Source organism: Tamandua tetradactyla, chromosome 1 (assembly GCF_023851605.1).
Source record: "Tamandua tetradactyla isolate mTamTet1 chromosome 1, mTamTet1.pri, whole genome shotgun sequence".
NCBI lineage: Eukaryota > Metazoa > Chordata > Mammalia > Pilosa > Myrmecophagidae > Tamandua > Tamandua tetradactyla.
The window spans coordinates 233974185-234118363 of record NC_135327.1 but is presented as its reverse complement, the minus strand read 5'-3'; the positions used below and the strand labels follow the sequence as shown (position 1 = coordinate 234118363).

The window sequence follows — 144179 nt, the reverse complement described above, 5'->3', positions numbered from 1 at the left end:
GATAAGGGGAAGATTCTGGAAGAGTCATGAGGGGCTTGATGGAGAAGGCCTAGAATGCTTTGAAGAGACTTTTTTTTAGAAACGTGGACTCTGAAGATACCTCCAACAAGGCTTTAGACAGAAATGATGAATGTGCCTTTGCAAACTGGAAGGAAGGCAATCTTTGTGGATGGAAGGCAGAATCTGAGAGTGGTGAACTTGGGTATTTGCAGAAGAAATTTCCAAACTAAATGTGGAAAATGCAGTCTGGCTGTTCCTTGAAGCTTATAGTAAAATGTGAGAGAAAAGAGATAAGTTAAGAACTGAACTCTCGGGTACAAAGAAAACATAAGTTTCTTTCTCTAAAAAGTGAGACCCCAGTGAACAGTGCCCCACACGTGGATTTAACTCAACATGGAAGCAGTCAGCCATTACAGGACAAGTGGGGATCTGAGATGGAGTTATCCAGGAAGGATTTGTGGAAAGTCCTTTTGTCTGATTCGCATGATCCCAGCGTACTGCATAGAAAACCAACAAGAGTGTAGTGGGATCTTTAAACAGAACCACGGCCATTCTGGACTAAAAGGAACAGATATGGGACAAAGTGAAGGAAAAATGTCTTGAGAGGCAGATCCATGGAAGCTGAGGTCTGGAGCCAGGAAACCTTTGGCCAGGAGAGTAGAGCCACCCACACATGTGGGGAGGGTGAATTTGCCCTGAAGGCAGAGGGTGGGCCTTGTTCAGAAGGGGTTGTGCCACCTCAGGCCTTGGAGAGGGTGGGGTGCATAAGCCTGGGATTGGGGGGAGCCTGGCTGCCACTCCATTGTTCTAGAGGGGCTGAGCATGTGTCCTGAAGATGGCAGAGCCTGAGTGCTGCCCCAGTACTTGGAGAAGGTGGAGCCCAGAAAAAAGGTGGTTCCCCCAGTAAGCCCTAGTGTTGCAACTCACCCCAGCATTTGGAGACAGGCAGGCCACTGCATAGTCCCTTGGAAAGGGTGGACTACCATTTTCTAAAGCCCTGAGGATAGGTGACTCTTAGACTTTGAAATTCAATGGAATTTGCCTTGCAGGTTTTTGGAACTGTTGGGTCTAGTGACCCCTGTTTACCTTTCAGTTTCTTCTGTGGCTGTGGAAGCATATATCCTATGACTGTCCCTCCTTTGTATGTTGGCAGCAGATAACTTGTTCTGAGTTTCACAGGCCCAGAGCCAGAGGAGAATTTTGTCTTAGGACAGACCATGCCTGCAGTTGACTTTGATGAGATTTTTTACCGTTTCTGACTTTGTATTATATTTGTATTGTTACTGAAATAGTTTAAGGCTTTCTTTATATTGTGGTGGAATGAATGTATTTCGTGTGTGGAAAAAAACATGTCTTTTGGGGGATCCAGAGGGTGGAATTATGCCAGTTTGAAAATATCATGTACCCCAGAAAAGCCATGTTTTAATTCTCATCCAATCTTGTAGGGGCAGCTGTCTCTTTTAATCTTGATTCAACACTATTGGCTGGAAACCTTTGATCAGATTAGCTACACAGAGATGTGACCTTTGATTACATAGAGATGTAACTCCACCCATTCCAGGTGAGCCTTGATTGGTTTACTGGGATGCTTTAAAAGAGGAAACATTTTGGAGAGAGTCAGTAAAAGCAGAGCTGACAGAAACTTCAAAGGAGAGCTGACACAGATGCTGACATTTGGAGAATGGAAGACACAGACGTTTGGAGATGGTTGGAGCCCAGCAGGTGTTGCCATGAGATGTTAAGCAAGCCAAAACCTGGAGAGAGCAAAAGGAAGCCAAGAGATGGAAGCCAGTCCTGGAGAAGTGAAGTGAGGTGCCCCCACAGGAACTGAGGCTGAAAGCAATGGAATCCAGGAGAAAGGGACTGGCAGATGCCAGCCATGTGGCTTCCCAGCTGACAGAGGTATTCCTGACCCATTGGCCTTCTGTGAATTAAGGTATCTTCCCCAAGATGCCTTAGTTTGGACATTTCCATAGGTTCAGAACTGTAAACTTGTAACTTATTAAATTCCCTCTATAAAAGCTGTTCCATTTCTGGTACATTGCATTCGGGCAGCTTGTATACAATAGTACATTTTTCTAATTTTACTATTAATTAAAGTCTATGGTTTAATTTAGCATTCAAAGCTTGTGAACCCTACACTGTTTGTGTAGTTTAGTTCCATGGATTTTTAAACAAATGTTTATTCTGTTACCACATATACAATCTAATGTTTTCCCTTTTAATCATGTTCAGGTATGTATTTCAGTGCTGCTAATTGCGTTCACAATGTGGTGCTACCATCCATTACCGAAACGTTTCCTTCATTCTAAGTAGGAACCTGTACATTTGAAGTCTTGACTTCCCGTTCCCAGCCCCTGATAAGCTATTTCTAGATTCTGACTCTATAAGTTTACTTATCCTAATTAAAATAACTGAGATCATACAATATGCGCCCTTTTGTTTCTGGCCTATTTTATTCAAATGATCTCTTCAAGGCTCATCCATGTTGTTGTGTGTATCAGGACTTCATTCCTTTTTATGGTTGAATATATTCCATCATATGAATATAGCACATTTTATTTATCCATTCATTGGTTGATTGGGCACTTGGGTTACTTCCATCTTTTTGCAGCTGTGAATAATGCTGCTGTGAACAGTGGTTACCAAATATCTGTTTGAGTTCTGCTTTCAATTATTTGGGGCCTCGCGGGGCCGTGGCCTAGGCCCGGGGCTCTCCCCCTTGTCCAGGGTGGTGGGCTGGTCTCCTGCAGTTACTGCAGAACAGTTTCTCCTTTCATGCCTGCCTGTGTTTGCTTTCTGTATTTTGGGGCTCTGCTGTGACGTGCATGTCTGTTTGTAACTTACATTTTCCTGTGGTGTTGTCCCCTTTATGCAGTGACCACCTTTGTCCCATGTAATTGTTTTTGACTTGGAGTCTATTTTATCTGATATTAGTATAGCCACCCAGCGCTCTTTCAGTCACTACTTATATGGTATATTTTCTTCCATCCTTTCACCATCAACTTATCTGTATCTTTGACTTGCAGACAATTTACACTTGGGTTATACTTTTTCATTCAATCTCTGTGTTTGACTGGAGAGTTTAATCCATTCCCATTAAAGTCACTACTGAGGATACAAGTCTTCTGCCATTTTACTATCTAGCCTTTGCAAGTCTTACAACTTTTTTGTCCCTCACTTCTATTAATGCCTACTTTTATATTCATTTGCCTTCTTGTATTGCATCATGTTGAGTGACTTCTTATTTCTATATGGATATATTTTTCATCTGTTCTCCTTATGGGTACGATAGGGTTAAAATTTAATATCCTAAATAAATAACAATTATCTTTGGCTTGTGTTCTAGTTTGCTAGCTTCCAGGATGCAATACACCAGAAACAGAATGACTTTTAAAAAGGGGAATTTAATAAGTTGCTAGTTTACAGTTCTAAGGCCGAGAAAATGTCCCGATTAAACAAGTCTATAGAAATGTCCAATCAGAGGCATCCAGGGAAAGGTACCTTGGTTCAAGAAGTGAAGTTCAGGGTTTCTCTCTCAAGTGGAAGGGCACATGGCGAACACAGTCAGGGCTCCCCTCTCATCTGGAAGGGCACACGGTGAGCACAGCGTCATCTGCTAGTTTTCTCTCCTGGCTTCCTGTTTCATGAAGCTCCCCAGGAGGCATTTTCCTTCTTCATCTCCAAAGGTCACTGGCTCGTGGACCCTGCTTCTCAAGGCTATGTCATTCTGCTCTGCTCTCTCAGAAATCTCTCTCATTCTCCAAAATATTTCCTCTTTTATAGGACTCCAGAAACTAATCAAGACCCATCCAAATGGGTGGAGACACACCTCCAGCTAATCCAGCTTAACAACCACTCTTGAATAAATCACATCTCCAGGGAGATGATCTGATTACAGTTTCAAACATACAGTACTAAATAGGGATTAGAAGAAACGGCTGCCTTTACAAAATGAGATTAGGATTAAAACATGTCTGGTGTACATACATCCTTTCAAACCAGCGCAGCTTGATACCAGCTTAACTTCAGTAGCATATACATATACTTTCCCCATACCCCTCTGTCCCCCACCACTTTTTCATATTGGTTATGACATATCTTTGTTAATTGCATGTCCAAAAACCTAGATTTCTGAATGCTTTCTATGTATTTGTATTTTAGCGCCTGTAGGAAGTAATAAGTAGAGTTATATACCAAACAATAATATAATAAAGCTGGCATTTACAGTCACCCAAATGGTAATTGTAAATTACTGCATCTTTATTTATTTATGCTGCTTTGAACTGCTGTCTAGTGTCCTTCCATTTCAATCTGAAGAATTGCCTTTAGCACTGCTTATAGGGCAGATCTGGCAGTGATGTACTCTTAGTTTATATTTGAGGATATCTTAATCTAGCTCTCATTTTTGAGAGTTTCACCAAATATAGAATTCTTGGCTAGAATTTGTTTTCCTTTAGCTCTTTAGGTATTTCAAACCACTGCCTTCTTACCTTCATGGTTTCTGATGAGAAACTGAAAATCAATCTTATTGGGATTCCTCGTATGTAACATATTGCTGTTCTTTTGCAGCTTTTGGAAATTTCTCTTTGTCTTTTGCATTTGATAATTTGCAAGTGCAAAAGACATTTGCAAATGCAAATTATCAAATGTAATCAAATAATTACATTTGATAGTGTAATTAATAAATACTGGAGAATATTTTTCTTCTTGTTTATCCTGTTTGGTGTTCTCTGGATGTGCATAATCACATCTTTTGCTAAATTTGGGATGTTCTGTATCATTATTTCTTTGACTATTCCTTCTGCCCTTTTCTCTCTTCCTTTTCCTTCTGGGACTCCTGTAATGTTTACAATGATGTATTTCATGGTGTCCCATAGCTGTTTAGACTATTTTTACTTTTAATATTTCATTTTCCTTTCTTTTCCTTAGCGCGATTCATTTTAAGTGTCTTGTCTTCAGGTTCACTGTTTCTTCTGCTGGCTCCATTCTGCTCGAGACCCTCCTGGGCATTTTTCATTTCAGTTATTATGGTTTTCAACTCCTCTCGTTCTGCTTGGCTCCTTTTCAAATTGCTATCTCTTTACTTAGACTCTCCTATTGCTCACTCATTGTTTTCCGATATTCTTAAGTTCTTTCCCTTTCACCTTCCTTCACCTCCTTGAGCATTTTTAAGATCACTTTTTAAAAGGTTTATGTGGTGTGCCTACATTCTCATCTTTTTCTTTGGTGTTTTCTGTATGTTTGTCCTCTTCCTCTGGACGGGCCATCATTTCCTCTTTCTCTGTTTGCCTTGCACTCTTTTCGGCACCCTGTGCATTTTAATACTTAAAAGTGTTAGCTCTGAGATGTGCTCCCTGGTAGCGTCTGTTTCCTAGTTTTGTAACCAGCTGGTGGTAAGGCGGAGATCTCCTTGAGCTTCAGCCCTCCTCGCAGGAGGCTGTGCCCAGGGCTGTGCCCTGCAAGGCTTCCCCTGTCTTCTGAGCCTCCGTCTCGTCCTGGGGCTCTGCCTGTGGTCGTGGAGGGCCCTGTCTGCAGGCGTTCGGAAGCCCCTCTCCTTCCCCTCCTGGGCACTGGAATCAGGCTGTGCCCAAGGCTGTCATTTCTGGAGCTTCTTGTGCTCCTTTCATTGTCCCCAGCTGCCTCACCTGGAGGGCAGATTCCCGGAGGAGGGCCCACCAGGGCTGGCTTCCCCAGTCAGCCCTCTCCAGTGCCACCAGGCCCAGGGACCCAGGGAGGGGGCGCAGGCTCAGGAGGGGCTCCAGGAGCCTCTTCCAGGGCTCCCCAAAGCTGAGCTTTCCCGGCCTGCCTGGCAGGTGCAGCCCTGATGCGGCGCTGTGTCTTTAAGGCTCCTCGGCTTCTGCCTGTCCTGGGAGGGCTGGACCGATGCTGCCCTCAGAGCCGGGCCCCTAATCAGAAGCCGTGGTCAGCGGTCGTCGTGCACACCCCTGCTCCTGGGGAAGGGGGATTGTATGCCCCTTTCTGTCACCAGCAGCCAGCCAGGGACCCTGTGGTGCCCTCCCCTGTGGGTGGGGCATGGGCGCCAGTAGCCCCTACGCAGAGAGAGCAGTTTACAGGCTTTACGGTAACTGACCGTCCCCTCTCGCCCCAGCCTGTGCCCTGTTCTTCTCGCCTCTGGTGTTTCAGGCGGGCCCTGCCCCTGTGGCAGCTGTTGGGTCGGGGAGGTGACTGGTCCCGAGCCCCTACCCCGCCCTCGTCCCCAGAAGTTCTCCTGTGAGTCCACACTCTTTGTTGTTTACATCACGTTCAGCTGGGGTTTCTTTGCACGCAAAATCATGCTATTTGATAAAAAGAATTCGTTATACTTAAGAGATATAAAACCCTAAAATATTTATCTAAGTTTTTAAAAATCAAAGTTTACAAAACTAAAACAAAAAAATCTAAATTCTCCAGAGGGCATCAGACATTCAGAGAACATTTACAATTGAATCTAGATCTTTGACTTACATAAAAAATAAGAAAATAAAATACTCATAGTCTGGGTGATTCATTTGTTTCACATTTGCAGATGGTCAAGATTTTCAGTTACTAATTTGGGACCAGATGTAACGGATGCTCACGGGTTTCAGATTGTAGCAGACAATTGCTTTGGATTTTGGTTGCTAACAACACTCATGATTTTCCCAAACAGCACTGTTTTGGAGGTTTGCCACCACAGACACAGAGCTTACCGTGAGAAAGCTTTGTGCTATTGGTGTGGCCTTAGAACAAGACAGAGGGAATTCATGAGCCATGCGTGTCCGATGGCCACACTCCAGGCTGAGTGGGAAGCACAGCCTCGTTCTCAGCCGGTGGCCACCACGAGTGGAGGTGGTGATGTGGCGTGGCCAGGCTCTGAAACGCGTGGACGGCTGCATTCTGGCCAGAGTGGGCATACACCCAGTGACCCATCATGTCTGTCCGACGTCCCATGAGATCGAGCCTGTGGATGAAAAGCACAGATGACGGGGAACTGGTGAAGACGGCGCATCTGAGGCTGCACTGCCACCAAGATGGGAGACAAAGTCTGGAGACAAGTTATCGCTCGTCTGAAATATCCCCATTAGGTTTTCACTTTCCCTATCAGTTTCATTGTTCCAAGATGGCTTTGTAAGACACTGTAAAAACGGTGGCATTCCACTGATTTCTTAGCACAAACTGTTACAAAAATAGAGACCTGTCTGGCAGTGGTAAAGGAAAGTGGTTAGAAGCCGTGCCTTCCATTTTTTTGTCTTTTGACATGATGTAGTGTATCTGACAGCCAGATGTGGATGGGCCAGCCATATACTTACTCCTTCGGGAGCAAACTGCATCCATGTCTCTGCTCTTCTCTGCTAGAAGGTATGAGGGTGAGCGTGTCCAGAGCAAGTAAAACGCGTTCTGCGCACAGTGTCTGGGTGCTGAACGGACGGGCTCCAGGAGCCCGTTTTTGTGAGCTATGTGGAAGTTGGAACCCATTTCCCAGCAGTGACAAATGTGATTGTCAGGAGATCTCCCTGCTTGGCTTGCTCATAATGGCTTCAATTATGGGGCAGAACACCTGAAAATACAATAGCAGCATCTAAGGGTGCTTGTGGGGGGCTGGACTGGACTTTCTCTTGGGCTTCTGGGGACTCAGGGCTTCCTTGCCAGTTGGTGGGGACACAAGCAGAGGGGTGAGGCAAAGTCAGTGCACTGGCCCATCCTCTGAGGAAGGCAGCTTTGGATCTTATCGACTCAGTCCGTCAACAGAGGCCTCCGGTTCTGAACAGGGACACAGCAGGGTACAGTCCAAGCCCCTGCCCTGAGCTATGGTGCAGTGGGAGCTGGCACCCTGCCACGGCCCCTTCTCCCCTTCCCATGGGGTCCAGATGCCCCATAGGAGCTGGTCCAGGACGCTCGGGAGTCTCCTGCCATGGAAGCCCCTGGGAGCGGCAGAGCAACCTGTTTACCGCCGCCACTACTGTCCTGGCTGCAAGGTCCTTCTCCCTGGGACACAGCTGTAGCCTGAGCTTCACTGAGCTGGCTCACAATAACACTTTTTCCCAAATTCTTCTCAAGAAAATTTGCAGTGCTCTTGTGAAACCCTGGAAAGTGGACAGGATACACGATATTGCTAAGATTTTTTCTAGAGATATTTTAAAATTAGATTTCTGGGAAACGATGGTGAAGCTTGGGACACTGCCCTCAAAGCATTTAGTAGCACAGGCCCCATGGCAGGGCAGGTGCTCGGTTGCCTGAGGCTCCACGTCTGCTGCCCCCAGAGCACACCCTCCCTTCAGTGCACGTGGAGCGAGGTGCCCACCTGCTCGCTCTGTGCGGGACCCCAGGGCCACACCCTGGGAACTAGAACTTCTCCACCTGGTACGGTTGGTTCTTCTGGTGCCCCCAACCCCATTCTGGCCAGATGGGTCTTGGTGCTGGTTCATCCACACCTCATCCTTCCAGCTGCTCCTCCACTGCCTGGACAGAAGAGGGCATCTTGGCTACTGACTTCCTTTCCCCTCCCCGTGGATGCTTGAAGAGCAGGTGGATTTCCAGGGCTACCCCCGCCCTGCACTGAGTCTGGGCCTTCTAAGGGTGAGATGTTTACTCTGCTGACAGAGTGATACTCATGGAACGAAGAGGGGGCTGTGGGAGTTGGGGGTTGCCTGGGAGGACATGGGCAGGGGGCAGTGGCTCTAGGTCCCAACTGAGGGAATCTGAACCCAGGGACCATGTCCAAGCCAGGGTCAGGGCCTGCAATTGTCAGGGTCCTGCAAAGAAACAGAACCAACAGGAGGTACATGTACTAGATGTAGACACTAAGGGATTTGTTACAGGAATTGGAGTATGTAGCTGTGGAGATTGGTAAGTTTGACTTCTGTTTGGCAGGTTGCAAGTGAGAGACTCAATGAAGGTAACACTGAATTCCCCAGGAGAAGTGGACTGTTTGAAAAGGAGATAGAAATTCTTCTTCTAACTGCTACAATCCTCAGTTGCTTTAAGACATCTAGCTAATTAAATGAGGAGACACATTGCCTAGGACAATCTCCTTTGTTGATTGTAGATACAATCAGCCGTAGCTGCAATCAATCAACTAGTCATTTAAATCCATTCACGAAATACCTTCAAAGTACAAGCGCATGCTTGACAAAACAACTAGACACTGTAACTCAGCCAAGTTGACCCACGGAAAGAACTATCCCAGGACCCATCTAGACCTTTAAATGAGGATCAAAGAGATTTTTGTGGACTTGTCTTTGTCATAGACCTTTGGTGTGCTACCAGGTGTGGGCATATCATTGATTTATTGACTTACCTATAAGAATTTTGGATCTCATCCTCCAAATGTGGTGGCAACAACGGATATCTACCATTTCTTCTTCCACCTGAGTTTCCAAGGATGATAATTCCATGGGTATTTTGTTTGTAGGTGTATTTTGTTTGTAGGATGTTTGTTGGTGAGAAAGAATGTGGTGTTAGTAACCCCTTGCTCCTGGCTTGGCTACTGCTTGGATGCCACCTCTCTGTTGTTTTCCCTTGGGGGTGGGGGTGGGGGTCAGCCCCGGGAAGTTGGTCTCCTAAGTGGCATGTTCCCTGATGGTCCCATGTCTCAGAGAGCCCCCTTTCACCCAGGGTCCACACCCCACCTTCCTGTCAGAGCATAGTCCTTCCTGACCCATAACGAGTGTTTACAAGCCACTGGCTTATCTACATAAGCCCAGTCAGAAGAGGAGTGACTTAAATCCTATCAGTACAACTCCTTCATTTAAGTTAGGTTAGTAAATGAAACGCTTAGGAATCAAGAGATACATCTGGCTACTCGTGCTGACCTGAACAAGGTTCTCTCTCATTCACTGAAACAGCATCAGTATCTAACCTTAAACATGTCCAGTGTAACTTTCACTTCTCTTCCAAAGAGACATAATCCAAATAGTATTCTCTAAAACACGCTCAAGCCACAGACGAAAAATGTTCTCCTTTTCCTTTGTACCTCCTCAACTGAAATAATCCCGAACTAAACTTGAAGTAATTGCCTATAAATCCCATGGTGAGGGTAAATCCTTCCACCAATCCCTGCATTGGCAACTGCTGACCTGTTTGTCAAAAGGACATCTGCCTCCAAAATTACCTGACCCCATACATCTTCACAGACTACCCACCTCCATAAACATCCAAAGATAGACTCTATAATGTTGGAATTCAGCCCTCATTTCGCATCCCAGTTTTGGAGAGCAAAGCTCTAGCACAGTGTTTCGCCACCTTGGCTGGGCCCTAGAATCACTTGTGGAATTTTTTAAATGTACGTGTGAGAAAGTCCCTCCCCTGATCATTCTAATCCAGTAGAGCGAGGAAGGAGCCCGGTGAGCTGTGGTCTTACCCTGCAGATGATTCTGTTGTCAGACCCAACAACAGACTGTTCTAGACTGCCCAAGGCTGGGTCTGTGTGTCCACTGCCCACTGACTCTTGGCCATCTGGGTCATTTCAGTTGATGCTAAAAGAGACAGATGCTGTATGTGCATTTGCGGTGACTCACTGAGGCTCCCGAGCCATCCCACGCCTTTCCTGTCGGTCAGTTTCCTGCCCCTGCTAGCCCTCCTGGGTGCCACTTCAGCGGAGCAGCTGGCAGACTCACGGGAACTGCCTGTGTACACACACAAGCCCAGGGGCCAGGGACAGCCGGGGCTGTGAGTCTGGTGTCGCCCACAGTGTCCGGGAGGTGGCGACCGACAGCGGCCCGGAGAAGGGCAGGCACAGTCTCCAGGGTGCCCAGCTCGAGAAGATGTTTTTCTGTGAAATGCTGAGAAATGTGCCTGGTACACGTGAAAGGCCAGTGTATTGTGGGCATTATTAGAGCAGCTGACATACCATATTAGAATTGTTTTCTTTAATTTTTACAAACACTTTCACTTTCCACCTACCCCAGGATGTTCCGTGTTTGTCCATAGGTGCCTTCACTGCTCATGGAGCACCGTGTTTTCAAGGTTGCCCCGTGTGTGGCAGGTCTCGGAGCCTCACTCTCTCTTATGGCCAAATAATATTCCCTTGTGTGTGTGAACCGCATGTTTATCCGTTCATCTAAAAAAAAACACACATAGTTCTACTTCCTCCTTTCCAATGTGAATAACTTTTATTTCTTTTCCTGGTCTAGTTTCCTGGTAAGAATGTCTAGTATGATGTCAAACAGCAGTGGCAAAGGCAGGCATCCTCGTCTTGTTCCTGATTCTAGGGCAAAGCCTTATGGATTTCCCCATCAAGTGTGGTATTAGCTGTAGGTTTTGATAAATGGCCTTTATTATGTTGAGAAAGGGACAAAGCTAGAAAACAGTAACAGAATGAAAACTGAAAATTTTATAAATAGGTAGAAATTAAACAGCATGCTCTTAACTAAAAGGTTAAAGAAGAAATTACATGGAAATTAGAAAATATTTAAGGACAAATGAAAACAAAGACATAACGTACCAAAACTTATGGGGTACAGCAAAGTCACTACTTCGAAGGAAATTTATAGTTATGACTATCTAGTATAAAAAGAAGGATCTCAAATTAATAACCCAACTTTATGTCTTAAGGAACTAGAAAAAGAACAAATTAATCCAGTTAGCAGAAGGAAGGAACCAATTAAGATTATAGTGGAGATAAATAAAAAAGAAATAGGAAAACATTTGAAAAAATAAACAAAACAAAAAGTTGGTTCTTGGGTAAAAACATCAGTAAAATTGACAAATGTTTAGCTAGACTGACAAAGGAAAAAAAAGAGAAAAAGCACAAATAACTGAAATCAGAGAGGAAAATGATGATATCACGACTGGTCTTACAGAAATAAAAAGGATTATAAGAAAATTTAATTATTATATGCTATCAAACTAGATAATCTAGAAGAAATGGAACAATTCCTAGAAATACATCAATTACTCAGATTGACCCAGGAAGAAATAGAAAACCTCAACAAATCTATGACAAGTACTGAGATTGAAACAATCATTAGAAAGTGCCACCAAAATTTTACTGAATAGTTAAAGAAGATTTAATACTAACCCTACCCAAACTTTTCCAAAGAATTCAAGAGGAGGGAATACCTCCTAATTCATTCTATGAAGTCACCATTCCTGTGATGCCAAAGCCTCGTAAAGATGTCACAAGATGACCAACTTCCCTGATGAATTCAGGTGGAGAAATCTTCAACAAGTACAAGAGATGGAATCCAGGGGCGCAATGAAAAGCTTATTCACCACGACCAAGAGGGAATTTCCCACGATGCAAGTCTGGCTCAACCTATGAAAGTCAACCAAAGTAATACACTGCATGAACAGAAGGAAGGAAAAATCATGTGATTATCTCAATAAGTAGAGAAAAGGCACTTGACAAAGTCCAGGGCCCTGTCTTGAAAAAAACTCAGAGAGAGGCAGGAACAAGGGACTTCCCAGGCGCGTTCTGTGAGTCTCCCCCAGGTGGGCCTGAGGCATTCCTCACCTGAGCCTCCCAGGAGTGCGTGGAGGGCATCCAGCGGGGGTCAGAGGAGCGGGAGGGGCCTGGGGAACCCCGACTGGGTGTCCTGCAGGGTTCTGACCCCAGGTGGGAGGCTGCTTCGTGGATTGCAGGGTCAGGGGGCTTTCCCCCTTGCCAGTTCCTGGGGTGGGGCAAGTTCGGTAGTCTGCGTTCTCCATACCACGGACGCAAGCGGGACGGGCACTGGGGTTGCTGTGGCTTTAATCTAAATGTCCTGGTCGGGCCTCGGGGGTGATGGACAGAGTGCGGACCTTGGTGGGGAGGCGGGAGTGGCCCGCTGGCCTGGGGGTCCGTGGGGTGCAGCGGCGTCAGGCTGGGGCTCGAGAGCCCCGTGCAGGGCAACGCTCTCCCCAGGGCTCCACGGGGCACCTGCGTGACGGCGTCGCCCTCGGTTGTCACTCAAACCCACGGTCCTGGCGAGCCCGTGATTCCGCCTGCGACCTCCGCAGCCTTGTGGCCGCCTGGTTCCTGCAGTGCTGGGCGGTCCTCGGGGTCTCCGGCTCCTCATCCACCCCTCAAGCATCCGCACGCGTCCCTCCCGGCGCCACCTCCTTCCAGTCCTGCACCGCTGTCCCCCTCCTCTCTCTGCCGCCTGCCTCCTCCCTGGGCAGGGCGCCCGGGGTGAGTCCGCCTGGGCCCAGGGTGTTGGGGCTGGGGGCTGGCGCAGGCCGGAGGTTTCCACCGCACCCGCCGCCCGCACTTCCCTGGCCCGAGCGCGGCACCCCTCCGCCGGCCCAGAGCAGGGTTTCCAGGTGTGCGCAGAGGCGGTGGAGCCCGGGGTCTCGGGCCGTAGGGTGTGGAGAGAGCCCCGGGGAGCCTCGGGGACGCGGGGTCAGGGCGACGGGGGCCGAGGAGGTGGGCGGGGAGAGGCCCCGTGCTGGGGGCGCGGTGGGACGGGGTGTCCCTCCCTCTGCCCCAGCGCGTTAAAATAGGGGCGCGTCTCTCCAGGGGGCACCCCCTGTGCACCCCAGGGGGTCTGGAGCGCAGCCGGGCGCGGTGCCGTGAGGGAGGAGCGAGGGTGTGGCCCCGGTGGGGGTTTCGTCCCCACGCGACCCTTCTTGGGCGCCTTCGGGCCAGGCAGAGGGCGGCCCGGACGGTCTGGGCTGAAACGGCGGCCTTGGCCCCGGGTGGTGGACGACACAGCCTTGACCTTGCGACTGTGAAAGACGGGCACTCGCTCCATCTGTGCCCCTTCCCCAGTGTTGGCTTGCGGTCCCTCAGCCGCCCCTGGCGTCACTCAACGCAGGGCCTCGGGTCAGCAGGACCGCGCTGCCCGGCCCCCGCGCACCTGGGGACTGGAGACCACCCACGGCGGCCCGAGGCGCCGCGGAGACTTCAACCTAAAGGGCCGCAGCCCCCACCGCGGGGCCCCGCGTGTCCGTCCGCGCAAAGGGCCGTCCCTGGAGGAGCCAGTCCCCAGAGGCCCTGAGGACTGGCGCAGGGCGGCAGCTGCCTCCATCCTCACCAAAGTCCCCAAATTGCCCCTCCCAGACCCTCCTGAGAGCGCCCCTCTCGCCTCGGAGCAGGTAAAAAATGAAGGACATTCAATGGCGGACAACAAGAGTGGCCCTAACCGACCGCGGGGCCTCACCCAACATGGGGCCTTACTGATCTCCGGGCTTTACTGACCACAGGGCTTTACTAGGGGGCCTTACTGGTCACTGGGCCTTACCGACCCCAGGGCATTACCGACCGCCGACTGAGTTCTAACAGGCCATCGCGCTGGAGGTCTGTGGAGGGCCCACCTCGGCTTTCCCTGGCAGCAACGCGTTGCTGTGACGCTGGTGATTCCTCCACTCCTGCTGGTCCCTCACTAACTAGGCCCAGAGGTGGGCGTGCAGGAAACACACCCGGGGGTGTTTGCGCGGTGCCGGGTGAGGGTTTCCTCTAGCTATGGGACCTGCTAATACTGCACTTGGTCTATATTTTGGAAATTTTCCCACAGAAATTTATTAGTTATGGAGGCTGTACTCTAGTGCTTAAAATGTCAAATTGGAGTGTATTTTTTCACGAAGCCACATATGTAGAGAAAATAGAATACATGAATAAGCATGAAAAGGAGAGTCCAAGGCTCCACCGCCTTTCCCCTGAAGGATGAGCTCCGGGGGCAGCTGGCCCTTCTCTGCATAGGGCAAGGTCAGCTGCGCCTGGCAGCTTCCTGGGCCCCGGCCTTCCCGTGCTAACATCCGCTCCTGGGAAATGGCCAGTTGTTTGCAGGGACGCACAGCACAGGGTGGCGGCTGTGCGCTCCCCGCATTGTCACCGCCACGGTTTCTCTGGAGAATGCCGGGCTGGCGGGGACTCCCCTCGCGGAGGCTGCTCCGCGATGGCCCGTGCCTGTGCTCCTCCCCAGCGCCACTTCTTTCCTATCTCTACGCATGGTTTCTGTATATAGGATCTTTTTACATTTTTATGCTAGTGCTGTCATTTCTCCTCTTATGTGATGTTCAGAAAATCTTTTCCCAAGTGAAGGAAACAGCCCCTTAAAGCTTTCACCTGTGCTCGTAGGCGTCACAGCCACTGGGGACATGCTTCAGTGCGAGGCGTGCGGGGCAGTCTTCCCTCTGCTGAGTGGGCGCAGTGTGGCACACGCATCCTGTCCCCGAGCTGTGGAACCGCGTGTTAGGGCGGGCAGGTGAGCGCAAATGGGCTCACGGGGCTGCTCCTGGCCCCCGCGGCATGGTGGAAGCGCCAGACAGGACGGGCATGCCAAATGACCCTGCTCAGGACGTAGGAAATGGGAGGGACAGATGGATGTCCAGCCACGAGGGGTCCTCCCTGGCCGGAACTGGAAGAGGTGGTGAGGCAGGTCCATGGAGGTGGGTCCCTGGAGGTGGGTCCCTGGAGGCAGTCTGTGGGATGTGACAGAACCTCCCAGCTCTGCGTGCCCTGCCGATCACAGGACCAGGTGGATGTCATGCCCTGCCTGTGGTGCGCCAAGCCCCTGCCCTTCCCCAAGTGTCTCCACTTTCTGGTTAAACAAGGAGGTCTGAAGAAATGGGCACAGCAGTAGCAGAGCTGCCAAAAAGAAACAGTCTCAAACATGAGTAGGTCACAAAAGCTGGAATTTTGTCCCTGTCACGGTGTGGCTTGAGGCAGTGTTCCAAGCTGTCCTTTATCTTTGATATTAACAGAAATTAAAAGTAAAAATGGAGGTATCAGTGGAACTGCTCTATTGCAGTGGTAAATGTTTTTTATTGTTTAACTGGAAGTGGCTAAAAAAATCCTTAAATTGTTTATATCTGTGCAGTAAATGTAATTTGAAGCTATTTCAGAAGCAGCACCATAAAACTCCTGGAAGAAAATGTAGGGAAACATCTTAAAGACTTAGCGGTATGAGGTAGCTTCTTTAGACCTCACACCCAAATCACAAACAATGACAGAAAAGATAGATAAATGGGAACTCCTCAAGATTTGCTTCAAAGGACTTTGTCAAAAAGGTGAAAAGGCAGCCAACTCAAAGGGAGAAAATATTTGGTAACTGTATGTGCCAGTTTGAAACTTGTATACCCCAGAATGTCATGTTCTTTAATCCTGATTCAATATTGCTGGGTAGGATCTTTTTGATCAATTTGCTTCCATGGAGATGTTTCCCCACCCATTCAAGGTGGGGCCCTTCCTGGGGTCCTTTAAAAGGGAACCATCTTTGGAAAAAGCTGCCGAGCCCACACAGAGAGCAATGCTTGGAGATGCAGAAAGAAAATGGCCTCAGGGTAGCTATTTGAAATGAGAACCCAGGAGAGAAAGCTGGCAGACGTTGCCATGTCCCAGTTGACAGAGAAACTCCAAATTTCATTGGCCCTTTCTTGAGTCAAGGTATCTTTATTTGGATGCCTTAATTTGGACATTTTATGGCCTTAAAATGGTGAACATGTAAGTTAATAAATTCTGTTATTAAAAGCCAACCCATTTCTGGTATATTGCATTTCCAGCAGCTTTAACAAACTAAAACACCATATATCTAATAAGGATTTGATATACACTATATATAAAGAAATCCTACAATTCAACAATAAAGGGACAAAAACCCAATTATAAAATGGGCTTACATTATGAATAGACATTTCTTCAAAGAGGATATACAAATGGCTAAAAAGCACATGAAAAGATGTTCATCTTCATTAGCTATTAGGGAAATGCAAATTAAAACCACAATATCTCACATCTATAAGAATGCTGCTATTAAACTAACAAGAAACTGTAAGTGTTGGAGAGGATGTGGAGAAATTGAAATACGTATTTACTGCTGGTGGGAATGTAAAATGGTACAGCTACTGTGGAGGACAGTTTGGTAGCTTCTCAGAAAACTTAATATTGATTTGCCCTATGATCTAGTGTATTAATTTGCTAAAGCTGCCAGAATGCAATATACCAGAAATGGAATGGCTTTTTAAAAAGGGAATTATTAAGCTACAAGTGTACAGTTCTAAGGCCTTAAAAATGACCAAACTAAGACATCCAGGGAGATACCTTGACTCAAGAAAGGCTGATGGCATCCAAACCACTGCTGTCAACTGGGAAGGCATGGGGCTGGCACCTGGTGGTACTTTGGTTTCTGGTTTCAAACAGCTTCCCCAGGGGCTTTTTTTTTCTGCATCTCCAAGTGAGTCTGTCTGTCGGCTCTGAAGCAACCATTCTCCATGTATCTGCACCTGAGGTTTCTCTAAAATGTTTCCTCTTTTAAAGGACTCTAATTAACTAATCAAGACCCACCTATAATGGGTGGAGTCATATTTCTAATCTAATCAAAAAGTCACACCCATAATTGTGTCACATCTCCACAGAAGTAACCCAATCAAAAGTAATCCAATCCTACAATATTGAATCAGGATTGAAAGAAACATGGCTGCCCCCATAAGATTGAAATAGGAAAAAGACATGGTTTTCCTGAGGTACATAACAGCTTCAGACCATGTGCTGGTCTGAATCTGTGGTGGACCCCAGAAAAGCCATGCCCTTTGATCCTCATTCAATATTGCTGGATGGGAGCATTTTGATTGTTTCTATGAAGATGTGGCCCATCCAATTGTGGGTGGTAACTTTTGATTAGATGATTTCCATGGAGGTGTGTCTCCACCCACTGAAGGTGGAGTTGCTTGCTGGAAAATCCTATAAAAGAGGAAACGTTTTGGAGAAAGTGCCTTTTCTTTTGGTAGACCCACGTGAAAGCCAGCAGACGCTGCCATGTTCGCCATGTGCCCTTCCAACTGAGAGAGAAATGTTGAACGTCATCGGCTGTCTTGAACCAAGGTATCTTTCCCCGGATGCCTTAAATTGGACATTTATATAGACTTCTTTTGATTGGGACATTATCTCAGCCTTAGAACTGTAAACTAGCAACTTATTAAATTCCCCTTTTTAAAAGCCATTCAGTTTCTGGTATATTGCATTCCGGCAGCCAGTAAACTAGAAAAGACCTTCAATCTGGCAATCCTGCAACTTGGGATACACCCAGAAGATCTGAAAGCAGGAACACAAAGAAGACATTTGCACATCGATGTTCACAGTGGCATTGTTCACAATTGCCAAAAGATCGGAACAATCTAAATGCACATCAACAGATGAGTGGATAAACGAAAGGTGGTATATACATAGGATGGAATGTTACAGCAATAGGAAGGAATGACGTCCTGAAGCATGTGTCAACATGGATGAATTTTGAGGACATAATGCTGAGTGAAATAAGTCAGACACAAAAGGACGGATATTGTATGATTTCACTAATGTGGACTAAATAGAATATGTAAACTCAGAGTCTTAGAATGTAGAATATAGGAGGCGGGCTACGGTGGCTCAGTGGCAGAGTTGTTGCCTGCCATGCCAGAGACCCAGGTTTGATTCCCGGTGCCTGCTCACGCAAACAAACAAAACAATATAGAATATAGGGTACCTAGAGATAGACAGAAGCTAGAGAAGGGGAGCAGTCACCTAATACACTCAGAATGTTGAACTTACTTTGTACCAGGGTCACATGTTTGTACTGGTTCATGCAAGAACTTATTTTCATTTGTAATGTTAATCAGTGACATATACATGTGTTCTAGTTAGCACGCTGCTGGAATGCAATATACCAGAAATGGAATGGCTTTTAAAAAGGGGAGTTTAATAGGTTGCTAGTTTATAGTTCCAAGGCTGAGAAAATGTCCCAGTTAAAACAAGTTTATAGAAATGTCCAATCTAAGGCATCCAGGGAAAGATACCTTGATTCAAGAAGGCCGATGATGTTCAGGGTTTCTCTCTCAAGTGGAAAGGCACATGGTGAACATGGCATCATCTGCTAGCTTCTTCTTCATCTCCAAAAGTCACTGGCTGGTGGACTCTCTGTTTAGTGGTTCTGTGATGTTCTCTGCTCTCTCAGGATCTTTCTCTCTTGTTCTCTAGCTTTTTCCAAATGCTTCTTTTTTTAAAAGATTACAGTAGAACCAATCAAGACCCACCTGGAATGGGTGGAGACACTCCTCTATCTAATCAAGTTTAATACCCACACTGATTGAGTCACATCTCCATGGAGATAAGCTAATTAAAGTTTCCAACATACAGTACTGAATAGGGATTAGAAGAAACGGCTGCCTTTACAAAATGGGATTAGTATTAAAAGATGGCTTTTCTAGGGTATATACATCCTTTCAAACTGGCACCTGTTTCAGCCAGATTCACCTACAATATAGCAATATGGTCAACCAGAAGGACCAATGAGAGGATTCTTTTAGGTCCCTTGTTTAGGCAGCGAGCCCACTGCAGAAGGTCATGGAATAGTGCACGCGGCCCAGCTGCTGAAGGCCATGGACTCAGCCTGGCGGCCTCAGCTGCCCCCAGGGAAGCGGCTGCCTCTCAAGGCTGCATCTGACCTTGGGCCATGGCTGCCCCTCTGGGCTCATGCCGTCCCGTATTAAGGGACATGCCCTGGGTCTCCCAGACACCCAGCCCCTGCCTGCTGTTTGCAAGTCCCCTGACCCCATGCTCTTCACAAGGGTCTGGCCCTGGGTCCTAAAGGCCTCTGTCCCGCCCATTCTCGTTGGGATACCTTCCCTTGCAAAGCGCTGGAGCTGGGTGGTTGCCTTGGGCCTCCTCACCTACTTCCACAGGCTCCCCTGAGACACCTGGGCTGACCTCAGCCCCTCAGGGAAAACCCTCCATACCCAGAATGCACGAACGCTGCTGGTGGACTTCAAAGCAGGCACGTCACAAAATGAGGTGAAAAACCTCTGCAGATGAGAGTGCTGGAGGGGAGACGACTCCATCAAGCCATCTTCCCTAGCCAAGCCTCCAGGTATGTGAAGCTTGAAGTGCACCAGTCACGGCTCACCTGGAACCCCAGCGTTCTTGCGTTCTGGGTGTGGAGGCTCACTTATCCTCATAGTCACCTCTTGGCCAGGCACTGCCCTATGTTACATTTACTGAGGAGGAGTTTTCTGGCAAACTCTTATAAACCCAGCAGTTTAAGAGAATATCAGTTCATGAAACTTCCTTACTCAAGTAGCTGAAGAGTGAAGGAATTTCAAACAGGTATTATATTAAATAACAATTCAACACACCATTACTGAGTTACACTTTTGTTCTGTGAACTGAGTTACCAGAACTACAGCTGCAGAACTCAGAGCTTATTAACTTATAAATAATGTGAGATCACAGGCCCATTTTTGGGAATTTGCTGAAAACTGTTGCCTGGTTTTCTAAAAAGCTGGATTGTTTAGAAGCTTGAATATCTTCAGTATAGTTGTTTTTCTCTGCCAAGTGCCCAATGTACTGATTTGGGTGGAGTCATACCAAAAAGTCACACCCACAATTGTGTCACTTCTCCACGGAAGTAACCCAATCAAAAGTAATCCAATCCTACAATATCGAATCAGGATTAAAAGAAACATGATTGCCCCCACAAGATTGAAACAGGAAAAAGACATGGTTTTTCTGGGGTACATAACAGCTTCAGACTGTCAATCTGGCAATCCTGCATCTTGGGATACACCCAGAAGATCTGAAAGCAGATCTTTCTTTTTTTTCTACCTTTAGATGTAGTGCTTTGGACTAAAACACTGAGGACTTGGCTAGTGAGTGAGGATGCTCATAATCGATAATTACAATAACCATCACTTATTGAGTAGTCACCATAAAATTTCTGCACAACATTTGGAATTTTCAACTCAACCAATTTTGAAGGTATGGAAACCAAGGCACTCTCCCAGCACTTGTAGCTGGTGACGATGAGCCTGTGGCAGGCCTGGGTGCCGGGGCCTGTGGGCCGCCCCCTGCACTGCAAAACAGCCACCTTGATCACTGCCAGTTCACGCCTGCAAAGAAACATTCAGCAAAGAAGTGCTTTGTATTTCAGTAGGATTCTGGGGAAAGAATTGGGAAAATGAGTAGATAAAAGTGTGACAGTTACTAAAAAAAACCAATAGGAAACACAGTGTTTTGGTTAGCTAAAGCTGACAAAATGCAACATACCAGAAATGGGTTGCCTTTTATAATGGGGATTCATTAACTTACAATTTACAGTAATTAGCCACTGCAAATGTCCAAATCAAGGCATCAACAGGACAATACCCGGTCATGCCTCTGTTACCGGGGAAGGCTCATGTGGCATCTGCTGTCCCACTTTGCCAGGTTTCTTTGCTTTCAGCTTCTGGCTTCAGTGGCTTCCTCTTTTCTGGGACTTTTTTTTCCCTGTCTTTTATCCTCTCATAAAGGACTCCAATAACAGGATTAAGACCCACCTTGAATGAGGCAGGCCATATCTTAACTGAAATAACCTAATCAAAAGGTCCCCCACACAATAGGTCTAACACTCACAGGAATGGATTAAAAGAATATGATCTTTTCTGGGGTACCTAACAGCTTCAAACTACCACACAGTAAATAAAAAGAAACCCCATTTTGTTTTTCCAGAGGAGTGTGTTTTTGACATGGCATATTTCCCCTGTTTAATTTTAACAAGATTATATCTGCATTTAGGGACAAAAGGTTTTAATTCCACAAGACAGCTGGAAATTGCTCACATTTGCTTTTTCACTTAAAATATTTGTTTAAAATTGGTCAGTTGATTTAATATGTAACATCAGTTAATGTGCATAAGAAAAGAAGTGCAAATGACAGGGAAGCAAATATTATTGAGTAATGTAACCACTGTGTTGGTAGAATCTCCTCTAGACATGTTTATAATTAACTGATTCTGAACATCAGTGAAAAAAAAAAGTGTACCATCAGTCTTATATACAGATTAAAATACCTTCATGGCATAAAGCCTTATTCATGTGGAGAAAATTGTCGTATGCTATGCACCTGTTCCAGTTTGCTAAAGCTGTTGGAATGCAATATACCAGAAATGGACTGGCTTTTATAAAGGCCAACTTATTAAGTGGCAAGTTACAACTCTAAAGCCATGAAAATGTCCAAATTAAGGTGTTAACAAGAGCATACCTTCACTCAAGAAAGGCTGATCGCGTCTGGGCTCTCCATCACACGGGAAGGCACTTGGTGATGTCTGCTGGCCTCTCCCAGCTTCTGGTTTCAAATGGATCTCTCAGCTTCTCTAAGCGTCTGAGTCTTGGTTTCCTCTCTCTGCTCTCTGAGTTGGCTCTGAACTCTCTGCTTTCTGCTTTTTAATCTCTTCATACAGGGTTCCAGTAAAAGGATTAAGGCCCGGCTTGAATGGGCAGGGTCACATCTCCATGGAATCCAAAGGGCCCATCCACAATTTGGTGGATCACATCTCCATGGAAACAACCTAAACAAAAGGTCCCACCCAACAATAATTCTGCCCCCACAAGATTGGGTCAGAACATGACTTTTCAGGGGCACGTAACAGTTTCAAACCAGCACAGTACCTATAAATACTATATAGTGTATTTTTTCCTCCATTAAATTGACATACCTTGTTTTTTAAAGATGCTGAGCTAGTGTAAATTTGGTGTGCAGTTGAAGTGCATCCAGTATCTGTATGACTTTGGGCAATTTTCTTAAAGAATGAGTCCTTATGCAAAAGATGGGGCTGAAAATAACATTTATCTTCATTCTTGCACGAGAGTTTACTGAGCATTGCTATACATTCTAAATAAGGTGATACATATAAAGCATTTTAGCATATACTAGACAATCAATGGATGTTTGTTCCTTTCTTCCTGCCTCTTCCTGGTGAAGATGGAATATGGGAAATACTCGCTATTTAAGAAAATTGCCAAAATTCATACAGATAGCACGTAGTTAGTGGCCCTCTCCTCATTGGGAAGTGCTGTGCCAAGCTGTCCGATCCTTAAATGCCTGGGAACTGTTGACTGTCCTTAGGATGGAGCCTGGGTCCAGTGTTTGGCACTCTGGTGCTCTGCCCGTGTCCACGCCAAGAGGATAAGGCAGAGCTACTTTTACAGATGCAGCCTGACAACATGGAAAAGTCATGTACAGTAATGTACGCCCTCATTTGATTCTATTCCTACACAACTTTCCCTCCTCTCACAAACCCACATCCAATCTTCCTCACCCTGTTCCATTTTCTTTCTGTCACACTTACCACATAGACTGTACAGTTGGCTGATTTGGCTTGTTATTCGCTATCTCCCAGATGGAAGCTGCGGTCCACAGAGGCAGGGATCTTTGCTCCCTGATGTGTGCAGGCTCCCAGCACCAGGTGAATGCTCACTGAAAAGCGACTGAAGGAAAAAATACACAGAAAATCCCTTTCATATTTGGGGGATAATCTGAACATCTGTGAAGATTTGGACATCTATGCTAGAGTGCAAAACTGGGTGGAAAAGGGACCCACCAACAGATTGGAGCTTAATAATAATCATGAAGACACAGCAGAACTCAACTCAGTTGCAAATTTGTGACCTCTGGATGCTGAGCAGAGGTCACCTTCCCAAGACAAGGTTGCAATCTTTTGCCAGCAGCATTTAACCCTTTTTCAGCAGAGGTATAACCTAGATGCAGAAAAGTCCCTAAGCCTTAAGTGCAGCACTCTATGGTTTGTACACATGGAGAGAGCTAGGTAGCTACCCACCCGAAAAAGGAGAGGGAGCACCTCCATGCCCCCACTGGGCGCCCTCAGGTCCTCCCCCAACACCACCAGCAGAAAGGCGACGATTCCAACTCCCACGCTTTACACACGCGGTAAGCGGGGCCCCCGCACGCATGGCTGCGTGTGTGAGGACACCTCCCGGTGACTCCGTAAGCGGGGCCCCCGCACGCATGGCTGCGTGTGTGAGGACACCTCCCGGTGACTCCGTAAGCGGGGCCCCCGCACGCATGGCTGCGTGTGTGAGGACACCTCCCGGTGACTCCGTAAGCGGGGCCCCCGCACGCATGGCTGCGTGTGTGAAGACACCTCCCGGTGACTCCGTAAGAGGGGCCCCCGCACGCATGGCTGCGTGTGTGAAGACACCTCCCGGTGACTCCGTAAGCGGGGCCCCCGCACGCATGGCTGCGTGTGTGAAGACACCTCCCGATGACTCCAGTGCCCAGACAGAGGCTTCCTGGCTGGGCCCCACAGTGAGACAGGGCAAGCCTTCCCCACTGTAGGCACTGCTCAAACTCCTGAGCCACAGAACTTGAGAGTGTAATTAAACGATGTTTTTTGGTCTTGAAAGTTTGGGGCCATTTGTTATGTAGCAGTAGTATGGGGAACATACTCTTCTGTAGGCTCAAATGTTTATGAGAAATGCTACTCTTTTAATGCTTAGGAATTGGGTTCTAAGCCAGTCTGGGATTGGAGAATTGTTTATAGCATACTGCCTTTTATATACATTTGGAAGTAGTCAAGACTAGGCCAAAAATACTTAGATTTTACAGTTGTAATTTTAGTAGCTAAGTTTCATACTTCAAAAGTTATACATAAAACTTCATACCAGAAGCTATACATAAAATCTTGTGCTGCTTTTTCCCTATGATAAAAAGTACTTAATTATTATGGTGTCATTATGTATGCCTGTAAAAATAAAACATTAAAACCCAAATCAGAGACACAGGAAACACAGATCAACCACAGTGTCCATGTTAAATCTCAGGTTTGAAATTCATAGGAGGACGACAATCATCTGCTTCACAAATGAGGGCAATAAAGTAATGTTAGTTGTTCAAATGCCAAACTGCTCTGCCGAAAAAGCCGATTGTATCAACAGGACGGGGCTTGTGTTTCTGCCCACTCCTCGGAGCCCCAGACCCCGAGCTCCCAGCTGTGAGTGTACCCACAGGGCTCTCAGGTAAGCGTGGAGGTTGGGCTCTCACTTGTAGGTCCCCCGGAGGTCCCTGAGGCATTTTCTGTGCTGTGCTCTCAGAGCTGCTGGGCAAAAACATTCAAAAACATCTGTTTAGTTTTGACCCACTAATGTAAAAAGAATGCTAGGGCACAGTTAAAGAAAAGTGTTTATTTAGGCCATCAACGAGAATCATAATAAATAATGCAATTTACTAGTGTGATAACAGATGTTCTCATGCATTTATTGCATTTATACATATACAAGAAAGCTGGCTTACAGGGCTGTTGGAGCAAATGTGAAAAAGTGTATCTGGAAATAGAGAGAAAGCAAACAGTATCAGGGATACCAGGGAGGTTTTCTTTCCTCTCAGTTTTAAAAAATATTTCCCCTGTGGATCTGTGAATAAATGGTAACTCCCCCTTTAATTCTACTTTTTGTAAAACATGCCAGAAATAAGCCAACTGTCAGAGGATCCATGGTGATAATTTATCAGTATTTCCAATGGAAAGCCAATTTTAGAAAAGAAAACGAAAATTCACTCTTCTCCATTTCAATGCTAAGGCTTCGCTATTGCTGGAATCATTTAAAACAATGAAATGTGCCTGAATGAGATAAAACCTAAGGGTAGACGTCTGTAAATAGTAATTTTGGTATTCAATATACAAAATGCTACAACAGCATCAGGATGTCTGCAATTTGCTAAATAAAATGACCAGTTATCTGACTGCAAAAGCAATGAACTTTGATTAAAGCTTAATTCTGGTAGTGAATTTCACACAAAGTGTCAAAATAGGATAATCTTTAACATAAAACTTTAAAGCAAATAATTTAAGCATATTTTAAACACTAAAAAAGTGTTTTTAATTGATATTTACAGCTCATTAGTGATACCAGTGTACAGAATAATTTAGCCGATTGCCAGTCTTGCATCCTCTTCCAACATCTGCTTCTAATAAAAGGCAAATCAGTTTAATGAAGGAGAGCGGCCTGTGGTCCAGAGGAGTTCGATGTATGGCCATTTGGTTTGGAGACAGCGTTTAATGGGAGTGTCGTCTGTCTGCAGCAGGGGATCTTCAAATCCCGTAACGACTGCAGTCCCTTCCACATACGCTACCTGTCGGGCAAAGGAGTGCATCGTGGTCACAAATCCTCACGAGGGACACAGTTTTAATAGGCTACAAACAAGGTGCTACTTATTGTTTCACAAGGAAATCTGCATCTACTTTTATTTTGGAATAAATTATGAGCAAGAATATATGCTTACAAATTAATGTGAAAAAGAATTTAGAAACAAAATGATGATGCTAATTGTAATTGCTGTCTGACCAGCTGATTTTTAGAAGTTAAAATCATGATTGAAAAAAATATACGTAAAGCACAAAACACATATAGACTGTTTCTGATAAAACAGAAACCAGTCTTTAAATGACACACCATCTGGAAGAAATTCTAAGTGACCGCATTCTAAACCACCTTTATATTCAGTCCCTAAAGCATGAGTGTTGAGGCGGGTGGACACACAGGCTGCTTCAAGGTATGGAGCGCTCCAAGAGAAAGACAGTTCTGTATTCTGAGACATTATTTTCTCCTGTCAGTTTAAGTGTTGAATTTCCAGAGCTGAAAGCAATTTGGATGTTTGTCAATTAAATTTGCTATTATTGCATAAATACTTTTGAAATGCTGTTCATGAGCGTATTGTTGTACTGCATGAAAAACTGTGGAGAAAAAACTTAAAAGGATGTCAAAACAGAAAAAAAAAGCAAATAGCAAAGAATGGCTGATAAATGAAGCTACCAGGTAATCTACATGCAGTGGCAATGACTATAGAAAATAAAAATTAGTTGTGATATGCAGAACCTTTACAAGTATCTCCCCACGAAGTAGCCCACTAACTCATTGCAACCAGCTCACAGTACACACCAGTCATTTGTGTCTTTGTGCCAAGAGAAGTCCGACCATAAGACAACTTACAGGACAGATTGTGACTGCCTTCTTGCAAGATCTATAGTTATTTTTACACATTCAATGGCTGGTACACATGACCGCAGTTACTTTTCTACCAGTACACAAGCCATAGTTATTTTCTAAAAGAACAGCTTTATTAGCCTTAAAAACACATTAAATATAATAAAGTGACACAATAGTTAATTGATTGTAACAAAGGTACCACACTAATGCAAAGAGTTACAAGGGGGAATGGGACTCTGTACTTTTCTGCATGTAAACCTACAACTTCTCTAATTAAAAAAAAATTAAATTTAGAAATAGTATATGTTAAAACACTAGGTCAGATAATTTGGTTTTATAAATCTACTCCCTTTTAAAAGAACCTCTAAAGACATACTTGAACATGAAATGCATTTTTATACTTTGGTCAATATATTTGTTTGCTTCTAATTTTGGTGAAATAAATTTACTATTAAAAGTACAACTACTTTTCAACTCCCCAAAGCAAAACTTCCTTTTCTGAAAAGCTGAACAAAGAACTTTGCTTCAGTTGGTTGACTTAAGTAGGACAGGACCTATTTTCTGCAGAGACCCTGGCTTGGCATCAGAATGTGTGGCCTATCACATTTCTGTCTCCTGAATAACTTCACAACATTATACCTCTGCAACTTACAGGCTGTGCCTTATAACTGTTTGTACACTGTCCTCTGTAGCTGTTTGACTTGTGATCTTTTTGCCAGCAGGGCAGAGGCTCACCTGACCCCACACAGGCAAGGTGGCCAGCAGACCCGCCCAGGTGGGGCAGAGGAGCCCCTGCCAACCCCTCTGCAGCAACTTGTGTGCGACCTGGGCGCGCTGCCTGATTGCCTCAGCTGCCTCCTCTGTGAAATACGATGACACGGACTGAACGCCCTTGCGGGGACTGTTAGGGCAACAGCTACTCCTATTACAAGGCTAAGTCAAACTTCAAAATTCAGAAAAAGGCTCATTAACACCTATTAAGAAATAGCATCCAAGTTTTCTCATTAACAATTTATATATTTTGCTATATATATGAATAAATTATCTTCTCGTGTAAAGATCTTTGAACCTAATTTAATAAAACATCTAATTTACATTTTATTGCAAAAATATAAAATATATTTGTCTCAGACTTGGTCTGACTAAAATTAGTGTATTTAATTTACATTAATTAATATATTTAATGTAGAAGATTCCCTTCTACATTATGGTCTGTTTTCTGTGGCCAATCTCAATTGAGATCCTGGGTATATTAAAATAAAAAAGCATGCTAGGCCTTCTTTAGTTTCTAAAGAAACTGTAAAGAGGTTGGAGAAAGTGTAAAATCCCACTCTGGCCAATACTGGTTACATCTGCTGTGGCTGTAACTTGAATAAATTCAACTAACAGGCATGCTGTATGGTTAGGACAAAGCCAAAAGGGTTAATCAGTGAACCCGAACTTCCGATCTAAACCAGGTGACTGCATCTGGGAGCTGCAAAGCAGCTGGGCTGGGGTGAGACTGCCATTTCCTGGCGGCTGACACTGGTTGCTTCCCTCTCTATGCTTCAGTTTTCTCCTCTATAAAATGGGGACATACAGATAATATCTACCTCACAGGGTGGCTGCAAAACACAGATAAACAAAGTTCTTAACACAATGCCTGGTAAATGCTCAATAAATGCTAGCTATAATGGTTATTAATTTAAAACCTTCAAAATATTTTTCTTAAACATTTCACTGTTACTCCTTTCTCCATTTGAATGGACCTGTCACAGCCCCCTGGACTAGCTATCAGTGTTGGTCCAGAATTTCTAATTCCAAGAGCATATCACAGGCATGAAGTCTGCTGTTCTGTCGCAACGAGGTGATTGCTCCTGTGCAGACCTCACCAGAGGTAACAGGTATCAATCAAACATAAGACAACCGGTTCTAAAATATGTTTTAACAGCAAAGAGACTGCTGGACTCATATCGTTTGGTAGCAATTTTATGGGTATCAAACATTGTTATGTACTCACGTTTGTTTCAACAACCCAGTTCCAGTGGCTGACTGACCCTACCTTTTCGTTATGGTTTGACTGCTTCAACCCGTTGTAGTGGTAGACAGTGAACGACTCTGGACCACTGGAGCCCTAGCAAAGTAAAAACTTTAAATCAGGCAATCTCTCATTACAACTGAAAGTAGAATAAAAGTTTCTTAAATTCTCATTCTTTATATGGGAATCATTTGATAAAGGAAGAAACTTAAGATTTATGGATTTAACTACCAGAAAACCTTAAAGCCAAAAACAGCCATGCGAGTTTGCTTCTGGAAAGGTCTGTGGAGGGGGGACGGATCCATTTTTATATCAGTTTCTTTCATCTGTAACTATGTGTATTATTCTTTAAATTTGTTTTAAAGAAACAGTTTCTACAACGCAAAAATATTTCCCTAAAATGTATCTCCGCATTTTCTCTGGTTGTAAATCATTTGTCTCTTTCAATAAATATGGGAATGCCGTAATTTCACTTTTACTCAACCAACAACAAATATGCAGTAAGACTTCCAATTTGGTCCACAACATTGAATTATAGTTTCCATTCTAGAAAATGCCATTTGAATATTGTCAACTTTTAATTAGCAAGAAATAAAAACAAAGAGTGTTTAAACTACTCTTGGTCATGCCGTTCCAACTGCTTTCATCTGGGCTCTCAGCTGGCAAAGACTACTTGCGGGTCCCTTTACTGGGCACTCAGGGTCCCTGAAACTGCCTGGCCCAGTGACCCGCATCCCCCCTCCACCCCCTGGCCTCTCTGCTGTCAGGCCTGTCTCCCCTCACCCACCGTGGCCATCACCGACTGACACAAAGATGGGGCATGATCCAAGTGGATCCAAACCCTCCTTGGAATCTTTTCCAACTGGAATTGAGGGGAAAAGCTGCTGAAAATCGTCAGGTTTGCTTCCTAGAGAAAGTGGGGCTGGGGGAGTGAAGCTACTTTATAGGCCACCGCACCCACCTGCTGCTCAGCCCTGCAATTCCTGTGTGTGGCTCCTTCCAGTTGTCACCCCCACCCCCCACCTTCCAAGACAATCCAGGCTGAGGGCCTGTGATTTCCCACCGAAAGGACACAATCTTCCTTTTCAATCTCATCTCCAATGGCACACCTTTCCTGATTTCTCTCTTTTAGACAAGCATATTACTCATCTCCCCACGAAAGAGAACCTGGTGTTTTTACTCCTTTGTGCATTTATTATTTTTTAAAATCTTCTCTAAAATGCCCATCTTCCTTCTTTCCTCACTTCTTCAACTCCTTTCTCACTTTTCAACATCTGGTACAAGTCTTGGCTTTGCTGTAAAGTTTTTCCTGATTACACTAGTTGGGTTCTTTATTATTATGACATCCTTATAAATAACAATTGCCTGAATAATTAATCTGAGAATGAATCAAATCTCTTCTACTGGTTATTTTGAAAGACTGTTTAAAGTTTTAACTATTTTTAACATTTCATGCCTTGTATTCACAATTAAATCTAAGCTCTTATAATTTTTTGTCTCCCACTCAAAAAGCTTTACACAAATAGAAAAGTCAATGCATTATTTGTTAATTTCCTTAATTGTATGCGTCACTCTACACTCATTCGTGCAGATAATCTGCTCTTGTTTTTCAGAGTTTAATTTGCTCTAACTTAAAAGGTTAACATTTTACTGTAATTGAGTACAATTTACATTCTCTAGCCCCAGTGCTCAGCAATGGGCATGGAATGCTGATCCACCCGGGGCTCAGCAGCAATCTGGGCACTGCCGGCTGTGTGTCATTGGCCACACGGACACTGGCGGCAGCTACTTTACAGGGCACATGGCACCTGGTACACGCACATGCTTCATAAACAGCCGCCGCTGCTGTTATTCTTACAATAAACCAATTGCCTTGAAATGCTTATGAATATTCCCACGGATCCCCTTTGGATCAGACTCTATCTCATGACAAAGAAATGTGCCTCCACAGCACCGCTTTAAGCTCCTGTAAGGATTCTTGAAGTCAGATAAATATTTTCATGGCCGTCCTTCTGTCCAGGTTTTGCAAGATCATGTCGCTTATTCCTGGCTGGCCCAAGTAAGCAGTACTTGGTGAGTGAAGGCCAGAGTGAGGGGCAGGGTCACTGTGGCTGCAGACAATGGGCAGGCCTTCCTCTGAAGTTGCCAGAATCACCTGGAGAGCTCCTTTAGCCAGGCTGTGGACATAGCAGAGGCTAGGGGTGGGCCTGCAGATGGGTATCTCTAACAGGTCCTGGGGTCCCACTATCAAGCCCCCCTGCACGGAATGGGACTCACAGCAGGACCACGTGCTTTGGTTCTCCGAAGGGCAGGGACAGTCCCAGCAGTGGGCCCACTCAGCCTGGGATGGAGAACAGCAGGGAAAAAGAAAAGAGGAAGAAAAACTCGGAGGGAACCAGGGTGAGACCAAAGGGAAAAGCTGTTACATGTGGAATAGAGGGACCAGTACTCTCTTTAAATCCCTCAGCGCCCACTGCAGTCAACAAATCCTTGAATGAGGAAGTTATTAAAGTGACTGAAAGCAGCATCACGTAACTGAAAAAGCAGGTAACTGTCTAATGTTTTCATTGCTAAGCACTTTTCAAAACCTTTCCAAAATAAAATTTAAAACGAATAGGAATATTATCTTTCTGGATCACTATATTAATAACTATGAAATCAATATTTGTATCAAATGTTCTGATAGCAAACCTTAGAAACATAATCAAAAGTAAAACTAGACCCGGGTTTGAATACTGGAGCCTGCCCATGAGTAAAAAAAAGTAAAGCTAATATTATTACAAAAAGTAAAGTTAATATAAAAAAGTTTAAAATGCTGCAATTTACCAAACATTCATCTAGTTAGCCAAAACACAGTATTAGATTCCAACAATGAACTTCAAAAAAAATTCCTACTAATTAAATTCAGGTCTTAGAATATGAACATATAGGACATTACAATTCAATATAGTATTTCTAATAATCTCATAAAACAAAATTAATCTATTTTTAAATGAATCATTTATCAAAAATTTTAAAAGTCCAATAGCCTAAATAGTGTTATTCTCTGTTACTTTTTGAATTTTTTCTTTCTTACTTTATTTTCTCATAATAACCACAAGATAGGATTAGGTTTAGAAAACATGGGTTCCTCTTTTTTTACATTCCCAAAATTGAATGCATATATACCATCTATTCTGTTAAAGATTATTTAAATCTGAGACATCAAATTAGCAATTAAATCTTGAAATTTAATAATTACGTCTTGAAATTTTCCCTCTACCAATATTTACAATTTTTCTACTTGGCAACAAATCTCTTTTAATACAGGTGGCCTAAGATGGGCATTTCTACTAAAACAATGAATTTCGATGGAACCTGCTGATGTCTGATGGCCATGATAGATGTAGCTGAGCAAATGAGTGGTGAGACCCTTCTCTTAGGTAAGAAACAAGGAAGTAACACCAGGTGCAGCAGGCAGGACTCATCTGCCAGTGGCTCAGACCAAGTTCAGGGGTAGGGGCACAGATTCCTACTGACCAACCCTAAGCCCAGAGGAAGCCACGGGGACAGCACAGCCCCATCAAAGCCTGTTCTTCCACTCAACTGACATCCCCTCGAACTCAGGGTCACAATGCTACTCCCGCTCCCTTACCTTCTTTCCCAGTACTAAGAGAGTTCTGAAAAGCACAGACCAATCAATTAACAAGAATTACCTGGAAAAAGGGAAATCTTTCTCTTTTTACTCCACAAATCATGTGCACACCTTGCTGCAGACACCATCACTCCCTACCACACACCCCGCGCCCACCAAATCCGAGTTCTGAATGAAGGTATCAGAACCCCCACCCCCTTCCGTTTGTTTTCTCTGTACAGAAGGTCTTTACATAACAATAGTGCTTTCCCAGCCTCTTATCTGACACCAGAACATTTTAAAGGGGAAGGAAAAAATGCTGAAGCAATCAAAGATGACCATTTCAAGAGAACAAAACCACAAATAAAGTTCCTCAGCTATGTTACCTGATCAGGAAAAAATTCTTGAAGAAATGGACCCAATAATATGATTCCTAATCCTTCTGGATCTAATTTATTCTTCATGAGGTTTATACTATGGGGAGAAAAAAAGAAAACAGTGGATACCAAAGGAAAAAAAAAGCTTATTTTTCTTCTGTGATTAAATTACTGGTACTCTAACACATTCGACTGCCAAAAATCCTAAGAGCTGTTCTTTTTAGAACCTTAATGACACATACATAGGAATGATGTCTAATTTGCCAAAACCTAGTTATTTTTAAACCAGAGTAATCTGTTACTATTTAAAAGTTAAATTATGGTGATGATTTTGGAATATGGTTCCTTATTAGGTAAAGTAATTTAAAAACAGGCTTACAACCTTTCAAAGGCAAATTCTCTTTGCTTCATAGGTATGACTGTATTTTGCAATCAAATGAAACATTTATTTTAAAAAAGAAAGTTTATTTTAAGCACAAGGAGAATAAGAAACAGCATTACAATACAGTGATGTAACAGATCAAAAACATCTTTTTAAAAAGCTTACTTTCAAGAATCAAATGAAATGGTAGCTTAAAATCCTTAGACAATGTATCTGGAAGGTTAAAGAGTTAAAATGCTTCTCAAAGAGCTGAAATGGATGAAGTTACAGTAAGTAGCCTGTACTCTGCTGGCCCAGTGGCAGCCTGAAGTGAACAGTACTCTGACAACTCTGACCACGCAGATAGGGCACTTGTGGAAGTGCTAATTGTTAGAGGTCAGAGAAGGCAGAGATTAAGCAGACCATAGTTGAAAGAGTTTTAAAAATGAAAATGGTCTTTTTAAAAAATTTTTTATTCTCCATGTTTTCTACCAAACTATAAATGGCAAGTTAAAACTACCTACTATATCACATGCAAAGGAGGGGACATTTTATCAGGTCTAAGTCAGGCTGGAAGGTTATGACACAGCACAACTCAAGCTAAGGTCCTAGTGTATACTGGGTCTAATGTCTCTCACTCTCCACACAGCCCCAGTAGTCTAAGGGCCAAAGTGCAGAGTGAGTAACTCAGTCTGATCCTTCAGACACTGCTGGAAAACTATATGACTAAATCAGCTGTGCTAACTCTATATAATCAGTGTATACTGTGTATCCTGATGAAACAAGGAAAGCTAGGTAGATGAATACAGCTAGCTACATAAGAATCTGAAAGCAAATTGACTTTCCCTTCTCCTTCCTCCCCACATAAATACAACTCAAAACTGACAGAACTGTCAGAATCCAAAAGTATTCAAGGGTTCAAGGGTCTTTTGTAAGCCAGCGCTGTATGGACAAGACGGCCTCCCTGGACATCAGTTTAGAAGAAATACAGTAATCATCATTACACTACTTACAAACTAGTCCAACTCTCTCTGAATTTCTCTTTTTCAAGTTGGAAATAATTATGAGAATGGATAAAATCTCAGCCCTAGGTAGTCTGAAAAATATTAATTCAGATGTGATAAGTGTAGAAATGTTTATATGTACTTCATACTTTCAAAGAAAACACATCTTAATTCATTTAAAAACAGAATAGGACTGAATTCTAAAAACTGTGTTTACGACCACAGTTTATAATGCTTTTGTTGAATCTCTTTGTCAGATGTTTTGCAAACTAAATTTTTTTCCATTGTGAGATGAAAAGCTTGCAGAAGGAAAGTAAAATTGTGCAGAAAAAAGGAAAAGCTACTGTGAATCATTTTTTCGATCTCTATTTTATTTCCAAATTTGATTGATACATGTATCCACATAATGAGTGAGCTGTTTCTCATCAGTAGTCATTAAAGGCCCCAAAGTTATGAAGGAAATTGTAGATGTAAAAATACATAAAATGTAACAGTGAGAATGAAGACACCGACAAGGTATTAACGTCAGAGGAGGCTGAAAACTATATTCTGTAATATACTGGGGTCACACAAAGATTTTAGGCTAGTTAATTTAATCATTTGGCATTATCATCTTCATTTAAGACTGAAAATCAGAGGCCGCTGCTCATTTAAGCAGGACCCTAGCAGTATCTACACTGCAGAGGAGTGTCACCATTTCTACCGAACAATGAAAGACACATGCAAAATTATAAAAAATGAAAAAGCTTTGGCAGAGAGAAAAAACTTTCAAGTTTACAGAAAAAGATCTACTTGTGGTACTTTTTAAAGAGCATGACGATAAGCGCAAGGGGAAAAAAAGCTCATTTAAGTTTAAGTCTCTGCTATAATTGTGATTAGTTGGAGTTCTTTCTAAAGCTTTCTTTAGTGCAATGTTTCATATATGCAGGTACAGATAAAGAAAGGCAAATCTATCTATACATGTTATATATATAATGTTTTAATATATTGTATTATATTTAGTGTATTACATATATATATAATGTTTTAAATTTGGTGTAAACTTTTTGAGTTGACTAAATAATAGTTCCTATTTAGCTTACTATTCAGGATCTGAAACAAGGTCCAATGCTTTCATCACATCTTCTAGAAGTGAATCAGGTATGAACCCGTTATCTGGAAAAAAAAATATCAGAAACAGCTTGTAATAATAATTTACCTGTAGTAATTTTAGTATCACTGATCAGAGTCAAGTGAAAAATCACAGAAAGGGATACAAAAATTGCTAAGTTTATTTCAGGCTTGATGTCTATTATTATTATTAGACATGCTCGTTTTCTTGAGTACAAAGCAAAGATTTATTTTCAAGGTTAATGAGTTTCTAGTAAAAAAACAAAATCAAAAAACCTCTACCTGAGAATACCAATCACTCAGTCTTCCTTAAGCAGGGATATAAATCTAAATAGCTATAAGTTCTTTACCACTTACAGGAATTAGGTGTATCTTTCAATACACAGTTGACCTTTAAACTCCTATTAAGAAATCCAATAGACATAACTCTTTACCAACAAATTCTTATTGTCACTATTGTATTTAAGCTTTTGAAAGAATGTGTAATGACCCACTCTTACTGAGATAGTATACATCAAATAGAGTCAAGAGGCTAGATATGCTAATTACTACAGTTTGCCAAACCCCAACCAAACCATTCCTGCTAACCCTAAAGAACACCTAGAGCTGTACCTGAGATTCTACAAAAGCCTCATGTACTAAGATTACTTTGCAGAGGCCTACAATCTCCAGATGGGTTCCTAGGGCAGATAAATCCTGAAACGCAGAGGGGCCAGCCTCTCTAGCACATCAACTAGTTCCATCCCCCTGTCCCATATTATCAACAACCATTTCCAACATGGAAAAGTTAGAATGGGCACAGTCCAAATACCCCTAAAGATTGGGAGAAGTGTCAAAGGAGAAGGTGAAGTTATAACAGAGAAGTTAGGATTTGACAAATGAGTATGACTGTTAAATCATTATACTGATACTTCTTTTAGTTTCCAGTGTCTTGGAGCAGCCAGAAGGAAAAACCTAAAATGGTGGAACAGTAACTCATACCAAATCCTGAAATCTGTTCTATAACTACTTGTTACAATGTACTTTGAAACGTAATGCTTCTTTGTATATATGCTATATTTTACAATAAAAGTATTTTTTAATAGATAGCAGACAACAAAATGAGCAAGAAAAGAGACCCCTATAACATCTGATGAGTTAAATAAAAGCCACTGATTTAATGAAAATTCAAGACTGAAATGTAGAATAGAAACAAACATTGATGAAGACTTTTAATGGAATTATATATACTTGGCTTTTAGCTTGATGAGGAAACAGAATTGGTAAATGGCCCAAACTGTGATGATGCAATAGAAAATGACACACACACAAATCTTGCAGGCTAGTTTGAAACAAGCAAGTAGTTTATTTTCTTAAATATGAAGTGTCTGACTTCCCCTATCCATTTACTCATTCCTGAAGACTGTCTCAGCTTTAAATCAACTTCCACCACAATATCCTTTTTAAGGCTAGATGGTTCAAAACAGAAAAAAAGAAATCTTGCCATGGAGTATAAGAAGTCCAAATGCCATGCTCCTAAAAAGGAACTAAGAATAAAGAATAGTTTGCTCATTCAGGATTTTGAATGTACACTGCCCCTATTGGAGAGGAAATGAAGATACTATAATTTTAAAAACGCCTTTGCCATTCTTTTTTTTTTTTTGCCTGGGCAGGCACCAGGAATCAAACCCAGGTCTCCGGCATGGCAGATGAGAACTCTGCCTGCTGAGCCACGGTGGCCCACCCTCCTTTGCCATTCTTAAACTTCATAAGCAGATGTTGACTCATTTGAAGACAGATTTTGACTTTAACTAAAAGGCTAAGAATCATTCAGGATAATTAAAAATGAACAATTTTTAAAGTGAAGTTTAGAGTAACTCTAATGTCACATTACTAGTAATTTGAAGTAAAAAGAATAAAGAAGAATTTGTTCAAAGGCACCTGTGAAAATATTCAAGTTCTGTGAGTTTAGCTTTGATGACTTTGAAAGGTAAAAAAAAAAAAAAAAAAAAAAAAATTATTTTGCTTAGTTAGGTCATAGCTAAAAGCTCAGAATCTCCAAATGTAAAACAGGCTTTCTTTGGCCACTGGCAGAGAGGACAATTAATTCCCTGGATGGCTCTGTGTTCACAGGCTCTCGTGTGCATTACAGCCTTGGTGAGCCCCACTGGCACCAGATACCCACTCCCAGGAAGAAGCAACTGACTGCACCGAAAGGCAAAGTACAAAGACAGCCCAGCAAAGTGGTCTCTGCGTACCAGGCTTAATTTAGACACAATTAATCTTAAGTGTAAACGTTCCACAGCATTTTTAAGGTAACGGTGGGTTTACACCTTTAAAACACAAACATACAGGAGTGTAACAACAGCTGTACTAAGTCAATGACTCTCTATTACTACATGGAGTATTTTAAAACTAGAGATGTAATATAATTTTTCCAATACATCAATGATAATATGCCCAAGATTAGAAAAGCAGATTTGGAAATTTCCTTTTTAAAGCTTATTTTCAGATGTTACTTTATTTTTTAATCAATCATATGCGCCAAGATAAATTCTTTAGAAAAAGAAGAGAATCAGTAATTCCGAAAATAGATGAAACCTAGGTCACCTGGCATTTAGTCAAATGATCCATATACCCAGAGAATATAGAAGGTAGGGGAGAGACTTGATGTAAGAAGCCCTCCATAAAGAAAGCAAAGGGAATCTGAGTGAGCACAATTTGATGATTAATCAAGCAGATCTAAAAAGGACTTAAAGGCAAAGTAGAATGTGAATGCAAAAATTAACTACATGAATATAAAACCGAGTTCTACAGGCTTCTACACTTAGAAGAATGGGCAAAACGAGAAGACACAGCAGTTGTGATGGTAAACAGCTACTGCATAAATATTCCAATACAGTTCAATGGTGTTTGAAACATCTGAAAAGGGAAAACAACTTGTTTAAAAACAAAAAAGGTTATACAAGCAAAGTCAGATTGAAAGTGCCCAGGCTGAGGGCAGGAATAACTCAATGCAAAAACAGTACTGAGAAAAACCAATAAGCAAATTTATCTGGAAGGGCAGGTTGCCCCGAATTGCTAAAAACATCTTGAGGAAAAAAAACGAAGCTGGAGGTCTAGCGATGCCGGACTTTAAGGCATATTATGAAGCCACAGTGGTCAAAACAGCATGGTATTGGCATAAAGATAGATATATCGACCAATGGAATCGAATAGAGTGCTCAGATATAGACCCTCTCATCTATGGACATTTGATCTTTGATAAGGCAGTCAAGCCAACTCACCTGGGACAGAACAGTCTCTTCAATAAATGGTGCCTAGGGAACTGGATATCCATAAGTAAAAGAATGAAAGAAGACCCGTATCTCACACCTTATACAAAAATTAACTCAAAATGGATCAAAGATCTAAACATTAGGTCTAAGACCATAAAACAGTTAGAGGAAAACGTAGGGAGATATCTTATGAATCTTACAACTGGAGGCGGTTTTATGGACCTTAAACCTAAAGCAAGAGCACTGAAGAAAGAAATAAATAAATGGGAGCTCCTCAAAATTAAACACTTTTGTGCATCAAAGAACTTCATCAAGAAAGTAGAAAGACAGCCTACACAATGGGAGACAATATTTGGAAACGACATATCAGATAAAGGTCTAGTATCCAGAATTTATAAAGAGATTGTTCAACTCAACAACAAAAAGACAGCCAACCCAATTACAAAATGGGAAAAAGACTTGAACAGACACCTACCAGAAGAAGAAATACGGATGGCCAAGAGGCACATGAAGAGATGCTCAATGTCCCTGGCCATTAGAGAAATGCAAATCAAAACCACAATGAGATATCATCTCACACCCACCAGAACGGCCATTATCAACAAAACAGAAAATGACAAGTGCTGGAGAGGATGCGGAGAAAGAGGCACACTTATCCACTGTTGGTGGGAATGTCAAAGGGTGCAACCACTGTGGAAGGCAGTTTGGCGGTTCCTCAAAAAGCTGAATATAGAATTGCCATACGACCCAGCAATACCATTGCTAGGTATCTACTCAAAGGACTTAAGGGCAAAGACACAAACGGACATTTGCACACCAATGTTTATAGCAGCGTTATTTACAATTGCAAAGAGATGGAAACAGCCAAAATCTCCATCAACAGAAGAGTGGCTAAACAAACTGTGGTATATACATATGATGGAATATTATGCAGCTTTAAGACAAGATAAACTTATGAACCATGTAATAACATGGATGGACCTAGAGAATATTATGCTGAGTGAATCCAGCCAAAAACTAAAGGACAAATACTGTATGGTCCCACTGATGTGAACGGACATTCGAGAATAAACTTGAAATATGTCATTGGTAACAGAGTTCAGCAGCAGTTAGAAACAGGGTAAGACAATGGGTAATTGAAGCTGAAGGGATACAGACTGTACAACAGGACTAGATACAAAAACTCAAAAATGGACAGCACAATAATACCTAATTGTAAAGTAATCATGTTAAAACACTGAATGAAGCTACATCTGAGCTATAGGGGTTTTTTTGTTTTTGTTTGCTTGTTGGTTTGTTTGTTGTTGTTTTTTACTATTATTACTACTTTTATTTCTTTTCTTTATATTAACATTTTATATCTTTTTCTGTTGTGTTGCTAGTTCCTCTAAACCGATGCAAATGTACTAAGAAACAATGATCATGCATCTATGTGATGATGTTAATTAAGAATTACTGAGTGCATATGTAGAACGGTATGATTTCTAAATGTTGTGTTAATTTCTTTTTTCTTTTTTTCTTTCCGTTAATAAAAAAAAAAAAACAGTACTGAGGCAGGAGAAAGTTAGTTACCCAGTGTGTGAGAAAACCATTTCCCAACTGAAGAAATCAGGGTTGGACTTTGAGGAGGAAGATACCCCATCACAAGCTCTGTTCTAAATGATGAAGGAATAGGGGAGAGCCAGGCAGGCCTCCCAAGAGAGGTCCCAACTGAACCGAGTGTTACAGGAAGAAAGCAAGCATCAGAGGCTCAGACTTGGCAGAGAGAGCAGAGAAAGGGGTGCTCATGTCGGAGCTGCAAACAGCTAGAGAGCAGATGGGGTGGGGGCTCGGGGGTACTGCCGCCACGGCATGGCCACACCACCTCAGGTGAGAGAAAGTCAAGTTTCTTGGGAATAGGCAACTAAATTACATTTAGTTAAGCAGAAATTTATGCTATTTATCTTAATGAAAGAATTAAAAGTTAACTTATGTTTATTAAATGTTCTATTACACTGCACCTTACAGCATAGGATTAAAACTTTAATAATGCTTACCTACAACTTAACAAATACTTTTACTGAAGAAGGTGTTTCAGTCTCAGCTTTCCTTGGTCTCTCGGCCTTGACATCTTCATGGTTGGCTGGTCTGCCTTTTGGGGAAAGGAGGAGCTGTTCCCTCACCTGAGGGGTTGGCATAGTGCTTGGTAGCTACTCAATGACATCTGCTGTATTTACTTATTCAGACTAGTCCTAACTTCAAGTTTAAACAAATGCTCTGTCCAGGCAACAGAGTCCAACCCAATCTAGCTTTGAGAATTGTAGGAATGAGCTCAGAAAGAAATGTGTAGTTTATTTATAGGTTGTTCTGCAAATTCACTTCTATTTGTGATGGAAAAATTGCAAAACAAATAAACAAAACATGATGGAAAAACACAGAAAAACAATTTTTGGGCACTATGTGAGAGACAGCGATGGCAAAGCAGCAGCAAGTTGGAGAGGAGCAGGGAGCAAGGGGAGCAGCGAGGGTGTGTGACGGACAAGGAGTAGGAAGACTGCACCCATTCAAAGTCAACTTCCAGAGAAGGACTAAGGACCAGTGTACGTTCATCTCAACCTACTTCTACAATAGTACAATTATTCCTAAAGGTTAAGTACAATTATTACACAGAAATCACTCCACAAAAGAAGTCTATAAATATATTTCAGCAACTTAAAAAATGGAAAAATAGTACCAATCTTTAAAGGGCTCTTAATTTTTAACCAAAAAACTTATCCCTCACACAAATAGGATTGTTTCTTGAGAAATAATTCCACCAGAGGAGGTGGGAAGGAAGGAGAATGAGGAGAGGAGAAACAAAAGGCCCTTTCTGTGCAACGTGCGAACCAGTGCCCATTCCTTCAAAGGCATCGGTAAAGCGCGGTGACCCCAGGGTCTGAACACTCCTCAAGAGGCAGGGCCACAGCACAACAACGCTGTCAGTTATCGAGCACTGGGACAATCTGTTATCTTTGACCGTACTGCTCAGTTGACCCACATCCTTTTTATTTTACTGTTATTTTATAAAAATTCTGACACAATATGTACATGAGTACAAAGCACAAATCAAGACATTTTCTCCCACAAGAGATGCACTTGAAACTCAAATGTGACACCTTATTTAGGCTGACTCCCTTTAGGTCTGAGCACACATACTAGTGTTTATTTTCATTTATGAATTTGGGATAATGCAATAAGCTGAATCAAGTAATTATGGGGGATCTGCGGAGGGCCTGCTGAAATTAAGATGTTGCTAGTATTCTAATTTAGAAACTAAAAATTCAAAAATCTATTTTGACCTTAACTTATATGCTTGGTATCAAAACAATCATTATGCTTCTAAGATACTAAAAAATCTGGTTGTTCAATTAGAGTGTGAGTCAATGTCAAATCCTTATTCTAATAAGAGTAAGTTAAAAGTAAACTTAAATTTAGACAGGGTAAACTATACTTCTCATAATTTCGGCCTTTAAAAAGAGACTTGGGTGGGCCAGAGAGAAGGAAAGTCTGCCTGTGCCTGATGTACACCAAGAGTCAGTCTCACTTCTCAAGCCTGGGCAGTTGCTCTGGAGAAGGCGGTTGTCTCGAATCTTGACCCAGCTCACAGGCTGACTGGAAGAAAGTGATGAGGCCCTGCAGACAAAGTGCTTTATAAACTGGAATGCTGCATGCAAATGCCAGACATTATTACTTTTTCCCAACAGGTCCCCAATTATACGGCAGGCTCATGTTTCAGAAGATCATAAATCTGTAGCCTGAAGACTAGCTTGCACGGCCCACTTAACCAGACACACCTGCTATCCGTCCACCTAGTAGCGGTGGGCGGGCGTAGCCAGGGGCAGGGAGTGAGATGAAGACACAAACGTAAAAAGTCTCTTTTCTTCAGCTTTCCAGTAGGTCAATTATTCTGAGAAGGATGAAAAAGAACAAGTATCTAGACACCATTTCCTGCTAAATGGAAAGTGGAACTACCCAAAAGCTTATTTAATGTGAGAACTGTTCATATATGAAGTGCTCTGAGAAGGACTGAAACAAAAGCATGCTATGTTTGGGGAAAACAATCAAATTAGATCAGTGGATTAGTTTGTAAGTGATAGTGACTGAAAAGACTTGAAGTTGAAAAATGAGTCTACTTTTTATCCTTCAACTTCCTATAGTGAACTATATATAACTAACTATGCTATGAATAGTGATATTCAGGTGAAAAACTAGAGTTTATATTCTCCATGATAAGTCAAATTAGAGAAAATAACCCTTTCTGAGGTGGCTGAACAAGTTCGCTTGTTTGCTTCTTAATAATTCAGTTTCCAGTCTTGTTGACACACATAAAATTCTATAGATAACTATTTTATTTAGTCAGTTAGTTAAAACACACCAAATGCATTTTTATATGCACCTCTTAGGTCTCAACTCTGAAAAATTGCCACATTAATGATTTAAAAAATTTTGCAAAAAGCAAACACTCTTATGATACTACTCTTATGACAACTGTATCCCTACTCTAAAAACTTTTGTTTTAGTATTATTTGCACAAAATAATATGATGACATTGTTTAACCTGCCTTGTATCATTAGCCTTTTCAAGTTCAGGTCTTCCCAGGTCTCTGAATGTTCCCTGTGCTCTGAAGGCACTGCTTTATCCCTTTACCCATGAACAGTTTAACTGGCCACCTAAGGTCTTCCAATCTTCTCCCTGCATGATTCTTTTCTCAAGAATCTCATTCATTACAGTTTCAGTAACAGCTATAAATATTCACTAGAGAACAAACACAGAGGTACCTGAACAGGTAGAGAACATGGTGCATTAGTTTGCTAAAGCTGCTGGAAAGCAATATGCCAGAAATGGAAAACCTTTTAAAAAGGGAATTTAATAAGTTACAAGTTTACAGTTCTAGTGCCAAGAAAATGTCCAAACTAAGGCACCAGCAAAAGGTTAGCTTCACTCAAGAAAGGCTGGTGCTGTCTTTTTCTTTTTCTTGGTTATTCAAAACTTTTATTCTTGGTTATTCAAAACAACTTCTTGCCTCTAGCATCACTTCTCTTTAGTAAATTCTATATAATTGTCATTCTTTCTGCTTGTGCTGGTTTGAAACTGTTATGTACCCCAGAAAAGCCATGTTCTTAAATCCTAATCCAATTTTGTGGGAGCAGACCTATTGTTTAGGGTGGGATCTTTTGATTAGATTGCTTCCATGGAGATGTGACCCACCCAATTGTGGGTGGGACCTTTTGATTGAATTGTTTCCATGAAGATGCGACCCTGACCACTCAAGATGCTTCTTAATCTACTTAGAGGAGTCTTTTAAGAGCTCACTCCTGGCAGAGAAAAGCCAGAGAGAAATATGCCAGGTGCTAAGCATGGACTCACAGAAACAGCCAGAACCTGGAGAGAGCCAAGGGAAGCTAAGAGATGAAATCCTGAGTTTGCCCCAGAAAAGCTAAGTGGGGGCCCACAGACCTTGGAGAGAAGGCACTGTAATCAAGAACCTGGAAGCAATGAACGGGAGCAAAGACCTCAGATGCCAGCCACGTGTCTTCTAGCTGACAGAGAAATTCAGATGCCAGCTGCCTTTTCTCCGAGAAGATATCCTCTTGCTGGTGCCTTACTTTGGACATTTTCATGGCCTTAGAATTGTAACCTGTAACTGAATAAATCCCCTTTTAAAAGCCAATCCATTTCTGTTACATTGCATTCCAAGAGCTTTAGCAGACGGAAACACCGCTCAAGCCAAATACTTTGCTGACTTTTCCTTGCACATGAAGAGCTATCTTCTGCCTGTGTTCATAATAATAGGTCACTTCCTTCAGTCTCTGCTCCCATTTGCCCAAGTGACCCAATCCCTGACTTCATGATATTAATCTTAGTTCCCTTTCATGACATTTCTTTGACTACTGTATTATACTGTGCCAGTTTGAAAGTATTACATACCACAGAAAAGCCATGTTTTAATCCTGATCCAATCTTATAGAGGCAGCCCTTTTTAAAAATCCTAACTCAACACTGTAGGTGGAAACTTTTGATTAGACTATCTCCACGGAGATGTGGCATGCCCAACTGTGGGTATGACCTTTGATTAGATGGAGCTGTGATGCCACCCATTCCAGGTGGGGCTCGATTAGTTTACTGAAATCCTTTAAAAGAGGAAACATTTTAGAGAGAGTCAGAAATGACGGTGCCCACAGAGCCTGCACAGCACACTGAGCCCATACACCCAGAGATGCTTGGAGAACAGTTGCTTCATAGAACAGAGACATGGATGTTTCAAAATACTTAGAGCCCAACAGATGTTGCTATGGGATGTTAAGCAAGTCAGAACCTGGAGAGAGCCAAGGGAAGCCAAGAGATGAAAGCCAGTCCTGGGAAAGCAAAGCGAGGAACCCCCACAGGAACAGAGGCTGAAAGCAACAGAACCCAGGAGAAAGGGACCAGCAAGAGACCAGTGTACCTTCCCAGCTGATGGTATTCCAGATGCAACAGCCTTTCCTGAATTAAGTACCTTTACCTGGGTGCCTTAGTTTGGACATTTTCATAGGCTTAGAACTATAAAGGTGTAACATTAAATTCCCATCATAAAAGCTGTTTCATTTCTGGTATATTGCAGTCTGGCAGCATTTATGAAACTAATACATATACTATTTAAACAATTTTATGTTTACATTTACTTGTTAGATTTTCTAAAAATTGTCCTTGGTTAAATTTGGTAGTTAGTTCAAAATATATAAAAAATATTTAGAGAAAGAAACAATTAATTTCTCATTTTTTCCAACAAAGGATTCAAGGTGATAGAAGAATGCCCAAGTTTGTCACTCACAATGATTCAATGTTTAACCTCTTGATTTAATACGAGGCTAAACTCATTACGTGGTAGGAAAACTTAAAGATATAAATTGCTTTTACTTCCTTACCCAAAGATGAAGAATGAAATCTTTCTGAACATTTAAGAGTATCAGTCCCAAGAGGAAATAGATACAGTGGAAGAAGGCAAGAAGACAACACTGTTCACAGCAACAACTAACACAAGTGTAGAGAAGAGGAGACTGATCTGTAAAGTACGTGCCATGTGTCAAGTGCCTGGCCAGGGTACTTCCCAGGTTATTCATTTAATCTTTACTAACAGATGCAGTTATTCTCATAAATATGAAAACAGATTTATAGACCTCTGCTTAAAGGTGTACTGCTAGTAATTAGTAAGAGAAAAGATACATTGATTAAATTTGTGTGATTCAGATTTTCAGAGAGCAAAAGGGCAGGTTCCCAAGAAGTGTTAAGACAGAAAAAAGTGCATTCACATAGAGAACTGAACCCATTGAAGAGCTCACACGGACTTCACAAATTTCCCAACTTGGGGTTCTACATGGTGACTTAAAATGGAGCTTAAAGCATTACCTGGTTTAGAGTTACATGGGAAAAGTCAGCTATGATAGCTTAGGCACACCCATTTCTGAAGTCACTATACAAATGCAAAGGTGATCAAAACACCCAGGTAACAATGATGCAGTGGACATACGTAAACTTTTCAAAACTACACTTTGTCACTTAGGTAGAATAGCTAAGCAGAGCTTCAAAAGTGGAACATCTAATTATACAGAAATATTCTGGAAGGCTGGCTTATTTAATATTCATTTGGATAAACAAATGAGGAAATAATTTATTTTTCAAAGAAGTTTTTTAGGAGGTGGTATTTCCCCCCTTTGACACTTAATATCTGAGATTAAGATTCAAGTGACAGTAACTCCAGTATTCTAAGAAACATGAACACCTTATACCACAACAGAACTTGACTGGTTCAGAACAGGATCATATGTTTCTGTTTTCACCATTTCCTACTTAAGAAATGCAACCTAAGTGTCAGTAATAATCCATTGTCTTTTGACTAAAACTTAGGTCTAAGAATGTATTTCAAAGACACAAAAACATAAAACACAGAGTTAGTATTAATAAAATAACAGAATCTTTTACCTTCTGGATCATAGCTTTGGAAAACTCTTCTGGCTTGTTCTGAAGGAGCCTCAGGGGCAACTAAAGCCATATCCTGAAAAGATAAAAGGCATGGCATCAAACATCCACAAACCAAGAAGTTAAAACAAATGAGCAAAACTAGGGAGGGTGAAGACATGATGGTTTTTGAAGTCAGAGGACTCCGAGTTATTTCTATATCATGGAGAAGTCATACATTCTGTGAATCTGAATTTCTCCATCTGAAAAATGGGAATACTCCAACCACAGAGAACTGTTGTACGAATTACATGATGCTTTTATAAAAACACCTGAAAATCATAATATATTATAGATAATTAATATAAAAATGCAATCTGCAAAAATTAAGAACTTACATATTTGCTTCACAGTAATGTCCAGGCAAGACTATAACTTGAAATATTCTCTAGTTTTCAAATATTCAAAAATAAAGCCCAGAGTTTTATTATAGCAAAAAATATAGACAATTATATACCAAAGTATTCGAGATCTATTACTTTAGTATGCATGCTATATTACTATCTAGTCAAAGATCAATCAAGTTCTGCAAGCCCAGAATTTCATTTTTCTTAATTCAAAAGAAACACCCTAAATGCAGAATTATTCTATTTCCTACTGAAACAAATTCTCCATTGTTACTAATTCCTCACAGTAACAATGTTACTATTTACTAAAATTCTCAACACAAAGATTCAATGCTGTCTGTGATTCCTTGCAGAACTTTATGCCACCTATCCAGCAGATTCTACCACTTGGTGGACATGAATCCAGAATCCAGACTCCATTTTTTTTCCTTCTAGTCACAGTTTTTGTCTAAGCGTTTGAATATAATTGCGCTCCCACAGACAAGCCTCACCAGAAAACATGTTTCCAAGTCTGCCTTCCTGTCAGCCCAAATCCTTTTTAAGAAGTTATGGGGCATGGCATACATTTTAAATAAAATTTTTTTGTAAGAAATATACTAACCGTCCTAATCATACTATCAGTTCACTCCTGCTCACAGAGGAAGGCATCAACTTAAAGAATTACAACAGTTCTTATACAACCAAGAGGACTCGGTTCCCGAGAACCTCAACAGAATGTTCAGTTCACATGGAAAACAAGAATGACTTATAACAAGGCAATCCAGCAAGCCCTTATACATTTTTAATGAATTATAACTAAAGACAAAATAATGCAAATAATTTAAAGACCAACTGACATGACTCATGATTTCTCCCTTTCCTGCATTTACAATGATACTGTTTTGCAGAAAATGGCATGCTAAGTGCCATGTTTTCCTCTGGTCAAATGTTCAGTGCCTTTCTGACTTTATGATTTAGTCCTTTATTGCTGGAAGCCTAAGTGGTAGGCTGGATTCAGTGCTGGGGAGGGGACCACGTGTTCTTAATCTTACCACTAAAGATGTTATTTTTACTTGGGTGTGGCCCAGCTGAATGAGGTTGGGCCTTAATCCTGCAACCGGAGGCTCTACGAGCAGAAAGCCACAGAGGGGCAAAAGGTGGAGTGAAAGGAACCCGAGGACTGCCAGCAGGCAGAATACACGAGCCCTGGGAGAAAGCAAGCCTTTCAGCCTCCGACACTGAGAGCCAATACATTCCTAATGTTATTCCATCCCCCTGGGGCATATGTCATAGCAGCTGGGAAACTAAGACAGCCTGGATTCTAATCTTTTGCTATCATAAACAATGCTGCAACAAATAAACTTGCACAGGTTATTTCATACCCATGCAGTTGGATCTGCAAGGCAGAGCACCAAAACAGGATTGTTGGGTCAAAGGAATTTTGTAATTTTGGGAATCTTGGGTTATGTTCATTTAACCTATTTGGAACAATATTTCTTAAAACCCTCTTTCCTTTCCCTAACACCTCACCAGTGTAGCCCTAGCTCTGAGGTGAACTTGGCTAAAGTCAGGATTGCAGTGCCAGTCTGCTCCCTTCTGTCAGATTTAGGGAGCAGCAACTGACACCCAGCCTTATCATCATTACTTAGCTTCCTTTATCCTCCTCAAACTTTCAGTGTAAAAATTTCTATTCTGCTATAGGCTTTAGCTGCTATAAGCTTTAGCTCCTTTACCCATTTCCAACCCTGTTTCTTTCTTCCTTTTCTGTCTTTCCCTTTCCAATGGCTCCTGGAGTCTGGATGGGCATCAAAACTGGTTCTGGTGGTGGAGGATGTGTGCAGCTGTACATCACATTTCATAGCCATTCCTTCTAGTCACCACCTGCTCCATTTGAGCCTCTCTTGGTTACTATTAAGTGAGTGGGAAACGCATGCAATGTTTTGAAATAGTACTTAAAATTTGTAAATACTATTTAAAACTATGATCTAAAGACGGTCAAGGGATTATTAGAGTGTTTTTCTTGGTTAAAAACAAAAGAATCTTTTTGGGGAATAGGGAGGTAGAGGAAATAAAGCATTACTTTTTAATTATTGCAAAGTTAAGTTTTGGAAATTACCACTATTATAAAGTTGGGGGAGGCAAAAAAGTTCCACCGTTTGTAGCCATGGAATAAGAGTGACACCAAATTCTCTGGCATTAAGGACCTTCGAAAATGCAGCTGTCCCAAGAGAATTTAAAACGATTACCTGATGCTCTTGTCACTAAATTCCAAGTATTACAAATGGAAAATATTCTATACTAATGCAGAGAAGAACGAAAGTAGACTTAAATTCACTGCCTACGTCTTGCTCTGCGTACAATTATATTGGAAAAAAAAACCTGGGCTGTAGGAAATGTGTACCTTTTTATTTGAATAGGCTGTACTTGTTAGTACGAACAGAAATTTCAGCTGATGCTTGGACTGAAGTCCTAGTGTACTCTAGATTATCAAACACTCATTTAAAGCAGAGACCAGCCAATTTTTCTGTAATAGGCCAAGACAGTAAACAGTTTAGGCTTGTAAGCCATACGATCTCATGGATCACACATAAACAAATGAGCATAGCTGTCTACTCACGAAACGTTCGTGCTGGTTTGAAAGGATGTATTTACCCTAGAAAAGCCATATTTTAATCCTAATCCCATTTTGTAAAGGCAGCCGCTTCTTCTAATCCCTATTCAGCACTGCATGCTTGAAACTGTAATTAGATCATCTCTCTGGAGATGAGATTTAATCAACAGGGGTTGTTAAACTGGATTAGCTGCAGGCTTGTCTCCACCCATTTGGGTGGGTCTTGATTAGTTCCTGGAGTCCTATAAAACAGGAAACATTTTGGAGAATGAGATTCTGAGAGAGCAGACAATGACATAGCCACAAGAAGCAGAGAGTCCACAAACCAGCGACCTTTGGAGATGGAAAGAAGGAAAACGCCTCCCAGGGAGCTTCATGAAACAGGAAGCCAGGAGAAGAAGCTAGCAGATGACACTGCATTTGCCATGTGCCCTTCCAGATGAGAAAGGAACCCTGACCATGTCCACCACGTGCCTTTCCAGATGAGAGAGAAACTCTGACCATATTTGCCAAGTGTCCTTCCACTTGAGAGAGAAACCCTGAACTTCATCGGCCTTCTTGACCCAAGGTATCTTTCCCTGGATGCCTTACATTGGACATTTCTATAGACTTGTTATAATTGGGACATTTTCTCGGCCTTAGAACTGCAAACTAGCAACTTATTGAACTCCCCTTTTTAAAAGCCATTCTGTTTCTGGTATATTACATTCTGGCAGTTAGCAAACTAGAACAATGTTCATCTTGCTAAAACAGGCAGTGGGCTGAATGTGGCCCGTGGCACAGTTTGCCAATCCCTAATTAGAGAGTATATTTCTCTCCAAATCTCTAACACTTATTCAACCCATCATCTTTTCAACACATATCTGCAGGTGTAAAGATGTCATAATCACCTTCCTAGATTTTACAAAGAAGATATTTTGGCTGTCTTCTATGTCAGACAGAAGGAACAGAGTCAGGAAAGGAAGGGATGGGAGGCAGCAGAGCTGAAGAGAACTGAGAAGAGCTGTCATGGCATACGACAACACTCAGTGTTCGCCAGCTGCTGGCTCCACCCAGGCTATGAGGAATAGGGTGTGGGCACCAGTAGGTTAGGGCTGGAGAGGCTGCAGTAAGATACTGAACCAGAGGAAAGAGAAGAGTTCAAAGGAATAAGAAGGCAGGATTTTCAAAAAGGAACTTAGGAATCTTATTGCTTGAAGTTAAGAACTGTGAAACAAAATCTCAAAACATCCTGTGTGAGAAAAAGAACAGAAACTCCCTGTGTGAACTACTCAAACTGATATGCCCTTCTCCACTGCCCCCCACCCCTCCACCAGTGGCACTGGTCAGGTTCCACCTAACAAAACCACCAACTCTGTCGTTACTAATAATGCAAATTGTGCCTCATTAAAATATCATGTTAGCTCCTTTGGGCTCAGTGATACACTGATAGCTAATTTACTAAACTTCTAAGGAATGAACTCTCGTTAATCATACCAGTTGTAAGATGTGTGTATTAAAGTGGAAAAAAAGAAAAGAAAATTAAGTAAAAAATCTAAAAAATTACTGTAAATTCTCATGAAAACATTCCAGAAGTTCTTATCCCCAAATTAAAACCAGTATATAGTCTTCTAAACTGATTGTCAGCTTGTTTATTTTGAGTGTTTACAATGCTTTTAGACTGTTATAGAAAAATGATCTCTTGGTTAAAGCTTGCTTAAGTTTACATGTTTAAATGCTCATACATGAACCCAGGAAAAGTTATAAAACCACCTTCTATTCCCTTTAAAGTAGTTCATGTTGAAGTTTTAACTTTCTAACTTGATTTAAAATGACAAATTCTGGCACTAATTTTTACCAATTTATTTAAGCTAAACATTTTTAAACAAGGTCCCTAATATATAGATCTGTAGCAGGAATGACCCACACATTAAATTTGGCAATATGCTAATATTGAATGTATTTTATATTTACACAGTAATTTTAAACAACAAATTCAGAATTTCACTCAATTGACAAAGAGTAATTTACACTATTAAGACAACATACGTTAGTGATAGAGACATTATAATAGCTCTCTTTTTCTCTCTGCATGTAAAGGATCTGATCCAGTTATAAAGGATGAAATCAGTAGCACTATCATGGAACAAATATGGAATGTGAAGAGGGTCCCAGCCCTCAGATTTCCAAGGTTTACCATGCCAATAGCATTTAGATGACAGGTTTAGTATATTTTTCCATCTTAACTATTTACATACCCATACTTTTTTGAGCACTACCAAGCCTAACAGATGGTAGAGACAATCTCATCTGTGTCCTTAAGTTCATGGAGAGTGGAAAAGAAAGAAAAATATGCTACTTTGTGCCTATTTTCTTGCATATTATTAAAATTATCTTAAGAAAATTACTTTCTAAAATAAAGTTAAAACATTTACTAGCCCCCTCCCCTCAAGAAAAGGCTCCCTGAATAAGTAACGAGATTCCAATTAAGTAATTCTATGTTATCCAAGTCAGCAGAGATATTTGAAAGCGTTTTCTATCCTTCATCCCTGGCTGTATCTCTTAGGAGTACATTTCCATGTGAACTGCAGCTGAAACACTTGTAGGGACTCAGTTGAAAAAGACTCTAAGCATTAGTCAAGTATTTACACACTGCTTTAGGTAGCTATATTTAAGCTCTGATTTACCACCAAATTTACATTTATTCTAAATACAGTAGTTTATAGTTGTCTGATCTACTCAGATACTTTTATCAGAAGAATGTTAGAGGAAAGAAATTTCTATTCAACCAATTTACTGGTCAACAGGGATTGCTAAACAATAATCTAGCTTCACCAAACTTCACTTAATCAGCAAAGTACTATAGAAAGGAATAAAAAAAAAGCTGTAATGGGACTATCCAATATCCTACAGTCATGAAAATAAATATCCCTTTTCCAAGTAGTTTGTCTGTATCATCAGCATAACTGTACCTGCTGTTCACCATAAACCTTTTATAATGTTGTAACACTAGCTATCTTAAACATCTACTGAAATAGCACTGCTGGTTTTGGTTGGAGGGGTAGGCATAAGTAGTGTATTACTGAAGGGTCTTTAGAGTTTACTTATCATACCTTCATCATTATCAAAGCACTTTGCTGCCAGGAGCAAAGAACCATTGAGACACTTAACTAATTTAAGGTTAAGATTACATTTACATGAATTAATTAGGAGAGGTCAGGCTCACGTGAAATGACTCAGGAGTGAACACGCTCATGTGAATTAACTCAGGAGTGAAATAACTCGAGAGGTCACACTCATGTGAAATAATTCAGGAGAGGTCATGTTCATGTGAATTAACTCAGGAGAGGTCAAGCTCACGGGAATTAACTCAGGGGAGCTCGCACGCCCATTATAGACATTGTAGCCTGTAGGCAATAATCCGTAATGCTCGAGTCCTTCCTAATTACTAAAAAAGTAAATTCAGAATCAATAAAATGAACTGGTATATAATTTACCTTTAGGAGTTAAGTTTCATTTTAAAAACAATTTACAATGTTTCAAAAGACTCTTCACTCATTATACGTGCCAGTTTGAAGCTATTACGTACCCCCAAAAAGCCATGTCCTTTAATCCTCATTCAATATTGCTGGGTGGGATGTTTTTGATTGTTTCCATGGAGATATGACCCACCCAATTGTGTGTGGTAACTTTTGATTAGATAGTTTCCATGGAGATGTGTCTCCACCCATTCAAGGTGGGACTGTTTACTGGAGCTCTTTAAGAGGCAACCATTTTGGAAAAAGCTTTAGAGATACCAGAATTGACAACGTTCACACAGCCAGAGACCTTTGGAGATGAAAGAAAACACCGGCAGGGGAGCTTCATGAAATAAGAAGCTGGGAGAGAAAGCTAGCAGATGTTACCATGTGCCCTTCCAACTGACAGAGGTGTTCTGACCTTCTTGAACCAAGGTATCTCTCCTCGGATGTCTTAATTTGGACACTTATATAGCCTTGCCTTAATCTGGACATTTTCACAGCCTTAGAACTATAAACTTGCAACTTAATAAATTCCCCTTGTGAAAAGCCATTCTAGGTTCTGGTATATTGCATTCTGGTAGCTTGCAAACTAGAACACTATAGTTATGAAAATGATCTGGGAACTACTATGAAACAGATTTTAAGTCAATTATCAAATGTTCCCAAGGCTTCAGTTCCAGCGTCGCAAGCCATCAACTGATGCCATCATTTGAAAGTAGGCAAAGCAGTGGTCTTTTCCCCTTACTTTTCCATCACCTTCCAAATTGTTTGCAAGCTCCCAGGCACTTTCTCCAGCAGCCCTCTGCTGTGAGGCACAATTTGGGACAGGGAAAGAAAAAGAAAGCAGAGCCCTTTGAAATTCTTCTTCCAGAAAAAGTGAACTCCAAATGCACAAGTGGAAATGTGGCAATAGGAGTAAGTATCTCCAAGAGATGTGATCTCATTACACCACACTCATTGCTCATTGTTAAAATCAATGAATTGTGTATACTTTCATTGCTCCAGTACACACAAAAAAGGTGCATACTGTTTGTTGAAAGCTTCAATCTACCAGATCCTTTCAGCCCATCACCTGGAAGCGATCCTAAAAATGTCCTCCTGTGTCTCTCACCACTCTCATTATCGCTTTTTGAATTCTAGGGGGGCTGTTACTGCAGCAAACTGGCTAAAGGAATTAAACACCAATATTCCTGCTGGGGTTTTACTTCCCTGTGCCACATGCAATATACTCCTCTTCTTCCTCATGCTATTAGGGGTAATGACTTCAACAAGATAAGCTGCACGTGACTGATTAAAGATTACACTGAATACTTTTATATTTCATATGAAAATGAATGCCTAAAAAAAAACACTGAAACATCCTGTAGCCTGGACAGTATTAGGAATTTAACCTAGGAAGGGACAGAGTAATAAGAATGAAAAACAGGGGATGTCCCTGACCTACAAAATCCTACCTCATTTTCTACTATTTTAAACAATGTCCGACTGATTGCAAAATGGTCATAGTACACAACTTATAATATTCTTAAATTTTATCACAGTTTTACAGAGAAGCTTTTACTGTTTATGGAGAGGCTGCTTTTTCATTCGTGGATATACCTTACATATTCATTCATGCCTTGGTGATTCACACTGAGTCTTTCATATTAGCAAAAGCATGGAAATATGGTAAAGGGAAGTGGGATTTCAGAATAAATCTGATTTTTAAAGCTGATTCTATATCCAATCTCTTGGCACAACTAATATGGTTCAGCTGTACTAAAAGCATTCACTATTCTCCAAATACACTGGGAATTTTCACATTTCACATCGCTTGTTTTTTTGCTTAATCTTTTCTTCAAGCCTCATTTCCTGTAACTTTAAAGTGTCAACTCTTCTGTTCCTCCTCTCCCCTCTTCCAGTCACTACTCCACTGTAGTCTGATATTTCTTTTTCTAAAGGAGGGAAGAATTTAAAAATGGTACGTACCTCACAGGGTTGCTTTGAGGATTAAATGAGGAATGCTTGTAAAATTCTTAGCACAGTGTCTGACCCACGGCACTCAAATAGCACCAACCATTACAAGGCAGTTTTAATATTTGCATTGCATCAAAAGCATGAGCAATGCCGAATTTTTGCTGTAATTATTGTGAGAGAACAGAAGTGAATCTGGTAGTCTCTCTGGTCACAAGAAGACAGTGGATGGAGTAAGAATAGGGCAAGAAGGGAATGAGAGAGTGGGCAGTCACAGTCCCCAACAGTCCAGGCTGGACCACATGTGCCGAGCAGGATTTGGATGAGCACATTCTGGATAGAGGATGGCAGAAACAAAAGCACAGAAAATAAACAAGCAAAAAATAAAAAAACTGTTAACACTTAAGGACTATTCATATGCGACCTTTTGCCCTAATATGCTATCAGTTCCCACTGGCTACAATTACTTTCATCAATTATGGACAGAGGGCTATGAGTGTGGACTTTCTGGTACAGATTCTCATTAAAACTCATGGATTTTCACTCATGACAAAATACTTTCAGGCCCTTCTGCAGATGGTACTGTTACCTTGTTTAGACAATTATCTGAATTCCACAATCACACAAAATTAGGAGCAACAAACTCAAAGGGAGAATGGGACTATTACCAGCAACTGACAATGAGAAATGATAATGAAGAAAAAGAACATTTAGAAAAATTATGAAGACCAGATATAGAATCGCACTGGAGGAAGGCATTCAGAGTAGCAGCAAAGAGCACATAAGGGCAATTACTGTTCACTTTATTTAAGGAGGCAGGAAAATGTTCAATACATTTTAGAAGGATTCCAGTCAAAATTATTAAAAATAAAACGTTTTAGTGTTACAGTGGTACAATTAGCATAACCCTAGATAGCTGATAAAGGTTAGTCCTAAAATGTGCCAGGCAAATAGGAAACCGCTTGTGCTTAAAATTCACAAAGAAAAAAATAATACCCATTCAAATGATTGGAAATTGTAAGTATGTGTAGACTTTGACCCAAGCTTCCCAAATAGTTCAAATAACAGATTAACTTTAGTGTCTTCTGCTGTTGCTGTTATTTGAAAAGAGACTTGCAGGACATGTTGTATTTAAACTATAAAAATAATTAACTACAAATTCCCTTTCTGTAGTAGGTAAGGTATAAAATCGAACATGAGCACAAAATAAAACATACAGCTAAAGGTAATGGATGGGATGACTAACTTCATTAAAGTACAGAAAAACTCTATTACAAAATGCCTGGCTATGAATTTAATTTTATTCCTAGTCCCATGAATTTTACCCAATAATTAAAGATATATACAGGTGACATTTCTTTATAAGAAAGTCTTTAAAGAATTATTTTACTTCTCTTTCTTAAAGCTGTGTTATTACATGTAGAGAAATGAATTAATGGTAAATCAGATGCCCTACATTTAGGCACATAAAAACAAGGGCTCAAGGACTTAAATTTCAGTGTACTTCCTAATGTTACACCAAAGAACAGAGCAGAAAAGAAGCTTGTTCCCACAGAAATAATTCTATCTAGACTCCCAGTAACAGATACCACTGTGAGTGCATGATTAGCTCACATAGGAACAGTTAAATGCTCTGTTTTCCTTTGCATTTTGTTCAGGCTTTCTGTGTATTTTATGTTGAAACCTTCATGTGTTTTTGTGTGCTCTGACCTGAAAGGAAAACTGCAATAGTACAGCAAAGTCAAAGATGATACTCTGTATACTCAGAGTACTTTTCTAACCATAAGAACATTAAATTAGCCACGGAGGCAGGTTCCAACTATATTTACATGGAATCTATCTACATTTTATACATATAATTCTAATAATATATTATTATCTATATTATATATAGATATAATAGATAATATTAATAGATAATAATATTGAAGGCATCCAATCTTGTGGGGCCAGATCTATTGTTTAGGTCGGGAAACTTTGACTGATTGTTCCCATGGAGATATGACCTTTTGGGTAGATTATTTTCATGGAGATGTGGAATGCCCAATTATGGGTGTGGCCTTTTGATTAAATGGAGATGTGACTCCACCATTCAAGGTAGGTCTTGATTAGTTTACTAGAGCCCTTCAAGGGGGAAATAGTTTGGAGAAACCTCAGATGCAGACACTTGGAGAATAGTTGCTTCAGAGCTGACAAGAGACATGGATGTTTGGAGATGCCTAGATGCAGGCAGAACCCAGCAGATGTCACCATGTGCATTCCCATGAGATGCTGACAAGCCAGAACCCGGAGTTGTGTCCTGGAGGAGCTAAGTGAAGGCCCACAGACACTTAAGAGAGGAAACCACTGGCATCGGAAGCTGGAAACAACAGAACCAGGAACAAGGACCAGCAGATACCAGCCACATATCTTCTCATGTGACAGACATAGGCCATTGAGTCAAGATACCTTTTCGAGGATGCCTTAGTTTGGATATTTTTCTGGCCTTAGATATACTTGTAACTTATTAAATTCTCTTTTTAAAAGCCATTCCAGTTCTGGTATACTGCATTCTGGCAGCCTTTAGAAAACTAAAACATCAGCTATTTTTTGATTCATAAGTTAGGGAATCTACTGAATTCTTATGTTCAAAGATAAATGAACTGGATATATACAAAGTAAGTTAGTACAAAGGGTTGAGGGAGGGGCTGAATGTAGAGGGTGAGGAGTGGCCAGAGGAGACCTCACTGAGGAGATTACACTGATAAATGACCTAAAGGAGGGTCAGTGGCCTTCATGCTGGTACCCGAGGCAAGACTCCTCCAAGCAGAGGGAGCAGCGGGTGCAGAGAGGAAGGGAGCTGGGAGACTGAGCAAGACCTGGAGAGAGATGGGCAGGAAAAAGGGAAAGACCTTCTGGTGGCAGGGTCAGTCAGGTGCAGTCTGCCATGTTCTGAGGGCTTCGGCTTTGCACTGAGGGCAAGGGGAACCCTTGCAGGGTTTTAGCCGCAGAGGGACAAGATGTGAGTCACATTTTAATGGGATTGTTTGGCTGCTGAATTGGCAAGGGCAAAAGAGAGGTGATCAGAAGAGGCTATTGCAATTATCTAGGCAAAAGATTCTCCAATTTTATTTTTCAGTTCTTTCAGGTTTTTGGTTTCTCTTTTGTCCTCTAAGTGTTCTTTTCTTGCAGCCTTTATAGTTTCAAGGCTGGAATACCTTCTCTGAGGGTATTAGGTTTCTCAAGTTTTCTTTGATTCCCACACTGTTTCTGTTTTCCCCATCTATTCTGATTTGTTTTTCATGTAAGCATTCCACAAATGCCTGGTGACCCCTGGTCCGCTCACACTTAAAGGTGAGAAACTTAAGCCCCTTCTATTGCCCATGAATGACAGCTTCCGGGTTACCTGTCATGCTGCCCCCAGCCCCACCAGAGCCCAGACAGCCAGTGGCCAGGCCTTTCTTCGTGGGAGCCGTGAGGACATTCTGACGGGGGAGACAGTACAACTTAGTTTTTAAGTTTTACCTAAGGTCTGCCATGTCTCACTCTTCCTTCTATTATGTAAAAGGGCACAAACAAAAATCAGACATCGACAGTATTACAATGAAGACTATTACAAGTGGAAGGCTCTTAAGTTTGATGACAGAGGATTAAAAATGGTTTGAAATTCTTGAAGATTTTTAAATGGATGCAACCTTATTTGCTAGATTAGTTAAAAACAGAACAATTTATTGAAGTAAGTAATTTAAAGAGGAATGCACCCAGTAAGAAAATGGGGAACTGTTACTTTCACAGAGAATATGATTTAGACTCTGGCTTGCATGCCAAGGAGGGTAAAAAGAGCAAATGACACTGTATTGAGGTACCAAAAGAAGGATGGTATTTAAATCATTCTTTCTCATGTTACATCTAAGAGGAAATTTTAGTTTTTGTGAACTTTTAAAATGGTGACAGATTAAATGGTGGTTATCGACTACAATCTTCATTTAAAAGGTAACCCATTGTTCTAGTTTGCTAGCTGCTGGAATGCAATATACCAGAAAAGGAATGGCTTTTAAAATGGGGAATTTAATAAGTTGCTAGTTTACAGTTCTAAGGCTGAGAAAATGTCCCAATTAAAACAAGTCTATAGAAATTTCCAATTTAAGGCATCTAGGGAAAGATACATTGGTTCAAGAAGGCCGATGACCTTCAACATTTCTCTCTCAGCTAGAAGGGCACATGGTGAACATGGTGGCGTCTGCTGGCTTTCTCGTTGCTTTACAAAAGGGACTCACTCCAAAATGTTTCCTCTTTTAAAGGATTCCAGTAAGCAACTCCACTTTCAATGGGTGGAGACACACCTCCATGGAAATCATCTAATCAAAAGTTATCAAACCCACAATTGGGTGGGTCACATCTCCATGGGAACAATCAAAATGCTCCCACCCAGCAATACTGAATGAAGATTTAAAGGACATGGCTTTTCTGGGGTCCACCACAGACTCAAACCAGCACACCCACTCATAAAAGAAAAGGTGTCACAATAAATTTAAGGACACCTTGAAGCATTTACCACACAGCACTTAAACTGGAAAAGTGCCTAAGGTTTAAAAACAGATGACTACAGGGTATATTACTGCCAGATAGTTTCTGTTAAAAATGTTTCACTCCACCTCTAATACTTATTTGGCTCATATACCTAAAACTGAAACAGATGGATAATAATCTAGCTTAGGTAACAACGTTCTCAGTAAGATGACTACAAAAATTGCTTAAAATTTACAAGATTTTATCACTACTTACAAACTCTACCTCCTCATCTGTTACTTAAAATCTTATTTTTTCTTGCCACATTCATAACAAAGCATTACATTAAACCAAAAACATATTTTAGAAGGAAAGTTTAAACATTTGATAAATACCTTTCAAAAATGAACATGATAATTACAGTTCAAATACTAGTTCAAATATAAAATAAACCCAATTAAAGTACCAATAGTTCTGTATACACCCAAAAGAATTGAAAGCAGGACTTGAACAAATATTTGCATGTCAATGTTCACAGCAGCATTATTCACAATTGTCAAAAGATGGAAGCAACCAAAGTGTCCATCAGCCAACAAATGGATCAATAAAATGTGATATATACACTCATGGAATATTATCCAACTGTAAAAAGGAATGAAGCCTTGATGCTTGCAACAATTACGGTTAAAACTTGAAGACATCATGTTGAATGAAATAAGCCAGACACAAAAGAACAGCTATTGTATGATCTCACTGATGTGAAATAATTAAAATAAGCAAATTCATTGAGTCAGAAACTAGAATACAGGTTACCAGGGGCCAGGACGGTGTTAGGGAAGGGGGAGTTAATGCTTAAATTATACAGTGTTTCTATTCGGGATGATGGGAGTTTGGAATGGATGATGGTAATGGTAGCATGGCACTGTGAACGTAATTAACAGCACTGAACTATACATTTGAATGTTGTTAAAAAGGGGGAAGTTTTAGGTTGTATATTTGTTACTAAAATAAAAATTAAATAAAATCATAGGACTGACTGTAAAACAATGAGCCCTAAAATAAACCATGGACTATAATTAATATTACAATTATTAAAATGTTCTTTTATCAGTTGCAATGAATGTACCATACTAATGCAAAATGTATTAATAGGGTAGTATATGAGAACTCTGCACTTTATGCATGATTTTTCTGTAAACCTCCATGTTCTCTAATAAAAAACAAACCTGAGTCCAAGTTTTAGATTAAAAGAGGGAGATATAAAAAAATAAAGAGATTGGGGAAAAAAACTGTAAAAAGCATTTTGGGATCATTTGGAGAGTTAATTATTACTTAGATGGTAGACTGTGTTTGATTCTTATGTTTTTCTCACATCTTTGGTATTTTAAAATTTAGGAATTGCAATTGGAAAATCATAAACACTCAAATTCAATGCTAGATAAACTAGTTAAATTTCAAACTAAACCCATTATTTCAAGGATACAAACGGACATAGGCCAATAGCTTAAAGTTCTAAAAATGAGGTAAGAATGAAGGAGGAGGGTGGTGAAGAAAAAAACTCAGTAATAGAAGTTAAATAAATTTATAAAAATTCAATTCACGATAAAACTAAAGTTGACATGTCAAAGACATTTTTTTCTGGGAAAGAATTTAGAAATTTGGTCAATCTACCACTACTCTATCACATGCAAGAACTCAGATGTTTGTCCATCTTGATATAAACATACCAGTCCCACAATCTGGAAAAAGAAGCCTGAGTATTTTCAATTTCAGCCATGAAACTAACTGTGGGTAACATTTGTGAAAGTTTATAAGTGATATTTTTGGTACTACATAAATACAAATTATTCTAAAAATTCAATGTACATATATTTAAATGCCGTTGATTTATAAATAATACTTTTAAATCATTAAAATTAATAAAAATCAGAACTACTGCTATTTGATGAACATAAATCTGGCTTCTTCATCTTATTTGTAACATGTAGTTACTAGTACATATAGTTTTGTCCAAAGTAATTTAATTTTCAGGAAGAAAGGCAATGCCTACCCTTTATTCTTATTGTATGAGTCTAATAAGTAAAACTTTCATTCCTACAAAAATGTAATTACAAGCATATAGAATATATAAAACCAGTTACTGTAACCTAAAACTTGAAAATAAATCTCTGATTAGATGATCAATTCAGCTTTCCATTGGTATCTGCAATGATGCTCAATTTTTTATTTGTAGTCCTACAAATTTCAATGTTTGGTAATTTCAGGGAAATTATTCCTTCACAATTATTTTTGTGCTTTAAATTTTGCTGGCCATGTTTTCTAAATTATTAATTTGCTTAACACATATCCTTCCTTGCTATAAAAAAGGTTATATTCAATATAATTTCTGATAGTTGATATTTTACTCTGAGTTATAAGATTTCTACATTTCTAAGCACACACTATTAGAAAACATATATTTTTAATCACTTTATAGATTTGTTTCCTTTGGTACAAAGAATGAAATTTGCTAACACTGAGTTTCCATTTTAAGCTCGGGACTGTTTGCCCAGTGCATTGGCCATCACTGCCCTCTGCAGGAGCCATAGGTAGGAGGTGATGTCAGCCCCGTGCCCCACCTGCAAGGTCCAACCCCTCCCGAGCTCACCTCACATGAAGTGCTGGCAGTGAGCACAGCGCTTTGAGCAGGAGTGGCCATGCTCCACACTAGCAAAGCAGTTACACTCACTTTCTGAGGCTCCAAGATGCAGTCATTAAGAACGATCTCTCAGTAGCCCCCTAACACTGAGTCCAACCTACTGCCAAGTTTCATCACTTCACCTCAGGAGCAGATGCTCCAGTTCAGGTACGAGTATCCATCTCTAACTCCACTACTGGACCCCACAGTCTTCTTCACTTACCTGGAGTACTGCCAACTCCTCAGTTTACCCATTCCATTTGGCAAGCCTTTAAGCCATCTGTTTGCCACAATTAGCCAAAATAATCTCTGCAAAATTGCAAATTTAGCCCTATTTCTTCTTTCCTGTCTCTCTACATGAACATTTTAAAGTCCAGGGGCTGTCAGCACTCAGGAGGAGCCACTCTAGGCCCAGCCCTTCCTGGCAGCTTGCTCTTACCAGGGCCCTGCCTGACAGTGGTGGGCTTGCTCTAGCTACTGCCTCTGCAGGGCATGCTCCTTTTCCTCCCTCGCCATCTGAATCTTACTGATGCCTTCGTCCTCACTGTGAGTATCAACTCTTCAAGAAAACACTCACAATTTCTCAAAGTAGGGTAAATTCTTACAGCATGAAAGACCTGGGCTTTGTCAGCATTTAAAACAGTTGCTAGTTCATTTCTGTTCGTGTGGTAATTCGATCGGTGCCTCCACATAAGAATGTGCACCTCTGCTAGAGCCTGAGCCACATCTCTGTTAGCACACTACAACAGCACAATGCCAGGCACATGCCACTATCTGATTACTACTGTGTACGTAAACAAAGCCAGCTGCAACCACCAGCACCTCCAGTACATAAAGCTCATGGATCTCATGGCTTTCAAAGGCGTTTTACTGCCTTGAAAACTATGAACTAAAAATATGCTTTTTAATCTAACTGTGACCAAAGCAAAGCATTTGGCACATGAAATATATAAAAAGGCAAACATATATAGCAATTTGATAAAAAAAAATATATCAACACAAACTGCTGGGGAGAAAAAAAGCATTGTTTGTTTCATGCCATGGAAGACACTAAAATGAACAGACTTACAAAAAAGAAAACAAACCAAATAATAAAGACAAAACTAGAGTCCAAATTACTCAAATATAGAAATCTTAAAGGCAGAATGACCAAATAAAAGTTCTTGTCGTAATTTCAGTAACAAGCAAAATTTCAACTAGTTTCTATACAACAAACACAGGGAGGACTGTCAGAAGACAGCAGAGTAGGAAGCCCCAAGCCCATCAGTCCCTCCACCAGAATACGCATTGAACTTGGACTGAGAACAACCTGAATCAGCTATTTTGAAACAACGGAGTCTAGTAGAATACTGTATAGCATCTAGGAAAGAGTTGGAGGAAAAAGTTGGCTCAATTCAGCAGGAAGATATAACAATTATAAACATATATGCACTTCACAACAGAAATCCAAAATAAAAAACTGCCAGAACTGAGGGGAGAAACAGAGTTCTACAATAACAGTTGGAGACTTCAAGGCATCACTTTCAATAACTGAAAGAACACTTTAACAGAAGATCAATAAGGAAACAGAGGACTTGAACAGCAGCATTAACTAATTAGGCCTAATGGACATATATAAAACACTCTACCTAAAAAAGCAGAATGTACATTCTTCTCAAGTAAACATGAAACATTTTCCAGGATACACCATGTTAGGCCACAAATTAAATCTTAATAAATTTAAAAACATTGAAATCATACAAAGTATCTTCTCAGACCACAATGGAATAAAGTTAGAAATAAATAACAGAAGGAAAACTGGAAATTTTACAAATATGTGGAAATTAAACAACACACCATTAAGCAACCAATGGGTTAAGGAAGAAATCTCAAGGGAAATTAGTAAATATCTTGAGTGAAATTAAAATGAAAACACAGAAAACCAAAGCTTACAGGATGCAGCAAAGGCAGTACTCATCGGGAAATATATAGCTCTAAATGCCTACATGAAAATGAATAAAGATCACAAATCAATCACCTAACTTCACACCTAGAGAAACTGGAACAAGAGGAGCAAACCCAAAGTTAGTAGAAGGAAGGAAACAGTAAAGATTAGAGCAGAGATAAATGAAATAAGAGAAATACAACAGAGAAAATCAATAAAGCCAAGTTGTTTCTTGCAAAGATCAATAAAACTTTTAGCCAGAGAGAGTCAGGATACAAATAACTAAAATCAGGAATGAAATTACCACTTAAGTCATCTTCCAGCTTTATATTACTTTCTTTCCAAAGGAAAATATTCCCTCCTTACCTGAATTTCTTTTTAAAGTTATCTTTTTAAAAAATTTTATTGATAAAACGTATAAGCACATACGTTCTTAACATATAAACATTCTATACAATAGAATGTATAGAATCAATAGCTCACAATATCATCACATAGTTGTATATTCATCACCATGACTGTTTCTTAGAACATTTACATCACTGGAGAAAAATAAATGAAAAGAAAAAAGAAAAAACTCATACATACCATACCCCCTTACCCCACCCTCTTATTGACCACTAGTATTTCCATCTACCCAATACAGATTTTTTTAGTTTTAACATTTATTCCCCCTATTATTTATTTATTTTTAATTCATATGTTTTACTCATCTGTCCATACCACAGATAAAAGGAGCATCAGATACAAGGTTTTCACAATCACACAGTCACATTACGAAAGTTATATCATTATACAATCACCTTCAAGAAACATGGCTACTAGAACACAGCTCTACAGTTTCAGGCACTTCCCTCTAGCCTAATACACCTTAAACTAAAAAAGGGGATATCTATATAATGCATAAGAATAACCTCCAGGTAACCTTTAGACTCTGTTTGGAATCTCTCAGCCACTGACACTTTATTTTGTCTCATTTCTCTCTTTCCCCTTTCGGTCAAGAAGGTTTTCTCAATCCCACGGTGCTGAGTACCAGCTCACTCTAGGATTTCTGGCCCACGTTGCCAGGGAGGTTTACACCCCTGGGAGTCAGGTCCCACGTAGAGAGGGGAAGGGCGGTGAGTTTGCTTGCCCTGTTGGCTAAGAGAGAGACAGGCCACATCTGAGCAACAAAAGAGGTTCCCTGGGGGTGACTCTTAGGCCTAATTTTAAGTAGGCTTAGTATATCCTTTGCCGGTTAAGTATGAACAACCCCCAAAATTGAGGGCTCAGCCTATTGATTTGGTTGTCCCTACTGCTTGCGAGAATATCAGTAATTCTCCAAATGGGGAAGTCGAATTTTGCCCCCTTCTCACCGTTCCCCTAAGGGGACTTTGCAAATTCTTTTTTATTCACTGTTAAATCACTCTGGGACTTATTGGGGCATCACTCTGGACAAACCTACAAAATCTCGTGCCCTATTCAAGGTTCCATGTACTTATGCTGATCTGTCCATATAAGTTATATTAGGAAATGCAAAAATATTAATTTTGTACTGAATAAACATTTTCGCTTTAATTTCACATATAAGTTAAAGTTTTAAAATATGAATTACCATCTATTTTCAACACCCTGCAATACTGACATTCCTCTGTTCTTCCTCATACAAAAACACTTTTTAATTTGTACATTTAGTCACTATCATGTACACTCTATGCATTCCTAGATTATACCATCTCAGTCTTTATTGTCTGTCTTTCCTTCTGGTTTCATTTGTGTCCTCAGCCCTCCTCCCTCTATCATTCTCACATTCAGCTTCATTCAGTATACTAATGTTATTGTGCTACAATTAGGTAGTATTGTGCTATCCATTTTTGAATTTTTACAATCAGTCCTGTTGCACAATCTGTATACCTTCAGCTCCAATTATTCAATATCTACCCTATTTCTGTCTCCTGATGGCTTCTGTTCTTAACTGAAATTCTCCCAGTTCATTCATTAACGTTCGTTCATATCAGTGAGACCATACAAATCAGTCTTTGTCCTTTTGTTTCTGGCTAACCTCACTCAGCATAATGTCCTCCATAAGGTCCATCCATGCTGTTACATGCTTCATGACTTTATTCTGTTTCTTATAGCTGTGTAATATTCCATTGTACGTATATTCCACAGCTTGTTCAGCCACTCATCAGTTGACGGACATTTTGGGTGTTTCCATCTCTTGGCAATTGTAAATAATGCTGCTATAAACATGGGTGTGCAAATGTCCATTTGTGTCCTTGCCCTCACGTCCTCTGAATAGATACCTAGCAAGGGTACTGCCAGATCATATGGCAGTTCTATACTTAGCTTCCTGAGGAACTGCCAAACTGCCTTCCACAGCAGTCGTACCATTTGACATTCCCACCAACAGTGGATAAGTGTGCCTCTTTCTCCACATCGTCTCCACTTATTTCTGTTTTACTGATAATGGCCATTCTGATGGGTATGAAGTGATATCTCACTGTGGTTTTGATTTGCATTTTCCTAACAGCCAAGGAAGCTGAGCATCTTTTCATGTACATTTTAGCCATTTGTATTTCCTCTTTTGAGAAGTGTCTGTTCATGTCTTGCCCATTTTGTAATTGGGTTGTCTTTTTGTTGTTGGGTTGAACAATCTGTTTATATATTATGGACACTAGATGCTTATCTGATATATTGTTTCCAAATATTGTCTTCCTTTGTGTAGGTTGTCTTTTTACTTTCTTGACAAAGTTCTTTGATGCACAAAAGTGTTTAATTTTGAGCAGTTCCCATTTTTCTATTTCTTTCTTCAATGATCGTGCTTTGGGTGTAACATGTAGGAAACTGCCTCCTATAAGTTTAATAAGGTATTTCCCTATATTTTCTTCTAAAAGATACTCTTTCACTCTTTTGCATGTAGATAACCAGTCCATTTATTGAAGAGACTGTTCTGTCCCAAATGAGTTGGCTTGACGGCCTTATCAAATATAAATTGTCCATAGATGAGAGGGTCTATATCTGAACACTCTATTTTATTCCATTGGTCAGTATTATCTATTTTTATGCCAGTACCACGCTGTTTTACCACTGTGGCTTCATAATACGGCCTTAAAGTCAGGTAGTGTGAGACCTCCGACTTCATTTTCTTTCTCAAGATATTTTTAGCTATTTGGGGCATTCTGTCCTTCCAGGGTGGCTACTGGTTTTTCTATTTCTGAAAACTAAGTTTTTGGGATTTTAACTGGTATTGCATTGATTCTATAAATCAATTTAGGTAGAACTGACATATTAACTATATCTAGTCTTCCAATCCATGAACACAGTAAATCCTTCCATTTATTTAGGTCTTCTGTGATTTCTTTTAGCAATTTCTTATAGTTTTTTTGTATCCTTAGTTAAATTTATTCCTAAATATTTTATTCTTTTGGTTGCAGTTGTAAATGGGATTTTTTTTCTTGATTTCCCCCTCAGATTGCTCATTACTACCATATAGAAACACTACAGATTTTTGAGTGTTGATCTTGTATTCTGCCACTTTGCTGTACTCATTTATTAGCTCTAGTAGGTTTGCTGTGGATTTTTCAGTTTTCGACATATAGTATTGTTTCATCTGCAAACAGTGAGCATTTCATTTCTTCCTTTCCCTTTGATGCTGTGCATGTCTTTTTCTTGTCTAACTGCTCTGGCTAGAACTTACAGCACAATGTTGAATAACAGTGGTGATAGTGGATATCTTCGTCTTGTTCCTGATCTTAGGGGGAAAGTTTGCAGTTTTTCCCCATTGAGGATCATGTTAGCTGTGGGTTTTTCATATATTCCCTTTTATCATGTTGAGGAAGTTCCCTTCTATTCCTATCCTTTGAAGTGTTTTCAACAAGAAAAGATGCTGAATTTTGTCAAATGCCTTTTCTGCATCAATTGAGATGATCGTGTGGTTTTTCTGCTTTGATTTGTTAATATGGTGTATTACATTAATTGATATTCTTATGTTGAGCCATCCTTGCATACCTGGGATGAATCCTACTTGGTCATGGTGTACAATTCTCTTAATGTGCTGCTGGATTCAATTTTTTTTTCTCTCTTCTATTGTGCCTTTCATTCCTATAAGTTCTGTGATTTGTTTTTTCAGACTTCCGATTTCTTCTTTTTGTTCATCCCTTGGCTTCTTTATATCCTCTGTCAATTCACTGATTTGACTTTTGATGAGATTTTCCATGTCTGTTTGAACATCCTGAATTAGCTGGTTCAACTCCTGTATCTCATTTGAATTGTTGATTTGTTCCTTTGAATGGACCATATCTTCAATTTTCCTAGTATGATTCGTTATTTTTTGCTGGTGTCTAAACATTTAATTTCCTTAATAAGTTTATTCTGGAGATTGTTTTTACTTTTTTGTCTAGGATTTTCTTGCTGGATGACTTTGTTGTCTATCTGTTCTTCAACATTCAGTTCAATTCTAGACATCTAGCATAGGTTTTGTTTAAAAGATGAGAATTTTTCAGTTCTTGTTTCTTGTCCTGCCTGTATGGTGCGTTTTTTTTTTCTTAGGAGGATCTACTTAGGTATTACAGATCTGGCCATATTTTCCCAGACCAGATTGACCTCCTCTCAGGAGGAAAAATTCATCTGCATCAGTTTTCCCTGAGGGTGAGACCCAGCAAGTTGACAGACTTTCCTATGAAGCTTCAAAATTCTGTGTTTTTTATGTCCTGCCCATAAGTGGCACTTGTTGGCCTGTGGGCCCCACCAGCATAAAGCAATGCAATACCTTTATCTTCAACAGACTCTCAGGACTAGGAGTGTGTCGAGACAGAGGAGAGGTTGCAGGCTGACTTTAATCACTTCAGTTTTCCAGACCCTGGCGGCTGAATTTCTTGAGGGAGGGATTCCATCTGAGCTGGGCCCCACCCCTTTCCTGGGGAAGGCACAGCCTCCAAGGAATTACCTCCTTTCACCTGACCAACCTCTTTGTCTCTCAGACAAGCTTAATTTCACGTGTGCCTGGGGCAGCTGGAGTCTGAGAAGCCTTGCGGTTGTATCCAAAGAAAGTCAAGCCGTAGAAACACAGCCAGAAAAAAAAAAATCCTTTTCAGAGCAGGTCCCTGTTCCTCAGATTTGCCAATCAAGAGCTTAAGTTGGTATGTTGCTCTGTGTATCTCCAGATCCTATGTGCCCCCTCCTTCCCTTCAGGGCCCAGACTCTTTCAAGTATTTTGTGCTGTCCGATCCAAAAAACCTCTATTTTTTCCCCCCATCAGCCCTACCCCCTCTGTGCCGGGGCAAAAATGAGTAACTTTAGCTTTTATTTGAGGTTCAGCTGACTGGGGGCCTATTTTTAGTAGTTAGATTTTGTTAATTAATTCCACAACTGGAGCTTGGTTGTACTCAGCCCCTGCTGCTAGTAAATTCTCTTTTTTTTCCCCTTTGGGAACCAGCCTGTGGAAGAAGCCTCCATGGCTTGGGGGACTCACAGCTCTGGTGGGGGGGCTCACAGCTGTCCAGCTTGTCCAGACTGGTGTATGCTGTGTGACTGGTCACTGATGTGGCCCCAGCGGTTATTCTGTACTGTTCCTGGCTATTTACTAGCTGCTCTGGAGGACTAACTAAATTCCACACCTCACTAAGCCGCCATCTTGAACCCTCCTAAAGATATTATCTTAAAACAATTTACTGCCAATTGTTCTAAAAACCATTAAAAAGAAAATACCTACATTTTTAAGAAGACTAAAAATGAGTCAAGAAAAAAACATTTTTAGAAGATACAAATGTCACTGGAATTGTGTGAAAAATCAGTGTAAAACCTTTCTTTAATCAACTGATGAATCCCTTACACTAAGTGCCAGCCACCATATAGAACCTGAGACTACAAAGTTAAGTATCAAAAAAAAAAAATCAGGAATGATTTCTAAATGTTGAGTTAGTTAATTTTTTTAATTAATTAAAAAAAATTAAAAAAAAATCAGTTAATATAAAATGCAAGGGTTCTAAAACAGAAACAAGGTGCTTGATGTACATGACTTTTAACACTTGTAATTGTTAAGGGACCTAACATCTTTCTAGGAACGTGTGGTCACCTCATCATGTATGTGTTTCACACTATGACTACCATCAACCTCAAGAACATAAATCCATGAAGACACACTGAGAAATCCTGTCTGACTTATGTATACACATTGAGTTCACGTTTCATCAGGCTGGTGCCTGGCGTGCCAGGGTTTCTGAGTTTCTTTATAAGGAGCTCGCATCTGTAACTCAACAGTCCCTGCCCATGGCTGGGTCTGTGGACAGGAAGACGAATGAGATAGTGCCCACCCGTGACCTGTGGAAGCTGTGTGGGAAGTGGAATTGATACATGTGATAAATGCACTCTGGGAACAATGACACTCCCAGGACAGGCTGGTGAAGAGCGTATTTTTCATAGGAAGGCAGGTATAACTCACTGCCATGACTCTGTCCATACACCTAATTTATTCAGAGGCTTGAAGAAAAAAGTCTGGCAATTTACATGGCTCAATTGGCACTATTCTTGCATTCACTCCTGTGAAATATCTCCTGTTGTTTTGGATAAATCACTTCTGAAACATTTATCATACAATTTAAGATTTAAAATATTTTCATTTTATTATCTTCTACATATTTAAATAATATAGTTTCATATACTTTATTAATTTTCTTAACACTAAAAAGTAAAGCTTTGGGCAGGCAACGGTAGCTCAGTGGCAGAGTTCTTGCTTGCCATGCCAGAGACCTGGGTTCGATTCATGGAGCCTGCCCATGTCAAAAAAAAGTAGAGCTTGAAATGTTAAAAATAATAAATTGAAACCATTTTTCTTTTTTGGAAATTTATAACACATGAAATAAATTACTCAAACCATGAAATCCTCACTTAGGAATTAGAAGTTGCTTAGTTTCTATGGTTAAAACTTGGCTTTTAACTCAAGATGTTAGGAAATGACAAGGGTGGTTGGGCTGGTTTGAAAGGAAGTATGCCCCCTAAGAAAAGCCATGTTTTAATATAAATCCCATGTCATAAAGGTAGAATAATCTCTATTCAATACTGTATGTTTGAAACTGTAATGAGATCATCTCCCTGAATGATGTGATTCAGTCAAGAATGGTTGTTAAACTGGATTAGGGGACGACATGTCTTGATTGGTTTATTGGAGTCCTATAAAAGAGAAAATATTTTGGAGAATGGGAGATTCAGAGAAAGCAGAGAATGCTGCAGCACTACGAAGCATAGTCCACAAGCCAGCGACCTTTGGAGATGAAGTAGGGAAATGCCTCCCGGGGAGCTTCATAAAACAGGAAGCCAGGAGAAGCTAGCAGATGATGCCACGGTTGCCATATGCCCTTCCAGATGAGAGAGGAACCCTGAGCCTGTTTGCCATGTGCCTTCTCATCTGAGAGAGAAACCCTGAACTGCATCGGCCTTCTTGAACCAAGGTATCTTTTCCTGGATGTCTTTGATTGGACATTTGTATAGACTTGCTTTAATTGGGACATTTTCTCGGCCTTAGAACTGTAAACTAGCAACTTATTAAATTCCCCTTTTAAAAAGCCATTCCTGGTATATTGCATTCCGGTATATTGTATATAGTTTCTGGTATATTGCATTCCGGCAGCTAGCAAACTAGAACAGTGGTATTCAAACTAATGTTAACTCCAAAGCTACTAATCTCTCCACCGTAGGAAAAAATATTAAATGTAAGGGTTGGACTTAAGAAGTAGCTTTGCTATAAGAATTTTAAAATAAACAAATTCAAATGCAGTACATCTATTCCATTATTTTCACCATATATATATTAAAACTATTGAAAATATTCTGCCTTAAAAGAGACATTAGGGTGGGCATCAGTGACTTGTTGGCAGAGTTCTCATCTGCCATGCCAGAGACCGGGTCTGATTCCTGGTGCCTGCCCATGTAAAAAATAAAAGATAAATAAATAAAGAGACATTAACTTCCCTATCATTGAAATTATTGATAGATGTAAAAAATTTGCACAAGAGACGTGTAATTAAAATGTTATATCATGTAAATTTTATACTTTCTTGTAAAAAGCAATCTAAAACTATTTAAAGCAATTATTTTCACCATAATACAAGTCATTTAAAAAAAATGTAAAAACCAAATAACCAAAGTCAGAAAAGGCAAAGAAACAATTATAAAAGTGTAACACATTGTACTGAAATGATTCCAAAGTTACAGCAGTATAATTATGTCCTTTAACAGTAATTTTTAAGAATTTTGATTTGTTAGAGGGAACAAACTAAAGTTTGCACAAAGATCAAACTAAATTGGACTTATAATTAATTGTTCTCCTGAAGTTATACTAAATAAATAAATAAATATAAAAGTCCTGCTCTAAGCATACCTTGGCAAAAAATACGGTGAGGTGAGTTTCACTGCCAACAATCCAAATAGGGAATTTTGGAGATTTCAAGTAAGAACCAACCTAGAACAAATGAAGCAAAACAACACACATGAAAAAGCACATATGTAACCACAAACATTTGAATCATAACTAAAGTGTTCAACACATCCAATGGAAGAATATATTGTGGGCAAGCATGATCACTTATATATTTCATTTTCTCTCTTTCTCCTCCAGTGCTTGACCCACAGAGGTCATTCTGCTGAATGTAAAAGCAAATCATTCCCAGGTTTTGTAGAATTCCTAGCTAGGATGACCATTTCAAGAATTTCAACTTGGTACCTCAAACCCTGAAAATATAAACTTGATGATAATTACTTTCTGAGGAAAATAATTATATATTTAAACAAACGAGTGAATTTATAGGTAAGGTAAAGAACTTAAAGCAATATAATTTCTCTTAAGAAAAATATATAATCCAAAACATTCAAAGAGTACAAAAGGATACTGTCATCTAGAATTTATGGTAGGGGTAAATTCAAGGTACCACAATATGAAGAGTCTTTTTTAAAATAGGGAAACAAGCATATTTGTAAACTGAAATTCAATCAGGTTCTTATCAATTTCGCATCTTATTGGTACAGAAACTTTAACTTCAAAAACAACTAACCTTACCAATCAAATTTGCTCAATATTCTTTTCTTATACAGACTGCTTATTACTGGGAAATTTCAAGTTGTTACTTGCAGCAGAGCCAATTATTCTTTCGCAATCAAACAGCAATAAAAATGTACATCCATAAAACTGAATACTATGCAACAATAAAAATAAGTAAGTATTGACACATGCTATAAAATGAATGAAACTTGAAAACATCATGATAAGTGAAAGAAGCCACACACAAAACGGCACACATATTGTATGATTCCATTTATATGGAATATCCAGAATGGGCAAACCCATGGAGAAAAGGAGTAGATTAGTGGTTGCAAGGAGTTGAGAGATGGGAGAAGTGACTGCTAAGGGTTCAAAGTTTCTTTTAGGGGTTCTGGAATTAGGGGTAACTGTTGCATAACTTTATCAATATACTAAAACCCCAGAATTGTATACTTTAAAAGGGTGATTTTTATGGTACATGAAATATATATCAAATTTAAAAAGTAATGCACAATCAAAAGTAACAAAGGGCAATTCAAATTAAAGCAAAAAGAATGGGGAAGTGTTCAGATTTACAAATTACTCAAACACAATTATTTCCTTAATCCCCTTTCTCTGAGCAACTAGTTAAAAAGTAAAAGTATGCTGGCTCTGAGGCGGACATCTGCTGGGCATGCAGATGAAAGCCCCAGGTGCTGCTAGGCCACTACTGCAATATGTAAGCAGGAGAAGACACAGCAGTTATTGGATTCACACTAGGATCTAGTGTGAAGAATGACAATCTTCTTTTCTACCTAACAATTGAAGAAAAGCAAAGACACATATTTAGAAATTTTACAACTCTGGTGACACTGTCCATTCATTCATGCATTCGACAAATATTTATTGAGCACCTATTATATGCCCAGCAAAACAATATCCCTGCCTTCAAAGGTTAAAAGAGATAAATAAGTAAACAAAAATGACAATTATAGGAGAAAGTGTTGACCTGCGCAGCTGGGTCAACATCTGCCCCCTTCCCATGAAGGCATAATGCCAACCCACTGCCATAGTTCTGCCCATGTGCACAAAGGGCCCCAGGCCCTAGATCAGCACATACCAGGGTTACACCCTTCAGACCTGTGCACACACACAGAGACATCCTCCCTGACTGTTGGGCACCCACATAAACAAGCACCAGGGTAACATCCCCAATCGGCGCCTATGCATCACCACACTGTTGTGTCCTGTCACGTGCCCTGCAACCTGCTGCACATCCATCCCACAACACAAGTCCTTAGACTACTGAAGGAAATCAACTCCCAAAGTAAATCAATCAAGATATTTATGTGCGACAAAACAACACAAGATCACTAAGCATATCACAATACAGACAGATATAGTCCAGCCTAATGACCAAATTAAAACACCAGAGGAGATACAGACGTTGGAACAATTAATCAAAGATGTTCACATAACTCTACTTAATAAAATAAGTGGGATGGCGAATGACATAAAGGAGATAAAGAAGACAGTAGAAGAGCATAAAGAGGAATTTAAAAGAATAAAAAGAAAAACAGCAGATATCAGAGATTAACTACTCTGTTGACCACATAAAAAACATACTAGAGGCACACAACAGCAGATTTGAAGAGAAAGAAGAAAGAATAAGCAATAGAGGACAGGATAACTGATTTCGAACACTGAAAACAGCAAATGGCAAAACACAAGGAAAAAATTCAATTGGAGCTTAGGGAAATGATAGACAAAACAAAGCATACAAATATAAGAATCGCTGGTGTCCCAGAAGGAGAAGAGAAGAATCAAGGGCTAGGAAGAGTAGTTGAGGATATAATAGGGAAAACTTCCCAACCCTTATAAAAGACATAAAAATAGAAGTCAAAGAAGCCCAACAAACTCCAAACAAATCCAAATAGGCCTTCCTCAAGACACATACTAATCAGTCTTTCAAACGTTGAAGAGAAGCAGAAAAATTCTGAAAGCGGCAAGAGAAAAACAATCTACTACATATAAGGGAAACCATGTAAGACTGAGTTCAGACTACTCAACTGGCACCACAGAGGCAAGAATGCAGTGGTACGATATATTCAAGATCCTAAAAGAGAAAGACTTCCAGCCAAGAATTCTGTACACAGCCAAAGTGTCCTTCAAAACTGAGGGAGAGATTAAAATTTCCACAGACAAACAGATCCTGAAATAATTTGTCAACAAGAGACTGACAAAGAAAAAAAGAGAGAGGATGCAAATAAACAAAATCAGAAATGAGAAGGGGTATGTTATTACAAACCCTGAAGAAATAAAAGGAATCATAAGAGGATTCTATGCACAACTATATGCCAAAAAACTAGACAACTTAAATGAAGTGGACAAATTCCTGGAAACACACAAAAAGGCTACACTGACTCTGGAAGAAACTGAAGATCTCAACACACCAATCACAAGTAAAGAGATTTAATCAGTCATCAAAAACCTTCCTACAAAAAAAACCCAGGGCCAAATGGCTTCACAGGGGAATTTTATCACACATTCCAAAAAAAAAATAACAACAATCCTGCTCAAACTTCCCCAAAAAATTGAGGAAAAAGGAACTCTACCTAATTCATTTTATGAAGCTAATGTCATTTTAATACCAAGACTGGATAAAGATGTTGTAAGAAAGGAAAACTACAGGCCAATCTTCCTCATGAACATAGAGGCAAAAATTCTCAACAAAATATTAGCAAATCGAATCCAACAACATATTAAAAGAACTACATACCATGACCAAGTGGGGTTTATACCCAGAATGCAAGGATGGTTCAACAGAAGAAAATTAATTAATGTCATAAAGCACATTAACAAATCAAAAGTGAAAAATCACATGATTCTCTCAATTGATGCTGAAAGAGCATTCTACAAAATTCATCATCCTTTTCTGATAAAAACACTCCAAAAGATAGGAATCAAAGTTAACTGCCTCAATATGATAAACGGAAGATATGAAAACCCATAGCCAGCATCATACTCAATGGAGAGAGACTGAAAGCCTTCCCCCTAAGATCAGGAATGAGACAAGGAAGCATACTGTCAGCATTATTATTCAACATTGTGCTAGAAGTTCTAGCTAGAGCAGTCAGGCAAGACAAAGAAATATAAGGCACCCAAATTGGAAAAGAAGAAGAAAAACTTTCATTATTTGCAGATGACATGATACTACACTTGGAAGACCCTGAGAAATCTACAACAAAGTTACTTGAGCTAATAAACAAATTCAGCAAGGTGGTGGGATATAAAATTAATGTGCAAAAATCAGTAACATTTCTATACACAAGCAATGACCTAACTGCAGAGTCAGTTAAAGAAAAAATTCCATTCAAAATAGGAACTAAAAGAATCAATTACTTAGGAATGAACTTAATTAGGAACATAAAGGACTTGAACACAGAAAACTGCATAACATTGCTAAAAGAAATCAAAGATCTAGATAGGTGGAAAGACATTCCCTGCTCATGGATAGGAAAGCTTAACATAGTTAAAATGTCAATTCCACCCAAATTAATCTACAGATTGAATGCAGTGCCAATCAAAATTTCAACAACCTAGTTTTGAAGACTTGGAAAAGCTAGTTACCAAATTCATTTGGATGGGAAACAGACCCCAAATAGCTAAAAGCATCCTAAAAAAGAAAAACAAAGTGGGAGGATTAACTCTCTGACTTTAAAAACTATTATAAAGCCACAGTGGTCAAAGCATCATGGTACTGGAACAAAGACAGAAGCATTGACCAACGGAATCAAATTGAGAGTGCAGAAACAGACCACCAAAACAGCGCCAAAATTGTGAGAGCATCATTTTGTATGTATAGCTCAGAAAAAGAAATATAAGACAACCGAGATTATCTTACAACAAATGAAATAAGAGCTGTGAAACCCAATCAGGTTCATACCAATCAACTTCATACTCTTATCAGGACAGAAACCTTAACCTAAAAATAAACTTTATGGATCAGATTTGCTGAATTTTCTTTTCACATACAGAAGGTATCTATAAGCAAGTCTAGAAGTCAAACATTTGAAAGTCATGTCAAGGAGGAAGAAAAAGTAAAAGATAATGAAGTAACAGAAGATGAGGAAAATCAGGAGAGCACAGCATCACTCAAGTGAAGGCGCATGCTTGGGAAGGAGGTGTAGCACACTGTGGTGCATGGCACGAGAAAGGGAGAGAGTGACAACATCCCCTGGATGTGGTGACATGAGGTTACTGGTGATGCCGATAACAGCACTTTGGTGGAGCAGTGGCTATGGAAGTCAGTGTGGAGTGCACCAAAAGCTGAATGGGATACCAGCAAGTGCAGACAGATTGCACAGGCAAGCAGTTCGAGAAACAGGCTCTGCAGCAGAGCAGCAAACACAATGTGCAACGCTGTGATGACAGATCCAGTAACAAATTCAAAGCTTCTGTTTAATGTTACAACTCTATCACTTATTTAACTTTTATATAATGTAGAGATTTTAATAGTGGCATGTGATATCTTTAAGGATTAAGTAATAGTTTTACAGATATTTTTCATTATGTTGTAATGTCCCCAAAATCAGGACTTCATCTAATCTTCACAAAACCTGAAATAAAAGAAGTCATACCATTATTGGATATTGCGGTATAATATTTATAAGTACTTTAATAAGAGTGAAGAGAATAGAAAAAAAAAAAGAGTGAAGAGAATAATGAATTAAATGGAAAAAAAATGTTTGCCCCAAATAAATTTAACTCCAATATATGTACAAGCAGCATCCAGCAAATTAATATCCTATGAACACTACACCTAAACTTTGCTCAGCAAATAGTACACAAAATTTTACTTAATTTGAAGAAAAAAAGAGGTAATTCTTTACTGATGAGCACATATTACTGACATAAGCAGCTGTGTGAAAAAAACCTACCCCACTAGCTACCCAATGTGTCATGCTGGTACAGATTGTATTAGAAAACAGGCGTGAAGTGAGTAGCATCTGTTGAAAAACAGTTCATGGGTCAACTGGGCCCTTTTTGTGCGACATTCTGGGAAACAGGTAAAATGAGTTTCATGTACTCAATAGTTCAGATCAATATAAACTAACTTTTGAATGTAATCCACCTTCATATGACAGCCTGCATTTAGGGTCAAGGCTAACAATATTCATAACCTATGTATGAAACTAAAAGGAAAACAATTGTTCCTCATTCTTTTGTTAGCCATTAATCAGTGATGTAAGAAAATATTCTAGAAGTCCAATGCGTATTAGGTATCACTGAGCATCTCAACAAATGTATGGGGACATAAGCGAATATATACTTCTGAAAATATATGACAACTAGTAGGTTGTAAGTTACACATGCTCCTAAAAGTTTTTGAAAAATTAAGTCATGTAGATTTTATAAAACCACAAGTTGATTTATTCAAGAAAATAGGAAAAGCAAACCTTTTAACACAATTCCTAACCAGCAACTTAATACTGCATTATTTTTCAACTGAGGAATATCATCCTTTGGTAGTGATGACCCATGGCACAGTAGGAATTACCATAAGGAAGGCTGATCATGAAGAGCAAGCGAACGTTGAGGCTCCTGGTGTGTGGTATGTGCTGGTGAAGTAGTAGAGCTTGGACAAAGAAAAACTGAAAAAGCTTCAGGTGAGGAATGATACAACACTAACCCAAATCCTAGCCCTTACGTACCTACCGTCTAAAGTATATTTGTCCTCAAAATAAATATACTCTCCACATTGTTTCCACCTGCAGCACATGCTTCTAGGATATGAGAATTTGCGTGTGCACTGGGGGGATTCGCTGTTTGCCACACTGCCTCAGAAAAGCCTTAACTTACACAAAGTCACTGAAAATAAAAGGGTCACCCCTATTTAAACACATGCTCACTACTAACAAGTAAGGGCAGCATGAATATTATGGATTATCAAACAGCTATTATTCCTTTCCAAGTGACTTCATGAAAGAGGAATGATGTCTGGCACGAAAAAAAGAAGGAAAGACTGCTACTGCTATTAAAACTAATCACGACCTCCAGAAGCACTGTAATGGAGCCATCATTCTAAAATGGAAAAGAATATTACACCTATTTCTTTCTCAAAAATAATTATGACATCTTATTAAGTGAAAATTGTTAATGATTTAAACTCCATTTAAAACTATTTAGAATATTTATTATTTCAGATTTTCATGTACTCAATAGCTCAGATCAATATAAACTAACTTTTGTTAAAGATATAAGATTGTATAGGAAAGATAATGAAATATAGCACAATAACTGAATTTCATTGCAATTCCTAACTAGCACATATGTTGAAGAGTTCAATACTGTGAAATGCTTGGCATTTTTTTGTGTGAAACTGCTTCTCATATGAACAGATAAAAGTTAGAACTTCGAACTTCTGGGCCAAGATGGCAGCTTTAACAATGTGCACACCTTAGTTCGTCCTCCAGAAAAACTACTAAATAACCAGAAACAGTACAGAACAACTCCTGGGCCACGTCAGTGACCGGACAGATAGCGTACCCCAGTCTGGACCAGCTGGACCGGCTGTAAGCCCCCCCAGAACCGTGAGTTCCCCAAGCCGTGGTGGCCGGTGCCCCTCCCCAACAGGATGCTTCCCAGAGGGGACAGGAAGGGGAATTTACCAGCAGCAGGGACTGAGCCCAACTAAACCCCAATTGTGGAATTAATTAACAAGTTCTGACTACTAAAAATAGGCCCCCAGCTCAGGTGACTCTGGTCAAAGCGGAGGTTGTTGTTTTTTGCCCCAGAGCCGAGGGGCAGGGCTGACGGAAAAAGAAAAAAAAGGAAACAGATTTTTGTGGCTGTGTTACTACAAAGGCGTGACTGCCTCTGGATTCAGCATCAGGACTTCTCAGGCTGCAACTGCCTCAGACATAGGCAGAAACAGGGTTGTTTGAGAGCTTGTCTGGAGCCTTTGCCTTCCCCAGGGGAGGGGTGAAGGCCAACTCAGGTGGAATCCCTCCCTCAAGGAATTCAGACACCAGGGCTTGGTAATTTGAAGCCATTAAAACCAGCCTGCAACCTCTCCTCTGTCTCCACCACGTTCCCAGCAGGGAGAGTCTGCCAAAGTTAAAGGTACCGCATCATCTTATGCTGGTGGGACCCGCAGGCAGACAAGCATCACATACTGGGCAGGATACAAAAAACAGAGTCCAGAGACTTTGCAGGAGTGTCTTTTAATCTGCTGGGTCTCACCCTCAGGGAAAACCGACGCAGGTGACTCTTTCCTCCTGACAGGAGGCCAGTTTGGTCTGGGAAAATCGGGCTGGGGTCTATAATATCTAAGTAGACCCTCCTAAGTGTGTGTGAGGGGAAGGCACCATACAAGCAGGGCAAGAAACAAGAAAACAAGAACTGGAAAATTCTCCTCTGTTAAACAAAACCTAAGCTAGAGGTTCAGATAAAGCTGAACTGAAGGTCAAAGAACAGATAGACAACAAATTCATCCACCAAGAAAATCCCAGGTAAAAGAAGTGCAAGCAATCTCCAGAATAAACTAAGTAAGGTAATTAAATGCCTAGATGCCAGCAAAAAATAACAAATCACACTAGGAAAATTGAAAATATGGCCCAGTCAAAGGAACAAACCAACAATTCAATTGAGATACAGGAGCTGAAACAATTCAGAATATAGGAACAGATATGGAGAACCTCATCAAAAACCAAATCAATGAACTGAGGGAGGATATAAAGAAGGCAAGGAATGAACAAAAAGAAGAAATCGAAAGTCTGAAAAAACAAATCACAGAACTTATGGGAATGAAAGGCACAGTAGAGGAGACGAAAAAAACAATGGAAACCTACAATGGTAGATTTCGAGAGACAGACCATAGGATTAGTGAACTGGAGGACAGAACATCTGAAATCCGACAAGAAACAGAAACTACAGGGAAAAAAATGGAAAAATATAAGCAGGGACTCAGGGAATTGAAGGACAATATGAAGCGCATGAATATACGTGTTGTGGGTGTCCCAGAAGGAGAAGAGAAGGGAAAAGGAGGAGAAAAACTAATGGAGGAAATTATCACTGAAAATTTCCGAACTCTTATGAAAGACTTAAAATTACAGCTCCAAGAAGTACACTGTATTCCAAAGAGAATAGATCCAAATAGAAGTACTCCAAGACATTTACTAATCAGAATGCCAGAGGTCAAAGAGAAGGAGAGAATCTTGGAAGCAGCAAGACAAAAGCAATCCATCACATACAAGAGAAGCCCAATAAGACTATGCATAGATTTCTCAGCAGAAACCATGGAGGCAAGAAGACAATGGGATGACATATTTAAATTATTAAAAGAGAAAAACTGCCAACCAAGAATTCTATATCCAGCAAAATTGTACTTCAAAAATGAGGGGGATATTAAAACATTTTCAGGCAAAAAATCACAGAGAATTCGTGACCAAGAGACCAGCTCTGAGAGAAACACTAAAGGGAGCACTAGAGACAGATCGAAGGCAGAAGAGAGAGGTGTGGAGAAGAGTGTAGAAAGGAAGACCATAAGTAAAGGTAAAAAGAAGGAAAATTAGAAGGACATATAAGGCCAAAAGGCAAAATGGTAGAGGAGGGTACTGCCTGGGCAGTAAGAACACTGATGTTGATGGATTAAGCTTCCCAATTGGGGGACATGGACTGGTAGAATGGATTAGGGAATGGGACCCATCTATATGCTGTCTCTACTCAAAGGACATGAGGGCAAGGACACAAACGGACATTTGCACACCAATGTTTATAGCAGCATTATTTACAATTACCAAGAGATGGAAACACCCAAAATGTCCATCAACAGATGGGTGGCTAAACAAACTATGGTATATACATACAATGGAATATTATGCAGCTGTAAGACAGAATACAGTTATGAAGTATGTAACAACATGGATGGACATTAAGGACATTATGCTGAGTGAGATTAGCCAGAAACAAAAGGACAAATACTGTATGGTCTCACTGATATGAACTAACATTAGTGAATAAACTTGGAGAATTTCATTGGTAACAGAGACCATCAGGAGATAGAAATAGGGTAAGATATTGGTTAATTGGAGCTGAAGGGATACAGATTGTGCAACAGGACTGAATGAATGTAAAAACTCAGAAATGGGCAGCACAATACTACCTAACAGTAATACAATTATGTTATAACACTGAATGAAGCTGAATGTGAGAATGATAGAAGGAGAAGGGCTGGGGATACAAGTGAAATCAGAAAAAAAGATAGACGACAAAGATTGAGATGGTATAATCTAGGCTTGCCTAGAGTGTATAATGACAGTGACTAAATGTACAAATTTAAAAAACGTTTTTGCATGAGGAAGAACAAAGGGATGTCATTACTGCAGGGTGCTGAAATTGATGGTAATTAATATTTTAAAATTTCAACTTATGTGTGAGACTAAAGCAAAAAATCTTTATTTGGGACAAAATTTATATTTTGACTAGTGCATTTCCTAATATAACTTATGTAGATAGCTTGGTTGAACAACATAAGTACATGGAACCTTAGGTAAGACGTGAGATTTTGTTGGTTTGCCCAGAGTGATCCCAGAGTGATTTGATCAGTAAGCGGAAAAGTATTTGCAAAGTCCCCTTTGGGGAATGGTGAGAACGGGAAAAATTAACCTCCCCAAGTTGAATTCTTGATATTATCACAAGCAGTGTGGACAACCAAAGCTATAGGCTGAGCCCCCAGTCTTGGGGTCTGTTCATATGAAACTTAACCCCACAAAGGATAGGTCAAGCCTACTTAAAATCAGGCCTAAGAGTCACCCCCAAGAGAACCTCTTTTGTTGCTCAGATGTGGCCTCTCTCTCCAGCCAACACAACAAGCAAACTCACCACCCTCCCCCTGTCTACGTGGGACATGACTTCCAGGGGTGTGGACATTCCTGGCAACGTGGGACAGAAATCCGAGAATGAACTCAAGACTCAGCATCAAGGGATTGAGAAAAACCCTAGAATGAGCTGAGACCCAGTATCAAGGGATTGAGAAAACCCTCTCGGAGAAAACCCTCTCGACCAAAAGGGGGAAGAGTGAAATGAAACAAAGTGTCAATGGCTGAGAGATTCCAGAGTCGAGAGGTTATCCTGGAGGTTATTCTTATGCATTAAGTAGATATCACCTTGTTATCTAAGAGGAAATGGAGAGGCTGGAGGGAACTGCCTGAAAATGTAGAGCTGTGTTTCAGTAGCCATGTTTTTGATGATGATTGTATAATAGTGTAGCTTTCACAGTGTGACTGTGTGATTGTGAAAACCTTGTGTCTTATGCTCCTTTTATCTACCTTGTCAACAGATGAGTGGAACATATGGAATAAAAATAAATAATAGGGGGAACAAATGTGAAAATAAATTTAGTTTGAAATGCTAGTGATCAATGAAAGGGAGGAGTAAGGGGTATGGTGTGTATGGTTTTTTTTCCTGTTTTTGTTTTATTTTTCTGTTGTCTTTTTGTTTCTTTTTCTGAATTGATGCAAATTTTCTAGGAAATGATCATGATGATGAATCTGCAGCTATGCGATGATACTGTGAATTACTGATTATGTATGTAGAATGGAATGATCACATACTGGGAATGTTTGTGTTTCTTTCCTGTAATTTTTTTTCTTAAAATTAATAAAAAAATTTTTAAAAAGTTAGAATTTCAGGCATTTAGCAAATTCTTTTTCTTTGCCTGATGCAGCACCAACAGTTGTTTCGATTAAGAGCATTCTTTGTTTAGAGCATTCTTTTCACCTCAGTTTACCAAACAATACCTTTATAGTCAATAGTGGATTTCTCTGTTTTAACATATTATTTTATACAGGGTTTGTACCCTCCCCCAAAAAGAACAGACTGGAACACAAAACTCAGCACAACTAGCTGGCTTAGTTCTTTCTTCACTAACCCTGTCACCCTGGGGTGGGGGGTGAGGAAGGAATTGAAGAAAATAGTATATAATTATTAATAAGCTGAAATATGCTGTCATAGGAACAAAAATACTATCCACAGCAGGGGATATGTAAATAAGCATGCAAAGTACCTTAAAAACCAACTTACTTTACAATATCTCAAAGCTTCCATTAGTGTTAGGAAGCCTACAGCTGCTTGTTCACGTACACCAAGAAGTTCTGTTAAAAATAAAAGGTCATATTGATTAGTATCTATAAATCCAAAAAGGACTTACATGTAAACATATATACGTGTCTGAGTACATATATAATCACCTATATTTCACACCAATAACTTTTACATTTACCCAAAACTATCCTTTGTAACCTAGTACATATTTTTGTTAAGAGTTCAAATCAAATCATCATTATAGTAATCTTCATTATAAAACAGTATTAGACCAGGTTTGTGTTGGGAAATATGATACTTCAGATATACATTAAATGTACTTATATAAAAATTTCTATTCAATGTTAACTTTTAAATACCTTTTTCCTTATAATCTAGGGAATTGTTAGCAAAAAGAAAGATAAAAGCCATGTAAAATAAATTAACTTTGAGTTAGAAAAACAAATGGATATGCTAATCACAATTTCTAAAATGTATCATTGGGGAGCAGTGAATCTACTTGCACACACATTTTGTGGGCATTTGATACTCTCTCCCCCCTGTAAATAAAGGCAATTTTGCTTAAGACTGGGGAAACAAAAGAGGAGTGGAAAATGCACAGAGGTTAAGAGCTGTGCGTGCGCGCGCGCACACACACACACACACACACACACACACACAGAGTGATACAAGAGTACCTGCTTAATGTGTTAAGGAAGGGTTAAAGAAGCCGTATATATATATATATATTTTTTTAAAGGGGAATTTAATAAACTGCTTGTGTACAGTTCTAAGGCCGAGAAAAAGTCCCAATTAACAAAGTCTACAGAAATTTCTAATCAAATGCATCCAGGGAAAGATACCTTGGTTCAAGAAGGCTGATGAAGTTCAGGGTTAAAGAAGCAATATTTGACTGGCAACTTGACACAAATGCTGGAGTTTTCCAAGACAAAAGAGGATAAGAAGAAAATTCAAGGTGTAGGAAACAGCCTAATAAAACAAAGAGGTATGAAAAATCAATGGGTTTCTGGGATGAAGAAACAGTCAAAGATTCCTTAGAACCTGATAAATGGTGATTAACTGAAAGAAAGAATTAAGAAGTAGGTTCTGAAGAGGTGTGGAGACAGAAAATGAGTCTGGTCTCAGCCATGCTGTGATCAGGGTACCTTTAGGACTCTAGCTAGAGATGGGTAAACTACTGGAAAGCCACTAGGTGAGGGACACAGGAGAGAGGGATCAAGGTTAGAAACAGAGATCTGGGGACCACCAGCACTCAGGGAGAGTCAAGTTCCAGACAGGTATAAGACAGAACAGACACAATACAAAGAATGAAGAGATAATTTCACAACAGAGACAACTGCAATGACAGTAAAATCTTTTCATTGACTATAGTCCTCAATTGATGCACATTTAACGGAACTATAATAATGCATTTGGGCCCACACATACCTCTAAAAAGCATTTTCCCAGTTAAAATTATATCTGTTGAAAACATACAGTATATACAATTTTGCGTCTTTCCACTATCTAGTCATGTTTTATTCATTTTTTCCACTGGGATAATGTGTTTTCTTATCAATTAATAAGAGTTTCCGCTCATCTTTGTTGTAAATGTTTTACTATGTATCCTTAAGTACAACATCCAGATCATGTAAATCAAGTACTGCACATTTAACTTTTTGAGTTATTCAATTCACAGTTAACAGAAGGCAAGTATGTATAAGCTTTAAGAGCAATGATTCTCAAAGTATGGTCTGGGACTCCTAGGGGTCCTTGAGAACCTTTCAAGGATTAAAAGAGATCAAGATAATTTTCACAAGATGTTCAATTATTTTACTCTTACTCGCTCATGAGTGCTGAGTGGTGTTTTCCAGAAGCTAAATGACATCCTATTATCACAAAAGACTGAATACAAAAGCAGATATGAGAATCTAGCTGTTTACTAATAACCCAGATTTAAAGAGATCTGTGAAAATTTAAAACAATGTAACTCTTCTTAATAATTTTTATTGTTTTTGGAAAATAGTTATTTTTTGTTCAAAGTGTTATTTATGTTAATAAGTGATGGGTATATTATTTCTTTAAAATGAATAAATAATTTTAAATGTCTAAGACTTAATTTCTTACATGAAAAGCCATTATTTGCTTATCTTTGCTCATAATCCACATGAGCAAAACTCTTTGGGATCTTCAATATTTTTTAAGAGAATAAAAAATGAGACCCCCAAAATAGAGAATTTTTGGATCAGACCATTCAAAAGAGAGAAAAGAATGGAGGATATAGTCCATAAAGGTAGAAATAATACTCTAGAGCCTTGCATGCAGATTTTTCTTCTTTTCTTTTGAAACCTTTAGCGGTACCAAATGTTTTCATATTCAAAGAGTAATACTTAGGTTGGAAAACATTTTTATAATTTAATTTCCAAAATCAATTACCACCACCTAGTGTTACACTTAGATACTACATCAATTTCCTTGGAGTTTTAAACTGATGCCTTGGGAATAATATCATGTTACAATTATATTACTATAGCTATTTGTAATTTGAGGGCAATTAATCATGCAGATTAATCACAGATCTAGACATCTACTCTGGATGGTAATATTTAAAGATGTATTATACTCTTAAACAGAATATATATTTAAAATTTTCTCCTTTTGATAGTTAAAGTGCATCATTAAGAATATTATTTATTGTACCAAGTTTTTTAATACAGTGAGAATATACTATTCTCATATGAGACTTTCAGGATCCTCAAAGAGGTCTATTTACTGTATGTTTGCAGAAAATACCAGTATGTGATTAATTTTAAAATTCTCTTTGTTTTCTTAAGCAAGCTTTGAGGATTCATCACGATCAGTCCCCATCGACTTTAACTGCTTAATCACCAAGACTAACACACAATTCTGTAGGCATACCTCATTTTATTGCACTTTGCAGATACTGCGCTTTTCACAAACTGAAGATTTTGGCAATCCTGTGTTGAGCAAATGCACTGGCACCATCTTTCCAACACCACATGCTCACTTTGGGGCTCAGTGTCAGTTTGGAAGTTCTCACAATATTTCAAACTTTTACGTTATTATTGCATCTGTTAAGGAAATCTGTGATCTTTGATGTCACTATTATGATTGTTTTGGGCACTATGAGCCATGCCCATATGACTGCAAACTTCATCAACAAATCTTGTTTGTGTACTGAGCTCTCCAGACTGGTCCTTTCCCCACCTCTCTCCCTCTCCTGGGGTCTCCCTATTCCCTGAGACACAAAACCACTGAAATCAGGTCAATTCATGACCCTACAATGGCCTCTAAGTGTTCAAGTTGAAAGGAAGAATTGCAAAGCTCTCTAAATAAAAAGGTAGAAATGATTAAGCTTAGTGAAGAAGGCACGTCAAAAGCCAAGACAGCTAGGACTCTTGCACCCAACAGTTAGCCACATTGCGAATGCAAACAAAAAGCCCTTGAAGGACATTAAAAGGACGACTCCAGTGAGCATATGAATGACTAGCGAGCCTATGGAAAGAGTTTTAGTGGTCTGGATAGAGGATCAAACCAGCTGCAACATTCCCTTAAGCCAAATCTAGAGCAAGACCCTAAGTCTCTTCAATTCTATGAAGGCTGAGGGAGGTGAGGAAGCTGCAGAAGAAAAGTTTGAACCAACAAAGGTTGATTGGTTCATGAGGTTTAAGGAAAGAAGCTGAGAGTCTCCATAACATAAAAGTGCAAGGTCAAACAGCAAGTGCTGATGCAGAAGCTGCAGCAAGTTACCAAAAAAATCTAGCTAAGATCATTGATGAAGGTGGCTACACTAAACAACAGGCGTTCCAAGTAGATGAAACAGCCTTCTACTGAAAGAAGAGGGCATCCAGGACTTTCACAGCTAGACAGAAGGCACTGCCTGGCTTCAGAGCTTCGGAGGACAGGGTGGCCCTCTCGTTAAGGGCTAATGCAGCTGGTGACTTTAAGCTGAAGCCAATGTGCATTTACCATTCTGAAAATCCTAGGGCTCTTAAGAATGAAGTTTAATCAAGTTGGCCTGAACACTATAAACAGAACAACAAAACCTGGGTAAGAGCACATCAGCTTATAATATGGTTTACTGACTTATTTTAAGCCCACTGTTGAGCCCTGCTGCTCAGAAAAATAGATTCTTTTCAAAATACTACTGCTCATTGACAATGCATCTACTCACTCAAGAGCTCTGAAGTAGATGTAGAAGATTAATGTTGTTTTCATGCTTGCTCATACAACATCCATTTGGCAGCACATGGGTCAGGAGGAACTCCGACTTTCCAGTCTTGTTATTTAAGAAATACATTTCATAAGGATACAGCTGCCACAGATGACTGATTCACCTGATGAATCTGGCTAAAGTAAACTGAAAACCTTCTGGAAAGGATTCACCACTAAAAAATTCATGATTCATGGGAGGAGATCAAAACATCAACATTAACAGGAGTTTGGAAGACACTTATTCCAACTCTTACAGATAACTTCAGTGGAAGAAGTAAATGTAGATATGGTAGGAACAGGAAGAAAACTAGAATTAGAAGTGGTGACTGAAGCTGTGACTGAACTGCTGCAATCTCAGGATAAAACTCGAACAGATGAGGAGTTGCTTCCTATGGATGAGCAATGAAAGTGGGTTCCTGAGATGAAATCTAGTTGTGGTGTAGATGCTGAACACCACTGAAATGATAACAAAGGATTACACTAACTTAGTTGATAAAGCCATGGCAGGGTTTGAGAGGACTGACTCCAATTTTGAAAGACATTCTTCTGTGGTGCTATCAAATGGCATCACATGCCACAGAGAAATTGTCTTCTTTCTGTGAAAGGAAGAGTCAATGCAGCAAACCCTCCACCAGCTAAAAGATGATAACTCACTGAAGGCTCAAATGATGGGTAGCATGTTTTAGCAATAAAGTATTTTTTCATAAAGGCATGTACAGTTTTCTCTTTTCACAAGAGACTACAGTATGGTATAAACAACTTTCATATGCACTGGGAAACCAAAAACTTTGTGACTCACTTTATTGCAATGCTCATTTTATTGCAGTTGTTGGGAACTGAACCCACAATATCAGCAAGGTATGCCCGTACTTCTGAGTCTGAGTTTTCAGTGTTTTCCCCCACTGCCAACTATCACTGCTCTACAGAAGTCCCTTTGGACCTCTCATATTTGATGCTGACTTGGAAACTGTATCAGTGTACACATTTATTTAAAAAGCACACCCTGAGCATTAAGCATGGGAAGCACAGTGCTCAGAAGAATGCAAGGATACATCACAGGGTGCATGAAGAGGAAGGTGCCCAGATCCTCTCTGGGGCAGTTCACAATGAGACAGCAGGCCACAGAGGGTGCAGAAAGTGCCAGGGAACACGGTGCACAGAGGCAGGACAGGCCACTCCCCACGGAGGGAACTGGGAGCCTCTCCAGGGGAGGGGATGTGAATGGGCAGAGAAGGATGGACAGGAACCAATGGGAGGGACACAGCTCCTCAGGCACAGGGCCTTGCAGGAGCAAAGGAATGAGATTAAGGAACATAATTTCGCTCAAGTACAGGTTCATGATGGCTGAAAAAGTAACCTGGGATGAGATTATGTGCAGTTCTTCAACAAATAATAAATAAGAGAATCTGTAGTTAAAAGAAGTAATCATAATGAGTTTTTTATATAAGAATGTTAGAATAGCTAAAACAGAGAACAAAAAGATGCTGAGAAAGACTTGGGTATCTCACAGGTAAAGGTACATGCAATTTGCACAATGAACTTTGTGACATCTACTTCTGAGAGTGAAGAGCTTTTTAAAACAACTTCCTAGTTGTCTGCTGAATTCCTAAGAAGTCAGGCTGCTAGAGAATTGGGTTCGAGCTAAGGTTGTCAGATTTAGCAAATAAAATCACAGGACACCCACATGTAAATTTCCTATTACAAAAACAGATAATTTTTTAGTGTAAGTATATTGCATAGATTTTATGGGCCATACTTAAGTTAAAAAATGATTCATTCTTGTGGTTCAGCAGTCATCTTCTCTGCTCAACTCCTCTTCCTACTTTGATCTTACTCCCAATTTATAGGGGTCTTTGGGCTGTTTTGGAGCAGCTAGAAGGAAAAGCCTGAAAATGTGGAATGGTAACCCATGCTAAACTTTGGAAATTGTTTTGTAACCATTTGCTAAATGCACTTTGAAAAGTATTACTTTTTTTGTATATATGTTACATTTCACAATTAAAAAATGTTTTTAAAAAGTTAAAAAAAGGATTCATTGTTTAGTTGAAATTCAAATTTAACCAAGAGTCCTGTATTTTAACTGGCAACTCAGTTTCAGTTAATTAAATCAATTTTTCAAGTAATAAAATTTGGAGAACATAAGCATTTCTGATTTTTTGCATATAAATTCTAATAAAGAGGACTTCCAGGAAGATGGCAGAGTAGAGCACAGTGAGTTCACTACTGCTCTGTGAAACAAGATAGGAGACAGGGATAAAATGCCCAGGACTGCAGGTCCCAGGGTATGAATAGTCTAGGAAGGTTTACACAAGCTTCAGTTAGACATTGCTACCTATTATAACTTGCCAACCCCCAAGCAAAACCATTCCAGTCAATCCTAAAGAACACCTAGGGCAATATATAAGACTCTACAAAGGTTCCATGTACTAGGGTAACTTTCCAGAAACCTAAAACCTCCAGATGGGTCCCTGGACCAGATAATTCTGAAACCTAGAGGGCCCAGCCTCTCCAGAGAGACAGCAAGTTCCATCTCGCTACCCCATGTTACTGATCGCCCCTTCCAAAATGAAAAATAAATGGGCATAGCCCAAATACCCCTAAAGAGTAAAACAGAAAGATCAAAGGTGATAGTGGAGTTATACAGAGAAGGAAGGTGTGCTGGTTTGAAAGGATTTATGTACCCTAGAAAAGTCATGATTTAATCCTAAGCAATCTCATGGAAGCAATTGTTTCACTTAATCCCTATTCAGCACTCTAGGTCGAAAACTTGATTGGGTTATCTCCTTGAAGATGTGACACAATCAGTGTGGGTATTAAACTTGATTAGACAGAGATGTGCCTCCACTCATTCTATACGGGTCTTGATTAGTTTACTGGAATCCTATAAAAGAGGAAACATTTTGGAGAATGTTAGAGATTCAGAGAGAGCAGAGAAGATGACATAGCCATGGGAAGCAGCGAGTCCAACAGCCAATGCTTTGGAGATGAAGAAGGAAAACGCCTCCCAGGGAGCTTTATGAAACAGGAAGCCAAGAGAGAAAGCTAGCAGATGACCCCATTTTTGCCACGTGGCTTTCCACATGAGAGAGAAACCCTGAACTCCATCGGCCTTCTTGAATCAAGGTATCTGTCCCTGGATGCCTCAGATCAGACATTTCTATAGACTTGTTTTAATTGGGACATTTTCTCAACCTTAGAACTGTGAACTTTTTAAATTTTCCTTTTTAAAAGCCATTGAGTTTCTGGTATATTGCATTCCAGCAGCTAGCAAACTAGAAAAATAGGGTTGAACAAACAAATATGATTGCTGAATCATTAAACTGATATTTCTTTTAGTCTCCAGTATCTTAGAACGGCTAGAAGTAAAAACCTAACATTGTGGAATTGTAACCCATACTAAACTCTGAAATCTGTTCTTCAAGTAATTGTTGTGTTGTGCTTTGAAAGTTATTGCTTTATTGTATAAATGTTATTTTTCATGAAAAATAAAAAAAAAGTTGATTGTGAAGATAAAAAATATTTATTCTTTCTAACCTCCTATGTTCTAGAGCAGCTAGAAGGAAAAGTCTGAGATGATGGTACGGTAGACCATGACAAACTCCAGAATCTCTCCTGCAACCACTTGTTGAAGAGTGCTTTGAAAACTATTACTTTTTTCTTTCTTCACTTTGTATACATGTTATATTATACAATAAAAAAAATAAAATAAATTGATGGTTCCATGGCTAGACTAACAAAGAAAAGAGAATACGCAAAATAAGAAATGAGAGGGGGGGTTGCTATTACAGATCATGAAGAAATTTAAAAAATCCTAAGAGAATACAATGAACAATTATATGCCAACAAACTAGACAATTTAGATGAAATGGATGAATTCCAAGAAACACACAAATTACTTATACTGACCCAAGAAGAAATAGAAGATCACAACAACTAATTACAAGTAAAGAGATCCAATCAGTCATCAAAAATCTCCCCACACAAAAAAAGCTCAGGACCAGATGGCTTCACAGGAGAATTTGATCAAACAGTTCAAAAAGAACTAATGCCAATCTTGCTCAAACTCTTCCAAAAATGAAAGAAAAAGAAATGTTACCTAACTCATTTTATGACACTAACAACACTCTAATACCAAAATTGGATAAAGACACAAAAAAAGAAAACTACAAACCGATCTCCCTAATGAACACAGATGTGAAAATTCTTAACAAAATACCAGCAAATCGTATCCAACGCCACATTAAAAGAATTACACATAATGATCAAGTGGGATGCATACCAGGAATGCAAGGGCGGTTCAACAGAAGAAAATCAATTAATGTAATACAGCACATTAAGAAATCAAAAGGGAAAAATCACATGATCATATCGATTGATGCTGGAAAAGCATTCAACAAAATCCAGCATCCTTTCCTGACAAAAGCACTTCAAAAGTTAAGTATTGAAGGAAACTTTCTCAATATCATAAAGGGCATATATGAAAACCCCATTGTGGTAGTTTGCTTCAGTTGTCAACTTGGCCATGTGAAGGTGCCCAGTGATGTTGCTGTGGACATGAGCCAATGATACAGGAACTTCATTTGTTGCTCATTACACCTGCACTCAGCTAGAAGGTGTAACTGCTGCAATGAATGATGTTTGATTTAATTGGCTGGTGCTTAAATGAGAGAGCTCAATGGAGCACAGCCCAAGCAGCTCAGCATACCAGGCCTTTGGAGATGCAGAAAGAAATCACCCCAGGGAAAGCTGTTGGAACCCAGAGGCCTGTAGAGAAGGCCAGCAGAGACCACTCTGTGCTTTCCCACGTAAGAAAGAATCTCAGTTGAAAGTTAGCTGCCTTTCCGCTGAAGAACTAACAAAATAAATCCCCTTTTATTAAAAGCCAATCCATCTCTGGTGTGTTGCATTCTGGCAGCTAGTACCCATCATAGATAATGGTGAGAAACTGAAAGCATTCCCTTGAGATCAGGGATGTGGTAAGGATGCCCACTGTCACCACCATTATTCAACACTGTATCAGAAGTCCTAGCTGGAACAATTAGAAGAAAGAAATAAAAGGCATCCAATTATGAAAGGAAAAAGTAAAACTTTTATTATGTGCAGATGACATGATTCTATACTTAGAAAACCCTGAGAAATATACATCAAAACTATCTGAGCTAATAAACAAATTCAGCAAAGTGGCAGGATACAAGATAAATGTACAAAAACAGGTAACGTTTCTATACACAAGCAATGACCTATCTGAAGTGACAACTGAGGAAAAAATTCCATTCAAAATGGTGACCAGAAAAAGAATTAGATATCTAGGAATAAGCCTAACCACGGATGTCAAGGACTTGTACACAGATAACTACAAAAAATTGCTAAAAGAAATATAAATAACCTAAGTGGATGGAAAGATATTCCATATTCGTGGATAGGAAGGTTGAATATAGTCAAGATATAAATTCTACCAAAACTGATCTACATATTCAATGCAATACCAATAAAAACCCCAACAACCTACTTTGAAGACTTGGAAAAACTGGTTATCAACTTTATATGGAAGGGAAAGAGACCACAAATAGCTAAAGATATCCTAAAAAGGAAAAGCGAACTGGGAGGTCTATCACTTTCTGACTTTAAAGCTTAATATAAAGCCACAGTGGTCAAAACAGCATGGTACTGGCATAAAGACAGAAGGACTGACTGGTGAAATAGAAACAAGACTGCAGAAATTGACAACCAAACTTATGGACATCTGATCTTCATTAAGACGCACAAATCCACTGAATTGGGACAGAATAGTCTTTTCAATAAATGGGCTTGGGAGAACTAGATTTCAATAGCCAAAAGAATGAAACAGGACCCCTACCATACACCCTATACAAAATTAATTCAAAATGGACCAAAGACCTAAATGTAAAACTCAGTACCATAAAACTTCTAGAAGGAAATGCAGGGAAACATTTTCAAGATCTAGTAATAAGAGGTAGCTTCTTAAACTTTACAACTAAAGCACAAGCTATGAAAGAAAAAATAGACAAATAGGAACTCCTTAAGATCAAGAGTTTCTGTGCCACGAAGGACTTTGTTTAAAAGGTGAAGAGGCAGCCAACTCAATGGGAGAAAACATTTGGAAACCACATATTGGATAAAGGCTTGATATCTTGTGTACATAAACTATACAGTTCAATAACAAATGAACAAACAACCTAATTATAAAATGGGCAAAGGAAATAGATAGGCACCATTCTGAAGAGCAAATACAGATAGCTAAAAAGCACATGAAGAGCTGCTCATCTTCACTGGCTGTTAAGGAACTGCAAAGTAAGACAAAAATGAGATATCACCTCACACCTATAGAACGGCTGCTATCAAACAAAAGGAAACCATAACTGTTGGAGAGAATACAGAGGAATTGGGACACTTATTTGCTGTTGGTGGGAATGTAAAATGGTTCAGCCGCTGTGGAAGTCAGTACGGCGATTCCTCAGAAAACTAAATATTGAGTTGCCCTATGGTCTGGCAATACCAATACTTGGTATATACCCAGAAGAGTTGAGGGCAGTGACACAAACAGACATTTGTACACCAATGTTCACAGCAGCACTATTTACAATTGCCAAGAGATGGAAACAATCCAGGTGCCCATCAACAGACGACTGGATAAACAAAATGTGGTATACACATATGATGGAATATTATACAACATTTAGACAAAATGATGTCCCAAAACATATGACAACGTGGATGAACCTTAAAGACATAATGCCAAATGAAATAAGTCAGACACAAAAGGACAGATACTGTATGACTCTGTTATTGTGACTCTGATAAAGCTGCCACTGTTCTAGAGCAGCTAGAATGAAAATCTCAGTTGAGGGCATAGTAGCCCATGACAAACTCTGGGAACTGTTCTGCAGATGCTTTGAAAAGTATTGTTTTTTTCTTCGTTTCTTTCTTTATATATATACATGTTACATTTTACACTAAAAAAATGATTTAAAAAAACTATAGGCAGCTATAGTAATAGTAGATAAAATAAATTCCTGAAATAAAAAATTTGAAAATAATTAGTAACATAGCTCACTACTATAGCAAAGTTGATATTTATAATAACTTTTTGATATTTTTGAGAACACATACAGTTTTGATAATTAATCAAATGGTATTAAGATAGTGTTTAACATTTAGAATTTAAGAAACTCTGATATCTTTATCCATAGATTTTTTTCTTCCTTGCTTTAAGTTTAAATTGGTTTATGAAACATATTGTACAAACAGGCTTTACAATGACTACTGAGATATGATTTTTTTACTATGCCTATGGATAAGCTAACTAAGATATTCATTTTAGGTGGTTAAGATTTCCATATGTTAACTGTAAAATTATTTGTATCTTCATATTTTCCTGGAATCAGAAAAATATTTAGTAACAGAGATCATTACTCTAGCAATGCAGATGTTTGAAGAACTTTCTACTTGATACTTTGAGAACATTCATTTTGACAGCTGATCAAATGGTATCTAAGTTAGTATGTAATGCTTAGAACTATCTGAATTTGTAGATTTTTTCCTTGTTGCCTTAATTTTAAATTGGTTTATGAAACTTACTGTGCAATGATTATATAGATACTTTACTTAAATATGCCCATGGTTAAGCTAACTAAGATATCCATTTTTGGTGGTTCTAAGTGTATTGTTTGTTTTCTTAAATTAAAAAAAAAAAGTAAATAAATAAATTCTAATAAACAAAATGCTTTTCAATTTGTACAGCACCTACCTACTTAATTATAATTCATATTAATTACTTAACAAGTATTAAAATTTCAAAATTTTAGTCTTACAATTTTAGATTCTCTTACCATCTATGTTTCATTAGTTCATCAACTCTGAGTTAATTGCACATAGATGGAGTTAACAAATTTATGTATTTTTTTTAAAAAGGTAAGAAAGAAGGAAAACATCTCTTGCTTTCTGTTTTATGAGGGTTGACACTCTATTCCAATCCCATAAAATGAAGAAAACATTAAAATACAAATAATCACCAAATAAACATTCAAAAACAGTAAGAGTGAAAAGAATAGGAAAAAAAGAGTGCGCAAAGACTGGAGGAATCTTTTAAGACAGAAAGAGAGACCAAGGGAAAAGTGATCTGCTGGAAAACAAAATCAGAAAAAACATGCAGCTGCACAGGATGGAGACAGATGACAGGTGGACAGGACCAGCCCAGAGAGGATGGGAGGTAGGCAGGGCCAGCCTAGAGAGGACGACAGTGGACAGGGCAAGCCCAGAGAGGATGACAGTGGACAGGGCCAGCCCAGAGAGGACGACAGTGGACAGGGCCAGCTCACAGAGGCTGTGAGTGCTGTGGTAATGGAGTCTGGATTTTACTTAAGTGTATGGGAAGCTAGCCACTGAACAGTTCCAGCAAGGGAGTACATCAAATTTACATTTAAAAAATATTATTCCAGCCACTGTGAAGGACTAAGGCGGGGGCAAGAATTGGTTTAGGGTGATTAGTTCTACTGTTATTTTATTACTTTTGAACTGCAGAAGCAAAACATAGTTTTAACAACTGAAATAGATGAGACACACGGATTCAGGACTTAAGTGATTTATTTGACGAACCCTATAGAGGTTTACTAAAGGACGTATAAAACAATCTAGTCTACAGGACTTAATTTTATAAACATGTCAATTCTCTAAAGTAATTTATAAAATTTAGCATGATCCTAATCAAAATCTTCACAGATTTTTACAAACTGAATCTTGAAAAATTGGGAAAAAAAGAGTTCAATTGGAATAGATTATATAGAAAGGACTAAGAAAAGTCTGAAAAAGTACATTGGGAACATGTGCTAATATCAAAGTATATTACAAAGCTATAAAAAAGAGTAGATTTTACATAAAAACTCACAAATAGATCAGAGGAACAGAAGACTCCAAAGAAATGACTCTGGCACACACGAGAAAATTGCTTTTCTTTGATAAAAGTGGTGTTTCATATCTGTGGAGAACTGATTGGAGTTACAACATTTGGTAATCCTTTGGGAAAAAGTAAAAAAGTAGAGCCCTGCTTCATATCACTCATAAGTAAGTACTTTAGGTGGATTAAAGAGCTACACATTAAAAAAATAAAACCCACAACAGCATTCAAAGAAAATACTAGAGAATTTTAGTTTAATCTTGGGGTGTGAGAAGCATAAAACTAATACAAGGGGAAAAAAAAAAACCCAACAAATAAAAACAGAATCCATAAAAGAAAAGACTGAGTGATTTAACTTCACAAAGATGAAAAACTTCTAGGTATAATAAAAGATATCATTATCAAAGTTAACAGGGATATATTGCTAAAGCTAGGGGAAAATATGTGCAACACAGAATTAACACACAAAGAATTAATAGAGAACATAAGAACAGCGCCTAGAAATTGTGAAAATAAAATAACCCCTCTCCCCAAAATGCTAAAAGGATGAGAAGCAATTTCCAGAACTAGAAATATTAAAAGCTTATAGACACACAAAAAACATGATCACGCACACTAGTAAACAGAGAAATGTGAGTTAAAACAGGCCAAGACTTGTCAGTGAACTGGCTGAGAAATGTTAAAGCTGGCTAATTCTGAGTGATGGCCAGGATGCTGAGAAATGGCCTGCACGACTGGAAGCCCAAATTTACACTTCATCAGTCAGTAAAGCACATTTTTGTAGGTAATTTGGCATTACCTATCAAATTTTTTAACAGATGGTCCTCAAAAGGTTAAACACTGAGTTACTAATGTGACCCAGCAATTCCACTCCCAGGTATATTCTCAAGAAAAAGGAAAAGTTATGTCCACAAAAAATGTGCACACAATTGTTCATAGCAGCATTACTCATAACAGCTAAAAAGTAATAAAACCCAAATCTCCATTAGCTAATGAATAGATAAACAAAGCGTGGTATATGCATATAATGGAAAATCAGTCATAAAAAAGACTGACATGCTGTTACATGCTATAATGTGTGTATGTGCTGAAAACATGTTAAACGGAAGAAACCAGTCACAAAAGACCACATATTCTATGATTCCATTTACATGAAATGTCCAAAACAGTCCAAGCAAAGAGACAGAAAGTAGATTAATGGTTGCCAGGGCTGTAGGGAAAGAAAACGGGTAGGGCTGCTTAATGGGTACTAGGTATCTTTTTTTTCTGGAGTCACGAAAATGTTCTAAAATAGACTGTGATGATGGCTGCACAATGCTGAGAATATACTAAAATCCATTATTTGAACATTAAATGGGTGAATTGTGAATTACATCTCAATAAAACTATTATTAAAATTTAACAAATACCTAAAATTTTCAGATATCCTACAGAAATATCTGAATAGGTACAGAAAGACTTGTATAAAAAATGTTTACTGCAGGATTATAAGCACTGAAAAATGGAAAAACCTAAATGTTTACCATAAGTTAACTGAAAGCAAATGATATTCTAGAAAAAATATGTTTACTATATGTGACAGATAAAACACTGATCTCCTTAGGAAATAATGTCAGAAAATTTATCATTTATCTTTCATTGAATCTTCTTGGCCTTTCCTGTGTGACTTATATAATATCCATTTTCTCTCCCACTGTCCAACTGATGAGTATCGGCAAGAAAAAAGCAAAACTATTAACTTTACTGGTTGAATCCTCCTAAAATAATGCTACTAACTTCATCTCAACTGTATCTGCTGAGTGCACCTTTTTAAATTTCTCATCAGCCCTTGTGCTGGTTTGAAAGGAAGCATGCCCCCTAAGAAAAGCCATGTTTTAATATAAATCCCAGTTCATAAAGGTAGAATAATCTCTATTCAATACTGTATGTTTGAAACTGTGATTGGATCATCTCCCTGGTTGATGTGATTTAGTTAAGAATGGTTGTTAAACTGGATTAGGGGATGACATGTCTCCACCCATTTGAGTGGGTCTTGATTAGTTTCTGAAGTTCTATAAAAGAGGAAACATTTTGGAGAATGAGAGATTCAGAGAGATTCAGAGAGAGCAACACTACAAAGCAGAGAGTCCACCAGCCAGCGACCTTTGGAGATGAAGAAGGAAGACACCTCCCGGGGAGCTTCATGAAATAGGAAGCCAGGAGAGAAAGCTAGCAGATGACGCCATGTTCGCCATGTGCCCTTCCAGCTGAGAGAGAAGCCCTGACTGTGTTTGCCATGTGCCTTCTCACTTGAGAGAGAAACCCTGAACTTCATCGGCCTTCTTGAACCAAGGTATCTTTCCCTAGATGTCTTTGATTGGACATTTCTTTAGACTTGATTCCCCTTTTTAAAAGCCATTCCATTTCTGGTATATTGCATTCCAGCAGCTAGCAAACTAGAACAGCCCTCTATAGACATACCTCATTTTATTGTAATTTGCTTTATTGTTCATCGCTTTTTACTATTCCTTTCCTTTCCTTTTCCTCTTTCCCTCTCTCTTCCCAACTCCCCTTCTCTGTCCCTCCTCTCTCTCTCTTTCCCTCCCTCCCTCTCTCTGTCCTTTTTTTCCTCTTTCTCTCTTCATTTTTTCTTTTTCTTTCTTTCCTTCTCTTCCCTTCTTTCTTTTTAAATGTGTTAATATATTCATTGTTCCTGAACAGTGACTTAATTAAGCAGGCATCACAAAGATGTGTAAAGAAATAAATAAAGGGCGGGCCATGGTGGCTCAGCAGGCAAGAATGCTTGCCTGCCATGCCAGAGGTCCCGGGTTCAATTCCTGATGCCTGCCCATGTAAAAATAAAAATAAAATAAAAAAAAAGAAAAAAGAAAAAAGAAGATGTGTAGCATTATATAAGATAAATTAAGCAGAGTAAATGAACGGAAACACTTTACTACAAGCAGAGCTCTACACTGTTGAAAGAAACTTTCAGAAGCATTTTATTTTATTTCAGCTTGCTTTTAACCATTTGAAAATGGGAACGTGATACCTTCTCTTGGTCTCACAATTTCATCTCCCAAAGTGACAACCTCCTTGGTAGTTTTCCCCAATTCAGATTAATGGCCTCTGTGCCATTCCTGCTGCTCTGGAGAAACCCCTGGAGACATTCTAGATACTCCCCTTCCCTTAATCTAACAATCAACCCACCAGCAAATCCTCTCAGCCCTACCTTCAGAATCTATCCAGAACTTGACCTCTTGTCATCATGACAAATTCTCACCCAAGTCTACTCTAAAACTAGTAACTGTTTTATTACAATTTTCCTTTGTATATTACGTACCACCTAGCATGCTGTCAGAGCAGGAAAACATTCAATAAATGCTGAAGGAATATATGGGGTTTTACTTTAACTTTGGTGACTGAAAACAGATTCAACTTCAAGTTAACACTTTTAATGACTGTGGGGAAATACAAGAAATATACCCAGCTTATTTTTACTTTCTTTAGCAAGATAACTATTGCAAAGTCAATGTTATTTTGATTTGAAACTATACTTGTAAAAAAAAGACCAGGTAGGAAGATTCATGGACCACAGCCTACTGCAGGTGTAGAAAGGGCAGGGACAGATGGGACCGGACACGGTGACCCAGGTCTAGCGGGCCCAGACCTCTTCTCCTCCTTCTCTGTGATGCCAGCAGATATCCCCAGGACCAGAAATTAGCATGGGAAGGAAACAGGGGAGAGGGCAGAGTGCTGAGAAGCCAATATGGGAAAGAAGGGCAGAAACCCAGAAAACCTGAATGTTACTCAAGAGGGATGGAGAGATCTTTAACGGACAGGATTCAGTGCTTTCATTGATTAGTGAAAATGGGACTCAAAAGGACAGGATGAGTGCCACTATAGAAAACAGAACAAAGAGAAAACAGATAACTGTGTGGTCTTTTGTCCATGAAATCACTGTGTAAATGTTGATCCTCACCAGAAGTCAGCAAAAGCAGGTTCTACTCTAACCTCATCACTAAGGGGTGGAGGCAGTTCTAAATCTCTTAAACAGTAAAATGAAGGGCTGGGTTCTGCTCTCTAAAAGGCTTTAATTCTGGAGCTCCTTCATTTTTTAGATGATTTTTTTCTTGATATTGTCGTTTTTTCATGTTTATGGGGATTAACATATTTCTAAAATCAGAGAAAATTTCAAATTTAAGAATTACTCATTTAAATGGAAGCAGAATGCTGTAACTGTTATTCTCTCAATCACAGTATTTGCTTCTGTCATTTGGTAGCTATCTTTTCTCATTAGAAAATAAAGAAACTTCCTTCCCAGACTATGTACCTTGCTAGAAGGTATATTATATGTGACAGATCAAACACTGATCTCCCTAGTAAATAAGGTCAGAAAAATACCCATTTATACAGGGTAGTGCAGAGGAGTTAATCAGTATATGCTGAATAAGTAGATAAATGAATTTGGACTGATCCAGTAATGACAAACTGAAGGGAATTTTACCCAATGCTGTATTTCAGCTCTCCTTAACTGGATGGAAAGGCCAAACTATTTTTCGCTTCAATGTGCCTGGCACCACAAGGACAGAGAGCTACAGGGAAAAGATAATTAAGATCAGAGGGGAGAGGGTAGTAGAATCGGTGGTGGTTTAAAAGTCTCAGATAACATTAAATCTTTTGTCCACCATTTTAAAAGAAATTCTGCATATTAGAAGTAGCATAGGAAAAACCACTAGACTAGGAAAGCAAATATTTCAAATCATAGTAGTTTGCAATTGTCCTCAACATTAAGTTGGCAATGATGCCTCAGGTGAATGTGCACTGTGTTCACATGTACTAAGAGGTCTGTTACTTCTGCCAGAGAGGTCAGCTACAGCCCCAATGTTATAACAGAGAAAGCTAAACCAAGGGATTTGAACCCAAGTTTGTTTGGCTCCAAAGTCGACTGTTCAGAATGCTATGGTGTCTTGAAAACTGCAAAGATTATTCTATTAGAAGGAGCTCTCTTAACGTCAAAATAATGTAGGGCCATTAAATAGCTAGCAACCACAGCATTTCAGTCAAATATTAATACATACAACAAAGAATATACTTACGCATTCCTGAGCATTCTCTGTCACCATCCCATACATTAGACACAGCATGTCCCGTCAGTAGAAGGTTAATTAAACTTTGGCTATTAATAAAAATTTAAAAATGAATGAAACTCCTTTTGAAATTAAATTACTTCTAAGGCAAGGCACAAAGTAATGACTCATCACATTAACTAAAGTTGCTTAAGAAAAAAAGGGAAAATCTTACATTTTTCATTCAATTTAACAAAGGAAAAGAGCTTTGCTAAATGTTATCACTAATCGTATATGCAATAATGTAGCTATTGTTCTACATATTCATATAAATTGAACAACTTCATCCAAGATATCATATTCACATAAATGAAAAAGATAAGTAATACTTAGACTGAAAATTTATTTAATATTTATAGTCAATTTTATTTGAAAATACATATTTAATTAATATTTTGTGTTTTATAGAAGATACATGAAATTTAATTCTGAGGCAGAAAGGTCTAAAGAAAAGGACTCATGTTATCATAGGTTAAAACCTATCACAGGTTTATAGATTTTGGTAGAAATATCTATTAAAAAATTGAGAGGGAGGGCACAATGAGGGGAAAACGGGAGAAATTTTTTTTTCTACTAAATAGGAAAGCATTTAAAAACAGGTAAGGATACATATATTTCTAAGTCAAAATGAGTACATTTCATCAATTTTAAAAACTCATAAATGGAACATAAAAGCAGAATTTGTTAAAATACTTTCCCAATACAATCTTAAAAGAAAATATTTGCCACCGTATACGCAGCACATACATAAACGTGAAGTGGAAAACATTTAATGTTTCCTGCATGAAGCTAGCGATGTACTGAGCACTAGTCTGTGCAAACCCACAAACTCTGCCATCAGCACCACTGACGAACACAATGGCCTCAGTTGTGCTCTGAGCTCCTCAAAACTACAGTTCAGGAGGAGACAACAGATTTTAGGGAATTACCTGCCATGTCCATACACAGGATCTATCAAAGGTTCACTTGTATCTTCAATTTCATTTTTTATATTTTCAATACCCTAAAGAAACCAACAAATCATTGGCTTATTTTACAAACTAAAAATGAAAATTGGAATAGTTAAAAATTGACCAACTTATATTATAAATTAATAAAATACTATTACTTAAGTAAATTTCCTCCCAGAGAATTAGCCTGGATTTGAAGTACAGTCCATTTAAGATGGTAGTAGTAAGAAATAGTTCCTCAAAGAATATTTTTATTCCCTTTTGTGGGTTCTATAAAAAGAACAATGACTGACTCACAGGTCAATCCTAATATTAATTAAAGGGGTAGGGAGAGATAATATTTAAGTTATATGAGGAATGAAATTAAATTATTTAATCTAAAAGTTAATATTCATTTAACTTTATTCTAAATTAAATTCAACCTAATATACTTGTTAAGGCAGCTGATGTATTTTCTTAGGTCATTTAAAAACTTACTGGTAATAAATACATACAAACCTGAATACTGCTAGAGATACAAATTTAAATACACAAAAGGTATAATTAATAGATAAGAAAGTGGAGACTTGCTTCCTAAAATTGCTTTCTCAGTAATATTGGTAATTCAAATATATATAGTGAGAAATTATATCAGCAAGGCAGGAAGTCTTATTTTCCTGCAAATCAATTTCCTGATACTTTTTAATCTCCAAAAAGGCTATCACTCAAATCCCCAAAGGTCTAGATACTGGACCAGTACAGGCAGACCTAAGCATTTAACCTCATCCACTGCAAAGTGACAAAGAAGATAAAGCACCATGGTGCTATTCGCTGGGATTGAACTATTTGGTTCTACTGGATTATAGGCCATTCCTAAGACTCAAGAAGATGATTACTCAATAACCAAAATATTTAATGACTGCCTAAATATGACCTGGGAGTTTCAAGTATAAAATCTAGCACTCGCCTTCTTCATAAACAACAATACAAAGCAGGCTCGGATAAAGTTAAAGTGAATTATAATGAACATACAACACAACTGCAAAGGAAGGAGGCACTGAGGAAGAACAACGAGGCATGATGACTTACTGACTGTTTAAGGGCAAGAGATGGAAAGAGGTACCAAAGTATTTCACCATGAAAACCAGGAGAATAACCAGTCCAGACCTTTTAAGGGTGACTTCATCAGGATGGTAGCGTAAGACACCCATGGGAATGTGTCCCCTTAGACACGGCTAAATAAAAGGACAGGTTCAACTCAGAGCTCTGAAAGACAATAAAGATGGCTAAAAGGCTCCACAAACGCTCAATCGAAGGGAAAAAAACCAATTTGCCTAGACCTGTGCAGCTAAGAGGTTATCACACACGGGTAATGTTTCAGGTCCAGGCAGTTCTTTCCATGGTGCTGACCACAGAACCACCCAGCAGCAATTTAGAGCCCTGTGCCCACCAAGGCAGGGGACCCAACGGCCACATAGACCCAGAGGGGGCTCTAAAGGTCAATGTGCATGAGCATACAAAATTTCCTCTGAAAATAAGAGTGATGCGAGGGAACTATGGGCAGGCTGTGCACACCCCTAGCCTAGACCCTAATTGCTGGTACATCTAAGTGAAAAAATAGTGTTTTTTTTAAACACTAACCACATCTAGCTCCATGGGTCAGGATTCTTTAATGTGGAAGTTGCTGGAGGCAGAAAAACCATATGAAAAGGGAAAACTGAATACTTAAGGCATGACAGACAATTGTGTCTTGCTGAACCAGTTGGAGAACTCCACCTGAAAGAAGAAATACGGGAAGACCTAGACAGAACTGCCCCAAACCACCTTACCTTAGGGCCAGTTGAGACAGTAAAGAAAGAGGCACTAAATACCAGGGTGATCAATCCAAAGGCATTTATTAGAAGTACTTATTTGCAGAGTTGCAGCTACCTCATGACAGACAGCAAGATGGACAGCAAAAAGTTCACTTGAATATTTCCGCCAACCACTCTACAAATTATATGTGTTTGAGGAACAAAGGTGGCCACATGGCAGAGGCTTGAATACAAGTATTAGGAAAACATCTTGGTATGTGCACTTTTCTCAAAACATGATGTGCTCAGGAGGGCTGCATTCAAGGTTACAGCAGTCAAAACTCAGCATGCTTCCAGGAATGTCTCAGGAGGAGGGCAGGAGCAAGGTTAGGTAGAAGATGCTACATGTAGGGCACAGAGTATAAGGGCTGAAAGTTGGAATGAAAAGGTTGCCCAGAGAATGGGAGACAAAGTGAGCAAATCCTACCCAATGGGAAAGAAAAACTGGGTAAAAACAAAGAGAACATCCCTGGACTCCAAGAGAAGGAAGAGAAGAAAGGAAATCCTCACATGGAGGGAAAATAGGAAGAATAGGGAAATCTTAACAGTTACTTACTAAAGACAGGGCAACTGGCAGAATGATGGAGAAAATCCTAAAGGTTCAGTGTAAACTGGACCAAATGTTAAAGAACAGTCCTCACACAGAACCAATCCACACAAATACCCTATGCAAGCTGAAGAAACTGACTTTCAGAGTTAGAACATCAAAACAATCCATACAAAGAAAAGGAAAGAGAGCTCAGTCAAGGGAACAAATGAAAAATTCATAGGAAACAGACAGGCAAGTAACCAAGGTACTCAGTCAAATCTCCTAATCAATCCAATTCAAGGAGCTAAAGGAAAATATGGATAGAAATAAACTGAATTTGGATACAAACAAAAGGATTTTTGTGAACAAAAAAATTAGAAAGTTTAAAAAAGAACATAACAGAACGCATGGAGATAAAAACATAATTAAGGACATTAAAAATATGCTAGAGGCATTCAACAGCAGATTTGAAGAGGCAGAAGAAAGCAGCAGCAAACCAGAAGACAGGACAATTGGAATCATGTAGTCAAAAGAACAGACAGAGAAAAGAATGAAAAAAGTGGGCAGAGCCTGAGGGGCCTGTGGGGCAACATGAAGCATACGAACACACGCATTACGGGAATCCCTGAAGGAAAGAAGAAAAAGGGGCAGAAAGAATACCTGAGAAAATAGTGTCCAAAAATTTCCCAAATCTTTCAACCAACATAAATGTGTATGTCCAACCTAATATCCTAATCCAAGACACATACTAATCAAAGTGCTAGATGCAAAGGTGAAAAGAGAATTCTGAAAGCAGCGAGAGAAAAGCAATTCATCACATACAAGGGATCCTCAATGACACTAATCAGAAGCCATGGAGGCAAGAAGGCAGTACTATGTCATATTTGAGGTCCTGAAAGAGAAAAATCGCCAGCCCAAAATTCATTACCTGGCAAAATTGTCCTCTGTGGGAGCGTTTAAGGTATCCACAAATAAAATCTACAAGAGTTCACCACCAACAGACCTGTCCTACAAGAGAAGCTAAAGGGAGCCCTTCAGGTTGAAAGGAGAGGACAGGAGAGAGTACGCGGAGCAGTACGGAGAAAAGTAATTACATGGATAAATGCAAAACCCCAAAAGTATGGTATCCTAAATACGTAACTACCCTTTATTTCCTATAAGACTTAGATATTATATACAACCAAATAAGAAATATCATATTTCTATGTTATGAATGCACAAAAATAAAGAGATAACATATAACAAAAACAACACAAAGGGGAAATGAGGGATATGGGAGCAGAGAAGGTGTATGTTATTGAATTTGATATCTTTTCAAACTAGTACTTTATAGTCTTAGATTGTTTAATAAAAAACCCAGACTAATCTTTTACAAAGAAAATATTTAAAATATATATAGAGTGTGCACAGGTGGCTTAGTGGTAGAATCTGCCTTTCCTGAGGGAGAGCCAGGTTCGATTTCTGGACCATGCACCCCCAAAAATAAAGAAAGAAAATGTATATAGAAATGGAAATGAGAAAAGATCAATGAGTTACATCACAAAAAACCAACTATACACAAAAGAAGGCTGCACTTAAAGGAAAAGAGAGATAAAAAAGATATGACATATAAGGAAAAGAGAGATAAAAAAGATATGACATATAAGGAAAAGAGAGATAAAAAAGATATGACATATAAGAAACAAAGTCCTGCCTCTGTTTTCACAATAATTACAGTGAATGTAAATGGATTAAGTACCCAATCAACAGAAAAAGATTGGTAGAATGAATTTAAAAAGGATGAACCAACTATATATAGTATACAAGAGACTCACCTATACCTCAAAATACAAATAGGTTGAAAGTGAAAGAATGGAAAAAGATAATTCATGCAAAGAGCAACATAAAGACAGCTGTGATAACCATACTAATATCAGACAGACTATAAGTCAAAAAAATGTTACAAAAGACAAAGAAGGATATAATATATTAATAAAAGGATAAATACACCAATTAGAAAAAACAATCATAAATGCTTATGACCTAACCACAGTGCCCCTAATTAAACGAGGCAAACACCTATAAAACTGAAGAGAGAAACAGACACCCCTACCATAACAGTTGGAGACTTCAATATCATCAATGGATAGAGCATCTAGACAGAAGATCAGTAAGGAAATGGAAAACTTGAACAATACAACAAATGAACTAGACTTAACAGACATATATGAAACACTGCACCCCAAAACAGCAGAATATATATTCTTCTCAAGTGTACATGGATCATTATCAAGGACAGACTACAAGTTATATCACAGAACATGTCTCAATAAGTTTTTAAAAACTGAAATTATACAAAACATCTTCTCTGACCACAATGGAATTAAGACAGTAATCAATGACAGAAGAAAAACTGGAAAATCTAAAAATACACGGAAGTTAAACAACACACTCTGAAACAATCAATGGGTCAAAGAAAAACACAAGGAAATCAGAAAATATCTTGAGACAAATGAAAATAAAACATATCAAAACTTAAAACTTATGGGACATAGCAAAGGCAGTGCTCAGAGGGAAATTTATAGCTCTGGATGCTTATATAAAAAAAGAAGAAAGAGCCCAAACCACAAATGTAACCTTACACCTGGAAGAACTAGGAAAAGAACAAATAAATCCAAAGTGAGCAGAAGGAAGTATTAGATTATAGCAGTGATATATGAAATAAATGAAAAATAGAGTAAATCAACAAAAGTTGATTATTTCAAAAGATCAATAAAATTGAAAAACCTTTAGCTAAACTGTCAAAGAAAAAGAAGATATAAATAACTAAAATCAGGAATAAAAACAGAGATACATGTACCATCCCACAGAAACAAAAATATAAGAGGATATTACGAACAATTGTACCATCCCACAGAAAAAAAAAGAGGATATTACGAACAATTGTATGCCAACAAATTAGATAACCCAGAAGAAATGAACAAACTTCTAGAAGTACACAAACTATCTACATTGAATTCAGAAGAAACAGAAGATCTCAAAAGATCAATATTAAGTGATGGGATTGAATCCATAATCAAAAACCTAGCAAAAACGAAAACCCTAGAACTAGATGGCTTCACTGGCGAATTTTAGCAAACATTCCAAGAATTAATACTAATCCTGCTCAAAGTTTCGAAGAAAATGAAGAAGAGGGAACAATTCCCAACTGATTTTATGAGGTGAACATCACCTTATTAATACCAAAACTGGATAAAGGCACCACAAGAAAAGAAAATTGCAGACCAGTGTCCCTGTGAATATAGATGCAAAAATCAACAACAAAATACTAGGAAACCAAATCTAACAGTACATTAAAAAAATACAGACCTCAATCAAGTGGGATTTATCCCAGGTACGTGAGGGTGGCTGAACATAAGAAAATCAATTAATGCGACAAGAATACCCACTGTCACCACTACTATTCAAAACTCTACTGGAAGTTCTAGCCAGAACAATTAAAAAGAAAAAAAAAAAAAGGGGGCATCCAAACAGGAAATGGAGAAGTAAAACTCCCTCTATTTGCAGATACCATGATCCTTATATATACAGAATTCTGAAAAATCCATACCTGAACTCCTAGAGTTAATAAACAAATTCAGTAAAGTAGAAGGGTACAAAACCAATATGTAAAAATCAGCTGTATAACTATACACTAGTAATTAACAATCTGAAGAAAAAAATCACTTATAACAATAAGTTAAAATGGTTAGGAATAAACTCAACCAAAGATATAAAGGACTAATATGTGGAAAACAACAAAATATTACTACAAAAATTTTAAAAGACCTAAATATATGAAAGGATATTCCCGGTTTATGGATTGGAAGACTGAATATTATTAAGACGTCAATTCTACCCAAAGTGATTTAAAAATCCAGCACAATTCTAATCAAACTTCCACCAGACTTCTTCACAGAAATGGAAAAGTCAATCATCAATCCATAAGAAAGGGTAAGTAGCCCTGAATAGCCAAAAACCATCTTCTAAAAGAAGATCAAAATTGGAGGGCCCACACTTCCATATTTTAAAACTCAGCACAAAGCAACAGTAATCGAAACAGTGTGGCAGCGGTAAGGAAGATAGTGTCTATATTTTAGAACCACACATATTCTTTGAGACCAATGAAGAAAGGTATATTTGATCTGGAACTGAAATTTTCTGTAGTGCATAATCTAATTCAACCGATCTATATGGCTCATCTGAAAAACTGAAACACGGAACACAGAAGGAGAAAGAGGTCCTTTAATCTGGTATAGATTATTGTAATTCCTGGAAACATTCTAGAGTATATTAAGCAGATAATCAAAAAGTATTGGCAAAGTCCCCTGAAGGATGGCAGAAAGTATACAGAACTATTAAGCCTTACCATCAGGGAATACCCTGATACTGTGTCAAACTTTAGAGACACCAAAATCAATAAGCCATGCCCTCAATCATGAGACTTACCCTTGTGAAGCTTATGTAGGTAGCAGAGAAGCTTACCCTATAGGTATAGGCATGCCTAAGAATTACTTCTGGAGGACCTCTCTTGTTGCTCAGATGTGGCTTCAGTCTCTGTAAGCCCAACTCTGCAAGTGAAATCATCGCCCTCCCCCCTACATGGGACATGACATCCAGGGGTGAAAATCTCCCTGGAGACATGGTAGATGGCTCCCAGAGATGAATGCACCATGGGATCAACAATTCATCCTGACCAAAAGGGGGAAAATAAGTGTAATTAATAAAGTATCAGTGGCAGAGAGAGTTCAAATAGAGTCGAGAGGTTACTCCGGGGGTTGCTCTTACGCAAGCCTCAGTTAGACCCTGCTACCTGTCATAACCTGCCAACCCCCAACTAGGACCATTTCAGTCAACCCTAAAGAACACCTAGGGCAATATATAAGATTACACAAGGGTTCCATGCACTAGAGTAACTTTCTAGAAACCTATAACCCCCAGATGGGTCCCTGGTCCAGATAAATCCTAAAACCTATCCCAGCCTCTCTAGAACATCAGATAGTTTCATCTGCTGACCCCATATTAGTGACAGACCTTTCTAATAGGAAAAATTTAGAATTGCCATAGCCCAGACACCCCTAAAGAGAGGTATGGAAAGACCAAAGGTTATAGTGGAGTTATACAGAGAAAATAGGATTTAACAAATGAATATGAATGCTGAATCATTAAACTGATATCTCTTTTAGCCTGCAGTATTTTAGAGCAGCTAGAAGTAAAACCTAAAATTGTGAAACTGAAACCCATGTCAAAGTCTGAAATATGTTGTACAACTAATTGTGGTGCTGTGCTTTGAAATGTATAGCATTTTCAAAAAAAGAAGGAAAAAAAGTCAATTCCGATGATAAAAAAATATTTAAGGCCTCTAGCCTCCTATATTCTGGAGTAGCTAGAAGGAAAAATATGAGATGACCGTATGGCAGTCCACGACAAACTCTGGGATCTGCCCTTGTAACCACTTGTTGAACAGTGCTTTGAAAACTATTGCTTTTTTATTTCTTTGTTTTGTATATGTGTTATACTATACAATAAAAAAATAGTTAGGAAAAAAAAATAGTGTGGTACTGGCACAAGGACAGACAGACCAATGGAATCAAAGTGAGAATTCAGAATAACTCCTCACACTTTTCTGGGAAACTTATCTTTGACAAGGTTGCCAAGTCCACTCAGTGGGGAAAGAATAGTCTCTTCAACAAATGGTGCTAGAAGAATCGGATATCCATCGGTAAAAGAATGAAAGGGGACCCTACCTCACACCATATACAAAAACTAATTCAAAATGGATCAAAGACTTAATTATAAGGACTAAAACCATAACACTAAAACAACATAGGAAATCACCTTCAGGTTAGGCAGTAATTTCTTAGACTTGACAAAAAAAGCCCATGCAAGAAAAGAAAAAACAGATAAATGAGACTACATCAAAAGTTCAAAACTTTTATACATCAAATGACTTTACCAAGAAAGTGAAAAGGCAACCTACAGAATGGAGGAAAATATTTGGAAATCACATATCTAATAAGGGTTTAATGTTAAGACATATAATGAACTCCTACAAATAAACAATAAAAAAACAACCCAATTGTACTGGTTTGAAAGGATTTATGTACCCTAGAAAAGTCATGTTTTAATCCTAATCAGTCTTGTGGGAACAACGGTTTCTTCTAATCCCTATTCAGCACTATAGGCTGGAAACTCGAATTAGGTTATCTCCATGGAGATACGACTCGATCAATTACAGGTATTAAACTGGATTAGACGGAGACGTGTCTCCACCCATTCTACGTGGGTCTTGATTACTTTACTGGAATCCTATAAAACAAGAGACATTTTGGAGAGAGTTGCTTTTGAGAATGAAGACAGAGTGGCAGAACCACGACAGAATGATGAGAGAACCACAGAACCCACCAGCCAGCGACTGCTGGAGATGAAGAACACCACTACCAGGGAGCTTCATGAAACAAGAAGCCAGAAGAGAAAGCTAGCAGACTTTGGCATGTGCCCTTCCAGCTAAAAGAGAAAACCTGAACTTCACTGGCCTTCTTGAACCAAGGTATCTTTCCCTGGATGCCTTAGATTGGACATTTCTATAGCCTTTCTTTAACTGGCCTCAGAGCTGTCAACTTGCAACTTATTAAATTTCCCTTTTTAAAAGCCATTCCATTGCTGGTATCTTGCATTCTGGCAGCTAGTAAACTAGAACACCAATTTTTAAAATGAGAACAAGATTTGAACATATATTTTTCCATAGAAAATACACAAATAGCCAAAGATATATGAAAAGATGGCTGATGTCATGAGCCATCAAGGAAAAGCAAATCAAAACCACAGTGAGAAAACATCTCACACCCAGCAGAATGACTACTATAAAAAAGTAGAAAATAAGTGTTGGAGAGGATATGAAGAAATAAGGACACACATACATCGTTTGCTCCTGGAATGTAAAATGATGCTGCTGCTGTGGAAAAGAGTTGGAAAATTTCCCAGAAAGTTAAATATAGAATTACCATATGACCTGGAAATCCTACCTCTTGGTATATACCCCAAACAACTGAGAGCAGGGACTTGAATAGATATTTGCACACGAATGTTCATAGCAGCACTCTTCACAAGGTGGAAGCAACCCAGGTGTCCATTACTCGATGAACAGATAAACAAAATATTGTATATGTACACAGTGGAGTATTATTCAATTGAAAAGGAATGAAGCTTTGATGAATGCCATAGCATGGATTAACCTTGAACATTATGTTGAGTGAAATAAGTCAAACACAAAAGGACAAATATTCTATTATCACACTTCAGTGAAATAAGCAAAATATGTAAATTCATAGAAATAGAAAGTAGATTAGAAGCTACCAGGGGCTGCATGGAAGAGGGAAAGGGATGTTAATGCTTAATCTGTACAGAGTTTCTGTACAAGGAGATAGCAAAATTTTAGCAATGGATGATGGTGATGGGCACAACTTTGTGAATTGGGTATCAATGAACTGCATATTTAACAAGGGATAAAAATGGAAATTTTAGGTTACATATAATTTACCACACAAAAAATCCACATAGAACTATAAAACAGAAAAAGTGAATCCTAATATAAATAGTAGGCTAAAGTTAATTGCATAATTATAATAATTTCAATTGTAACAAAATTGTAAAACACTAATGCAAATTGCTAATCATAGGGAAAACTGTGAGAGTGGGGTATGTGGGAACTCTGTACTTTTTGCATGATTTTTTCTGCAAATCTACAACTGCTCTACTAAAAAAAAATAATAAAAGAAGATCTCTTAAGACACCAGACATCTTAGATACTACCATCACTGCTACTCACCACATCAAACCAACGACCAAGAAAAAATTTCAGTTTTTCTCTTAAACATATGTTTAAGTATGCATCCACTCTTTTCCATATCCATGACCACTGTCCTAGCTTACACTTCACCCTGGATGAAAAGCAATTTTCTAGTTTCTGTCTCTCTAGGCTTATCCTCTTACACACCAACTCTCTCTAGCACAGCACTTGTCCCAACTTAAGGAATCTGCTACCAAAAAAAGAGATCTTGTCATTCCCTTGTTAAACATTTTTATTGGGTTCTGATGTCTACCAGATGAAATCTAAATGATTTTTTTGCATGTCACACAAGGGCCTTTGTGTTCTGAACCTTCTTTACATATGTGACATATGTGTCCAGTCTTACCTGACACAAGTACCCTCTGGGGTAACAGGCTGCAGTGATGCTGAATTAGCGGTAGTTCCCCACACGTGTGTTATTGCCCTAGTCATTATGCCTTTATCTTTGCTGTTCTCCCCACTGTTTGGAAAATCTTTCCACAGCTTGTCCATCAAGTCAATGTTTACTAGTCCAAGTCTCAGTTCAAATGGTCCTTATACACAGAGTTTTCCCTCGACTCCACCCAACAGACTTCACCATATCTTCCGCCATGTCCCCACCAACAAAAAGGGAGGAGGGAGCAGAAGGAGGGAGGGAGAAGGGAGAAGGTGGAAGAGAAACAAAGGAAAGGAAGGAAAGAAGTGACACACAACCCAAAAGAAAAAGCATGAAACACTTCCATAAGGGAAGCAATTATTAATATGCCAATTTTTCTACAACACTGAGTAGGAACCACGACATAAAACTGCACCCTGTGTTATAAGCAGAATCCACAGCATAGAGTTGATGCTCAATAAACAGTCGTCAAATGAAAGAGCTTTTATTTCAGACATGGCTAATCTCGTAAGATATTCAACTGAGACTAACAGGCTACTGGAGATATGAGATTGGCACTTACGGGAAAGGGAAGAACTGGAGGTATACATATTGTAATTAGCCACACACAGGGAACCTAAGCCATAGAAGAAAAAGCATTCAGGACCCAAGGGCTAAAATTTCTGGACTATAAAAATTTAGAGAAGTAGAGAAAGGAGCAGGAGATACCAGCTAAAGAGGGAAATGAAACTATCAAAGGAAACAAAACAGAAATCGTGAGATACTACAGAAAACCACCTAGCATAGAGATGTCTAGGAAAGGGTCAGGAACAGAAAGAACTTCCAGAAGGGTTAAAGCTATCAAGTGCCAGATACAGCTAAGATAAAAGGAAATAAAATTCAAAAGAATTGACTGCATTTTCATAGCAAGAGCCTTACTGAGGAGCCTCAGCCAACCAAAACAGCAGGGGTGAAAGTAAATTTAAAAGTGGTTAAATAACAAGTAAGCAGTGAGGAAATAGGAGTCAATTCCTGTTTATCAGTGTAAAAGAATTTTATTCTGAGATTTAGATGAAGCTTCAAGAATAAAATCACTCATCTCAGCAGGAAAAATAATAGTAAACTCAAACTAATAAAAGCCAGAAGAAACATCTTCTTAAACAAACCTTTGTCAGTAACACAGAATATAGAAAGAGCAATACTCCAAATTTGTTTCCCCACATTGAATACTGGTCCAAGACAGCACCTTTTAATTCTGATAAACTTCCAAATGATCTTTTCCTGGGAAGAAAGAGAATTAAGTATTATTATTATTAGGATCATAAGATTGTCTACATCATAATTTGGGAAAATATTTCAATTGTCTTATTAAAACATATACATAGAAACATGAGGTTTTTGTAGTAACTCAAATTTTCTAATGATACAAGGTAGCCATTAAAAGCTCTTGCTGACTACTGCTATTAGGTAATGAACATATACCATTCAGACAGAACGCCTACTTGGCAGGGAATGTTTTCGTCGCATATGAATTCTGGGACGTTGACAAATTCTTCAATAATATACAGTTATTTAGAGAATGCAGTGCTCCTTTGCTAAGCAGTATTTAAGAACACAGAAAATGTGATTTTTAAAATAAAGTCTAAAAATCATTTAGCAAATATCTGAATGCCAAAGATGAGGCATACATTTGCAACTTCTTTTAGAAGAAATTAATGTTAAATTATAATCAGAATTGACATCCTTACCTTTTATTTTGTAATAAAAAGTTTAAAAGCTCTAATGACAATATGGGCACAATGAAATTAAAGAAAGCATATTTTGGCAAATAAAAAATAATTATCGCTCTGATCTTCATCCTGCTAGAAATCTTTATATTCACCCAGAACAGAGAAATATTAAGCTACAAAGATTTTTTTTACATTGTAATTATGAAAAAGTGTTTAACTTTTTAAAAATGTGTATTTGGATAGCTAATTTTAGGAAGCAGAATAATTTAAGTGCACATTTACAAATTATGTTTTAAAAACTTGATAACAAATTAATCCTCAAAGCAATGGAATTAAAATTCACAGTTAAGCAACCAGTATTATACAAATCGAAGTGCTTTTCCACAGACTTAAAGTGGCAATGTGTTCACAAGGTAAGTATTTTAAATGTTCTAATGTTACTTACTGAATTAATGCATGAAATCGCTCAAAGCCAAGCTCTTCGACAGCCAAGGCAGCTATACATAAAAGACACTTTTCAGCACTACACATGGCAAATAAATGACACAAGATACACATAACAGCAGGCTGTAAATAATTTCAAGCAATCAAAGTTTTCCCTATTTTCTTATTCCCTTAAAATTCTCAGTTTTTACTTTCAACTTTATTATAACAAGAATTTACATTTCAACATCTTAGTTACCATGATTATAACTAAAATGGATATAACACTGAGAATGCAGAAGGGCTATTAAATAAAAACAGTTCTTATCAGCTCAGTTTGCTAGGATAGCTTATACAATATAAGAAATTATTGGCAGAGTGCTTCACACATGATTCCAATGTGTCCTGCACTTCAAAATAATCTTTCAATTTATAGATGAAAGTAAAATCATCATAGATAATCTTTATCCACTTGCATATTAAATCTTTAGGTTTAATGCTTAGTTATTAAACAAATATATATAAAAAGGCATAGCATTTTGTAACTACACAGGTTCAAGGACTGCTTTAAGTTTGTTTCCTTATTTATTCATATAGCTTTTGAGAAGTTTTCAGTAATTCATTTAGACTATTCACATGAACCCAGTACAATAATACATAAAAGAATCAAAGGAAATCAAAGAAAGCATTTTAATCAAAGGTGATGTTTACTGAGTCCTTCACTCAGTACCAGGCCCTTCTTTACCTGCTCTACAGGTCTTGCCTCATTTCATCCTTAAAACAAACCAGTCAACCCCATTTCACAGAGGAGGAAGTGGAGATTCAGAGAAGCATCACACAGTGATAATCAGCAGTGGATATTTGAGCCCAGACACTCTTATAAATCAAAATGCTTTTCTCTAAATTATCAAAATAAACAAGTTCACATAAATTTTATATAAAAAGACAATTTTAGTACTCTTAAAAATAGATTCTCACAAGATATTAAAGAAATGAATACATCGTAAATTCAAAATTACAACTTTTTATTTATAATTTAAAATGTCACATGATGTTAGCTCTTCAAAGCCTCATTTTAATTTAATGTTTTAAATTTCTTTTTAAAATCGTTATAAGTCTAAATGAACTAATTTAAGTAATCATTTGAATTATATGGGAAACAAACTGAAATTGAACCTGAGTATTCATTCCTGCAAACAAGTGTGCATTACCAACAAGCGAAAACCATACACACCACAAAAGCCATGAAAGTAATATCTGAACAGAATGTAATATTACTGAGAGGAGAAAACACTTCACAGCTAAAAATTCAGGATAAAATTAAAGTTCTACCTAACCTTTTCCAAATTACTCTAACTGCTCTGCAGTGCTTGATTATTCCAATAATTTTACTGGGCATACACTATGAAAACTGGCATAAAGATAGTAAGTAATTTAGAGAAAAAAGGCAGGCAAAATATAAAGCTTAGCAGGCATGGATGGCAGAAAACACAAGAAAAGTAATGTAGCTGGGAATAAAAGAAAGAACAGGTAGAACAGATTGTTTTAGGAAAATAAATTTTAGCAGTCAGTTCATTGTCAGATCTAATGTAAATTCTCAAATTTTCAGTTATTAAAATTTCTCAAATATATACAGTATTAAAATACATTTAAAATAGTTTTATTTCATGTCAATTTTTAAAACTAGACATGAAATAAACTGGAAAATTACTGAAATGTTTTTCGGAGGGAAATGCAACATAATAAGTCCATCTGAACTAGTTACTAAAATCCAAAGTTAAGGAAGGCATTGCGAGGCTCCCTGAATGAGAACAATTTAACCATACCAGTACAGAAACGTACATTAAATTCTATAGTAAGTACTATACTAAACAAAATATACTGCTGAGATATTAAACAAAACTGTTACAAAAAAAAATCTTCTTTTCTCACATATTTATATACAGACTGGTTTTAAGCACATATTCTTTAATATACCTTTTAAGAGAGTTCAACTATTCCTCTCTCAGAATTTTTATATCCTAAATGAAATTATGGATATAGTTCATTTACATCAACCCAGTAAAACCTGGAAAATATTTAAAAGCCAATCTTAGGGACACTTATGACTATCGTCCTTTCTACTCATTTTCTTCAAGTGTTATTATCAACTCAAAAGATATGTATTTTTTTTCTTTCTGAAAGATATGTTGTTCTTTCAGAAAGGTTATGTTTGAAAGACCTGAAAAGGAAATGCTATTCAACTGCTTAAGTTTTAAATGTTCTACTCTGAGCATCTGCCAAGTGCAGAGCAGCTGAGCTCCCTTAGTAAAGGGAGCGCAGAGAAGTCAGGGACATCACAGAAATTCCACCGGGGGAGGCAAGAGAGCCCCATAGGCAATCCTACATGGAAGGCAACAGGCAGCCAAATTCACTTCCCAGAAACCAGCTATCTAATTTCCGTAAAAACAGTTCCCTTGAGATGATAACTGACTAAATCAAACATAGGTGGAGTAAGTCACTTATTCAATACAAACACTTGGGACTATCAACCATCAAAAATAATTTACAGCAAGATAATTCCTTACAAAGAAAAATAAAAAGCAACTATTTTAACTAGATTTATACCACCATAAGTCTCTATTTTACTAGTCCATAAAGAAGTAAATTAATGTAGTAAAAATTAACTAGTCAATTACATAAGAATTATCAAAGACAAAAAAAAACAGAACATAAGATTTTTAAGAATAGCTGTTTATTTTAAACAGAAAATCCTCTATCAAGGTATAAAAATCTTAAATGAAGGCATAATTAAAACTCATAATTACAAATACCTTAATATAATTTATATACAGTAACGATGTCTAAAAGTTTGGGTGACAAAAAACATAATCCTAAGAATGTAAAATGAAGAAAAATGTCCCCATCTTTGCTCTTGGAAGGAACTAAAAGAATAAGAAATGTTCTGATGCCAAATAAAAAAATTCTTTTCTTCCAACACCAAAGAAAGCCATTAAAGCATCTAAAAGTAAATTATATAGAAATGTGCTGTTTAAACTTTCCAAATGAGAGTTTTAAAGCTCAAAAGAGACTGTTATCAAGCAGAAATTAACTAGGACATTAATTTTTCAACTGGAAGCAAAAATAAACAAATGTGATATCCTCTAGTAATCAAACACAAGATAAGGGAATTAAAAAATACTAAGCTATGTGAATTAAATTTAAAAAACATGTTATGAAAATTAAGAACCTGTTTTCCTTCAAAACTTTCAATAGTTTTATTAAGACAAACATAGAAGCCCTTACTTCAGGAGAAAAAAATTTATCTTACAAGAATGTTCCACTTGGCAACTGGACTCTGCAGGATCTTCCAAATTACGAGCCGTTTCCTTGGTAGTCTTTTCTCTTATCCAAGACACCAAGCAGTAGGACCCAGAGTTGTCACAACAAGCATTCTCTAAAATATCACACAAGGTATGACAAAGGAGTTCCTTCTGCTCTTCCTCTAAAAATAACCAAAGTATAAGTTACAGTAGTTTTCTTTGGAACAAAAAACCCTGTATTAATGATGAAATAAAGCATTTTTAGTGGAGGAAAAAAATCCATAAATAACAGAGTCTAAATTATAGTTTAGAGAAACAACGTGCTCAAGAGTTAAAAAGCACCACTATTACAACATTCCCATCAACTAGAAAAAGAATCCTGAAAAATGCCAAATTAAACATTATGAGAACAAATATGCCACTGGAATGACCTGAGGCTGATAAACACAGCATTTGTTCCATGATGTTTACTTGACCGCAAAACTAAGCCCAATGCAGGTTCTCCATGTTTTTTCCCATTTGGGAATGAGCCTAAGGTCTCTGATCTGGGAGACCTTAGGCTCTGATCTGTCCCACAGGGTGAAGATGATGAGATAAAATGCCACCAGCACACACATCACCACAATCCATTCCATTAGCAGAGACTAGAGTGGTTTACATAGCATAATACAGAAGCCAGGGACGCCGTTTTACAGTGACTTGTGCACTAGAATTTTATAGAAAATAGCACAAACACCCAGATCACCTCTTCCTGAATCTCGCCCACCCTTCCCATTACAAGCAGTACAGTTAAGGTTAAAATAAAGTGAATAAGATCTGTACACATCCTATAGAAAATTTTATGCTACAAGGAGGTTTTTGTCTTTGCTAACAGATTAAAAGTTCTTTAAAGGCCATAAAACTGTGCCTTTCACTTTATAATCTCCACAGTATCTATAACAATCCTTTACAAATTTACTTTGAAAGTGAACATATAGCTATACAAGAACTATTACAATTTTAAAAGTTCATGTTAATAATACCTCCTGAATAGTTTCTTCTCCACTAAAACTAATTTTGCATTTTCAGCTATTTATTAATAAAGGTTCATGACAGTGAGTGATATCTTAACCCTTAAATTCAAAATCATTAACAGATTCTATGGACATGGTTTGGAATGGAAATTGTTATGTGCTTATATATAAAACTGGGATGGTAACAAAATCCTACCTGCTTCCAGAAGTTATTGTGAAGTTCACATGAAATTGTGTAAGTGAAGGAAAGATCTTTGTAAACTGTCGAGCGGAATGCAAACGTTCATTATTACCACGCAGCACCAAATAGCTCCCTAATCTAATCATATTGCAGAGGCTGGGACAGCTCCATTTGCAATTTAATTCAGAATTATTTGCAGTATAGTTTGCATTGTGTAAGACATTATACTAAAAGATACAAGAATACAAAGATAATGCTAGGTTCTTGATCAGAAATAAATAAGACAAAAAAGAACTGTATATAAAATGATTATTTTTTATGGTAGGCAAACTTCTAACTGTTCAGGGAAATGCACCATATTTTGACAAAAAGTCAAAGGCTTTTCCCTTAGTTATATTATCTTGTCAAGTGTCTCTCAGTTAAGAAAACCACATTTGAAAATATTTACTTTAAAATTTGGAGTCACTGTTCACAAACTTAATGAAACATTTTTTATATGAACCTCAGAAAAAATATACCACTGATAGTTTAACATTTTTATTGTGAAATATAACACATATACACACAGAAAACAACAATATTCAAAGTACATTTTAACAAAGAGCTACCGAACAGATAATTTACTTTTTAAGATGGATAACTTCAATTAAACTATTGCTTATGAATGTCGCATACATAATCTTTAAAATACATCACAGAATAAAACTTTTTAAGGGTGGGCCATGGTGGCTCAGCAGGCAGGTTCGATTCCCGGTACCTGCCCATGTAAAAAAAAAATAATAGTAATAATAAAAAAGTTTTTAACAGATAGCTACTATACCTGAGCAATCCCTCCAAGAAGACTTCTCAGAAGAAAACAGGAGCTTCTTCAAAAGAAATGCCTTTATACAATGATGAAAACAATAATTATTAGAACATATTATAAACACTCCACTTCATATCATTCTTTTATTTTAAAATGGGAGAAAGCTAATTTGTATATTCCTTCCAATAAACTGTTTCCCTTTGCAATATACAATACCTATGCACAGCTTTTATACATTACTATAAACTTACTCAGAATTGATTACTGCAAACTTGTTTCTAGATTCATAAAAGCTGCATCTTTCACAATACATATTTTCTGACAAACAGAAGAACTGATTAGAGAAACTTATTGCTCCATTCAGAGTGTAGGCCTACAGAACAGGAAAAAGTCTACATTTCTCTCAGATTCCTTGAGGGAAAAGAAACCCAAATACTAAAGTGCTCTATGAGCTCCAATCTGTAACGCAAGAATACCAACTTAGGAGCCATCACTTTATTATAACTTCCTGGCTTATCTTAAAAGGCTGTAAGATTTTAAAGAATTAAAAAATATGAATTTTAACCTTTTCTTAACCACATGAACTGCTACGTTGGGGATTTGACCGAGGGCAGTTGAGTGCAGTACAGTGCTTCCTCCTCAGAATGAAGTTCAAGTGGGATTGCATCCCAAGCACATAACAGGTCAGTTTAAAATGCACGTTCTTCAGCTCCATCTATTGAATCTGAAGTGCTAAGGGACAACTCCAAGAAAAAGAGGTTACCCTTGTGATTCTTACATATGTTTGAAAAGTATCTGTGCACAGATTAATGGGACTGCTTCTGGTCAGACAGACCTAGGTTTGAACCCTGGTTCTACTATTTCACTAATTAGAAATAATAGACACACTTTAAAAGGCTGCAGCGAGGATTATATGAAATTACCTATGTATGCACTTAGCATAGTAACTAACAACTTAGAAGCAATCCACTCAAAGTATTGTTATAAGAAATTAACCGTCTATAGTACTCAAATAGAAATTAAGTTTACAAATAAAATCAAGTGCTTCTGATTTTTCCCAAAAATGACAATAAACGTAAAATGAGTACTATAAATACATTACAAAATTTTTGAAAACTGAGGTAAGGACACCTATTATTTCCACTAATGCAACCAGTGTCAGCACTGATATATTTCCTTCCAGGCTTTATTTCATACGTGTCTATAATTTCTTTATTATTAAATCATAATGGTTATTTGATTGTTTTTTCCTATTTTCCCACAGAATTCATAACGGTCTCCTTAATCACTAATTGTCTAAAAGCTATTTATCAAAATTGACTTAAACTTTATTATTGTACATTCAGGTTCCACGCATTTGTTTTACTTCTATAAATATATGAGCTTCTTCTTGCATGTAACCTTTTCCATATTCAGGATTATTTACTTAGGAAAGATTCACAGAAGTACAATTATTGCATTAAAGCATCTGCATTACTATGATTCCAATATAATGAATAATTTCCCCCCTCCAAATTAAAATACAGATTTGTGCTACACAGCAGTGGGAGTGGGCCAGCGTCAGCCCACCCTTGTGTGTACTAACCATTCTAATTTGATGTTTAAAGATTAGCAAAAGTAAGAAACAGAATCTGTTTATGGTTTGCTTTTACTTTCTTGGGTACCCACTGAGGATGAACAATCAACGCCATGCTGTCCAGCATCATTCTGCAGCTAGGATTACATGCTCATGCCCACTTCCCATTTAAAACCTGGCTTCCGGTGCTTTTCTAACCCGTTTGTACAAGTTATTTGTATTAAGAAAGACAACATCCCTTTATCACTAATATTCATGGCAAATATTTTTCTGAGCTAGGCAGTCATCTCTTCTCTTCAGAGCATTGAAAGATCTTTTACTTTTTGTATGGCTAAATACACTATCAAGAATGTATTTGAGGGTGCCCGGGTGGTTCAGTGGTTGAATGCTCACCTTTTATGTGGGAGAACTGGGGTTGATTCCTGGACCATGCACCTCCCCCCAAAAAAGAATGCATTTGGTATACTGTATGAGATGATCTAAAGTCATTTCTTCCCCTTCAAACTGCTAGTCATACCAATGGCATTTATTAAACTTCATTTAATCTCACCATTGATTTGTAATTCTTCCTTTAGCATGATATGATAAATTACTGGTAAATTCTAATATATAATAAGGCCTACTTCTGCATTATCTTTTCACTTTCATTATTATCTATTCTTCCAGCAATACCATCACATTCTAATTTTCTAGTTTTAAAAAATTTTTAAATCTGAACTTACTCATTTCTCATTACTCTTAATGATGTAGATTGATTGAAATATTAATATAAACAAAAGTCTTCCATTGATTTAAAATTTATGTGCCTATTAAACTAAATTACTACCTCAAAGATACCTAACGATAGGATTTTGAACATTACAACGATCCCTTGTTACATAAGGGCCCCACATGCAAAAGTAAGTACCATTTTTGAAATACACTGAATTTATAAGACAGCAAAATTTTGTGGTATACTTTAAACTACCCTTACAGACTTTCAGTGAAAATCTAGGGCATTGTTACTGAACAAAGAGGCAGTGTTTAAATAACCTATCTTCGGATTCAGATAATAAGGCTCATGTTAGCAACTAATATCTGCCTCAGCTACTTAGTATAACTAGATCTAATTACCAATTTTGGTTCAAAATCATTCTTTATATTTCAATAACTCAGAGGCAAGGTTCAAATTTATTCAAATTTTCTTAATTTTTTAATAATTTTACTAATGCAAAAAAAACTTTACTTTTTAAAGAAATAAAATGAGCTATAAAGAACGTATTTTGAACTCTACTAGAGGATTTTTTTTTCCTTCAGAGAAATACACATTTTCAATTTAATAATATAAAATTTATGCTACGTAAGGTTTGAGACAAATTTCTTTTGCAGTCAGCAGTTCAGAAATGCATTTTAAATTTCCAATAAATAACAAATATCATATTAAATATATTTATTCAAAACATGCTGATTATAACATAAACAATAAATTCCAACTGCTTTTATAACAGTACTGAAGATACACTGATGTTCACATTGTAAGTAAGTATTACAGTAAACTGAAAATTCGTTTGTTGGTTTTAAAGCAAATCAGACTTTGAAATTCAAACAATGTAGCATAAGATTTAAAAAATTAAACACATTCAAAAAAGCCTATATTTTGTGCAAAGAAAAAAACTTTTTATGTTTGAAATTTCTTTTAGGTTTGACTACCTACTAATTTTATTTAGAAAGGCCAGAGCTATAGCCTAAAAGAGTACGCTGCCAAATTTAAAATTTAAGAAGTAAGCTATGATTATAATTATAAGTAATTCATCTTCAACTTTTAAGGAAAATCATTTCACAGAAAAATGAAAACAGTGCAATTACTATAGTGTACCTATCTATTATAAAAATGTTATTACTCATTAGGATTTCTGTATTACAGAAAAGGTGTCATGATCAGCAAATCCTAATTTTCTGAAAGCCTGGCTATTGTTTTTCCTTTAAAACAGAGATACATTCTTATTTTGGCTATTTATAGCCATTTACATGAGAAAAAGTTAAACATTAACTGATCATGTTTCATGATTATGTTATATACAGTACAGACATTAGGAAACAAAATGGAAGGTATGAAAGTTTAAACTTCTCCCTCTAAGGAGCTGGTAAAGTAGTCTATGTTACCTGTACAGGTGCAATAACAGCACAGGGGCCACCTTCAAACTGTTCTAATGCAGATCCCTCGGATTCACTAAACACAAACCCTAAAAATGAAAGCAAATAGCAAAAATTAAAAAGTATAATCCACGTAACAGCTAAAGAAATGTTAATGTACTTTAAGAAAGTTCACTTATCACAATAGCAAAATATCTGAGGTCAGTAAGGTACAGTGGTTCTTAACTTTCAGGAGGGGACTGAGGACCCTTGGAAAAAAACTAAGGAACCTAAACTGCCCTGCTCAAACACATCACAATTTTGCACCTAGGGACCTCTCTAAGAGGATGAAGTGTGAACTCGACTGTAGTAAAAGGGCACAGATGGTTAAGTAATTTAACTTGCTATAAGAATTTAGCTTGCTGTAAGAATTCTATTGAATTCACGCAGAAGTTTAGGAGCCTTTCCATACAGTATCTTTTCATCACTTCAATCTTTGAGTCACATTCTATAAGCTAAAAGTAAAATGGCATTCTTGACAGTGAATGTGCTTATATGGTTTTATCTTAGTCTAAGCTCCTGGTAAAGGAGGCCTGCTGCAAACAGTGCTGAGCCAGAAGGCAGAAGAAGGAACCTTGGGTAAATCATTTCACCCAACTAAGCCTCAGTGTTATTCCTTTTTAAAATGACCGCTTCTAATCCCAACATGCTAGGAATCTATAATGTTCCATTAATGGTTACAATTTAGTCATTCATTCCACAAGCATTCAAGGAACCCAGAAACCATACCAAGCATTTAGGATGCATGTGCAAGGACCACAGTCCCCGGGATGAAAGAGCTAACAGTTCTGGTGAAAAAAAGACAGAAACAAAAAATCACTAAAACAAAAGAATGAACAAACATTGTTGCAGAAGTCAAAGAGAAGGTTGTGGATACTGAAATAAATGACTCAGCCTGAGTTAAGTCAACAGGTGACTTTGAGGTTGTTCTTGAATAGGAACTTGTGAGGGAGTCACGGAAGGGAGAATGACATTCAAGTAAAGAAAATACCTAAGGAGAAAAGTTTTATAAGAACAGGCCAAATTTAGGGATCAGAGGGAAACAGAAACTGAATGTAGCTGAAGTGATGTATATATTGAGTCAGGATGGGGAAGGAGAAAAATGGGAGGACAGGACGCTGACATGAAGTTAATAATGTCAGCTGGAAAAGGTCTTTTAGGAAAGTAGAAACATGACTCTTTCAAAGACCAGAATGGGGAAGAGATTGTTTTAACAGTTCTACAGAAACTACTGTAGATTCAAATGATATTTCTGAGGTAAAATTAAAATTTGATTTGCTTACTGCTATATTCCAGATGCATTTGCATCACTTAAAAATAGCAAATGCTTAATAAATATCTACAAATGGAATATATGGGAAAGTGAGTGAAGAAAGACAGGATATCTGTGTGTGTGCGCACATGTGCACACCTGTGTGTATCCCATGTTTTCAGGAAAGGGAGAATGAAATATACTTAATCTCATTATTTGCATATTCTTTATTTGTAAAATCAATACTCACAGTGCTTTCATGGTAATTTGAGGACATGTGCAGAGCGACGAAAAATCTGATTTACCCAACAGGCACATTCCTAACAATGGTCTAACAATACCATGCTCCACCTTTTTGTTTCAGTTTTCAAACTGTAAACCAGTACCCTTGTTGTGGTATATTTAGTGCCATGTTTTTAATATTTTTGTGCTTTTTCTTGGTCATTTTGCTTTTTAAAATGATCCCAAGTATATTGCTGAAGTAATATCTAGTGTTTCTAAGTGCAAGAAGGCTATGATGTGCTTATGGAGAAAGTATGTGTGTTAGATAAACTTTGTTTAGGCATGAATTACAGTGCTGTTGACTTGAGTTCAATGGTGATGAATCAACAATATACATTAAATAAGTTATCTTTAAACAAAAGCATACACAAAATAAAGTTATGTATCAATTACTTGAAAAAAATTTGATGAGTAGGTGTATAGGGTAAAGCCTGTTGCTAAGAAAGTAGAGCTATCGTTGAAGTTTCTAGCTTGAGACACTAGGTGATAGCAATGGAGATAAACACTAAAGAGACCTTTTCTCTTCTCTCCCTTCCAAAGAGCATTTAAACATGTATCTCACATTTAAAACAAACACAAAAACAAAAAACTCCTAAGATTCTACCAAACACTCCAAACATCACGCTCTCATTCCTTTCCTCTCAAAACCCAACTGTTTTAATAGTTGTCTATGTACACGTTTCAATTTTATTATCTCTCAACTCCCTCAACCCACAATAGTCCGGTCTTCAACCTATGACAGCCTCCAATTTATTCTCAGCAAGATCACAGACCATTCCTCAGGTCTCAGAGAATACTGAAATACTGACAACTACTTCTGAAAACTTTTGTCACTTGGGTTCACTGGTCCCTAGTTTTTCTTGTCCATTTATTCTCAGTGTACTTGATCAACTTCTTTTAAATGCTAATGTTTCCCAGAGGTCTTGGGCTTTAGGATCTACATTCTTTTCACACCAGAAATTTTCTGTGGGTAACTGTATCAGATAATTCCCAAACACAACCCAGATCAGACCTCCAGACAGGAACAAAGCCTAACATCCTTGGTGTGCTCCCCTATGTTATGGCATCTCCCTGCATCTCTGCTCTCAAGTACTCAAATATCCCATTTATTTTCTCTTATCCTTTGTGTATGTTGTTCCCTCTTCTGGAAATACTTAATAGCTCTTTCTCTGAAAAACTATCACTTGCTTTTTAGGCATCCCCCTAAGTCAAGGTCCTCTTGGTTCAAGCTCCAAATATTTCTCTTCCATGTTGTCTACCTCTAGTTCAAACCGTCACCATCTCTCCCCTAAGACACTGCTCAGAGTTTCTGACCAGATCTCTCTTTTACTCCCTGATACGCCGCCAATCCCCCACCTCCATCCACCATATTCAACATAGGGGTGCCAGAGGAATATTTTGTAAATGGAAATCAAATGTTGTCACAGCCTGCTTACAACATTTTCATGGCTTCTCACTGCAATCAGAATAAAACCCAAATTCCTTTCCATGGCCTAAAGCACTAGGTGATCTGGCTCACTCACCCCAATCAATCCAACCTTCCCTCAGGTCACTCTTACCTTCCCTACCTACAGTGACCTTGGGACCGTACAACACCCCAAGGTCTTTCCTGGAAGCTTGATGCTTGCTACCCCTTCTGCATGAAATGCCCTTTCCCCTACTTCACATTTGACTAAATCTTTCCCATTCTTCAAAACTCAAGAGAGTTTCCTGACAGACATATCCAAGTAGGTCTCTCCTAGCATCCCCCAGCACAGCTAGAACTGAGAAGAATTTGTAATTACATTATTAGTTATTTACTTGTTTAATGTATGCATTCCATACAGGTATCTTGCCGAATTCTATTCACCACTGCTTTCTGAGAATGTTGTATAGTAAATGACCAATAAACATTTGTTGAAACTTGGAGGGCGGGGGGGGGCGGCGGAGTAATGAGTTCATTTTAAAAAATGTGAGCTAACCATCTGGCTATGTTTAGAAGTCAGAATTAGGATCTGGATCTCAGGGTGGAGGTACAAATAGAGACAGAAATTTAAGAATTATCATCTAAGCACGACAGTTAAAGTGATTGAGAACATGTAGAAAAAAGATAATGAAGTTAGGGCATATTAAAAAAATGGGCAGAGGCTGAGTCAGCAAAGGAGATTGACAAAGAATAGAAAAGTAGAGAAAAAAACAAAGGAAAAATCAGGAAGAAGAGTCAATAATTACAAATGCTGAGCAAACACAGAAATACTGGACTAAGTGTTTTTACTGAAAATATTAAAAAGAGAAATTTAGAATGCAGAGGAGGGTCGCCAAACTTTTAAAGTGTGCCAAGGTTTGTTTCAGAATAGAAGGAGAAATAGCAAATGCAAACTATTTGTTCAACAAGTTTGGCAGAAGGGAAAAAGGATGATAGCTTGAAAGGTAGTTGGATAAATAATAAATTATTTTTTAGGCAGAAAGACATGATTTAAACAAAGAAAAATGTTATAGGAAGGAGGATATATAAGCACTCCAAGTTCAAAGAGAGCCAAGAAAGGATGGTGTGATAGTGATGGGCCTGGACAAAGACGGACGTTCTCAAAAAAGTGGTCCTCAGGCCCCTGAAGTCCTAGAGACCCTTTTAGTGGGTGCCATAGAGGTTAAAATCATTTCCATAAAAATACAAGACATCATTTTCCCTTCTCACTGTGTTGACATTCACAATGACAATATAAAAGCAATGGTGGTAAAACTGTTTGTGTCTCAGCACAAATCAAAGCAGTGACATCAAACAATACTCATCATCATTTATAGTTGTGACTTCAAACTGTACTGGCTGTTGCTACTATGTTCATACATACACTGTGCCGGCTTGAAAGGATTACGTGCCCTAGAAAAGCCATGTTTTAATTCTGATCCATCTTGTGAGACAGCTATTTCTTCTAATCCCTAGTCAGCACTTGATTACATTATCTCCACGGGGATGTGATATGCCTGGTAGTGGGTATTAACATTTGATTAGAGGGAGATGTGATTCCACCCATTCCAGGTGGGACTTGATTAGTTTATGTAAATCTTTTAAGAGGAAACATTTTGGGAAAAGCTGGAGAGCTCCAAGAGCAATGAGAGCCAATGAAGCAGAGAACTTTTGGGATGAAGCAGGAAAACACCTGTGGGGGAGCTTCATGAAACAAGAAACCTAAAGAGAAAGCTAGCAGACATCACCATCTTCATCAGGTATCTTTCCAGTTGAGAGAGAAACCCGGAACTACATCAGCCTCCTTGAACCAAGGTATCTTCCCCTAGATGCCTTAGATTGGACATTTCTAAAGCCTTGTTTAATTTGGACATTTTAACAGTCTTAGAATTGTAAACGTCCAACTTATTAAATTGCGTTTTGAAAAGCCGTTCCGTTTCTGGTATGTAGCATTCCAGCAGCTTGCAAACAAGAACACACACACACACACCCAGAATTTTAAGTTACAATTGCTCTTACCGTCACAGGAAAAATGACTAACTTTATGAAATCTTGGGCCTCAAATGCATGTCTTTTTAATATCTTGTGTATCTACACAGGAACTACCCACAAAGCATACTGAAGTATGAGGGCAGATAGCTGTCTCAAAAAAAAGTGCATGTATAACTGTTGGAACTGCAAGGTGATCTAGCTGCTTTTTACGGAGCACAGTTTTTACTTTGAGGAACTATAGCCAAATTATGATTATTCACACTTGGGTCCTTGGCAGAGATTTTCTCAGAAAAAAATGGAGTGGGCTTGGCACTTCAAGGAAAATAAGTAACTGTATTTTTGCCCTAAGATTCAAGCAATAATCAGAATTGCGGAAAACTTCTCAATACTTAAACTTTTCTGATATAATCAGTGGTGTTAGTACTAAAATTGACTTTTGATATTACATAATAGAACATGTTAACCTTTGGAAGTTCTGCATAAATCACTGAATTGACATTTTCCAAATGACCAGTGCATGCTGTTACACACTCACTCATGGGTAAAAGATCCTTTCAAAGTACAAGACAAACCAATAAAAGATTTTAATGTAAGAGAGTACAAAAAATTGACCGATGTGGCTTCAGATTCCATTTTGCAACTAATCTTTAATAAACTACCACTCATGAAATTTGGGGTGGCATCAAAGAATATCCACAATTTTCTAAAAAGACTGTTACAATACTCCTAGCCTTTTCCAATTACATTTCTGTGAGGCTGAATTTTCAATACACTTCAACCAAAACAACATATTGATTGTAACAGATTGATAAGTCTTCTAACAAGCCAAACATTAAAGAAATTTTCAAAAATTTGAAAATTTTGTAAAACAATGCCACCAGTATCATTAAATTTTACTATTTTTTATAAATTGAAGTCCTCAAAATCTTTAAGAGTTCAAAATAACTTGAGAACCACTGGCCTAGGAAAAGGGGTAAACCAGACGTCTAAGTTAAATATGGCACAAAGGAAGTGAAGACCAAGGAGACATTACTTATTGAGAGTGAAAGGACAGAGACAGGGCAGAGAAGTGAGGAAATGCTAATCTGAAAAACATAAAAAAAGGTGACCAGGAAAAAAGAACTAAAAGAAGCACTAAAAACCAGCTAAAATTAATTCCTAAATTTATATTGATGAAGGCCACAATTTCTGCAGCAATACACAGCAGCCTGTGAGTGCAAGTAAGGTAATCATGGGATAAATGGAGAATTGGAAACAGGTAAGGTGAGCAGGATAAATCTGTTCAGGACAAGTGGGAACTAAGAGTGCCCTGTTAAGACACAAAAACTGAGGTCCTTCTGAGGAAGAGAGAGAAGCGAAGTCAAGGGGCTAGTTCTTCTTCTGCAAGTAAGGAAAGCACCCCAGCATTGTACCCAGGTAAAGAGGTAAAATTAGGCTCTGCAAAACTTTAAGTATGTATAATAAATGTGAATTAGGAGTGAATTCTTGCCTTCCTTAAAAATTCTACTAATATCTCCCAGGGGTGTAAACCTTCCTGGCAATGTGGGACAGAAATCCTAGAATGAGCTGGGACTCAGCATCAAGGGATTGAGAAAATCTTCTTGCCCAAAAGGGGGAAAAGCGAAATGAGACAAAATAAAGTGTCAGTGGCTGAGAGATTTCAAACAGAGTCGAGAGGGTATCCTGGAGGTTATTCTTACACATTATATAGATATCCCTTTTTAAATTAGAGGTGTATTAGGCTAGAGGGAAATTTTAAAAAAAAATTCTAATAATACGCAATTTCAAGATCCATGGGTGGGGCTTATACTTACAACTTGATTGCAGTAAGTTACTTGAGTACTTTTGATATTAAAACTCCATGGAGAGAATTATAGGCAGATGCGTTTTATGCCAAATTCCATTTAATTCCTGTATACATTTAGAGTGTGTAAATGATAACATACAGAGACTATCAGAGTCTAAAATGAAAGAAAACCAGCTAAATGGTTATTATGTTTTCTATACCAAAACAGGAAAATGTTTTGGTATAGAAATAAAAGGCTTCTCCTTTCATTTCATATGAGTTTGACTTTCTTAGGAAATGGAGTTATTTTCCTTGTCAAATGTTCTCCTACTAAAGTTATCTCCTAGTTTTAAAATAATTAACTAATCTCAAAAACTGCTGTTTTTTCCCTGATATGATCTGAAATTATGGTGAACCTAACTTTGTAGGGCTTTGTATCATGTTCCACAGTAGAACAGAGTACAGAAAAGTCTCTTTCATCATTTTAAACTCATAACTAATTTAAACCTGAGCCAAGAACCTCTTTGCAATTTTCCAGTCTCCTATCTTCTTATGAAAATACACACTGTTCAAACTAGTTCAACAAACTACCATGTCTATAATTTTAGCCTTCTATGCAAACAGAAAGCCACAAAAAAGACTTGTTCTAACCATTAAAGTTAAATGATCTTGGCTGAGACAAGTATCTGAACTGAGCCTTAATTTCCTCATCTACAAAAAATGAGGGTAACTACATTTTTGTGAGGTCGCAGGGTTGTTGAAGGGTTAAAAAGATTTTTCAAAACAGTAAAGCATAATTACAAATGTAAGATATGATGATCCACTGAAGTCTTTGAATAAAAAAACATAATTCAAAGCACCAAGAAAGTAACTTTAAGTCATATATATTTGAAAATTATGAGTTAAAAAAATCGGATGTTAGGTGAATTATGATTGAGAGATGTTGGAAAAAGAAAATGTACATGTAAGAGAAATAAAAGTCTTCTACTGCAAAAAGATCTTTGAAATGATGTGATCCACAGTACTGATTCACATTTTAGAAGAAAAATAAATGATACCAGTGTATCATTTTTAACTTCATGAAAATGTTAAATCATATAATAAACACCCATACTTTCAAACATTAACTCAACTGTATTCTTAATTCCTAATTAGATTTTATACTCACATTTTAACGGATCTCTTGCTTTTCCTAAGTAATTTGTTGAATCTCAATTTTTTTCTTATTATGTAACAAAACCTGTCCTATACCAAAAGTCTGAAATGTGAATTTCAATCAACTACAGGATTTCACCCCCTAATAAAACTTGGCTTTTCCTTTTATGGTCATTCTTTAGGTGAAACAATAAAATAACTCAAGGCCTAGAAGAAGAAAAAAAATGGTAAATAAAAAAAAAATGGTTTGAGAGTTTATAACAAGGATGAGGAGTAGGGAAACTACAGCCCTTGCCTGCTTTTGCACATAGTTTTGGAAACACCCGTATTACCTAAGATGCTTGCGCAGAGATGAGTAGTTGAGACAGGAACCATACTCCTCATCAGCCCTTTACAGAAAAATTGGCCAAACTCTGATCTAGATCATTGATATTGAAAAGAAAATACATTTCCAAATATACTATGATTAATTACTTCTACTAGAGCTAAATGACTTCTATTGTATATGTCTGACTGGGTGACTGGGATATAGTCAATCTGACCACATTTTCCCATCTCCCCTAATGCCCTCGTCCAGGACAACTGCCTATCCTCTGATCTCTCTACCGTCTTCCCTTAATCAACTACCTCTAGCCTCAAACAAATCAGAATGACATTGTTAAAGCTGTCAGATCATGTTTCTCCTTTGCTCCAAGCCTCCCGATGACCGCACAGCCCCCTCCCCCCATCATTTCATTTACCATAAAAGCCAGAGTCCTCACCATGGTCCCTGAAGCCTTAAATGATGTGGACCGCATTATTTCTTATGTCGTCTTTTATGACTCTCCCCTCCTCCCATCCTCCCTCCTTGCTGTGATCATATCCACAACATAACTGTACTCTCTGAGAAGCAATAAAAGAAATAAAGTCTTTATTCTGAAGTGGTATTAATGGAATGGAACTAATCTTAAGGAATTTTAGCATAAAAAGGTGGCTGAGCACTCTGGGATGCCAATAAAAGTTCTATTTAAAATAACGCTAACTCACCAAATAATAGAGAATAACTTCTTGTAATTCTCAGGGCAATGCCTGAGAAGGATCTGAGCTTAGTCCACATTTAAACACTTTTAATTAATAGAAGAATAGTTATTTTTACTGAGTGTTGATTACATATCAGATAGTGTTCTAAGTGCCTAAATATATTTGCACGGCCTTTAATCCTCACGACAACCTTATAAGGTTGGCACTACAACTGTCCACATTTTACAAAGAAGGAAACTGAGGCTCAAATAAGTAACTTGAACCTGGTACCCAGGTCTGCCTATTTCAATGATTAAGTCTGTGTTCTTAATCATTACTAGAACTGCTTCTCTGAATTTTCCTTGAATTTGCACTATCATATAAATACAAAGGAAGGTGAATACTACTTGAGTATTTGTAGTAAAGTGAATAATAAATGCTGGCTGAACAAATTGGAAACAAAATTTTTCCTCACCCTTCACAACTTTGTGTATCTTAGGACTGTTCAGTACCAGTATAAATGTCAAAGTGGGAAATAAACTGTAAAATTTCTGCAAATGCAGGTGTCCAAGATATCAGAATATAGTAGTTAACTGACATAATTAAATATTAAACTATTTACGTATAGGGTTTAGAAACTCAAAATGGTGAAAACAGAGCTGCTTTAGGAAGGCATGTAACTGGCTCCCAGCTCCACCACTCTGCCACTCCAGCCCGATCCCTTAATCTCAAGGACTCACATTTCTCTCTGTAAAACAAGAGCTAACTGTAATACACCACAATTCTAATTTTGTCAGCTCTAGAAGGTGGGAGGGGGAAAAGACTACCTAAACCCTAAATTGTTCTTAAAAAGTACACATTTAAAAATTGAGATTCAGATTTACTACGCCAAAATTTCCAAAATCCACTTTGAGAACAGATATGAAGTAATGTTTTAAGGACAACAATTTTAAATAGCTATTATCTGTTGCTATCTAGTCTCACCTATCCTCACCCTGAGCTTTCCTAGGGCTCCGGGGTCTATCGTTTTAACATCAAAAGTTTAGAATTAGAGATCTTGCCTAGTTTAAAGGCCTAGCACAGGAACTTGATAAATGGTCACTTCTCACTTCATTATTATTTGCATTATTAATAAGACGTCTTAAATGACTCGGAGTCCAGTCTGGGTACCATGGGCCAGCAGAAGCGCTATGGTCACTGTGGCCACACTGGACGACCTCAAAACCCGGGATACTGGGAGTGGAGCACACTCGCAAGCAACGCTGTATTTATAGAGGAGCACCGCGCCTAAGCACAAACTTAAAGGAAGAACAAGGTTGTTTTCTGGAATCAGACACCTTGACTTTCCTCTGAACTTCCATTCCAAATACAGATCGAAAGGATAACAGGCCAACAGGACCAGACTTCCTGGGAGGTGGGAGCCGGGGGCCGGGCCTGAGGGGTGGGCGCCGGGGGCCGGGCGTGGGGGGTGGGCGCGGGGGGCCGTGTGTGGGCGCCGGGGGCCGGGTCTGAGGCGAGGGCGCACCTGGAGTCATTCCGCGGCCGCAGGGCCCCTCCCCCTCCTCGGCCGGCGCAGGGCCCGGGGCTCGGGGACCCTCTACCACCCGTCCGCGCGCAGGCACCTTGCGTCCAGCGGCAGAAGATGGTGTCTGAGAGGCCGGGGCTGCCCCGGGCGCCCCACACCAGCTCCAGTAGCTCGCAGGTCAGCTCGGACATGGCAGGGCGGCGGCAAGCGGGTCTGCGCTTTCAGGACTCCTGCCCCGGACATGGGGGAAGGGGCGGCTCGGGAGGCCGGGGTCGCGGCGGGACAGACGAGCCTGACGGCCAGGCGGGCCGCGGGATCAGGGCGTAGCACCAGGATGCGCGCTGTCAAGCCCGGCGGAGCGGCGGCGACAGCTACCGCCCCGGAAGTGCACGGCTACTTCCGGCACCTCCTCACCCCGCCCCGGAAGCGGAAGTGGGAGGTGGAAGCGGGGAAAGGAGGCGCGGAGTTCCTGTTGAGGGTTTTAGGTGCTATCTCCTCACCGTCGCGTACTCTTCGGGTCTCACCTATCCTTTAAAATCTCCGATGTTCGTCTGCCTAAACCACGGCTGGACGTGAGGGGTGGGTGGTGGTAAAGTAAAGTCCTGTCCGGGTGGACCTGTCTCGGGGTCGGAGACTGCCAGCCTCTGAGCCTGGGTAAACCGTGTGAAGTTGGACCAAGCAGGGCGCCGTGGCCTTCGCAGCCGCTTCCCGGGGTGTCGCGAGGACAGCGCGCGCCGTCTTGGGATTCCTGTGCAGAGCGCGGGCTTTATTCATTCATAGCATGCAGTTAAATTTAGTTTGTGAGAACTTTTCGTTGAATTGAAAAATGAGGGCGGAATCTAATGGGTTCCTTTTTAATTTGTACTTTTATTTTTGGTTCTGGAAAGTAGAGAGGCTTCTGTCTGTTTAAAAGCCATACTACCTTTGGTGCAGAATTGCACAAGTCCCTTTGCACTCACCAGCAAGTTACTCACTCTCCACCTAGGTTTTTTTCTCTCTAAAATGAGAATGATAATATCTGTTTCATGGAATAGGTGAAAAAAATGCACACGAGGGTCTGTTACAGTTCCTGGCGTATAGAAAGCATTTTGGGTGTTTTACCTAAAGAAAACGTTTTGTGAAAATATCTGCCTTTTTTTCTGTTCGTAAGTTCTAGCCAGTTTTTTATTTTTGTATACCTCATTTACATTGTCTAATTTCAAATGTGCGGTTTCATACAGAAGACTGCCCTTCCAAAGGCTCATTAAAATAAATGAACTCTTGGGCGGGCAGCGGTGGCTCAGCGGGCAAAGTGCTTGCCTGCTATGCCGGAGGACCTCGGTTCGATTCCCGGCCCCAGCCCATGTAACAAAAACGGAGAAACAGAATACAATAAAACAAGAAAATGTTTAAAAATGTTTCCCTTCCTTCTATCCTTCCTTCCTTCTCTCTGTCTTTCCTTTAAAAAAAAAAATAAATAAAATAAATGAACTCTTAAAGTCTTACACATTACAAATAAGAGGGGTTTGCTAATTTATATTTTATCTCTGACTTGAAAGGGAATTAATTGCTCAAAGTACTTGGCTCATACCTGTGTCTTTCCCTCTGATTTTCTTTACCCTTTTCCCTATGTGTTTTCCAAAGTATATATTCCACTTTCTAATAAATCTCTAGTCATTTCTATCTAAAGTAGTAATAATAACTTCTGAAATTTCATGGTACCTTATCTGTACTTGTTTGTGACAATTACTGTCTTTCTTGTATCTGCAGAGAATTATTTACTCCTCTGTGATATAAAGCCACAGAAGGGCCTGTGTCTTTCATGGTACCTAGGAGCTTTCCAGCCGCTGGGCCTCAGTAATGTTAGGAGAATGAATGAAACGTTCCCCTTTGTTGCAACTTAAGAAGTCTCTATCTTTCAACAAGTGTCGAAGAATCATTAAAGTGATACTAACTGATACAGTTGGATGTCTAATGTTTGCTTGGTGATTTGCAATTTGCATGATTGTTTCACTTCCTGAAAATTATTTAAATGTCTGTGTTCCTAGGGCTCAAAGAGGGCAGACATTCAGTTCAAAGGTATTTGTGTGGTACCATGTTTGTTTTCCTGCCATTGATAAGTGGGTGATAGCAATAAATTTCATCACCTGGCTGTAGCTGTGGGATAAAAAACATTTCAAAGTGTGATTTCAAAATGGCACATTTCTTGATCTGTGACTTTTCTTAGTTTCTGGCTATGTTGAAGCTGAGAATATCTTGAGTGGACACTGATATGCCTGTCCTTTCTACCTTTCAGGTTACATTCCTTATTTTCAATGTTTTAAATTTTCTGAACAGGGTGTATTTTTAACAAGGAATGTTTAATATTATATATTTAATTTTTCATTAGTTATAACATTGAAATGTGGACTTGTATAAACAATTGAAAAGTTAATACTCATTTTTAAATTTTCTCAGTACTTTAAAAGTAATAATTGAAAGCAGTCAAGTTTGCTGCATCAGTCTGGTACTGCCTTTTTTCTTTTTTTATAGTGACTTGAGAATTATAAATTTTCTTTGAAGTATTTATATTGCTCCATATTTTAGCATATTAATTTGTTTTTGACTTAGGGCCATCTATGGTTTTCATTAAACTGAATCATTAAGGTGTACATAGATTGTATGAATGATTTTTAGCCCTAAAAGAGAGCAATAAAAATGTAGAAACTTTCTGTTTGTATGTAAGGTTTATTAGTGAAACTCTTTCAAATTCAAGTCAGGGCACTTTCATAAATGTGATCCCGGATTTCCATAATGATTAATTCTCTTTAATCATCTTTACTACTTCACAGCCACAGACTATAATTAATTACTCATTGTCAGGCCCTAACTTTGTTTAATTATTTTCCTGTCTTTCCCCAAATCATCCCGCCAGATAAAAGCATAACAGCTTCATTACATGTTTCCTAACAAGTATGGTGAAAAGAACAGTTCTCCAACTGGAGACCCTCAACACCTAATTTAGTGTATTTGCACCACCACTTATCTAGGAGAAATCAAATCTTTAAGAAACCCACCTTACAATAATATTGATAAATGCTAGGCAAGTGTGATAGGTTGAATTACATACTCCAACAAATACATGTTCTTAATTTTAATACAAAGTCCCTGTGGATTCGAACCTTGAAAATAGGACCTTTTGAAGGTGTTATTTGTAATTAAGGTATGGCCCAATTTAAGCAGGGTGGGCCTTAGTTGGAATTATTAGAGTCCTTATTAAAAGAACCGAAAAGTCACAGAAGCGGAAAAGGAGAAGACATTGCCATGTGAAGGGAGGCAGACAAGCCAAGAATGAATGGCTGGTAGTCAGCCCAGAATTCTGCAGCCTTCAGACAGAAAGTAAACCTTACTAATATCTGGATTTTGGACTTTTTCTAGCCTCAAGACCATGAACCTCCCCAAAATTCCAGTTGTTTAAATCAATCGATTAGGTGGCATTTGTCATAATAGCCTGGCAAACAACAGGTCAGTAAAACAACCCCATGCTCATTTACTAATAAAACTATTTCATTTATATTCTCTTTGCTTTCCAATAGCAGGCTAAATCTTTCAAAACAACTCAAATCACTTTGTCAACCTAACTTCATCTTATTAGGAAAATTCTTTAGTGGGCATTCTAAGAACCTTCACATCTATATTTATTCTGAAGTAGGGTGTGCTGGTTTGAAAGGATGTATGTACCCTTGAAAAGCCATGTTTTAATCAAAATCCCATTTCTTAAAATGGCAGAATAATCCCTATTCAATACTGTATGTTTGGATCTGTAATTAGATCATCTCCCTGGAGAGGTCTCCCAATCAAGAGTGGTTGTTAAGATGAATTAGGGAAGATGTGTCTCCACCCATTTGGGTGGGTCTTGATTTTACTGGAGTCCTATAAAAGAGGAAACATTTTGGAGAATGAGAGATTCAGAGAGAGCAGAGCAGATTGACATTGCCACAAGAAGCAGAGTCCACCAGCCAATGACGTTTGGAGATGAAGAAGGGAAATGCCTCCCGGGGAGCTTCAGGAAACCAGAAAACCAGGAGAAGAAGCTAGCAGATGACACTGTGTTCACCATGTGCCCTTCCAGATGAGAGAGGAACCCTAACTGTGTTCACCATGTGCCTTTCCAGATGAGAGAGAAATTGTGACTGTTTGTCATGTTCCTTCTCACTAGAGAGAAACCTTGAATGTCATCAGCCTTCTTGAACCAAGGTATCTTTCCCTGAATGCCTTTGATTGGACATTTTTATAGACTTGTAATTGGGACATTTTCTTGGCCTTAGAACTATAAATTAGAAACTTATTAAATTCCCCTTTTTAAAAGCCATTCTCTTTCCGGTATATTGCATTCTGGCAGCTAGCAAACTAGAACGTAGGGTATGGTGCATTATTTCCCAAAGCGTTTCCTATTGGCTTTAATCCATGGTGGGAAAGGGATTTTGTCAGGCTGGACTGAATAATGTTAAATAAGTTGTTCATTGTAACTCTCCAGGGAGAAGATGCTAAACAGTTTTAACAGACATGGTTGATTTTTTTTAGTTTCTGAGCTCACAAAGTTTATGATCTGCAGAATATTCTTTATGAATGACTGGTATAATAGACTTTTGGAGGGAGTTAGAAAACCTGAATGTTAGTTGCAATTTGGCCAATATTCTCAGTTTCAATAGCATGAAAAAATGGCTTCTTTGAGTCTTGGCTACCATATTCATAAAATGAGTTATCAATCACATATGATGATTGTGAGATTTAACAGAGAACATTGTACATAGATGCTCATGGAAAATATATTAGCTGTCATCATGGTTTGAACAAAGTACCATAGAGGCAAAGATGGATAATGAATTATTTCTGCCTTTGAAGACTGGGGAAAACTTCCAGGATGTTTGAATTAGGCAGAATTTTGACTGGAGAAGAAAGGATGTATTTTAGACATGAACACTATTCCAGGAGCTTGGCGTTTGTATTATGACAGGGAGGTGAGTCAGGAATGTCTCATTAAAGAGAGCCAAGATCCTAGGGCCACTGGATCTAGGTATGAAGGGCCCCTAATATTTATTGGTTGTTTTTTGCACCCAAGCTCTTTATATATTTGGTATGTCGTAACCTAAGAATCTTTAAAGTAAGCACTATTAATAGCTTCTGAAATTGTAAGTTCTTTGGCTTTGGTCACCCAGTAAGTGGAAAAACTCAGTGCAGACCCAGAGCCTGTGAAGCAAAGTTTAGAATTCAGATTTGATTCCAGAGCCCATGCTTAATGTCTACTTACTACTACACTGCTTGTAAGAGAGTTTTATCCAAAGTCATGAAAAGCCAATGAAGATTTTTGAACAGGGAGGGTTTTGGTTTGCTAAAGCTGATGAAATGCAATATACCAGAAATGGACTGTTTTTCAACAATGGAGGTGTATGAGCTTACAGGTTTACAGTTCTAAGGCCATGAAAATATCCCAATTAAGGCATCAACAGGTCTATACCTTCTCTGAAGACCAGCTACTGGCAAACTTGGCTCCTCTGTCAGATAGCAGGGAACATGGCTAGTCCTTCACTCCTGGGTTTTGTTGCTTCCATGTTCTGGATTCAGAAGCTTCCTCTCTCAGCTTCTCGGTGTTTCACTCTTTTAAGTTCTATCTCTCTGTGCTTCTGTGGCTTTTTCTCTCTCTGAGCTTCTCTGGGACTTTCTTTTTTTTCTTATGTTTTATCCTCTTATAAAGGACTCCAGTAAGAACATTAAGACTCACCTTGAATGAGGTGGGTCACATCTTAATTGCAATAACTTAATCAAAGGGTCCCACCCACAATAGGTCTACACCCACGGGAATGGATGAATGAGCAAGATCTTTTCTGGTTACATAACAGCTTCAAACCATTACAGGAAGTGAGAAGATCAGGCTTATATTCTGTAATGATGACTGACAATTAGCAAAGATTTAAGGGATTTAAGATGAGAGAGTCTGGGAGCAACAAATCCTGTTAGGGAGTTACTGCAATAGTTCATGAAGATGTGAACATTAGGAATGATGAAGTCAATAAAAAGCAAATTCCAGGTAAAATGGATAGCATGGTGATCTAAGAAAGGAGGATGATAGTAAAAGGCTAATAAAATGTAAATATGCTTAAAAGAAGATAAATGTGTTGGTCAGAAATGGAATAGAAATACAAAAAGCAGCTATATGAATCAGTCGTTTACTGATGACTCCCAACAAAGAAAACCCCAGGACCAGATGGCTTCACAGGTGAATTTTACCAAACTCTTCCAAAAAAATTGAAGAAGAGGGAACACTACCTAACTCATTCTATGAAGCCAACATCACACTAATACCAAAGCCTAATAAAGACACTACAAGAAAACTACAACTAGTATCTCTAATGAATGAGCATGCAAACATCCTCAACAAAATACTTATAAATTGAATCCAACAGCACATGAACAGAATTATACACCATGACCAAGTGGGTTTTATCTGAGGTGTGCAAGAGTGATTCAACATAAAGAGATCAATTAATGTAAAATACCACATTAACATATGAAAGTGGAAAACCACATGATTGATTGATGCATAAAAGACATCTGACAAAATCCAGCATCCCTTCTTTCTGAAAACAGAGGACGTCTCAAAAGATAGGAATAGAAGAAAAATTCCTCAACGCGATAGAGAGCATATATGAAAAACCCACAGCTAACATTGAACTCAATGATGAGAGGTTGAAAGCCTTCCCTCAGGAAGCAAGACAAGTATAATCATTGTCACCACTGTTATGCAGCATTGTGCTAGAAGTTCTAGCTAGAGCAATTAGGCAAGGAAAAGAAATAAAAGGTATCAGAAAGAAAGAAGTGAAACTTATTTGTGGATAAATGTGATGTATTTAGAGAGCCCTGAGAAACTACAACAAAGCTACTGGAGCTACTGAATTCAGCAAAGTCATGGGATACTAGATCAACATGCGAAAACCAGTAGTGTTTCTCTACACTAGTAATGAACTATCCAAGAAAGTAATCAAGAAAAAATTTCATTTACAATAGCAACTAGAAGGATCAAGTACCTAGGAATAAACTTAATCAAGGAGGTAAAGGAACCATACACAGAAAATTACAAAACATAGATAAAAGAAATTAAAGGAGACCTAAACAAATGGAAAGACATTCAGTGTTCATACATTGAAGGTGAAATGTCACTAAGATGTCAATTCTGCACAAATTAGTCTACAGATTCAATGCAATACCAATCAAAATTCTAATAGCCTATTTTGCAGAAATTGAAAAGCTAATTATCAATTTTATTTGGAAGGATAAGGGGCCTCGACTAGCCAAAAACATCTTGAAAAAGAAGAATGAAGTGGGAAGACCCAGCTTCCTGACTCTAAAGCATATTGTAAAGCTACAGTGGTCAAAGCAGCATGCTACTCTCGCCTGCCATACCAAAGACCTGGGTTTGATTCCTGGTGCCTGCCCATGCAAAAAAAAAAAAAAAAAAAAAAAATCAATTGGCCATATATGAGCATCTATTTCTGAACTCTCAATTCAATACAATTGATCAATATGTGTATCTTTATATTGATCAATTGTATGGAATTGAGAGTTCAGAAATAGATGCTCATGTATGGCCAATTGATTTTTTTTTTTTTTTTGCATGGGCAGGCACCAGGACTCAAACCCAGGTCTTTGGTATGGCAGGCGAGAAGTCTGCTGCTGAGCCACCAAGGCCTGCATGGTCAATTGATTTTTAACAAGGCTCCCAAGTCCACTCAACTGGAACAGAACAGTCTCTTCAATAAATGGTGCTGAGAGAAATGGATATCTGAATCCCAAAGAATGAAAGTTGACCCCTATGTTTACTTAGGTAAAGTTGTTGGAATGCAACATACCAGAAATGGATTGGCTTTTACAAATTAGCTTACAAAATGCAGTTCTAAGGCCGTGAAAATGTCCCAAGTAAGGCATCAATGGGACTGTACCTTCTCTGAAGAAAGGCTGCTCACATCTCAGACACCTCATCACATGGGTAGGCACTTGGCCAGCATCTGCTGGTCCTTCTCTCCCACGTCATTGCTTTTCAGCTTCTGGCTTCATACTCTCTCAGCTTCTCTGGGACTTCTCTGAGCTCTCTAGGCTTTTTCTGTTTGTCCTTTATCCCCTCATAAAGGACCCTAGTAAGGGGATTAAGACCCACCTTGAAGGGGTGGGGAGAGACATATGTCAATAGAAATAAACTAATCAAGAAGTCCCACCCACAATAGGTCAGCACCCACAGGGATAGATGAAAAGAACATGGCCTTTTCTGGGGTACATAACAGCTTCAAAACAACACATCCTTGTTCACTCTCTAAACAAAGATTAATCCAAAATGAATCAAAGATCTAAATATAAAAGATAGTACCATAAAATACCTAAAAGAAAATGTAGGGAGACATCTTCAAGATCTTGTGATAGGAATTAGCTTCCTAGACTTTACATCCAAAGCACAAGCAATGAAAGAAAATACAGATAAATGGAACCTCCTCAAAACTGAACACCTCTGTGCATCAAATGACTTTGTCAAAAGAATGAAAAAGCAACCAATTGAATGGGAGAAAATATTTGGAAAATACGTATCTGATAAAAGGTTTGCTATCCAGAATATACAAAGAAATCCTACAACTTAACAATCAAAAGACAAATAACCAAATTTTAAAATGCTGTTTTCATTTGTTAGGCTGCTGGAATGTAACATATCAGAAACAGAATAGCTTTTAAAAAGAGAATTTATTAAATTGCAAATTTACAGTTCTAAGGTTGTGGAAATTTCCAAATTAAGGCACCAACAAGAGGTTGCCTTCA

General features: G+C 38.6%; 1 protein-coding gene across 5 annotated transcripts; it reads right to left on the bottom strand.

The window, feature by feature from the left end:
• Positions 1 to 24867: 24867 nt before the first annotated feature.
• Positions 24868 to 135760, bottom strand: MINDY3 (MINDY lysine 48 deubiquitinase 3). 5 transcript variants are annotated; one of them, XR_013173037.1, is made up of 16 exons: positions 135460 to 135760; positions 124898 to 124977; positions 121195 to 121255; positions 119189 to 119362; positions 115901 to 115952; positions 114892 to 115006; positions 103122 to 103195; positions 102163 to 102242; positions 83938 to 84008; positions 72217 to 72297; positions 46346 to 46418; positions 35083 to 35155; positions 32645 to 32732; positions 28670 to 28741; positions 25536 to 25774; positions 24868 to 24969 (listed from the first exon to the last, which is right to left on the bottom strand). XR_013173037.1 is itself a non-coding variant. In XM_077155042.1 (15 exons), the coding sequence occupies exons 1-15, from the start codon at positions 135551 to 135553 to the stop codon at positions 25625 to 25627; spliced, it is 1338 nt and encodes a 445-aa protein (XP_077011157.1). In that variant the 5' UTR covers positions 135554 to 135760; the 3' UTR covers positions 24868 to 25624. The 5 variants fall into 5 exon arrangements, 4 of the variants coding, with proteins under 4 accessions (XP_077011157.1, XP_077011171.1, XP_077011178.1 ...); XM_077155042.1 differs by having other exon boundaries at positions 24868 to 25774; XM_077155056.1 differs by lacking the exon at positions 135460 to 135760 and adding an exon at positions 135363 to 135386 and having other exon boundaries at positions 24868 to 25774.
• Positions 135761 to 144179: the final 8419 nt, after the last annotated feature.

Excerpts from the sequence above, each read along its gene's own strand:
- MINDY3 (XM_077155042.1), bottom strand. The coding sequence starts at position 135,553 with ATGTCCGAGCTGACCTGCGAGCTACTGGAGCTGGTGTGGGGCGCCCGG. Across the intron at positions 124,978-135,459 it reads CTTCTGCCGCTGGACGCAAG|GGTTTGTGTTTAGTGAATCC; the intron begins GTGCCTGCGCGC and ends TTTCATTTTTAG. Across the intron at positions 103,196-114,891 it reads ATTCTGTGTTACTGACAAAG|GGTATTGAAAATATAAAAAA; the intron begins GTTTGTTTAAGA and ends TGGTTTCTTTAG.